The sequence below is a fragment of the Patiria miniata genome, unplaced genomic scaffold (genome assembly GCF_015706575.1).
Source record: "Patiria miniata isolate m_02_andy unplaced genomic scaffold, ASM1570657v1 HiC_scaffold_2, whole genome shotgun sequence".
Lineage (NCBI taxonomy): Eukaryota > Metazoa > Echinodermata > Asteroidea > Valvatida > Asterinidae > Patiria > Patiria miniata.
In genome coordinates, this window is record NW_024037058.1 from 8590306 (window position 1) to 8699268 (window position 108963).

General features: G+C 40.4%; 3 protein-coding genes and 3 pseudogenes across 3 annotated transcripts; 1 reads left to right on the top strand and 5 right to left on the bottom strand.

The window, feature by feature from the left end:
* Positions 1-921: 921 nt before the first annotated feature.
* On the bottom strand, positions 922-18421 carry LOC119726919 (annotated as a pseudogene).
* Positions 18422-26462: 8041 nt separating this feature from the next.
* On the bottom strand, positions 26463-45772 carry LOC119726298 (annotated as a pseudogene).
* Positions 45773-45916: 144 nt separating this feature from the next.
* LOC119726297 (actin-related protein 8-like) lies at positions 45917-60328 on the top strand. The gene is made up of 12 exons (XM_038197939.1): positions 45917-46060; positions 49370-49546; positions 49728-49838; positions 50217-50321; positions 51579-51752; positions 53081-53191; positions 55112-55227; positions 55943-56096; positions 56549-56785; positions 57748-57988; positions 58885-59051; positions 60049-60328. The coding sequence occupies exons 1-12, from the start codon at positions 46052-46054 to the stop codon at positions 60190-60192; spliced, it is 1746 nt and encodes a 581-aa protein (XP_038053867.1). The 5' UTR covers positions 45917-46051; the 3' UTR covers positions 60193-60328.
* A 1376-nt stretch (positions 60329-61704) lies between these two features.
* Positions 61705-70412, bottom strand: LOC119726299 (selenoprotein K-like). Its single transcript, XM_038197940.1, has 6 exons — positions 70300-70412; positions 67801-67885; positions 67428-67446; positions 67036-67097; positions 64533-64637; positions 61705-63905 (listed from the first exon to the last, which is right to left on the bottom strand). Exons 1-6 carry the CDS (start codon positions 70316-70318, stop codon positions 63902-63904), a joined length of 294 nt encoding a protein of 97 aa, XP_038053868.1. The 5' UTR covers positions 70319-70412; the 3' UTR covers positions 61705-63901.
* Positions 70413-77937: 7525 nt separating this feature from the next.
* LOC119726300 (structural maintenance of chromosomes protein 2-like) lies at positions 77938-88068 on the bottom strand. Its single transcript, XM_038197942.1, has 10 exons — positions 87861-88068; positions 86387-86545; positions 84865-84962; positions 83036-83262; positions 82133-82256; positions 80969-81119; positions 80609-80722; positions 80176-80244; positions 79903-80001; positions 77938-78895 (listed from the first exon to the last, which is right to left on the bottom strand). Exons 1-10 carry the CDS (start codon positions 87900-87902, stop codon positions 78794-78796), a joined length of 1185 nt encoding a protein of 394 aa, XP_038053870.1. The 5' UTR covers positions 87903-88068; the 3' UTR covers positions 77938-78793.
* A 3665-nt stretch (positions 88069-91733) lies between these two features.
* On the bottom strand, positions 91734-106103 carry LOC119726301 (annotated as a pseudogene).
* Between the last annotated feature and the right edge of the window lie 2860 nt (positions 106104-108963).

Consider the following 108963-nt stretch of genomic DNA (forward strand, 5'->3'; position numbering starts at 1 on the left):
AACTACTAATTTAAGGTGCGTCTTAAGACGCACCTTTGGAAGGGCCTTCTTTCGTTGATTACTTCAAAATGACAGCTTCCCAGAAAGAATAATTTCACAGGGAGTTTAGTTCCCTTACTATCTTTCAACCAAGTTTGTTTTTCGACAATAATTACGCCAGTTACTTTTCGGATGGCTGCCAATGATGGACTATAGCTTTAAAGATATAGTCCATCATTTGTAATTTGTGCATTTTGTTCGTTTGAAGTAACAAAGTGATCAAAATCTAATGAAGGATACTGAACAACTAACCTGATGAAGTTTCGGCTCAGCTTCAGCTGTATATTCCGAGAAAAACAGCATTCTAGGATCTCAATTTTAAATCAAAAGTTGCTGAATCATATTTTGAATTGTTTTGAATTGCAGCTATACGCGATGTCGCGCACTGATCCGACGAATTATAGCAACCGCGCGCGCCTGCGCGTCGTGCCAATGATTGCGCGCGCTGCGCCGAATAACAAAACGAACTACTAGTTTAAATTTTCCTACGGTGCGTCTTAAGACGCACTTGGAAAGGCCTTCTTTCGTTGATTACTTCAAAATGATAGCTTGCCAGAAAGATTAATTTCACAGGGAGTTTAGTCCCCTTACTATCTTTCAACCAAGTATGTTTTTCAACAATAATACGCCAGTTACTTTTTCGGATGGCTGCAAATGATGGAATATAGCTTTAATAGGGATTCCGATATTGCAGCGGTTTTCATAGAAAATATGAAAATGTATATAACTGTGTTCCATCTGAAGAATATGTCAGTCTCATATACTTACTTTGTTTGCTTTAGGATACCTTTAACGGTATATTGTTTTATTAACCTGTTTAATTGCTTAGTTATTCAATAACACCCAAAAACACTTGAATAACTTGAATATTTAGTATGATTTTCAACAAATACTTTATCGTATTTTTTTGGACAAATGTGGCAATAAACAGTTTGAGATCGGAAATTTGGCCTAAAAATCCAGGTATAGGTCGGTTACCGTAAACACACAATTTTGTTTTAGTCCTCAATTTACTCCCACTCTTCGTCATCATCATCAAAGTCGTCATCATCAGAATCGTCATCACTGTCTTCTGCATGGGAGATGGGAGGTGAAGAAAAGAAGAAGAAAATGCATTAGTTTCAGGAGAGGCACAATAAGTGAACCCCTACAAGCAGAGAAACAGACAGATCCGTTAAGGCCCCCCCCCCCCAAAGTCTCCGGTTTCTGGTATGCGCGCGCGTCGCCGTATAGCCATGGGCGTCGGCACAATTAAAACGTTTTTTTCCCAATGTATATAAGATGATGTCTCAAAAGCGCCAAACTCACTGGTTGACTGGAATCCTGCTGCTGCACAATTTTAACGTGTTTTTTTGATGGGGTTACGATCGAGAATAAGCTTTATGTAGCCACTCTGGGCTCCCATACATTTTGCACTAAATTTAGTCGGCCTTCATTTGCAGTCATCAGCCGACATTTGATGAGGAAAAAAAGTCAAAAAAAAAAAAAAGCCGCGTCGCCGCACCACTTTGGGGGCAAGCTCCATACCAGAAACCGGAGACTTTTTTTTTTGGGGGGGGGGGGTTAAGCGCCAGTGTTTTGACCAATCACAGCCATGATTAATGTCGGAACATGTGTGCAGAAAGGTACGACGACATGTCTGTTGTACAGCACAAACCTCCAAGTAGCTTTGACCCCGATGCCAAATTAGTTGCGGTGCACAATATTTTGAGAAATGAAAATATTAAGTATATAAAAAGATTCTATTGAAAACGTTAACAAAGAAATTCAAAGTTTTTATTGAAGTTATTGCAGTTTTGCAAAGTGTTTGTGTTTTTTTATACAAAGAAAGACAAAATATCCAAAGATGTTGATTTCCATTGTGAGAGAAACAGACTACCTCACAGGAGTGTGAGGCTAATATATGACTTGTATATAGGTTTGTATATTGGACGTGAGGTGTAGTAAACCTCACACAGTTAAGTGCCTTTTAAGTAAGCCTTCACACTCGTTACAAGTGTTATAATTGTATAAACGAAGTGGACCTCACAGGTGTGAGAGCGATCAGATCCTGTACATAATTTTATAAACGTTGCTTCTAGGTAATACGTGTGGTTTGGTGAGCCTCACACGTGTAGGTAAACAGGTTTAGAGTCAGACGCGGAGGGGGGGGGGGTAAAAAAAAACCTCAGATCTGTCAAATTGTTTCATTTTTTAATAGAAATTCATTTAAATAATGCGAACCCCCCCCCCCCCCTCCCGCTCTGACACCCAAACAAATATACTGGTAATAATGTCTGCCTGTGCACAAAATACGGACAGAGCCAGCAGCTTGTAAGTGGGTATTTGTACAGTATTCTGTAATGTAGTGTTAATAATCGTCGGACTTGAATAGCGACCCAATTGAAAGTATGGTACGAGCCCCCCCCCCCCCCACCCCACCTATTGATTTTCGGAGGCCAAGTGTCCAGAGAAAAACCCTGTCTACATTTTAAAAAATTTTGCTGATGAAACCCCCCTCCCCTGCAAAAATATCCTGGATCCGTCCCTAAGAGTAACCTACGTAATGACATGCCATGACGCACAAGGCATTAGGGAGGGAACAGTGACATGGTTATCACATTTTCCAGAACTCCGACGGTAAATTTGCGACAGTACTTTTTCCTTCTGTCATTTAGTGAATCAACATTACAGATGTCATGTGCATTGTTGTAAGACGTGTACTTATTTCCCAATATTACTATAGACACGCCTTTTTGTTTTTGTAAAGCTATAAACTTATACAGTCCACAGCATTCCATAAACGTACCTTGCGATACGTCAGACAATCAGACGATTTCCGTGGACAACGGGAGTTGCGGTTTGAACCGTCCGGAAAATTGCCTGTGATGATGAACTGACGACGAGTTTAAGATCCAATCATTGCCAAGCTCGGCACGAGGGAGGGGGGGGGGGATACAATAATTAATGTCGTTTCACATTTGATGTATATAAAAAGGTCGCTTCATGTTTAAAGTATACCAAAAAATGACAAGTATAATATCCTCCTGGCCTTGATGTGTATCCTTAGTCTTCTCCATATCCCTTCTAAAAAATATCCTCCCTATAGCCATGGTATTTTTTCCTCCTCAATTACCGTATTCCCTCTAAAAGAGTATCCTCTCAACGATGATGGTTAGTCTTCCCCGCATTAAATTGATTGCGGAAACATGAAAGCTTTGTATTCCTATTATATCGACTTGACACCATCCCAAAATCGCGACAGCCATCGCGACAGCCTCAAGCTCATCTTTACCTTAACTTAACTAAAGATCCTTAATTCTCCTTTTCGTTTAATTCGATATAAGGCTGTTTGATAATTCAAGTATCCATGAGTTCGATGATTAAGCGATAAATAGTAAAAAATTATACAAATACCAAATCGGTGCGAAGAAAAACATTCTCATTCATTGTTGTTGATTCTTTTGTTGTTACCTCCGTGTCTTTAAACTTTTGTATCCCCCTTGTGCTGAGCTTCGCAATGGTTGGTCGTCAACTCATCAACGGGCACTAATTTCCGAACGGCTTAAATTAAACCCCCTTTAATTGTCCACGGAAATCGTCTGATCGTCTGACGTATCGCAATGTACGTTTAGGGAATGCTGTAGACTCTAGGATTAGAGCTTTAAGAACATTACCCATATAAACATATTTTTCAAGGTTTTTAACATGGAACAATTTCTCAATGATTGCAGGATTGAGGATTCTGAAACAAAGTCCCCGTAATTTTTCGCAATGGGACAAAAAGTAGAGCTGCTTCCATGTAGACAAAGTAGAGAGGTTCAAAAGTATACCCTCTCTAAAAGCAGAAAAAAAAAAAATTGACCTGTACGACAGTTCAGTCAGTCGGCTTTTCTGGTAGCAGAAAAAGCAGAAAGAAGGTAGAAAAATCCATTTAGCAAAACGTTCAATCTGTATTTCTGGTTGCAGAAAAGCAGTTGTCCATTTTTGAACCTCTGTAGGCTAGACAAAGATAATGATTCTGCACCAAATTTGTCCCTGATATGAACCGAGAAGGGCCCACCGTGAAAACATGCATTACCAGAGTGGATGACACAGTTTCTGATCCGTAGAGAGAGCATTGAGCAGTGAAGCCCCTAGGTCATCCTGAGAAACGCTGGGGGCCACTTCTGCCTCCCGGTCGGACATATCCACCTACAACAAGCACAAGCATGTCGATGATTGATATGTTACCATCACGAGAGTGCTAATATCGGCCTACCACTTTAATATATACTACATGACATAGCATTGTATATAAAAGCTGCTTATTGTGCCAACTGCCGATTAAAGCATATTGTACAGTCCTAAATATGCAGCTAATAAACACTGGAGAACCAAATGTACTACTAATATTGAAAGACAGCTTAACAAACGAGCGTTATAGAAGCTCTTTCAGCAACAGTGAGTATAAGCCTTATGATTGACGATGTATGTGAGCAATATAATTGTTTAGTCATTTAACCAACCATGATAACACAGATTCTGAATTTCATGTTACACCTGAAGGCATGTTATTGTTATTGTTCCTCTGTGATGGACATAATATTATACACTTTTGTTATTGTTTTTTGTCATTGTCTTGGAACAACAACCGACTTTAGGCCAAAAGAAAAAGTCTCCAGTTTCTGGTATGCGCGCGTCGCGTCGCCGTAGCCATGCACGTCGTCAATTTTTTTTTTTTTTCAATGTAAGGTGATGTCTCAAACCACCAAACTCACTGGTTTGACTGGAATCCTGCTGCTGCACAATCGTGTTTTAGATGGAGTTTCGATCGAGTATAAGCTTTATGTGGCCTCTCTGGACTCCCATGCATTTTGCACTAAATTTAGTCTGGCACCATTAATTGCAGTCATCGGCCGACATTTGAATAAAAAAAGTAAAGAAAAAAAAAAGCCGCGTCTCCGCACCACTTTTGGGGCAACATCCATACCAGAAACCAGAGACTTTTTGGGCCTTATTGATATCTACTGAAAAAAACTGGAATTTTCTTACCTTTTTGAGGACTTTTCCTCCCCTTATCTGATCCAGAAGCGCTCCACGTCCACTGCTGGCTGGGGCTGGTCGTCATCTGGATCCACACGCTTAAAGGCAACACCCTTGTGGATGTCATCTATGAGTCCCATACGGCCTCTTCCCCCTTCCACTCTGATGGGGGGAGGGGGCGGAGCGGCTCCAACAGCTGGCAGTGGCGGTGGTGGAGAGGTTAGAGAGTCCACCCCCTTGAGATGGGGTCGGGAGTGGAGGAGCCGGGGCTGCCATTGGCCGGTAGTGCATGCTGGGTGGGGCCATGGAAGGGGCGTCGGGGGCAGAGCGCGCGAGGGTGGGGTCGGTGCCCCACGGCGGGATGAGGGTGGGAGTTTGGGTGCTGGACCATGGCTTGGGGAGGTGGTAGGAGAGCAACACGGTTGCCTGGTGGGGGAGGCGGAGCAGCAGTGCCAGGAGACGGGGGCGGGGGTGGAGGGGCAGGCATTCTTGACCTCTCTTGAGGAATAGGAAAAACAAAAGAAAGCATTTACCACAGATTTGAGGTCTACAAGAAAAGTTTCACATGTAAGGTTCCTATTTGTTATAAGCAACTTAAAGCAAGCCTGAAAACACGTTACTTTACAGGAGCACAGGTCTGCATTTATAAAAAGGGGCAGCACCATTCCAAACCTTTGAATCATCTCACAGAATTAGCAAACATTTTCAGAGCATCCAGTGCAGTACACACTGATTTGAGAAAACCAAACCTGCCTCACACTCCATCACTGCATTTAATAGTGAAGTGGGGTTAACTGCCATCTTAGCTAAATATAATAATTGTTTAGATTATTTTCAAGGGAAAGTAGTTTCCCTTGGTTCAGCCTTAAAGTCAATTTTGTGCTACACCATAAGCTGTCTGAAGTTGTTTGAAAACTCATACTTTATGCATTTACTTACGAGACATTCTATCTTTAATGCATTTATTCCTCCATGTTCATCTACAAACTTATTGATGAATTCCACGTTTTTCTCGTCCAGGATTTGGCTTTCATCTAGACCGAGGTTTTCCAACCAGTTCTGGAGGTCTGGGTCTATCACTTTATACTGGGGGTCAAAAATTCAAAGCAACATTCACTAACGTTTGTTCTAGACCCATTAACCTTTTTGAAGTATGGCAGGTGTCACCCCTTCTAAATATCTTTTTCGGAGCTAGGCCTATATGAATCTTTCTGCCAAGTTCGGTGCTTTGGACCAGTCGTTCACGATCTTGTCAAAAATGTGATCTAGCCACTTGACTGACGCACTTATCCAATTTTGTTGTTCCTTTTGTTATATTTTCAATGTAATTGGGTTGAAATTGGGTATTCATATGGCTATATGGCGAAACACTGTGGACACATCACTATTTGAAGCGACCCTGTGTGATGTCACACTTCTTTGCATAAAAACAAAGCCAAGCCGAGTACGGTGCACTCTCTAGACTGGGTGAGCCAACGGCCTGTGCAGCTCATTTTAAGGTTCACAATGAAGTGACGTACACAAGGTGACATTCAAAATGAAATTGGGCAGAAACTGTTCGATTTTACCTTTTCAGGAATGCATCAGTGTGTCAGTGTGTTGGTTTCTTTGTCTGTTTGTCTGTTGCATCGGCTCAGTGACGGGAAAGACAGTGACAGGAATGCCAAAAACAAACGTGACCTTTTTTTGTTTTGGCGGCAAAATAAAAGATCAAAAAGTCAATTAATGGTGAAAAAAAATCACAAATATAAAAAAAAAAACTCAAGTTCTACTTACATCCAAACCCGTTTCTGGGGCCCATCCACAATGGGCGACATGACTAAAGAGAAAAAGAAGTAATATATACATCTACATTATTTTGTCGGATTTGTGATTTACATTTGAAATAATCTTACAATTTTATGGAAAATGTTATCAAACACTTATCTTGAAATTGCATGTTTATGTCACAGATTTGGGCATTTGTGCACTGGTTTGAGCATGTGACTGCACATACATGAAGTGTCTTTGCATGAGCACCAGGCACACACTGGCAGTGTGTTAGAGGGTCCAACTTAAAGCCCGGTGTCCATATCGAAATTAAGCTTACGCAGACTGCGCAGACAATACGCAGGAACCGTCAGCACCGATCGTCTATCTGCCACGTAGTTTGCGTCTGTCTGAGTTGTCGGCGACTCTTTCGGATAAATGTTTCCATATGTCTGCGTTGCAGTTTGGGTCCTGTTTGCCTTTCCCAGTGAGTTTCTTAGGCCAATGATGGAAACTAGGCTTAATTAATTACTCGCCCTTTCTAACCGTTCATTGGGCACTAATTGTGCACATAATCGATAAATTCCATCAGTTAGCAGAGCCACTTACGTAAAATTAATGGGCGTAGAAATGTCAGCCTTGTTGAGCCTTGCTTTCTTCCCTTTTTCTTTCTTATTTTCCTTCTTACTTGTGATGGTGGTGGTGTTAATTGTCGGAGATGGCTGGATGTTAACTGCACAAAGGATTGAATCAAATTGCGAGGAAGTGTTTTCAACAATCGCGACATGGTTTCTGGCTGTGGGGTGGCGTTTCAAACCAGCCCACGCAATGAAATCACATTACGTTATCAGAACTCCAGACAATGCAGTTATTAAGGAATAATTCTTGTAGTACAACTTATTGTAATTGTACCGATGGAACTGTGAACGAGGATCCATCAGTGATGAACCCCACTGATAATACGATAGCAACTTTGAGCCCTCAATCCTGATTGGTCGATCCATGGCAACAACAGTGTACTATTATCCAATATAGCATACGGTCCATATTGCACTCAGCCTATGGTGCTTTTTTGTTCATTTTAACCAACGATGGTTAAATTTACCGAAGTCTAATCAGCGTTGGGTAAAATGACTAATTTTAACCAACTGTTGTTTACCAGGTCAACAGCCCAACAGTTGGTTAAAATAATACCCAACGATGAACCACGACGTTTGAGAAGTTTACCCACGACGTTTGAAAACTTTAACCGCACTCTCAAAACGCTGGTTTAAATTTGGTTGGTTAAAAAAGTTGGCTAAAATTGTAACCAACATTTTCCAATTTTGCCCAACGTTTACGCTACATAACATTGCAACTATCGCTCTTGATCACTGACGTCTTGGTCCAAGACCAACTCACTCCCTCGCCCCGAGTTGGGAGTTCGTTGGTGCGGTTTTGGACCTACATGCAGTTGTATATTGTTAGGACGATGTAAGTATATAACCAGTTACCACACAAAATTCGTCATTTCCTTAAACAGTGATAAAAAAAATACAAATAATCGTACCATAGACAAAGGACACATGATCAAACAAAATTATACCAGCATCACGCAGACACTTAAATAAAAGGTTTCTCGTATAAACCAAATTCATGGAGAACAATTTTTTTTCATCCTGTCACACAAAGGGACGAATTGACCTAACACCGTATTGCTTGGAAAGTGCGATGTTAATTAACATCGCTGTATGGGGTCGGGTTGACGAGGCCAAACCGACCCGAGACATTTATTTTATAAACGGAATCCGAACCGAAACCGAACAGGACTACCTAAAACCGACCCGACCCGACCCGACAACAATTCAAAGAAAACCGACCAAAACCGACCCGAAACCGAACCGACCCGAAAAAAACCCGAATATCTGGCTTCGGCAAATATGTCTGCTTTTTGCGCTTGAACTGACCCGCTTCGCGTATCGAGACAGACCGCAAACCATTTTTAGTCGCACCGGACGCAGTGACTCTGCACTAAATAGTGCACCATGTAAATTTCAATTCTGTTTCGGTTCATTTCGGTTTATTTCGTGTTTTTCCAAAATGGCTTAGCCGACCCGACCCGACCCGACCCGAAAATCGCAAACGCAAAACCGAAACCGACCCCATCCGACTAAAAAGATGGACAAACCGACCGGTTGGTTTGGGGCCGGGTCGGTTTCGGTTTCGGGTCGGGAGTTTGCACATTAGCCATTAGCCAAGCGATCGCATAAGCGCGATCTTGGCATTCTTTTAGTTGCATCTTGCTAAAAAGAGCTTGGAATAAGAAACTCACTTTGGGTTGGCACTGGAGGGGCATGTTTGGGTCGATTCCGGACTGCTGCTTCTGGAGCGCGGCGTTTTTTTGTGCCTGAAATTGACAAGATAACTTGCATTTTACTCAATAACATAATTAAATGTATTCATTATTGTACAAATACTTACTGCTTCGAAGGGTATAGTAAAACTAGCCTCCGGAGGTGATCCACTTTAGTGGTGAATTCTATTTTTCCCTTGCAAAAGCATCGGGAAAATCGAATGCTCCATGGATCACTGAGCTGAGGCTGGTTTAACTGTACCACGAGTTAATGTTTGTTTTATAACACCTCACCCACAGATTCTACTTGATTTAATGAGATTAATTTAATTAAATGTAATTATTTCTATTTCAATACGAAATTATTCGAAAATAAATTTGATTTTTTCCAAACCACCCCTTCTGAAATGTTTGAACCAGGCTCTGCATTTCACACATTGATTCACACCCGTATGCATTTTATACATTGATCTGTTCTAGTGGTTACGGTTCATGACTCATGATTAAAGGGCAGGAGCTCAAATCAAGCTATTGGCGTGTCCTTGGGCAAGCCACTTTACTCCAACTTGCCTCTCCCCACCAAGGAGTGGGTGCCGGTCAGCATAAAATGGGAGGCAACTAAGATGGACTGCCATCCCACCCATGGGAATATAAGTATTTCAATCTTTTCGAGCTATAAAGAAAACCGGAGATAAACGCAACCTTGATGGGTCACTTGACTCGTGACAGACTTTACCTTTTGACCCAGCCGGCCTTCCAAGGGCAACATATGGAGAGTTGGAGGAGACCACTTGAACAGTCATGTGGTTGCTAAGGCAAAGCGTCTGCCGTTATTAAGGAAAGCTAAATCCGATTCAAACTTAGTATAGCAGAGCAGTGAAATTCATACACCACAAAAATGGCATTTTGAACGTTGTGTTTTTCAGAAAATATGCTCAGTATGATTGAAATGTTAAATTATAACGGAAGAAGAAATTCTAAACTTCATGTAATTGAAAAAAAATCGCCGTCATCAATGCCGAAATGTCAATACTGTTTACTGGTATAGCTGACCTTCAAGTCTGGAAGAAATCGTTCGAAAACTTTGCCAAATCTATGTATTTAATATTTATATCAATTTCTAAGAATTTCTCCAAATTGTTATTTCACGAGTAGTTGAACCCTTCCGAATTTCAGCTTAATCTGTTGTTGCAAAAGCTAGTGTTACAACTACACTCTAAAAACTGAAGTGTTAAATCCAACTTTATAAATGATAAGCTCAACACTTGCATGGTGTTCAGTCAGTGACCACACTTTAAAAGTTGATTCAACACTTTCCAAAGTGTTACGAATTCCAACACTTTTAGAAAGTTACAAAAGTGTCAGTCTCTTTTGCAACACTTTTCCAAGTGTTAAAAAAAGTGTTGGGATCTAGCACTTTAAAAATGTTAGAAAAGTATACGAAAGTGTTGTATCTGACCCTTTTAAAATGTTAAAACAACTATTCAGTTACCCCTTTACCCATTGCCAGGTGTTTATATCCAAACCTTTGAAACTGTTGAAACAACTTTTTGTTACCCTTTAAATGTGTTACTTTAAGCTATTGTAATGTCAAAAAACTCATCCTTCAAATGCACGCAAAAAGACCAATAAAAACAGAGAATGTCATTGATAGTAAGGGCTCCAATATGGCGTTGCGTTCTTCATAACTTTTTGTCCTACATCGACCAACATCGCCGTCCATCCCGATATAACCAGTTGAGTGATTTTTTTTTATACTGAGATATTATCGTAGGAACGCTGCATATTTTTATGTTAATACTGCTTTTACATCGTACGAAATTGACGGATAATTTAAGACCCTACACCTAACAGAGAAGTGTTGCTATACATGTACGTACGTTCTACGTGCATTTGATTTGCGTGATGTATCGATACATAGCCCTTATATGGAAATTCATGTACACATTACTGAGATTGTAAAGATTAAAGAGTGGTCATGCTTCTGTCGATTGTAAAATACGTACTTAAACATGTATCGATACATCACGCAAATCAAATGCACGTATGTACATGTACGTATACGTACAATGTATAGTGATACCCATCTGTTAGGACTAAGGTCTAAAATTCTCCGTCAATTTCGTACGATATAAAAGTAGTATTAACATCAAAATGTGCAGTGTTCCTATGATAACATCTCAGTATAAAAAATCTCACATGTACTCAACTGGTTAAATCATGATGGTCGGCGATGTTGGTCGATAGAGCTTGGACGGAAAATGATCTAGTGCTGAACTCAGTGTCCAATCAAATTGCCCAGTCGCCTAATACATTATTGCGAGAATAAGAGCTGGAATAACCTTTTGCAACATTTGAAATGTTGTTTTGGTAGTAATAACACTTCGAAAATGTTAAACTTCAACACTTCAGTTTTTACAGTGTACAACTATCTCCATGGAAAATTTCGACGAGGATTTTCTGCCGACCCAACCCACGTGCATTGTTCAGCAAAGCGCCTTAGGCGCTACGGTTGACCGATTTCGGCCAAGCAACACACTAACGTATGGAAGATTAGCATATTTGGCGCGGGTCTCGGTATCGACCAATGGAAGCCGGCAAAAAGGGCGATATTTATCAATTAATAACTCGTGAAGGAGGCTTTTCTCCAAATGGATAGGAACCTAATTAATATTCGTGAGGCTTGAAAAGATTGAAAGATATTGCAAACGCCAGTGTTACAACTTTCAAAAATGTACGTAGCCAGGCCTATTTTTCCTATTTCAACGAAAAGTAATAAACATATCACAATTTTTAGCACATACTTGGATCATTATAAGGGGAAATAAATCCTGCAAGTTGCATGAAGATACGGTCTTCCAAACTGGAGAAATTAATTTTCAAAGATTGCACTTGCCAACGAGAACATGTCTGTGTTCATGAAGTTTCATTCAAAATAAAGTGTTACGTAACCTTTATAGAAATCGCCCTTCGCAACCACATGACTGTGAAGAGTCTCATGAATGCATTGCCAAAGGTACATGGGACTCACTTTAAGACGCTATTTACCACTTTGTTGAAAATAGAATCAGTCATACACACGCGAGCCAGTATGTGCATACGGTTTACCCTCCCACTTCATTGAGCTCTCGCAAATCAGACATCGTCTTCATCTAGAGATGGTTCACTCACCTCCTTCACGCTTACGCTTGGCCCTTAGCTTAACTTCGATGGCACTGCAAAAATCACCGGCTTCAGCATCACCAGCAAAGTTGAGGGCGGCCCAACATGTCTGTATACACAGGGTGCACATAATTATGGGTACGCGAAGAAATAAAACCAACAGTAAAAAACAAACAAACTAACTAGAGCTTTGTGCCTGTCACACATGAAAACAAAGATATATTCTGCATCCATTTTCCCCCTCCCTAAAAACCGGACTATGAATTCTAAATTTTCTTTTCAAAAAGAATTTGAATGTAGCATGTTGTCTTCGTGAGATATGGCGATATTTAAATCTTCAAACATCCATATAAAGTCACAGAATGATGTCATTATAACCAAGAATGATTATGAATAGCAAAGTAAATAAATTTCAGAGGTTAAGGGGTAGCAAAATACCTCAATCTGGACCCTTCATTTACAAAAAGACCCACATGAGGGAAACATGCTGTTTTCACCAAAGTAGTCTCGAAAAATTTATCATTAAAAGATGGAATTACTACAGATGTCATTGCCCCCATAACATGCATCTTGAACACCCTGACGTTCTCATAAGTAATTCTTCAACTGAAAATGAAATATAAACCCGACAACCAAGCAACCGTATTGACTTAAAAAACAATATCTATTTATTTATATATTCTTTTTGCTTGTCCTTAAATGTATGAAAAAGTCTTTGTTTTTGATCTGATTTTTCTTTCTTTCTTTTTCTTCGTTTTCTTCTATCCCAAATCCCGTAGACTTTGCACAGAATTTTTTTACAAGCCACTTTTGACATTTTAAATTCTCAAATCTTGATCAAACTAAACGTAAACAAAGGCCGTCATCATAAATGAGTGACGTCATCATACAGGTGCATTTGCAATGGCCTTGGAGAACTACAAGGCCAATTAGGTTTAAACATTGCATGTATATAGAAGGGATGTGTTATACAAAAATGACGCCATAACTCACGAACGTAACATGATTATTTTAAAAAGAATTTGCATATGCAAAAGCAATGTGATTAATGTGTGTGTCATGACGTCATCAAACTCGATCGACTCCAAACTTGGAAGTTAGATAATGTTATTAATATGCAAAATCGTATTTAACGTCATGATGACGTCATCGGTAGATTTTTTTAATGATTTCTTTTGTATTTTAAGAATATGTACGTGCATTGTAAGTATGTGCATTGAAAAGTGCCGTCAAAATGACGTCATCATGGGTCATGCACGCCAGCACAGAAGTGCATTTTCAAAGTTCTAGAATGAGTTAAAATTCAACCAGATATGGTTGAAGTTTTGCATATACATAAACAGGGATGGGTTATGCATGAAAAAGAAATAACGTAGTCTTGGAGGATAAAACAACCAAAATTATAAAATCATAGATGGCAGATGTAACAGGGACAGAAAAAACGTACACCCAAGTTTTATAGAATGACCATCACCTTATAGCCACAAGCACTGCCAATGTTAAAATATTCCAAGTGTTTTTAATGTAACCGGGGAGAGCGATATGAATTAGTTTAAATGTGGCACTCTCCTCACAACCGAGTGGTTCCACTATATAATTTGGGTGGAGCGAAGTCTTTTGGATGTCTCATTTTGGATAACAACACAATTAAATTGATTTCGAATATATGAGACAATGTATTTACAAATTTATATCTGGTGTTAACAAAGGAATTAGTGTATAAAGAACTTTGGTATAAAGAGAACTTGGGTATATAAAAGAACGACAGTCAATAGGAAATGGAAGCTGTCTAGATCTATCCAATGATCTGAAATCACAAACAATCAATCACTAATGATTTATGGGAAAACTTTCAGATCAAAGTACATTATTAAAGACATCATTAAATTCAAAGTAATTTGGGGAAACACTGTTTTCCTTATTTTTAAATCAAAGAATACTTTTATAAATACATTAGTAAGTGAACAGATGTTGCATAAAAAGATTATGGCATAAAAAGACTCAGGCATAAAAAGTTAAATAACACACAAGGGATTTACTCACCACTTGGGATGACCTACGTTCATGCCTTCCTCTCCGTGCTCGATGTTAAAATCGAAAAATCAGCAGCAAAATTGAAGGAAATAATGCAGAAAACTGCAGTGCCGGCAACGCCAGATATAAAATTATATTGCTGCTACAACAGGGAGTCGCACCCAAAATGTGCAGTAATAAAAGTGGAGTGTGCAATGCTCGCTATAAAATGCTGGTCGCAAAGCAGGAGCAGGAGCTGGAAGATGTCAACTCAAAGTAGAGTTGGAACGGAATCAACGATATTTAGGACCTAGCCCTACAGGAAAACTATACCGAAACGCCAGGAATGCCAGGAATCTAACTTAAACAAAGCGCGTTGGAATGTAAACCTCGCCTGCTCGCTACGCCCTTTGCACAGTTTAAAAAGTAGCAGGCTGGGTGGCGCGCGCTGTGCTAAAAAAGTTTAGTTGGCCGCAAGAGGGCGCTAGGCAAAAAGATGATCGATCGTAACGCAACGCTCATGGCTGGCAAAGTGACATGCAAGTAATTTACTAAAGTTATGACATGTGATGCACAATGGAGTAGGGAACCTGTCGGGTAAAAGTGTGTACGAAATCCCGACCTGGTTACATTAAGTTAAGAGATTATTTGTTACTTAGTAGAGCATTAATACACTCACGTCTGTTTCAAAAGTGTGGAAGAAAGGCTGGCCATCTGCGACAATGTACTTGAACTGCTTGTACAATTCCTGTTCCCAAAGCTTCATTCCGTTCTAAAACAGAAATTAGAGCTAAACTAGAAGTCAGTTAAATGTTAAGCCAAACAAAGAACAAATCAGAGACATTTTGAAAGACCTGCAGGTCATATGTGCATATTTCAAAGGGCAGAGGGCGTGTCCCGCTACTCCCGCATCCCCTTCCTCGAAGAAAACGCTAGAAGAAAAAATCAACTTGGTAAAAAATGAGTAAAGTAACTGATTCATTTTCTGGAGTCCAACTCAGGTCGAGTCCTCATTTCTTCGATTAGTCCAGCTCAGCTAAGAAAACTTGCTTGGTATTATCGGACCTAAAGCTTTCTCCCGTGCGAACCCGAGTTTTTAGGATCAAGGCTTACACATTATAGGAAGACAATTTTCCCAAACTAAGGCTCTTCCCTAGACGATAGACCACAGCGACCTTAAGTTAAGGGCGCGGATCCGTTTTGGAGGAAATATTCCACCGATTGTGACTGATAGTTAACTCTCTGCTGATTGCACATTAAACATGTAACAAAGCTTGACACCTCAAAACAGAATTGCCGGTACAAGCAAATACATTTTATTCAACAATAAATCAATAAATGCACGGTAATTGGCATGTACAACTAAGCAAGCTAAGCAATGTACAGCAGTACAGCTGATATTCGCAACGCATCAACCATGCAAGCTAGCATCAGCTACGTACAGCTAATTAAAGCCTTACATATGCAACCAGCTATGCCAGAGTACAGATCACACAACTTAATTGTACAAACCGCGCATAAGCATTGCACAAACGAAGAGCAAACTAATTAACCTACTTCCTGTCTACGTCTGCTCACATTCTGCAGTTCAACTCACGCATACAGCGCTCAACGCATCAGGTGACGTCTGCCTGCCATGCATACTTGTCTACGCGCCTAGGCCAACCAATGCCAAGCACGTGCAGCTCCAATGAAGCTAAGCTCCGCTCAGTCACAATTAATGCATGCAATGAAAATACGTTCAGAATAAGCTGGCCCTAAGTCTTTCCGCCACGGTGCAAGCACTTTTCTTCATAATACCAGTTATGCGTCTTCTCTAACAAAAGAGAAGATATAACCGACTAGACTAGCATAAACTTACCACAATATCGTAGACTCTGATGAAGTATGAGCGTAGGTTGTTGTCCTTGACAAAGCATGCCACTCCACAGCATTTCTTGCTCCAGCTGTTGGGAGGCTGGGCCAAAAATACCTGCACCACAGCTGTTGCCAAAGTCTATGTTTCAAGTAAAAAAATGAAAGGGACAAAATACTTTTTAAATTAGGTTAACTCAAACAATAACCGTTAGTGGCATCAACTATATGCTTTTATCTGTGCACATTGCGTCGCATAATAAACCCCATGTTGGTGAACAAAAGCTCTGATTTCCCAAACGATTGTCGGTATAGGGAAGAAAACTTTAACTTTTAGGAAAAACTGTGAAAAAATAAAAAGTCACGCACAGATCTTGAAAAGACGAATACAAAAACCCAGTTGTTTACTTCTGACGCGGCGGACATTTTGTGGCATACGCATACGTATTTCCAGCCGTAGGCCTATTTTCTCCTTCTTGCAGGTACATACCACCGTCCTTCGTGTGAACACAGCACGTCCGCAGCATACGATACACTGGCGGAACATGTGCGACTGGAATCACGATTTTTGAGAGTCAATATTTGGATCCACAAAATTTGTTTTCGTCAGAATAAAATACGATGGTTGTGTGGACGTTTATACTCTACTTTTAAATGATAATTGCAAGTAATAGTTTTGTAGCCCAATTGGGCCCTATCCAGGGCGTATATAGTGTCACAGGGGTTCCCCAGTATAAAAATTGTGGGTTGACCGATGACTTTTCGAGAAATTCTCACCCAAAGAAGACGACCCCTAAAACGAGTGATGTTTCCCAAAGTGGAAAAGTAGCCATCTTGAAAAAGGACCCCTCCACATCGTGGCTAAATATCGCCACTTTAATTTCGGACCCAATTCCATGCAAAATGCTTGGAATTGGAAGCCTCAAGTCCAGACGAGAGGAGCCTTGCCATATCTTTTTAGTTTTCCAATTCCATGGCTCTCAGAACTCTCTAATAATATAGAATAATGTTTATTAAACTTGTATTCATGAGCTCGGTGGACGGATTTTGGGCCTGCATGTTTACTGGGGTGTAACAACAGCTGGTAATTCTCACACGATTTCAACATCGTTTGCAATAAATTCATAACTCGCGTCTTGTACACCAAATCTGAAATATTTAACCCTCCTATTTCATATTCGTTCTCATCCATACAATAGATCAAACTGTGCTGACATTTTTTAATCCCCAGCCTATCCATATCCATATCATAATTTCTATCAATGTGACCTTTTCATAATTCTTAAAGAAAAGTGTGCGGTAAGTGTATCAGCGAAAAGGAATGGGAGGGGGTTATGGCCACGCCCCCTCCTATACAGGTTTTTCCTGTCTGGCGGGCACCTTCCACCACTGAAAATGTCTGGCAGTGGCCATTCATGATACCTGAGACTAGGCCCAACATTTTCCATTAGGTTTCATGGGGTTAACTCACCAGCTGATCTAGCTCAATTTTGGGGCCCCTTTCTCATGGCCCTTCTGACCACACCCACCACAGTGTGCCCGGCAGACGTCCATTTCTGTACATTGGTATGCATGTGGATCATCGCTATATGCATGAAAATTGGTTAACTTTCCAGCTAGGCTGACCCCCCACCACTGGCTTCCGGTCTATAAAGACTACCATTACACTACAAAAATGGACTTTTCAAATACGTTCAATCTGTTTTTCTGCTATTCTAATTGTAGTAGAAAAGCAGACCGTTTTCCGACTCTTTTCTCCCTCTGTGTGGAGATTGCTAAGAATTGATGTGACTCGCGCACGGAACCGCAAAACAGGATGTCGTATTTTCTTCCAAAGTGGGCCCATACTGCTCACATTATGAAACAAAATCTTAAATAAACCAAAAAGACTTGAAAGTGACTGCAAAAATCATTTCAGAATTGACAGTCATTTGCAAAACGGTCATTTCTAAATAGCAAAAATGCTGTCCTAAACCGCACTTCTACCACAGAAAGGCATTTTTGAACAGTTAAAATGTGGCGAATCGACCGGCAGCCGCTCGTTACTGTTGAGTTGACAGATCATTTTCTCCACCCCCCCCCCCCCATTTACCTCCTGAAAATATCGGTCACTTTACCCTTTAAATTCCCATAACCGACTAAAACAGAACTCACCAAACACCTGCTTCCAAGAAGGTTAACTACTTGGTCATTTTCAGATTTGCTGAGTAGTTTCGAAGGGACATTTACGTCCGCTGGCTTACTTCGTTGCCCAGGAGGATTCGCCATTTTTGAGGAACACTACCGCGAATTTTCAGAATTTACTAAGTAGTAGGTGGAGTCATTAACCGAGTTCAAAGTGCCAGACCTGTGAAAATGGAACCAGCCAATGTGGAAACACTAAGAAATCAGTACGGAGACAGGGAATTGGACTCATGTACTTGTACAATGTGCACCATATTATGCGCGCGCATTAATTATATCTTGCCGCGATTATTTTTAGCTTTGTAAAAATTCCAGTACTCAAAAGTTGAACTTTGATAATTTGACAAGTACTTGTAAACAAAAACAAATGTGAGATTGCTCGATATGAATCATGACAAAATACCAAATAATTGCCTGGAGTTTTACTCAAGCTGGAGAAATTCAAATTATTTCACGTCTGAAAATAGTCCGAGTCTGATGGTTACTCGGAGTCATTACTCTGCAAATCGCCTTTTTCATGGTCATGATCTGGCGATATTAATCGTGAGATCCAACCTCTTCCCGGGTACAATCTATGCGCCATGTTGGTTCCCACCATATGCCTTGAGCAATCTTAGCCCCTGGTGTTTTCATTTAATTTCAATATCTCACGATTTGGTAGGTTTAGGCCTAAATAAGGACTGCATCACAGTCATGTGGTTAACGCGCGACGCGTTGTTTTCAATTGTGAAGAATCAAATTTTCAGAATAACTCCTTTCAAAGATATGAGATTTCGACGTCGCGTTAACTAGAATCTGTAATGTTCGCTCGTACCACCCCCCCCCCCCCTGCAAACAGGAGGCTGGGATACTCTGATGAATTCACGCTCTGATTGGTTGTATTTTGCGTGACTTTTGACCTGCGCGTCATCATGGTCATGACTCTGCAAGGTTTGAAACGGTCGTTAAGACTGATTCATTACTCTTTTTATTCCAGTTTAGAGATTTTTTTTTTCGTTGAAAAGCGTAATAACGGTAGGAAATTCTGTAAAACTTATCTGTGTTGTAAATTTACAATTCCCGTCACTTGCTCAGGGCACCGTTTCGAATCACGAACGGTCGGATTGTTTTATGCGATGCTCAAAATTTTGTCCACAATGGTCCGCAATGAAACAGAAATCACATCCAGTATGGAATGTGCGCATTTCTATGGGAAGTTTTCGGATAGCATTTTCGCACACTGTCTAACTGCGGTCTTGAAACAGCTGCAGCCAGATGCTTTATACATAGGTCATAGGCCACTTCTTTCACAAGATTATGTGAAGCCCATCAGAGTATCCCAGCGCCCTGTTTGCAGGGCGGGGGGTACGAGCGAATCTGTAATGTACGTACCTCTGTCGTCTCTTTTAAACAAGGATACAAGTATTTGTGGCGAATAACGATCCTCTAGACTTTCCATAATATTGTACAGGCATCGCGCGTTCTTAAACAAAAACCACACACGTTAACTTTGTAGCCTACGTGACGTAACAGATAACGCGAGCGCTTTAAAGGTGTTGCAGCCCAGTATGGTACGTGCAGCCTTCAAAACACGCGCGCAGTATACTCTGAATTGGCCCAGGTTGGACGACGTCTTCATTGCATGTGCATGTACACACAACGGAGTCCAACCTGGGCTAACTCTGAATAGTCAATCAGCGTCATTTTCGTATTCACAAAGGGGTAGCGAAATTAGATGAGATGCGACTTTAACCTGCCGGAGATCAAGACACACCAGTCAAAACCCTCTGGCATCCACTGCCGTTCCGATGAGGGGGGGGGGGGGGGGAGAGGGGTGTCTATATGCGAGGACGCAGCGAGGAGGATCAGGGAATTAGTCAGTCCAAGACTTCTCAGATCACTATACATGTATCTAATTAAGCTCTTGAGATAAGTGCCTTTGTTTCCCTCGCCGACAACTTGAAAGACAAGAACGCTGTCCTGTAGAAGTTTACAGAGCTAGAGTTATCCAATGAGTTATACTTGGAGCTCCCTAGCAAAGTGATTTCATGGGGTAGCCCGTCCACAACAGTGTGCAAGGGCAGCCAAGGCCTCAGAGAATGCCAAACAGAGCCAACTCGACGGCAAATAGGGGTCAGATTCTCGTCACCCAAGAGGCCATGAACATCCTGTGTGTATAGGTGTCGACGCGTCTGTCGCAAAAGGGTGCTGCACGTCTGGGGACGTCTAAGCCAAGCCGATGCCCCTTGAGCTGCTACAATTTGTGCGGAACGGGCCACTTTGCACGTGAATGTCCCAGCCTTAGGAGAGACCATGCAGCAGACCCCGTGACCACCCGTCAAACAGTGGGCCAATGCACCTGGCGCCGATCGACCCGAGCACAAAAGGACACAACGACTGCCCCCGCCAGCCCTCCATTGTAAGGAGCCAAGCGGTGGAGGGGAGGAAATATGGCTCTGCTACATAATAATGCATAAACCAAAGCTCTTCAGGACGGTAGAAGAGCCTCATGTGATATGTCCATAATGGGCCATGAAGTTCACTTCACTCGCGACACTGATAGTGAAGTGAGCATTATTCTGCCGGAAACAGTCTTTCAAGACAACCCCTACAAGTGAATGCATGCCAACGGAGTGGTGCTCCCATACGTCAGGTATAGTTAGGACATTAGTTGACGTCCTGGCGATGAAGCTTGGCTCCTCGGAGGTAGCTGTTTGTGGTAGTGCCAAACTGTGAACCCACCAGATTTTTTGGGTTGCAACGTCATACATGTATATATACGTGAGGTGTAAACAGCCTTGTTGGAGCATAATGGCCACAACAACCTGCAATCACTCCAAGAAGATCCAGATCTAGAGGGGGCAAGTATACCACGGTCGGTCAAAGTAGCGGGAAAGTCGCCAGTCCTGATTACTGCTCGAATTAGCCAAGCGGTGCTTATTGTACAACGGGAGAAGCACCTAGGACTTCCATTGTTAACATAATTCAGGCTGTTCATGTGAAAACTGGAAACCTCCCTGAAATGTTGCAATGGTGGACACTTGTTTTAACCTCCGAAGTGCATGGCTTTGTGTCTGCCAGGGTCATCGATCAGTGCATGTGTCGAAGACGTCTGGCTACACTCCACGGACACGAATCGGAATTGCGTCCAGCGCACAAGTCCTTCACAATTCTTTCACAATCACTGTTGACGTCGAGTGCGATGCTATTCAGAAGCAGTGGGAACGGTATCCATCATTATGATAATCGTGAGCCTCAATTATGCATGGCTTAACATAAACAAACCTAGAGTTCATGCAGCCTATACATTGAATACAACGCATCTTCTAAAATCAACTGACAATTTTGGACGTTTCGCCTCAATTCTCCAAAACCGCCTTATTGATAAAGGAGGATTGAGGAGGGTTAGGGTTAAAGCCTTTAAAGTCGTGTTGTGCTGAATCAATAAGATCCGAGGCTTTTGTATTATGGTGGTTCAGTACAACTAACTAGAGAGAAGCTTTACAGTCTGAAGTGAGGGAGAGAACTGGCAAAATTGGGAATATTTTCTGCTAAAAAGATATATGAAAAGAACAAACTACCTTCACTTGAATTTAACAAGAATAATCATTAAAAACTTTGTACAATTGTTTTTTGGCCAGTTTTTTTGTCACCTTGGGCTTGGACTATTTTTAACGGTTTCATATAAATGTTCTATTCCAAAAAAAAAATGATATAGCGATGTTGCTTTCAGAAGTTGAATACTTTAAGGAATAAATTTCACAAGAATACGAAGGTAAACCTCCCTTGGATAAAAAAAATATAGTTTAATTCTTTCCAAATATTTAATACCACCAAAAAGGTAAACATAGACGAAAATATAAACAATCTTAATTCATTTCAATATAAATAAACAACAAGTTTGAAAAATATCAAAATGCATGAGAATGTGCTATCCAAAAAAAGGCATGTTGCTTTCTTAAGTAGAATATTTACATGAGTTTACATTAACACGAGTACGAATTTGAACCCTTGGATAAAAATATATGTACATATATACATGTAGTGGATTTCTTGGAAAAGAAAAAATAGTTTATTTCTTTACAAATATCTAACACCACCAAAAAAAAACCAGAAGAAAAAATCAAAAAAACTACTAATATTAACTTTTCAACAAAAAAAAAATCAAAAAAATATTTTAAAATATATATAAAAATATTATTAATTCATTTCAGTATAAACGAACAATGAGTTTGAAAAATGCCCTCTCCAGACATTAGCTCATAAGCTACATAATGTTCAACATTACTACAAACAGCATATTACTTGTTTTTGCACCACTTTGGGTGTTCAATGTCACCAATGTCAATTACTTCAAAGTATCAAAAGAATAGAAAATCTGCGTATTAAAGTATATAACTTCATATTGAAGAAAATACCATAAATTGTTTAAAGGAATCAAGGGACTGATTTCTACCAAACAAGGAAGGCTCACCAATTGCTTTTAAAATTACTGAGTAATAAGCCCAAAAAAATATATTTCATATTTAAAAAATATGTGTAGCACCAAAAATAATGATGACTGGCAAGCCAATTTCACAAGCTACTTTTTGATGAACAAATTACTGAAATTGCTCAATCCGTTCAAAGAATATCACCATCTAAACGCAATGACCCTAAAACCTGTCTCGTAAAAAAAAAGCAATTTATTGTGTGTTTTGACTGTTTGGAACAACAAAGAAACTGACACAGAATACTTGCGTCAACAAATGTCAAAAAATGAAGTACACAGTATCTTTATAAACAAACAAGTTTAGGCAAACAATATGATTTATAAAATCCACTTTTATTTTAAAAAGACGGGCCTTCAAAAGGATTTTGTTGAATATATTTAACTTAAAACTGTGGTTTTATCGCTGGTGATGTTTGAAGACAATTGTAACGACGATTCTTGAAATCGCATTTTTGGACGAGACAGGTTTTAGGGTCATTGTGTATACATTTGTGTAAATGGCGATATTCTTTGAACGGATTGAGCAATTTCATTAATTTGTTTTTCTAAAAGTAGCTTATGAATCTGGCTTTCCAGTCATTATTAATTTTGGTGCTACATGTTTTTTTTTGAATATGGAAAATAATTTTTGGGCTTTGGGTTCTGCTTTTTTTTTGGAGTCACCCTGTATGTTATTTTCACCGTAACGAAACAAAATCACGAAGATGGAAGTAAAAGAATAGTTTCAATATTAGTGTATTATCTTTTTGAAATACATTAAAAATGTCATGTTCAAATAATTGTGAATTTATGTACATGTATGCCTTACGAGCTGAACAAACAAATCATATCAAAGTCCAGAGACGAAAATAATATCACATGTTGTTTACAGGCATGATAACATTAAAAAAAAAGCATTTCATAGCTTTCAGAAATTAAACATTTACAGAGTTTACATTTCACACGAATACAAAGGTTAACTCCCTTTGATTAAACATAGATAGGATAGTTTACAAATATCTACCATCACCAACATGGAAAACACTAGACGAAAATATAAATAAATTAATATAAAAAGAAACATTTCATAGAGATGTTGCTTTCAGAAGTTAAACGTTTACATGAGTTTACATTTCACACGAAAACAAAGGTTTACTTCCTTCGATAAAAAAAATTGATAGATTTGTTTACAAATATCTACCACCAACAACATGCATGGAAAACAAGAGACGAAAATATAAACAAATAAATATTGGAGTAAAAAAAAAAATTCATACAGATGTTGCTTTCAGAAATTAAAAGTTAACAATTTATTTTGTTACAAATATCTTCTACCACCACCAAAATGATAGACAACAGACAAAAATATAAACAAATTAATATACAAATATATTTGAAAAAATATAGAAAAATATATATACAAATACAAATAGTATTTCATTTCTGTATTGAAAAATTTCCACTACAGACATTAGTACATTATGGGAAAGAAAACACTTAGGATAATTAATAACTCCAGATATACAGAACATTCAGCATCACTGTCTAGTAAATACAAAACCTTATCTGTGTTTGACTTGTATAAATACCATCCTGGGGGTATTAATGTATACATTTGAAACAAACAATCTACCCAAACTATACATTCGCTATTTAAAAAAACTCAGAAGCCTCAAACTTTCATCTCCATAAAGCCAGAACATCTCTTTACTTATCGACTGTCATCAGAGACCAAGGACCTCTATTGTGGAAATACCTACCTGAAAACGTTGCTGTTAAGGGAATATACAACATTTGCAACATCGAAAAATAAAACTACCAAGTTTTTGCGAAATACTTTAATAGGATGTTGGTAAATGACAGTCTAAAGCATCCTGTAAAATTATGGCACCTGGTATACTGTCATTTTCAAGAAAAGTGGTATTTTTGTATCAATTTCCAACGCTGATCGGCCGATCAGCGTTGGAAACAACTGGCTTTTTTTTTCAAATACTGGCCCCAATTGACATTGCACTTGTTTGCAATCGATTACAAACCTATGAACGGGTACGAGCCAGCTAGACTGGTTCCCTGACCTTACAATTCCCAATGTATGTAAACTGCTCTGTTTCTTCTTATATGGAGTCAGGGGACCAGACTACAGGAAAATGATCGTTTTTCTTGATTTTTATAGCATTTTCGAACCCAAAACCTCCAAAAAGTCAGTGTAACTATATTTGCTTTATATTTCCAACCCCCCAATTCCATCCATTTCTGAAAATTACAGCAAAAGCAAATGATGTATATTCCTTTAACAAACTGTACTGATAATTAAGTATCCCAATAAATACTCAATTTTATGTCATTTCACGGATTGTTGAAAAAGTATCATTGTTTTATAATTCCTTGGCCACTTTTTGCTCTTTTGCCTCTTCCCTTCTTTCCTGTATTATTGTAATTAATTGATTGCCTTGCTTGTAATGTATGGATATATAAAGTATATATGTATATTCATACGAATGTGAATATTTGCTGTTAATCTAATTTCCTTTCAATTTAATTACTATACATGTATTCACCTGATTTAATTGAGCCTTGTGTATGTACATATAAATTTATCAGCCTAATTTGTAATTATGGCTGCCAATGGAGTACCGAAGTGTGACGTCATTTAGAACCAGAAAGTGCAGTGCAAACGAATGGAGTACGTGCGCGTGTTGGTTCACGGGCTGAATCACGCGCTAATGTCTTTCACACACATTTTCGGTACTCCATTGTACAAGCATATGCTTTTTACCTGGATCCTTGTATCTTTCTGTCATTCTTGATATAGATTCTTGTTAATTATGTTCTTGTGGTATATGAAAAATTAAACCATCAGCCATCGATCATCAGCCTCACCTTCTTGATAATATTCATGTTTACACAGTGCCCTGCCTTGGCACCCCGGTCGCATCCTCACAAGTCAATCACAAGTCCTCCAGTCTCAATGCATCATCATCATCATCATTGAGCGGGCGCAGCCGAGATGGTTGCAACCAAACTCTTCCAGACTCCCTTGTCTGCCATGGCCGTGGTGATGTCCAGTGTTGTAGTCGAGTACTTTTTCCGAGTACCGAGTACTGCCGAGTACTTCAAGGTTGCCGAGTACGAGTACGAGTACGAGAACTTGTACCTCCAAGTACAAGAACAGGTCTCCGAGTACGAGTACTTACGAGTACGAGTACTGTACTTCCGAGTACGAGTACGAATACAAGTACTTGTATTTCCGAATACGGCAACACAGCAAATAGTTCATTGTGCATAATTGGCCCAGGTCCAGTCAAACCGATATACAGACCCACTCATGGCTGGCTGTTAAATGTGTTTGTCCAGATAGACGTGCACAGAAGAAAATCAGGAAACTTTGATTTCTCCACAAGCCAATCAACCATTTCAAACTGAAAGTATCGATAAAATATTAAAGCCTGTGGTATATACTCAAGCTACACCATTTTCCCCCGAGTACTGCTATTAACGAGTACGAGTACTTTAATGATCGAGTACAATTTCGACATGTATTTTGCTGCCCGAGTGCGAGTACCGTCATTTCGAGTACGAGTACTTTGACATTTGAGTAAGAGTACGAGTACGAGTACTCCAAAAAAAGTACTCAAGTACGAGTACCGAGTACGAGTACTACAACACTGGTGATGTCATCAACATGCTGGCTCAAAAAATTCATTGCATACAGTGTCAACGTAGTTGAGGGGTCTCCTCCCTCTGTTGGGGCAAGGCAATCTCCAGCAGATGAGGTCAGAGACAACTTGCTCTTTGGCTCTCTAGCAGTGGCCGGCAAGGCGGGCTCTGCGTTGTGCTACTTTGTAGTTGAGATAGGTGCGATGCTGCGGTATATTTCCGTCTCAATTCAAGTCATTGTCTATTAAATTGTTACAATGGCATTCCTTTGTTATCTATTGTTCAACCCCCCCCCCCCTTACTTTACCCGATTCCTGGAAGGACTTACAAATGGAAAGACTTGTTATGGACGTGTGGTGGACTCGACAAATTAGATACCACATGATTGGACGGCTATTATATAACAAATGCAAGGAAAACTATTGAAACTGGACTGCAATTGAGTGATTAATTGTTCTCGATTGCATGCTCTCTCCTGGCTTATGTGGACAAGAAAAAATGGTTATTTACAGTAATGCCCTACATATTATCTACGTAGGTACGAAGGATATTAATTTTTATGTACTTGCATCAATTGGATTTCGTTAACGGTATAGATAACACCACAAAAGAACCTCACATAACTTAACAATTTTTGTATTTTCCACAAAGTTATTTTAATTTTTTGACAAATGTGGTAATAAAAAGTTTGCGATCAGCAATTTGGCCTAAAAAAGCCAGGTGGATTGGTTACCAGGTGGATTGGTTACCGCAAACACGCAATTCTGTTTTTAGTCCTCAGTTTAATCCCACTCTTCATCATCATCATCAAAGTCGTCATCCTCAGAATCGTCATCACTGTTTTCTGCAGGGGAGATGGGAGGTGAAGGAGAAGAAGAAAAAAAGAGAGACAAATGCATTAATAAATCCCTAACTGCCCTGAATCCTTCAAAATCCTCTTTGCCAAAGTGGAGGAATTTGGAGGATTGAGGTTACATGGCAAAAGTGCGATACTGATTTCGTAGGCTGCATTTTGTCAAGGTCTTGGGCTGGGCCTTGTGCTGTTTATGCTAAGCCACGCATAAATATAGTACTGCTCAAGGACGTTACTGGCCAAGCCTCAACATATTGACAGTCACTGCCGCAGAATTTTGCAGGATTCAGGCAGTGGTCACCCCTCCATGGACCATATTCATGAAAAATGGAGGAATTTGCAGGATTGAGGCTATAGGCTATTTTTCCATGAGGCCAATTGAAGGATTTTGCAGGATTAAGGCTACATCCTAGCAAAAAGGCCTAGGGAGTTGGGTACATAAAAAACTCCAATGATTGTTTTCTTCTGAATGAATCCATCTCACGACATTTGATACCATCTCTATATTTACTTTATAAAGCAAGCTTTTTCTCTGTAGGTCCGTTGTAAAGGTAATTATAATGTTCCCAGGTGCCTTAGAGGGCTTATCTCAATTCATATCCTGGACGAGTTCCGGACAAGTTGCAGACTTAGTTCGCAAGTTGTAGGATTCTCAACATTTTCCCTGCAATCTTCTCGCAATTTAGTTATCGATTTGGTGAGTCAAGCAGTTGCGAATGAAAATTTCCCCGGAACATGTCCGGGACAAATGCAGAGCTTTTTCTGGACAAAGTGAATGATTCTACCTGCAACTTGTCTGGAACTTGTTCCTGATATGAATCAAGACGGGCCCTAAGTTTCTGCTCACCAGGGTTGATGGCATTGCTTCTCATCTGCAGAGCGTTGAGCAGTGCAGCGCCTAGGCCATCCTGAGGTACGCTGGGGGCCACTTCTGCCTCACGATCGATATCCACCTGTTGATGATTGATGGAGATGATTTACCATCACAAGAGTCCTAAATATATCACTTCAACCCATTAGCACCTAGGCTATACTACATATTACATTGTGTATATTCAAAGCTGCACGTTGTGCTAAATGCATATTACAGCATGCTGTTAAATACAGTCCTAAATATGCAGCTGAAATAAACATTGGAGAACCAGATGCATTTGAAAGACGGCTTAATAAACAAGCGTTATAGAGGTTCTTTCAGCACTGAACAGTGAGTAAGCCTTGTGATTGATACATTTATGTATTAGCAATCTAATTTGGTAATTATTCAATCAACAATTGAATGACACACACGATAACACTGGTTCTGCATTTTTTTTTCACGTTTCACCTGAAGGCATGTCCTTGTTCCGCTGGGATAGACATACAAGTAATTAGGCACTTTGTTCTGCCCTTGTCTTGGATTAAAGTAACAAAAGCTGACTTTAGGGAAGGCAAGGGGTGTATTGATATCTACTATTAAACAAACTGCCTTTTGGTACCTTTTTGAGGGCTTTTCCTCCCCTTATTTGATCCAGTAGCATGCCATGTCCACTGTTAGCTGGGGCTGGTCGGTCATTTGGATCCACATGGTTCAAGGCATTACCCCTGTGGATATCATCTAAGAGTCCCGTACGTCCTCCCCCACCAATAGGGGGAGGGGGAGGGGGCGGCGCGGCTCCAACAGCTGGGGGTGGAGGGGGTGGAGGGGGTGGGGGTCCACCTCCACCAGATCGCTGTGGGGGTGGAGGGGCTGCCGAAGGCCAGGACTGCATGCTGGGTGGACGCATAGGAGGGGCCAGGGAGGGGGGTGTCGGGGGCAGAGCGCGCGAGGGTGGGGGTGGGGGTGGTGCCCCACGAGATGAGGGTGGGAGAGGGGTGCATAACCACGGCTTGGGGGAGGTGGTGGGAGAGCACCACGGTTGCCTGGTGGGGGAGGCGGAGGAGCAGAGCCACGAGATGGGGGCGGGGGTGGAGGGGCAGACATGCCTCGGGTTCGTTGCTCTTGAGGAATAAGAAAATACAAATAAAAAAACATTCACAGGGACGCTCAAGTGAGTTGGGCTTTGACATTTTAGCAGAATCTCTGGGACCTACAAGAAAAGTTTACACGCATGCAAGGTGCTGATTGTTATCTGCAACTTGAAGGCCAGAAAATACGCTACTGCAGGATGACATACATGCATCTATAAGAGAGGGGCACCACTATTTCAAACCCTTTCAATCGTCCATTGCAATGTGATTACAGAAAACAAAAACTGCAGAAAACAAAAACAAAAACAAAAACAAACATGATCGCCTGTACTTGTGAAGAGTGCGTTCGCTAAAAAAAAAAGACCATGATCTGACCTAATAAAAAAACTGTTCATATTATTTTTAAGGTTTTAAATAGTTCCCCTTGGTATGAGGCTTAATGTCAATTTTGTGCTACACCTTACTTCACAAGCTGTCTGAAGTAGTTTAAAGACCCTGACTTTCGGCTTTTACTTACGAGCCACTTCATCTTTTATAGCATTGATTCCTCCATTTTGCTTTATAAAATTATTGATGATTTCCATGGTTTCCTTGTCCTGGAATTTGCTTCCGTCCACACCAAGGCTTTCAAACCAGCCCTGGACATCTTGGTCCATCTCTTCCAGCTGGGGGTTCAAGAATTCAAAGGAAGTTTCACTAGTTTTTGTTCTACACTCATTAGCCTTTTTGAAGTATGGCGGACAGTAGGAGGATGCTATTTAGAGCAGTAAACTCTTCTAAATTTTCTCAATTTAAACCGCTTTTAAATAGCCCCATCCTATTGTGTCCGCCAGAAAAGGCTCATGTTGAACCCAATACACTGAATAGAAAAGGTAACGTCATACCCAGAACTGGTCACACGCTGCCAAGGGCTATGTGTCCAAACAATCTAAACTTTTTTTTTTTGGGGTGTCAAAACAAAAGATCAAAAAGTCCAATTAACAGTAAAAAAAAAAAAAATCACAAATATAATAAAAAGAGACTCAAGTATAACTTACGTCTAAACCTTTTTCTGGGTCCCATCCACAGTGGGCGACATGACTGAAAAGAAAAAGATACATATTCGTTGTATTTGTGATTTACATTATCTTGAAATAATCTTGTTAAATTGCATTGAAAACCTTCATCAAACAAATCTGGAAACTGCATGTTTCAGGGGTGAAATTTGAAAAATCCACGAAACATTCGGATGGAAATTTGGGGGCCGTGGCGGCCAATGCGTGTAGGCTATTTTTTGCTTAAATTAAAGGCACAGCTAACAGGAGCATAGGGAACAAAGCCACAGATAGGCTTGGTTTCATTTTTCTGGGGGCAAAATTTTTACTTGCAAAAGAACCTTTTTTATACAGCTTGGAGTCAGGGGCCTATGTGGGCCTCAGATTTTTTGTTTTCAATTTCTGCAATTTGTTGCTCATATTAAAAAAATAGGGGGGGGGGTAGGGGATTGGAAAATGAGGAAAAACATGTCAGGTCATGCAATAATATAACACATGTACATACTTGCTTCAATCCTGTCTTTTTGTGTGTGTTTTATTGCTGTCGCATGTTTGCAGAGAGAAACGAATCACAAAAAATATTTAAAAACAGGCTTACTTGGTAAACTCCCTGGCTCTTTTTTGTGGTGGCTATTTTTTTCAAAGCACTAATGCAGCTCATACTGATGTCCATCCACAGTGACACTTTATTCCAACCAATCCTTCCAAACATTACTATTTATTCCTTGATCAAATATTGCGCTGGTGGGTTTTCCCGCGGCAAAATTGACACCGATATGTTGGCTCACGGATTGTCACTTTGCACGATACGCGTTTATGTATACGCAATATACACACCAAGCGAGGTGCACACACCATTTAAAATTAATTTTAGTCTGGTCCTCAAGTATTCCACTGCACACACCGCATCGATTTCTAGCAGGTACTGGACTGCATTGCATATTAGACTTGTCACATCTATCCGTTATCATAAATAGGGCCTTCCTTTTGCCAGAAGCATCACCGACTGCTGAATTCATTGCGCTATAACGGAAACAGAAAAAGCTTGTACTCCGGAGTATGGAAGACGTCTCACCAAAAATCCGGAAACCTAGAGGAATCTCACCCCTGATGTTCATCAATGAATAGGCATTTGTGCACTGGTTTGAGCACGTGCACAAACCTGTAGCATCTTTGATTGAGCACCAGGTTTAAAGTGGCAATGTGGTAGAGGATCCAATATTACTATTCCCTTTCTTACCAGTAATATTGAGGTCAATCAATTTCATCAGTTGGCAGAGCCACTTACGTAAAGTCACTGGGTGTAGAAATGTCAGCCTTGGTGAGCTTTCCTTTCTTCCCTTTCTTATCTTTCTTCTTACTGATGGTGGTGTTGGTGTTAACAGGCGGAGATGGAGGCTGGATGTTAGCTACACAAAAGATTGAATCAAAATGCAAGAGAGTAATTTTTAACGAATGCGACAGGGTTTCTGACTGGGGAGGGGTGGTGTGTCCAACCGGAATATGAAACTACAAGGCTTTGCCTCACTCGCTACGCGGTGGGAAGCCGGCTTCGCCTCCTGTCGACCCTTTCGCGGTCACGAGGCAGCTTTGTCGCCTTCGCAGTCGAACAACTCGTGAACAAACACAGCCTTGTTTATGGTGTAAATCAAGGATTTTCTATTGTTCCTCATCATCGATCTCCCAGTCCCATGCATAGTTTTTCTTATCAACCTTGAGTAATTTTGCGACACAGGAGACAAACATGAAATAGCTTGAAAGGATAGCTAAACTTTTTTTTCAAATGAAACGTTCACCAATTTTGAACGTTCACCAATTTTGAACCCTGCCAAAAGGCAGGGTTCAAAATTAGCGGTAGCCCGCTAGCCAAATGCTAGTCAAAACAGCGGTGGGCTAGTCAAACTATTCCTTAACTAGCCCAGCTGGCAAGTCAAAAACATTATTGGGATATGGCAAAGATGAAAGTAAAAGTAAAAGTAAAGTAAAATTATTACATCTGTTTATTAAAAACAATGACAAAAATACCTTAGAGAAGATGAGAAATCAGTTGGAAATGGGTATAAACAACCTATTTTTGTTCCAAGGTCGCCTTGTTGGATCATGGTTGGATCACGTCTATTGTCACATCGCGTACTTACGTGAGAACGAAAACAATAACGACGCGAAGATCTACCTACCTACATCGATGGATTCTAGATTCATTCAGGCTCGTTTGGATCACGTTTTAATACAGTTTTTATCAACGGTCATTTAAATTTGTTTGTGAATTAAAATAACTTCTTCAAGTTTATTCCAAAAAAATTGTCCGTCCCAAAAGACATTTGAGTCTCCTGCTTAAGTTTAAGTTTTTACCCAATGACTGCCACAAAATTATTTCATAAAGGTTCAGTGATCAAGTTCCACGAGTCCACATGAAAGTTTTTGGAAGTTAGCAGTCGATTTTTGGCACGATATTTCTCTTTCTCGTCATGCGCTTTTTCAGTTTCCATAAAATTCTGAGGGTGATTTTCTTAAGAAATCAATGTACCAAAACTAATTTCAAAAACTCTGACTTTTACACGTTAATTTTGCTTGTCGAGGGGCTAAGCACATCACCAGGTGTCATCTTTCAGGCTCTATACACGTTTTTACATGTATGCACAGAGTCTGTTTCAGTAGCCCGGCTGTCTACATGTAGTGAAAAAAAAAAAAGGTCGAACACTGCCGAAAGGTAAGCATTTTTTCAGAGGCAGTTGAACGCTTTAGTCACTGACGAAAAACGTTTTAAATCATGTTGCAAAGTGGGAAAAAGGTAAAATTAAAACAAGGTAACTACCGGTAAAGACAAAAAAAGCAAAACACAAAAAAGAGAGACCAAAACAGTGTTACGTGTACATCATTACAAACAAAAGTACAAAACAACGTTTAAGAAATCGTTCTTGTGTAGAACATTGAAAAGCAATAAGAAAGCTGGCAGAAGTTTACAAGTTGGCAGGATCATTTGCAAGAAACTCTTTTTTTTGGGGGGGGGGCGAAGCTGGCACAGTCAAACAAGGCTTATTATGCCTCAAAAGACATCTCTTTAAAATCAAATACATTTACCAAAAATGGTGTTTAAGGAAAATTTTGGCAAGTACACTTGAAGGTCATCTCCAAGTTGTGTTTAGATGAAAACGTTTAAATCTATCTCAACACACTTTTTTGTTGGTATTGAAACACACTTTCACCTAAATATCTCCTTACATCTAAAAAGCAGACCTTGCACAGATAGACAGGGGCCAATCATTTAGACCATTCATGGCAGATGACAATTGCTCGACAAGGGTTGCTATTAAAATTCCTCAAAACTTACTACCAACAAAGAACGTCTTTAGGTTTGAACATGAAGGATAGTTAAGCATTCCAGACCACCATGATCAACACACACACAGGAAGGCCTGCGTGCTGTCGGGAGAGAAATTGAAAGCTCTTTCTCAAGACAAGAAACATTATTAGTATTATTAAAATGAAACCAAGGATTCCTCAAAAGCAACGTATTGCACTGCAGCTCACAAGCCTGAAGAAACCCACAGAGAGAAGACAATGATAAGAAATACAGTTTTAGAGGTTGGAGGAAAGGCCCAGAAGAATATTCTGGTGAAAACCCAAGGAATCAGGCAGGGACTGACGACCTAATTCACACGTTGGCCCAGGCGGGATTCAAACCCGGGTCACAGCGGTGGAAGGCAAGAAAAGTACCGCTACGCCAACCTGGCTCCCTATTAAACATGCAGTGCATCACAGGGGCATGACTAAATGCAAACAGAGTGTCGGCAGATAGTTGAGACAGGTAGAGTGAAAGGGGAGGGAACGGGGGAGGGGTGGAGTTAAGAAAGAGACCTATTACCATGACGCAGGGATTGGGTGTCACTGGATGAGAAACTCCGACGACGCTTGTTATTGGCCGGTGAAACGACCTGGTTTTGTGACCTGGTGTCGGAATGGAATGGCGGAAGAGCTGATGACCTTCTTTGTTCTAATGCCAACAGTTTGTGGTAAAAAAAACAAAGAGTGTGAGTTGGTGCTATTAAAAAGAGGGGAAAAAATGAATGAACTAATAAATGAACGAATGAATGAAAATTACATAATTTGGAAACAAGTCAAGTGTGAATGCAGGCTTAGGAAAAAAAGTTTCCAAAACAGTCTCATTAATGTTCAGCTCATCATCTTGGGTTCAAATTCTTCACTTCAACAATTTGAAAATGACAGACAAATTTGTAATTAGGTATTTGGCATATTTTTTTCTTCACGATTCATTTGAAAGCAAAGAAAGATATATCCATGTGAGATTATGGTTACACTGATATAAATGTACTGAAAACGCAAACAAGCTGATATTTGGGTAATTACCTTCCTGAATTCTGATTAAATCCAGCAATTTTAAAGAAGCAAGATAATCAAGTCACTTGCCACTTTTACATAATTCAACTAGTGTGCAGTTGGTACCAATTCCATCTAAAAAAATCAGGTGTATGGGATATTTTTATAAGTACGCCTTGCTCTGGAAGTTACAAAACACTGACACTGTGTGGCAAGGCTGGCATGCAGCGACTGCTGAATCCTTCTTGAGTGGAAACAGCCTCCGTTGCCTGGGTTTCTACACGTAGCATTCCTAATGTGGCTAATATTGTAAGTTTTGGCGCATGACACAAACTGGTTAATGGTCTCAGGATAGCCCCTTGCACAAAGACACTGACAATTTTGTCAGTGAGTTGATCTGTTCAAGGTACATGTGTACAGTCGAGTCTCGTTATAACAAACTCGTTCGGACCTAGCCAAATTGCTTGTTATATCAGAATTTTGTATTAAGAGGAACATCAGTCCCATTCATTGTGCATATAAATGCACAGTCGGGACCAAGGCTTTATGTTTGTTATAACCAGAATTTTGTATTAACAGAGTTTGTACTAGCGAGAGTCGACTGTACATGCATTACTAAAAAGTGAGCACCGTTGCATATGCAACAGAAAGAAAAAGTGTCAAAAATTTGGTGCACACTGTTGAATTTAACAGTCAACTAAAGTACCATGTTTGGTTGGATACAACATAACCCACTCATGCAAATTAGCAGGGCAACTGCTTAGTGCCAATGAGCCATTTGCGAGTAACTAATAACCTTTGCGATTTACATTTGAAAAACATCTGGTACACTGACTTGCTCAGAATGCTTGGCACATTTTAACTTTGAATTCTCCAGACGAAAGACACTGTTGCCAATCACATGATTCGGGGCAAGCTCTTGCACAGTTAGGTAAGAGACACTCGGCACCAATACATTGTTCACAATGGGTGAGAATGGCACAAAGACACCAGACCATGCTGGAGCTGGGGCTTGCTTGCATAAGGCTTGCCCCGAATCACGTGAAATAGTAACAGTCTTCCTTGGTCGGAAGAATGCAAAGTTAAAAAGGGGCAAAGCATTGGATTAAATCAGTGTTCCAGATTTTATTCGAATCTAACTCGCGAATGGCTTATTAAGGTTAGTACTGAATCCACTGCACATTGCAACAAAATCCATTGTTGCATTTTGTTTCATTTACACTACCACCCCCCTTGAATGATTTACTAGGAACCTTCAAACACCATGGTAAACTGCACACAAAAACTGTTGGACTCTGATTATTGGTGGAATGCTTATAACCCCATGTAAAACACAATCAGTTTACTAACTACAGTACTCACTCTAACAGATTCCAACAAACTCTGGTGTTGGAGTTCGACTGGATGGGGATTTTTAGGGTTAAGCAGGGCACTCACTTCAACTTTGTTGGATTGTGTTGCATTTAGCAGGGTACGTGGGATTAGGGTAAGTGTCATGCTAATAAAGAAGGTGACTTAAAAATAGAGACTTCTAAAATGGTGGCAGAAAAAGCTACGTTGTTAACAAGCAAATACTGGTACCTGCTGACAGAAATACTGTAGATGTACTTACAGTGTATGCATGTCCCGCTATTTCAGCTAGTCATTGCATTTTCTGAAAGCAAATTTCATGTGAACGTGGTTCAGAACCTCAGGTAAGATCAGGATGGATTAACTCCGAATCAGATAAACCTAATCCTCAAGCCCGCACCACACCAAGCCTCACCTCCATTCCTAAGAATCTTTCACTCGGCACACCGTAGTCAACATTAGTCACCGACCACAATCCCCTGAAGAAACGAACATTCTTCCCTTAGGCATGAACTTTGCACTTGTCCCTCAATCAGCCCCAGCAGAAGAGAAATGCACCGAGCCATCCTCCCATCTTGACAAGTCCACTGCCGATGAGATCTGCCTGCATATCAATCAAGTGCTCCATAAACACAAAGCAGCCAAGCCTACCAGACTTAACGAACACAAAGCCCACGACAGCTGCGGAGATTTTGACAAGTCCTCCATACCCAAGCACTCCCAAACTCAATATCATCAGATCAACTGGTACCTGGCTAAACTCATCATCAGCATCGAGCACTGGTTCCCCCACCGCATCAGAGAGGCCACCGCAATCTTCAAGCATGACGCGGTACCACAAGACATCGGTTTCTCCATCAATGACATCTGGTGCCCAATCCTCACACCACAGTCCAATGGGTCTCCTACAGTGGAATCCGGCGACCAGAATTTGAAGTGGTGGTGTCACGCTCATGCACATGCTGCACACGTTCTTTAAAGACGAGGTGCACAGACATGTTGGTATTCCTATTGGTCGAAGGAGCCCGGAGTACGTGTGTATTACCAGAGCGCCACTTGTGCGAGCCTGGTGCCTGGTACCGCAGAAAATGGCTGCCTCCTGGTTTGTCTATACCTAAGGCCAACCTAGGCCAAGTTCACGCAAGGATTATAGTTGACCAATGGTAAACCAGAGTTCGACTAACGTTTGCCCAAACTCTGTCTAGTCGATGGTGGTTGACTACGCTAGTCGACTATTTGGAACCAGCCTACTGGGGTTGGTTGCTTCACTGGTTACCAATAGCCGCGCGCATTCATAACGCTAGCAGAGAGCCAGGATCCAGAAGTTTTGCGATGACATTTTGACCAGCGTTTGACTAGAGACGTTCGCACGTTGCTATCAGTGCGTAGGCCTGAGGTACGTCACAAATCAACCACTAGTCGACTAATGGTCCTTGCCCGAACTTGGGCCCTAGTTCCCCACCCTAGTCAGCCTATGGGTCTCCTATACCTTTGACAACCTTCTCCTTTGTTCCCATTCTCCACACTGACATGCCACAGCCAGCAAAAGCCGCCTCCCCCAACAAGACGACAAGAGAATTAAGTCATGTTATATGGTATGATACATTACATTTCATAATTGAGAATAACAAAACTATGCAACACTTACGTGTATGGTGAACCCCAAGGTAAATGCTATTATGGCAACTATTTGACACACATGCCTTAGTATATTCACTTATACAGGTACTGAAGTTTTAAACACACTGTGCATTTGCGTTGGGTTTTAGCTTCCTATATCTCCAATTCTGTAAAACTTCAACAGGTGAGTTCTCAATTCTTTGTTCACAATTCACGAAAAAATCTCTGATGTTTTTAAAGTCCAGTGCCCGAAGTAGTCTGTCTTTTTTTACAGTATTATTCATAGCTCAGTACGCAATCTTGGCATTCTTGTGTCGCATATTAAAATCAGTACATCTTATAGACCAGTATCACGTTGCGGCCGTCTTGATTTGGTCCCATTCAAATCAACGCAACCAAAGCGAGGCTGGAAGGAAAAGAAGTCTGGTTCCTTTCTGCTCAAAAAACATTACCATTCAGTACTGTTATTGGATACAGGGAACATGACTGAAATGGTGGCAGCATGATAAAGATCTATGCGTAGCCGCCATCATGGCCATCTTAATTAGAGGACATCTTTTCCGATTTTAATTCTGTCACAATGAATGCAAAAAAGGTAAATTTGTGCATTTCCAAGCAAAACAAAAGCATTGCCCTCTAAAATGGCTGCTACGCATAAGGTCTATATAGTAACACCCTTGGAGCTTGAAAGAGTGTAAGGATACTCACTTTGTGGAGGGGCAGCATTGGGGCGATTCCTGGCTGGCGTTCCTGGAGGATGACGTTTTTTATCTGAAATTGACAAAATATTTGTTCATTATTCAAAAAGATGTTATTATTTTTGATTAAATGGGATAAAACGATGATATCATCAATTTATAATTTAAATAGCACTGACAACGAATGAAAAGACGATTATGCGACAGTTCATAATATCCAACTTCATAGTGTACATAGAGATTAATATTTGAAAAAAAAACAAGAACCAGAACGGAAAAAAAGGGAATTAAAGGAATACTCATTTTCATGACTTAACCGCATGGATGATGGATAGATGCGCATACTTAACAAATATTGAACCTTGCAAAAATAAAAACAACGAATGTGCTATTTGTGTTATACGCAAGTGCAATGATCTTATTTCACAGAGCTTGCAATTAATGGTAATAATAATGTGGCACTTATATAGCGCTTTATATCGAAGGTTTCAAAGTGCTTTACAATTATTATCCCTGTTCATCAGGAATGAGACCAAGTTTCTGCAGCAGCTCGAGATCAGCTCAATTTGGTCCCTACTTTCCAAGGTACCCATTTATACTCCTGGGTGAAGAGAGGCAATCGTAGCAAAGAGCCTTGCCCAAGAACACAAGCATCCTGTTCCCAGTCAGGGTTCGAACCCACGTACCACGGCACGCGAGTCGAACACCATAGCCATTGGACCACAGTGCCCCCCATAAATCATAAAAACATAAAAACACTACTCATCAAATTCATGTTCTCAGTAAAATCACCCGCAAACCAGTCACAAAGATTTATAAATCCCGTGTAACTTTGGCGAGCATGCTGCTTCTGCTTAACATGTTTTCTTGGACTTTTAGCAAATTTTTGCGATGGGCAGTTGTATGAAATTGGGGACCTCCCATCTAGAGTGTGTGGGGAGGCTGGCCTGGTGGTTAGGAGTCATGATTCATGATCAGAGGGTCAGGGGTTCAAATCCAGCTGCTGACCATGTTATATAATGTCCTTGGGCAATCCACTTCACCCACATTTGCCTCCCCTCCACCCAGGAGGAGTAACCTGCAATGGTCTGGTATCCATCCCACCAATGGGCAATACAAATATTTTTCATTCCAAGGAAACCAGAGATAAACGCTGCCTTGATGTGCCACATGACTTGTGACGGACTTTAATTTTTTTTGTTTACTTATAGACCCAATAATTGACAGGGTGCACAATCACCCTCCCAAGGTTTACATACAGGTATGGAGAGTTTGAGGAGACCACCTGGAGAGTCTCTTGAATGTACTGCCGAAGGCACTTGGAACTCACTTGAAGACATTAATTACCTGTTAGTGCAGATCATAGATATAGAATAAAAGACTAGATTGGCAGCGCGTCCACATGCGCCCATTCACAGTCCGATAAATCTCCGCCATTTTTGTTGTCTCTTGTGGATGCGCAACAAATGAACGTAAAGTAATGGAGCTAAATGTATCTTTCCTCCAGCACGTGACCTAGCTCAACGCGCGCGAAGCTAGAAATGCGCACCGAGTATTTACGCGCTGCGCTGACGCACGCTAACACGTTGGCGTGCCGCTTTTCATTTCGGCTACGGGATAATCACTTTAGTTTCTGCAAAGTAAACCTGTTTTAAGACAACCAAATTTGCCAAGTAGGCCCTAATCATAAGCATCCATGTTCAAAAGATACTGATTGAAATAAACAAGAGTAGACTGGAGTTTCAACATTATGGGAACGATGTTATCTTATTTATTCTCTTGTGTATGATTATTAGCATTGAAGGTCTCAAGTAGCAGAAAATAAACTCGCAATGTGCGCGTAAACGGCATTGCGTTCGTCACGTCTAGCACGCAATTTGAATCTTTCCTCCAGCACGTGACCCTCCAGGCAGGGCCGTGCGTATGCACGCGCTGCCGATCTAGTCTTTTTTATTCTATATCTATGGTGCAGATTCAGAATAGAAATAGTCACACATACACGATTCCGTGCATACATGTCCCTCCCAAAAATCCGACAGCATCTTCATCTAGAGATGCTTCACTCACCTTCTTTACTTTCTTTACGCAGCCTTTTGGCCCTGATCTTAGCTTTGATGACACTGCTGAATTCACCAGCTTCGGCATCATTGGCGAAGTTGAGGGCGGCCCAACATGTCTGTATACCCAAGGCGCACATGGGAACACACAAATACACAAAATTCAAGATTAAAAACAAACCCAGTTCTTTAAGTCAAAATGGGTGCTTGGTTTTCAGGATTTTGTTTCCAAACTGTGTACTGTCTTGTTCAATTGCAGCATTCCTTATGAGAAAGTATGTTCAAGATGGAGATGTTCAGGGGGACAATAACATTTATAGTAATTTTTACTTTAAATATTTAATGTTTTAAGACTACTTTGGTGAAAACAGCATGTTTTCCTCGTGTGGGTCATTTTGTTAGTTTAGGGTCCAAATTGTGGCACTTTCTTGTAGTATTGCTTGGTTCCGGCGGTTCCCCAGTTTTACCAGGTTCCAATATGAGAACCGGAATCACAAGTCCAATCTATGTAGAAATAGAAGGGTCAAAAAGTTGGATTTGTACCAGTCTAGTCTTAGGCTTCAAATTGAAATCATCTTAGGCTTCAAATTGAAATCACTTGGCTTCACTGTCAGGTGCAAAATGTTGATGGTTGATGGTTGTCTTAATTTGCCTCATGAAAATTTTGGAGAATTTTGTCAGCTACAGAGTGTATGTTTTTCTGCACCCAAGGTCCCAGTCTGAAAAATGAACCATCACCGCAGCCGCCTGCATGTATTGTGTCATGCACACAAATGTTGGTGTTGGTGACTGCTCAGTATGGAGGTATCCTGAATCCATCAAAATCCTGCAGTACCCCTAGGCTTACTGTCCTGAATCCATCAAAATCCACCTGTTTTCAATATGGAGGTATCCTGAATCCGCCGAAATACTCCAAAACAGGCGTGTGGATTTAGATGGTTTCAGGGTGGTTAGGGTTAATATACTCACATCAATTGGGAAAGTGTGGAAGAAAGGTTTGCCTTTGGTGACAAAGTAAATGAACTGGCTGTACAGTTCTTGTTCCCAAAGCTGCATTCCGTTCTATATAAAAGAAATTATGAATGGGATCAACAATTAAATTCTTAGTAAGTGAAAGAACATGTCAAAGACATTCGGAAAGATTTGCAGCTCATGTGCATGTTCAATTGTGTCTTTTACCCCCCCCCCTTCCCAAGAGGAAACAGTTGGAAGAAAAAACATCAACTTGTTGGTACAAAATGATGTGTATGGGGACGTAGAGTAACTAATTCATTTCCTGGAGTCTAACTCAGGTCAAGTCCTTATTTCTTCGATCAGTCCAGCTAGTTTTAAGTAAATTTGCTTTGCACATGTTTACACTAAGTAATAGTTACTTTTCATGACCCCCAAAGACCAGTTATCTTTTGCTGCTTCTTCTTTAACAAACAAAAAGAAAGAAATAACCAAGTGGACTACATGTAGGGTATAGGCCTGAGACCTAATGATGTCACGCTTTGTTTACATGTGCGCTTTCCTATGTGGTAGACGGTCCCTACTTCGTCCGGCGTCCCGACTTTGCTCCCATAGGAAAGCGCATAATGTTAACAAAGCTATTATGTAATTAGGTCTTAGGTCTACTCCTTACCATAATATCGTAGACTCTGATGAAGTATGAGCGTAGGTCGTTGTCCTTGACAAAGCATGCCACACCACAGCATCTTTTGGTCCAGGAGTTGGGAGGTTGGGCCAAAAACACCTGCACCACAGCTGTAGCCAAAGTCTACGTTTCATGCAAAATGAAAGGGAAGATACTTTTTAAATTATCAAGGTTACCTTAAATCGTAAGCGTTACTGACATCAACTATACGCTTTTATCTGTGCACATTGCGTCTCATTGGAAAGCCAATGCTCTGATTTCTCAAGCAATTTCTGGTATGAGGAAGAAACCTTGAACGTTTTGGAATACTTCATTTTTAAAAAAAATGTCAGGCACAGGTCTCGAACTCGCATAGGAGGATAAGGCCATGTAAAAAAATAAACGGGACTGGTTTGAGGCAATTTAAACAAGCTTTTAGCATAGAGCCCTTGTTCTATGCTTGAGTAACTCCAACTGACATGCTCATCAGGAATTCACATGTAACCTGATGAGCATGTCACTCAGCTGGAGTTCTCTAGCCCAGGTTGATGTTTATATCCTACTTTTAAAAGTTATTTCCGATTATCATCATCTCGTTCAAAGCGCGTTTTGTAGCCCAATTGGGCTGTTCCAGGACCTAGTGTCCCTTTAATGCCTTTTTTGAAACATTTTATTTACAGTATTATGCTAATGAGGTTGACTGTGTGGGTTCAGAGATAAGGGGTGGTAATGCGAACAATTTATGCACTTTTAATGTGTATTATTGTTTATGGCTCATTAGGATTTTTGATAAATAAACAACATATTTATTCATTAATTCGAATTAATTAATTAAATTAATAAATTAAATTAATAAATTAAATCATTAATAAATTTATTTACTTTTTAAAATAATTACCATTTTATATGCATAGCATTTTTAAGTTAAAGCACGTAAACATTAATATGAATTATTGAGCCTGCAAGTCGAATTTATAATTGTTTAAAGTAATAAATTGAATTAATTAATTAAATTAGTAATGAGTTCATTAATTTTTTTTTCAAATTATGCATTTTTGAAGTGTATACAGCGCTCGAAATGTTATGCAAAGTATTTTTAAAAACAAAATGTATTGTACCGTCAAAAATCTTGAACAATTGAAGGGATGATAATCAATCTTTTACGTTAACAACGGGTTACCCCTAGGAAATTATGATTTATTTACATTTAAGAATATAAATAAAACACTAATTAGTTTTACATTTGCAAGGCAAAAAACCTTGAAGCTTGTCTCCATTTTCGAACCATTTTCAGTACTCTCCAAGCAATCACTGTGCTTATTGATTGCTTGCCTGGTCCCCTTCCCGCCCCCGCCCCCTAAAAAACGTCTCTGATAAGCACTGCTAAATCTCGGTGTTTCTTTTCATTGACGCTAATTGAATTCCACTTTTTATTTATTTCTTTGTTCATTAATTTATTCCATTATTTTTTAATCTATTTCTCCATGTACTTGTGTTTCGAACATTTGTTTTTCTTCATCAATGAAAATCCCGCCCGCAAGGTTCTCAAATTGCGATCGCCTTTGCGCAAGTTGTAACGTGCGCACGCAAATTAAAATGGCGCGGTGTAATTTGCGTGCTTCGGGAGTCCCTCGCCCAAGTTTAAATTTGGGCAGTGTATATTTTGCCGGAGACGGCAAACCTTTAGTAAACGTTAGTTTGCCGGATATGCACTGAACATGCGCAGTTACTGTTTTTTTGTACTTCAACATTTTCCGGTGACAAGTTTTAGTTTGGCTCCATGCCAAAATTATCGTTGTTACCTCGTATTCACAAGATGGGATTCAGACCATTTTATAATTTCGGACTTTATTTCCCTTTAAAAAAAATCCTCCAGAGCCACAAATCTGAAAAAGAAAATGTAATACTCTGCAAAAAATGTTTGAGACATGTTAAAATAATAAAAGAAGAATATTCTTATTTATTTGGGGATGAGAAAAAAAAACTTAAAAATGTGGTGCGGTCGGAATCGAACGCGAGTCATCCCGCTAACTAGAGCTTTTGCTTAACCATTACACCAAACGTGCTACACAACTTTTGGTGGGAATTTAATACATTTTATAATTCAGCCCTATTTTAAAGAGTACAGCGCCCTCTGTTGATATGGATTGCCGCCGGCAAACCTTTAGTAATCGTTAGTTTGCCGTCATTACCTCCGGCAAAATATCCACTATCTTAAATTTGCGTGCGCAAGTTTAAACTTGCGCGAGGGACTGAAATTGCGCTCGACAATAGTATTTACCAGAGGGAGGCACGTGGCATTGTATTTAATGCCACGGGTCTAGAGTAACTCCAGCTCATGAGCTCCGGCCATTCCGGCCTCCAATGCTCATCATCAGCATGATCAGGAAAAGCTGGACTGCTTAGCCCAGGTTGGACGACGTCTTCATTGCATAATACGACTAGTGATATGTCTCTTCATACATGCGTGTATAGTCGTGTTCCCTAACGTGGCGCACTTCGAAGCTTACCCAACTTTCCTCGTGTATTGTTGCCAAACCTCTTTGTTGACAAACCTCAAATTCATGCAGTGAAATACTGGTACTTTACCTTATTAATACTTGCTATTTAAGCTCTGTGAACAATTTTGGTTTCATAAAATTTAAGCCGAAATTAAAAAACGGTGGCGTCCGGAAATTGGGCACAAATTGGCGGAGTGTTCCCTAACGTGGCGCACTTGAATAAATCTCGGAAAATTCCAAATTAACATTTAAGAATTTCTGTAAACTTGATAAATTCTGATAAAACATTATTATCTCTACTTACATACCCAGCCAGATGTTTATCAGAAAATTATTTCCTTATTTTACGAGGCATTTTCAAAGGGTTCACTTTGCACTTGAAAATAAAATCGGAAAATCACGCCAAAATAATTTTTTCTTTTAACTTTGTAGCGGGTAAATAAACTCGCGATTTATGAACGGGAGTGTTTAGAACTTGATGAAATTTCACTTTCTGTAAAATTTCAGTTAAAACTTTTGCTCTAGCTAGGCGCTACAGCCGAAAAATCAAAGTGCGCCACGTTAGGGGCCGCGCCGCGTTAGGGTACATCAACAATACACAACGGAGTCCAACCTGGGGTAATCCTTACCTTTAGGACACCTCTATTTTTTACGAGTTTTGTTCAAAACTTCTTTAGCAGATGACTGTCCAGTACCAAAGTGACTTTTGCAGGCTAAAGCAGTCTTTTTTCTTCAGATAAATTCATGTTAGTTGTAATTTTGAAAGCACTTCCAAAGAAAATGTGACTTTCCTATCCTTTTTTGCAGTTTGCCATATTAGTTTTTGAGTCAGTTTTCTGTTCGTCATCGTCATGTTTTCCCCTAATAATTTCCCTCTAAAATCAAAGCCCCTGCCAGCCTCTTTCCACAAAATTAAACCTGCCGATATTCAAGAAGGTGTCATACTGTTTAGATATACGACAAGAAATTCCAGAATGTCACTTTTGAGTGTCATTTAGTCAGTTGTTTTGGTGAGTCTTTTAACCTTATATAGGAACGGGGTCCTAAAAGTAAGGATTACCCAACCTGGGCTACCCTGAACACAAAAACTTTGCAAGGGTCAGTTTATTTACCCACTAAATTTACCCTTTACCAACCAAACCGAACTCACCCAACACCTACTTCCAAGAAGGTTAACTACTTGGTCATTTTCAGATTTGCTGAGTAGTTTCGAAGGGGCATTTACGATTGCTGGATTACGACGTTGCCCCGTAGGATTCGCCATCATTTTTGAGAAATATACTTCCGCGAAATGTCCGAAGTGGGTGGAGTTATTCCACAGAGGTCAAAGTGCGACATAAAGTTCTCGCGTTTTCATTGGCTGAAAATAAGGAAAACTATGAATAATGCACCACTCGGTAAACATTATCATAATAGAACCAGACTAGTGAAAATACTTCAATTCTAACGCTTGAATTCATTGCGGAGACAGGGAATCGGACTCTGTGTACATGTGCACAATACCTTTCAACTATCGTATTGTTTTCGTGTGCGGGATTTTTGTCGGTTTCTTCTAAAGTCTTCCGTTTTGTGCAGGCATTACTGAATTTAAAGCATGGTTGAGGTAAAAACATAAATATCTTTAAATTGAAGTTAGTTTTTTTTTTTTAATTTTCCAATGTCACCACTGTTATTTATTAAACTAACTAAGTGAGTAGGCCTAAGTCTGAGTGAGAGAGAATGAGAGAGACTGGGACTGGAGTGGGACTGTTGTGCGCTTTCTTGAAAATCACGCATTCTTAAGAATGCGCATGCACATTCTTATGATTGTGCAACTGGATCCTTGCGCAATCTTCGCAAAAAATAACTCTTCCAGATTGAGCGCACATTCTTAAGAATGCGCGACAAGATAACGGTCTTGTCGATACCGAGCACCTGCTGCGCTTGGCCAGTCTAGCTGCATCCTCGTTCACTGATTCTCAATAATTATACTGTTGCAACGCAAGGCGCTGAAAAGTAGTGGATATGAAAAGTATACGCGTATGGGGGGGGGGGGGGGGGGGGGGACCAGGAAAAAATAAGAGACATAATAATAGTGTATTGGAAAGAATTCTGATTTTTGGGATAATAAAAGCGAGGGGGGGGGGGACGTAAGAATGAAGAATGTGAAGAATGAGAATGAATACTGCGACATCCCATAGTGCTAATGCTATTTCCCATTTAAATTGCCACCAATTTATTGTTCACACCCCCACCATTACGCCGCAGAGCTGGATTCTATCTAGTCAAAAGAACAATTTTGGCAGCTTCTGGACATCGGTGTGTTTTTTCGTGGCATGCATATGATACATACAGGGACTTGTAACTTGTCTATGCCTAAACAAAGCACTTCCCAGACTAGTTCCCAGTCCTCCGTTATTACAAAACTTCCCATAGTGGGCAGGAAAAAGCAATAATAACAGGTTTAATTTGATTCAAATTATTGTAGTTATACGAGTACAGAAGCATAGAACATTTTCTTTCCTCTTTATATGAATTGTTTCCCTTTTAACCGCTATACATTTCATTTAACATAATTCATGTAATTATGTCGTGCAATGTTTGTTAAGATTGCGCAAAATGCATAAATTGTGCCTGTGATATTCCCACGCAATCTTAAGAATGAGCGCTCATTCTTAAGAACGCGCGCTCATTCTTAAGAATGCGCGCTCATTCTTAAGAATGCGCGCGCATTCTTAAGATTGCGTGATTTTCAAGAATGGGCACAACAGGACCATCATCATGTACACAACAGAGTCCAACCTTAGTCTATGTAATAGACCACGGCGAATGCCGTAGTCTATTATGCGCGAACAGCTTTGCTGATTAAAAAGGCAAGACCCCGCGTCTTGACTTCCTAGATTTTGACCAATCAGCAGGCGCTTTCTATAGGTCTATCGGGTCTTCGGTCACCCGTTGCGCGTCATAGACATGGATTAAAAAAAAAATGTCACGGCGCGCGGCGCTCGGTATCATGTTACGCGAATGCGCTCCTGGCTGTTGTTGTATTACAAAATGCTGCATTGGAATTGACCAATCATGGCGCGCGGTGTTCGGTATCATGTTACGCGAATGCGCTCCCGGCTGTTGTTGTATTACAAAACGCTGCATACGAATTGACCAATCACAGCGTTAGTCCTGATTTTGGGATGAAATGACGTCACGATTTATTAAAGTCGTCTCCGATTGGCTGGCGCGCGGCTTGCATAAATCTGCATGCTTTGACATATCAGACGTTAGACAGGAGATGGCCCCGTGGATAACGGGTGATACTCAGACTAGTCCAACCTGGGCTAGACCATCATCATGTTTTTCACAAGTTGAGTGCAGAAAAACATATAGGCCTACATCATAGTACATGCAAAACACATTCATGCCAACTTTGCTAACTCTTTATTACAATAGTTGACAAAATTCTCCGAAATGTTCATGAAGTAAAGACAAGGTCCTCAGAGTCAGTAGACACTATTTTACCAGCCAAGTTTGAGGTCTCAAATTGACTCAATTCAATTTTTAAACATGTTAAAGGAGACTTTTCTTCAATTCTTTGCACCTGAAAATTTATTAACAGTCAAATTTGGGGTTTTTTTTCTTATTAAAAATACTATCAATAGCACTTTATTTTTCACACAACTTGGAAACATAGTTAAAAGACACAGGCCTATATTTATTGGTAAGTTGTATTTCATTTTCAGTTTTCACCTAATGACCACTTCAAATGTTAAAAATTGTCATCCACATATATTATAGGGCATATATAGCCCCATAAATGTGGCCAATTTTACTGGACTACCTCCGTAAATAAAGGCCACACTTCCACCAAGTACAAAAACATGTCGAACTTTGTCAAATTTTGATTTTCACATTTAGGCTTAGTTTGTAGTTTACTTTTGCTTTAGAAGTATACTCACCCTTATCAGAAAGTGCTGCCTTTTTCAGATGTCTATTTTTCATGAAATTTCCAGATTCGTTTGCACACGTTTGCGTATCAAAATTTCAACATAAAATTTCACGAAAATTAGACATCTGAAAAAGGCAGCACTTTCTATTTAGCCTATAAAGAGGGTGAGTCTGCTTCTAAAGCAAAAACAAACTACAAACGAAGCCTAAATGTGAAAATCAAAATTTGACAAAGTTCGACATGTTTTTGTACATGGTGGAAGTGTGGCCTTTATTTACGGAGGAAGTCCAGTAAGTTGGCCACATTTATGGGGCTAGGGCATCTAAGGCACTGATTTAGGGGTATGCATCTGCAAGTCTTGCTCTAGTCCTCATGTTTTAGTTTTTTTGATTTTCAGAAGTGACTGAGAGTGAGAGGTCATTTTTGGTCACAATATTTCCCTTTCAAGTCAGGCGATTTATTAGTTTCTGTAAATTGATATAGTAACAATTACCAAGGCCCTTTTTTTGGGGGGGGGGGATATAAAGTCAATAAATCAGAAACAATTGCAAATTCTAGAACTTTTACATGTGAACTTTCCTATTCAAGGGCCCTTGAAGCCACCACCAGGGGTGAACTTTCACGCTCTATTGAGGAACACATTTTGTGACATTTGAAAGTACATAGTCCATTAGCAACACGTGTGCCCTTCGCCTTTTAAAACATTTGGCACATATTGTGCCTGATCTGGTGACTATAACATACTAGATCATGCTTACGAACCTGTTTACCAACTACAAAAGCTATAAGGGGTAATATAATTTTTCATCGGGAGTTGTAAATAATAACATCATTGGGGTTAGCCCTTCATCAACAAGAGTACCACTGATGAGTAGACCCCATTGTTTCCTTTATAAATAGCAGTTTCAAATTTACTCAAATCAAAATTACCAGTACATGTAAGTACTCTGTATTCAAAAATGTGTTAACCTATTTTATTCATTGGCTTTTCAGCCGATACAGTGGACAACAGTGGTTGTGATCCACCCCGGTTCATACTGGCTACGGATTGGCCGGGCTACAGACGCTCAGCCAGTCACTATCCCACAAGTCATTGCGAGACGACAGAAGGATCAGTCCCACAACCAGCCGAAATACGAAGACTCGGTCCTCATCAGAGATGGCATATTTGTGAGTTCAGATGCTTCTTAATTATTCATTGATGGAATTTGACTAGCAAAATGAAGAGCCTTTTTTCGGAAATATGATCTGATTTTTGGTGACTAGCATGTGTGCATGTTATCGGAGAGGAAGTGGATTGAATGTCTTACTTTCGATGAATTTCTTACTGTGGATTTGTGGATCCTTGCAGCATCCTAACAGTGACACCCAGCAGGAGCACACACTCAAGATGGTGGAGCAAGCCATTTGGTCTCGCAAGACGTCTCTGGGCCAGCGAAGACAAGGCGTCCCAGCCGTGGAGGTACATGTAATGGCAATGAGGTCATTCTAAAAATTTGGGGTCCACCTTTTTTTTGGCCGCCCCCCTGTTACATCTGACATCTATGTTTTTATTGTGTTGCAATCCTTATACTGCAGTCACCCTCCAAAGAGTGATCATGAAAAGCTACCTACCCAACAAGTACAAAAAAAATTGTTTTATCTTTGAAGTCATCGTCAATGATAATTGAATGGTAACTTATAAAGTACCAAGGTAACAGGGACAGGGAAAAAGGATCTAGATATATCAGACTATGGATACGGAGAGGGCTCTTTTGGACAAGGGGTGATACTCAGACAGAAACTTTTGCAATTTTGTAATTTGAAATCATTTTACGGGATTTTTTTTCCTCTTTGCCAGGTGCTTTCTTTCAACCGTGCTGTCAAATCACAGCCGCTGGATGATAATTCTGGTATGCAGTGGACTAACACCTCTAGCAAACCTGAGTTCATTGTCGGTGAAGAGGTACGTACATGTGCGGAAGACAATGAGGGAACAGTTGGCTGTCAAAATGTACAAATTCTTGCAAGCAGACGTTGAAAACTTCAGAGGATACCAGATTAGATAAAGGAATACCTTGATAAACTACATTATAAAGTACACAGCATTACGGACAGTGAACTTTATTGTGTGTAATTCTGAACAAATCCGGCAGCAGCCTTTTTCTGCGGTGGCACCAGGCTCGCGCGAGTTAGGCTCAGGTAGTACACACGCACTTTGGGTTCCTTCGAACAATAGGAATACCATAATGCGCGCACGCCTCGTCTATAAGAATGCAGGCAGCATTCGCGTGAGTAAAAGCTTCTAATTCTGGTCGCCGGATTCCACTTTAAAGGTATCCTCTTGCACTCAATTGATACCTCAATTTCGTTCTTAAATGGGGTGATGTTCTTTGAATAAAAGTAATTTAATCATATCGTCGGTCGCACCACGAACCGGCGTATCTCGATTTTTTGCCAAATTGAGTTTTTGTCATTAACGTTAGTATTTCATCACAGTGCTCATTCTCAAAAAGTTTTATTCCAATCGGAGTTCTAATGAACTAAGAACGCTAATTAGATTCATAAAAAAATGAAAAATGCTGCACCCGTATCCCGATACGCCGCTTTACACGCTAATTCCCATAGTGCTATGACGTCACCAAGCAGCGTCGACATGAAAAATTGGAATTTAGCGTTTCACGAACCGACGTATCTCCGTATTTGGCACATGGCCACTATTACGCGCGTTGTATGACATACGATAAACATGATAAAAATCTGTTTCAGGAAGTGACGAGTAACTTTGGAGCTGAATTTCTCAAAAACTTAGCAACTCAGATGCACACGGATTGCATACAATTAAGTTCAATCTTTAATTTACTAGCCAAAACGAAACAGCTTGAGTTCTTACACAGGGAGTATATGGATTGAGCCTACAAAATAATGACCAACCTTAAATCGGTTTTTCTCGAAACACAAAAAAATGCGATATGTCGGTTCGTGGTGCAACCGACGATATGTACCTTCAATACTTTTCAGGGCACTTGCTGAAAATTACTAACATCACAGTATATTTCTTTGCATGAAATCATGTTTTTCTTATCTTTGCTGTACATTTTTTCCTGTATCATTTTTCCGCTTAACATGTTTGGTGGTTGATGCTTTTGAGAATAATCAAACACAGGTCTCAAGCATTGAAAATTGTATAATGTTCAATCGATATTTTGTGTTGTCATTTTAGGTTTTGTATCTGCAACCCACCGATGGCTACAGCATCCACTGGCCAATCAGACGAGGTCTGTTCAACCTTCACAGAGGAATTGGCGGCTCGCTGACGAGCGTGCTGCAAGACTTGGAGACCATTTGGGGCGCGACCCTGGAGCAGAAACTGAACATTCCCCTCAAAGACCTGAAAGTAAATGAGTACTCCTTTAATTAACCCTAACCCTCCAGGGTATTTTGGCTAGAAACCCTGCCAAACGCAGCAACATGCAACACTTGTCTAAGTGACAAGCCTGCCCAGTGAAGCAAGATCCATCACGTCAAAAGTCTCGAGGCCAAACTGCCTCAGAGTCTGTGGTCACCCACTGCAGCAGGATACAACTCGGGCATTGTTCCATGGGACTAGCTAGCTCTCAGTGTCTCAGAAGTGGCCGGTTTATGCACTGGTGTTGGTAGCATTTTCCATCAAAGTGCGCCAGACTTTTCCACCTGATGCACTGTGCTGCGTCTGGCAGGGTTAGGGTTACCCTTAATTAATGTACTTGTATTGATGGCAGTTGTGTGGTCTCAGTTTCAAAGCATTTCTTCCAGTACATTGTATGGGCTGCACAGGATGAGAGCAACAGTACTCATGCCAGTGCACGCTCATGCTTGGGCGCGCTCTTTTCATGCCAATTGCTTGTGAGTAGAAACAATTGACAATATGGTTTTTCCGTGCTATCATGTACCGGTTTCCATAACATTAATTGTTGTGCTGATGAGGTTCCCTTAATCAACAATTAGGGCTCTCCATTTTCGAATAATTCAGTATTTGATTGTTCGAAACTGGGTTTCATCGAATATTCCAATATTTGAAACTCTCCGATCGAGTTTTTCACATGCCAGCTGCCACTGCGTGCCACGCTGGTTAGAAGTTGCACGCAAAGGGTGCCGATTAAAATTTGCGAGCGGCAAATGATTTTATTGATCGCTGGAGTGTTTTACCTTCAGTATTGTATAATTAGGCCTACCTGCAAAAAGGATGGGAGCAATGAACCACTGTCGACAAAAAGTTACCGTTAAAAAAAGTGGCACTTTACGATTAAACTAACATCATATGCATGTGTGCATGTGCGTAATTTTATTTTCTTCTCAAATATTCAAATGGCCAAAAAGCTATTTGAATATTATTTCGGTTGATGAACGAATCTTCAAATATGTGGTATATTCGGGACAGCCGTATCATTAATTCAAAGAAAAACTGTCAACTTGAATGCAATGAATCAAGTCTACTTTGCAAAGAATGGAGGAAAAAACCCACAAATTCTAGTGCAAGATGTTATCATTTGTGACTTGTAAGGTTATTCTTTTTACGTGCTATATTTTTTAAATCATCTTACAATTTGTCAGATTTTGTTCAAAGTATTCAAGCCCAAGTACATGTAAGTTAAATCAGTTTGGCGTGGGTAGAATTATCGTTAAGTGTTTTTAGGAATTTAGTCTTATTTCTTTTCTTGTAACTTGTTCCTATTTTGTACACAGCATTACCGTGCCGTTCTAGTGATACCTGATATCTATCATCGGCCTCACGTCAAGGAACTCATGAACCTCCTGCTGCTGAGGATGGGGTTTGGGGCTGCCATCGTCCACCAGGTAAGCTGCAAAAATAAACTGCATCAACCGGGAACAAACAAATTCAAAACTTTATCTCTGAGAAGCTCCCATTTGGAAATGGAACAAGTGAAGAGTGTGACCAGTAAGTGACTGAAGTAAAAGAGATGTGTGGTTCTTATTGTGTTCAGTAATGTTACAGTCTGTGTGCTCTGAACAATGTGAAGCATCTTGAACCACTAGCACTTCACTACATTGTATTACATTGTATTACATTGTGTTACATTGTGTTACTTCACTGCAGAATCAATAAAACCACAGAGTGTAATCATGCATTTTGGCATTACAGTGGAACGCCGCTAAAACAAACATCGCGGGATCCACAGAAAATGTTTGTAATAGTGATCGTTCGGTATAGCGATTTTAAGCTGCTGGTGCTCCAGTATTCACTTTTCAATAAATAGCACCCTTCAGAACTTCACCGTGCATGCCCTGGTAGTTACTGAAAGACGACTTCGAACATGTGCCGACTATTGAATAATGTAATTACACAGTTTTGAGCTTACTACCTACATCGATGGGTGGCTTTCCCCTTCTATGCCTTGGGGAAATAATAGCCACTTGTCGCTCTTCTGTTGATGGTTTTCAACAACAATGTTCGGTTGGTTTTGTACACAAAAATCGGGAGCCAAGGACGATGTTCGGTATAGCCGAATGTTCGGTATAGCGGTGTTCAGTATAGCGACGTTCCACTGTACTGGGAGTAATAGGCAGGTTGCTTTGGGAGAACTGGGACCAATGGGTTGATTTCTCAAAGAAACCTCAGTTCCCTTTTATATAGCAATCAAGCTCCTGTAAATGAAATAGGGACTGGGCTCCACTTTCCTAATTTTGCAAAATCTTCTAAATCTAGTGGTGTGCATTTACGGGTACCCGTTAAAGAAGCCAAACCCTAAAATTCAAGTCCGGAAAATTGTTCGTAGGGACTTTATAGCTTTGCGGTTTAAACTGCAACATTTGCAAGCGTCATCTGTCGTGTAGTTAAAGAGAATATACAACAGTTGCAAACATCAAAAAACAAAACTACCAAATTATCACGAAATACCTATCTGGACTGTTAGTGAATGACACTCTAAAGCATCCTGTGTAATCATGGCACCTGGTGTGCTGTTATTTTCAATAAAGGTGGTATATTTGTATCAATTCCCAACGCTGGTCAGGTGACCAGCTTTGGAAAAATCTGACTGGTTTTTTTTTCAACTACTGCCCCCAAATTAGGTTTTGCCCTTCACCGACGTTTTTTAAACACTGTATACTCAGTGTGTTACCTCCCGAGTGAAAGTTGGAAAAAATCACTCGGGTGGGACTCGAACCCACGACCTCCTGCTTTCTAGTGCAGATGTCTTACCACTCGACCACCGAGCTAACGGGATCGGTTGGCCGGTTCGAATCTGATGTACATAGCAGTGGGTATCGCATAAACTATTATAAGATGTAGTGGCAAAACCTAATTTGATTTATATCACCCCGACGCAAAACTCCATCTTATAATACTGCCCCCAATTTATCAAATTTATTCAGTCCACACTTTGTTTGCAATTGGTTACACGTCCGTGAAGGGTGCGAGCCAGCTAGACTGGTTCCCTAACCTTAAAATTCCCCGACATCTATAAATTGCTCTGTTTCATCTTAAGTGGGGTCAGGAATCCAGACTCCAGGAAAAGATTGTTTTTCTTGGTTTTTCCAGCATCTACGAATGGAAAACTTCAAAAAAGTGAAACAATATTTGCCAAGTAATTTGTAAAGTTGGATACGGTTACCCGAACCCATAATCTGGAACCGGTTCCTGTCATCAGCAGTCAGGAACTCGGTTACCTGGTTCCAAGGCACACCTCTATCTAAATCTTCCTGGTGCATTCTTTTTTTTTATGGCCCGTAACATTGACTCTTTTTATACTTCAGGAGTCTGTTTTAGCCACCTATGGCAGTGGACTCAGCAGCGCGTGTGTTGTAGATGTAGGTGACCAGAAGACCAGTGTCTGCTGCGTTGAAGACGGCTTGTCCCACAGAAATACAAGGTACCTCGTGGCTTTCTCTCACTTTTCATGTCGTAGGAGCGCCAGACGTTACGATCTGAACAGAATCTTTTACAAAAAGGCAATATTTACCACGGTCAGAGTCTAGTTTTTAGTCTGGGAATTACACTGGCTGATGTTGAATACGACAAAGAAGTGTGACCTAGCCAGGCGTTAACCCTAACTCCCTAGGCCTTTTTGCTAGGATGTTGCCTCAATCCTGCAAAATCCTCCAATTGGCCTCATGGAAATATAGCATATAGCCTCAATCCTGCAAATTCCTCTGTTATTTCTTGAATATGGTCCATGGAGGGATGACCACTGCCTGAATCCTGCAAAATCCTCCAGTTATGTCTGTCAATAGGCTGAGGCAGAGGCAGTGACATCCTGGAGCAGTGCGGAGGATGTCAAGTATAATCAAGGACTAAATTTATGCACGGCTGAGCATAAACAACACAAGGTCCGGACCAAGACCTTGACACAGTGCGTACTCCGAAATCAGGATTTTGGAGGAAATCAGCAACGCACTTTTGCTATGTAACCTCAATCCTGCAAATTCCTCCAATTTGCAAAAAGGATTTTGGAGGATTCAGGGCGGTTAGGGTTAATACTTTAGATTGAATGAGGAGGAATATTGACCAATGAAAAAATTGCACTTGCTCATAAATATTTACGAAGTGTAATAATGGTTAATAGTTGTGAGCTGCCTTTCATTCAGGTTGTGCATGACCTATGGGGGTAGTGACGTCACCCGTTGCTTCACTTGGCTGTTGGAGAGGGCCTTCTTCCCTTACCAGGAGTGCCAGCCTGCCAAGACAATGGATGCTCTGCTACTTCTTGAACTCAAGGAAACATTCTGCCATCTTGACCAGGTCAACTTTATCATCTTTATTTGCTTTTAAAGGGGGAAGGGTTGAGGATATTGATTAAAAGATAGAAGGCCTAACGTTTTGGTCAAAGCAAATCTTTCTCAAACGCTTATATCTGGCGATAATTGAAAGGTTTTGACAAAGTCATTCAGCTCTATTTTGAAAAAAAACCAACTTTTTTTTCAGCGCAGCATTTCTGAATTTTTATATAATCGTAGAATGAGGATAAATGTGTCTGTCATTGAAATGATCACAACTGTTGAGTTTGAAATTGTTAATTTTTCATCAGAAAGTAAAGACAGAATGTTGTAGAGGTTGTTTTTTATGGCTGTGGCTATTGACTACTATACCAATGGCAACAAACAAAGCCGTAGCCTTTAAATACCAGATTTGGACAGTCTCGCACTGAACTTCCCTCCTGACTTTTTTTTTTACATTGCAAACTTCCCATCCAGGACCTGGACGGAGTCCAGTTACTAGACTTCCACGTCCGGTACCCAGACCACCCCACCCTGATGTACCAGCTCAAGCTGGGCGATGAGACCCTGCAGGCTCCCATGGGGCTCTTCTACCCGCTCATCTTTGGCGTCATCGGAGAGAAGATGACGTACACGCAGCAGCGGAACCAGGGAGACTCGGAGGACGTGCACGATGAGCTGTACCTGCTGCAGACGCAGAAAGAGCAACAACAGGTGAGGATATGTGGGCATTGGAGAAATAGGCTCCTTGCGCAAACAAGAGAGGGCGCTTTCTTACCACTTTCGAGAGCCAGTGGACGGGACACACCATATGCGCGCACTGGTTTGCACGCGTATAGCGTGAAGTATACACAACTAATTTTATTCTGTATGCAAAACTGTAGCATTTTTGTAGGAGCATCAGGTCACTGGTGGCAGTGCGTACAAATGTCTGTCCAAGTGTTCTCCCCCAACTCTCCCTTTCTTACCGTTGAGGGGGTAATTGCGCACAGAGCCCACAATATATTAACTACACATGTATGGACTAATCTGCTGACCTCAACGTGAAGCCATAACTGACGTGGAACCATGCTCTTATGACAATTGTACACGCTCAATCCATGCTGTTTCGACTGACGTAAGTAAAGTCTGTCATGAGCCAATATGGCCCATTAGACCAGCATTTATCTCCAGTTTCCTTGTCATGAAACGACTGAGAATATTTCTATTCCCACTGGATGGGTGCCAGTCCAACGCAGGTCTCCAGCTAACGCCAGTACCCATTTATACTCCTGGGTGGAGAGAGGCAAGTGGTGTAGAAATGGCTTGCCCAAGGACCCCACATAAAGCCAGCAGCTGGATTCGAACCTCTGACCCCCTGATTATGAGTCACGAACCTCGGTAATAGCTTTGAATTGAGTTTGACAAATTAGTCAATTCACCACTTAACTGCCATAACTAAAATAGCTGAGATGTTAAACGTTGTTCACTTGCATCAGAGTTGAACAAGGCAGGCAAATGGCACACAATTTGTCATGGAATGTTCACAAAATTGTGGCTTACAGCATGCACATGGCCTACAGTTTCTCTGTATAAGGAACATGGACAAATCTGAAGTAAAACAGTGTGTGCAATACAGAGTTTTCATGAGATTTGCACAAAATCATAGCTTTATCAAAACTTTACACCCTTTACAGTCAACCAAGAAATCTGGCACAGCCCCCAACTCGGATTCCACCAATCAGAACGCAGATGGTATCATGATAACGTCGTCAGGGAGCCAGTTGTCCAATTCCCCAACCAGCCAATCACAGAGTGACCTGATTCAGGCAGAGGAAGCCCCGCCTCCGACCATCTCCCGACGAATCTCCACCTCCCAGTCGCTGGACAAGCCGTTAGGGGTAGACCAGGCCATACTGCACAGTATTGACTGCTGCTGTAAGTCCAAGCATCTAGAGCCCAAGTTTATAGAACTGCAGAGCAGAAAATATTGCTTAGCAATTTTATGTTCTTAGCGAAACATCGCTGGGCCCCAGTCACAAGCAGTATACATCACTTGATATTTAGCTGGTAACCTTTTTCTGCTCAGCTCTGTGCTCGGCAAATTTGTGTACTTAAAGGCAATATACAACATTTGCAAACATTAAAAAACAAAACTACCAAACTATTATGAATCACTGGACTGTCAGTGAATGACAGTCTAAAGAATCCTGTAAAATCATGGCACCCGGTGTGCTGACATTTTCAAGAAAAGTGGTATTTTTGTATCAATTTCCAATGATGGTCGGCAGACCATCGTTGCAATTCAGCTTGATGTATTCAAATATGCAAGGGCTTCAATCGCTTTTCAAAAGTGGGGGGAACATTCGTTGACTGGAACTATTGCAAGCGTGAAGCCCTAACGGCATGGGGTTCGAGGGTCCGCTTAAAGGGCCCCGAAAAATTTTGGATTCTAGACGCTCTGTGGTGCAATCTGAGACAATTTGTGACCACTTTAACCAATTTTTTTGAGCAAAAGATCATAATTTAAACATCATTTTTAAGTTTGGAGTAATTGAATCATGTATTCTGAGCTATAGAATTATATGTAGGCAACTTTTTTTTGGTGGGGGACGAAAAAGTGGGGGGGGGGGGGGGACAAACGATATGATACGTCCCCCACCGTTTGACGCCCATGCACATATGTAATGCTACCCAACAGTAAACTTAGTATGCTTTAATTCATTGATAAAGAATATAAAAAACAGGAACAGCAAACCCCCCCCCCCAAAAAAAAGTATGCATTGAAACAAATGTCTGAAAATGCCAATATCTGGCCTAATTTTGTTGTACAGCATCGGACGAAACCAAAAAGAAGATGTACAGCTGTATATTGGTGGTCGGGGGTGGGCTCAGTCATTTCCAGGGGGCGGCAGACATGCTTCAACATCGTGTACAGACCAAGATGCCACCCTCCTTCCGTAGAGTGGTGGACAAAGTGGAAGTCATATGCAAATCAAAGGTATGTACACCAGTAACCCCCCCCCCCTAACCAAGAGATAGAAACAGAGAGAGATAAAGGACACTTGGAGCAGTATAGATCTCTCTCAAATGACGTCACTGCCTAAAGATTTGTGCATGCATCGGAACTTTCATGACTTTGGTGACGCCCATAGGCTGTGCTGCGCCAGCGAAGAGGTTTGTTTTATGCACACTGCGGGCACACGTACCTGATGGTGGTGAATATGCAGTTGTAATTTTCCTACGAAGATGGCGTTGTTTGAGAGGGGTCTATTGTAGTCGAGGTACAAGTATATCACAAGTTTAAAGGTATTATCATAAGGCAATTCACAAGTCCAGCGCTCTTGATATCACTTGGGACTGGATACTCGTAATCCTTGACACGTACCTCGACTTCAACTCTGACAGGGCCCTTGCCACTATATGCTTATGCTAAGGTGCATTCCTCTGCCAAAAATGCTACAAGAATATGTACATTCCGATGAAAAATGTCTGTGCATAATCTGCACTATATACATTATATCTGGATCTGGATCATTACACTCCGACCAAACGGCTACCCGCATCACTAATAGAGTTATGACTGTACTTGTGACTGTACTTGTGATTGGATCAAAAACAACAGCAGATGGACCAAATTTGTGCAATTCTGCATTTTTATTGCAGTTACCTTAGACCTGATTACAATTGTAAATAAAGTTAAAGTATCCCTTTTAATGCATCGGACACAGGCATCAGACTCCAAATCACATGTTTTCTCACAATTTCATGGAATTAGAAAATACATGCATTGCCTATTGAAAGCACTCCCAGATTCGACACACAGCTTACCCTCTATGTGAAATATTGTTCATCTTAAATTTTTCATTGCATTTGGCGGACAAGTTTTCTCCCTCTCAGTCCCCCACCCCACAGTGAGTTTCTAGATCCTCAATTCTCCGAGAAACAACGTTGCAAGGGTTACATTTTCATCAGCTCTGCATCTTTTCTTTTTTTAGGATCTTGACCCACGGATGACATGTTGGAAGGGAGGCACGGTCCTAGCGTGCCTGGACACAGCGCAAGAGTTATGGATAAGGCAATGGGAGTGGAGGAAACATGGACTCAAAGTACTGAGGGAACGTTCACCTTTTGTGTGGTAGCATCATTGCTATATTTATGTTTTATATGTTTCCCTCCAGCACGAAGCAAGTAGCATGGTCCTATTTTGAGATACAGCCTATATACAGGGTGGGAAAAAAAAAAAACGAAACCGAGATATTATTGCTTATTGGAACAGAAGTAGGGCACATGTGAATCAAAGGGAGATATCCTCTGTTAGGGTTGAATCTCCTCTTTAAAATGACACCCTGATCATGTCCTTACATTCACAGTTGACTGAGCAGTGACCAATTTTATGAAAGGGTCTTTTTAGAGAAATGCGCCACTTTTCATGGTGAAATCTCTTTTTTTCCCCCACCTTTCTTGATTGGCAACCATAGCCTTTCACTCTGTGACAAATGACACCACAAAAACCACAATTGAAAAGTGGCGCCATTCTCTAAAGAGACCCTTTCATAAAACTGGTCGCTGCTCAGTCAACCGTGAATCTGGGGACATGATCAGGGTGTCGTTGTAAAGAGAAGATTCAACCCTATATCTCTCTTTCATTCACATGTGGACTACTTCTATTCCAAATAGCAATAATATTTCGTTTTCGTTTTTTTTTTAATCCACCGTGTATAATACATTACACAATTAAAAACAGAAACAAACAATATAAATTTAGAGGCTAGAATAATAAATATCTTTGATTTTCAATGATGTTAATGTGTAAATTTCCTAAGGAGTTCATTTGGGAAAATTTAGCAACAAATTTCTGAATTTTTAAAAGTTTCTCAGGCCTGAAAATGAGGAACTGCAAATAACTAAACCTGTCAGATTCCCATATTCAGGCATGTAGCTGAGAATTTAGAAGAAAAAAAACCGAGGAAACTCCAAACCACACAAGACTTACAGTATTTTTCAATTTGTAATGGCATTCATGAGGAGTTTAAAAAATGATGAAAATCAGCAGATGCGAGGAAACGTTGCATGTCTGTTTATTGTATACATCTTTGGAAAGCTTATTCAGTGTCCTTTCCAATAAGCCCAAAATCTCAATTTTGAAAAATTGGTCCAAATGACTTGTTTTTTGTGCTGGAGTGTCGCATATTGGTTGATAATGCACTGCCAGTTATCCAACATCAAACAGTTCTGCGAGTTTGCCCTTCAAAGAATACCTGTACTGTTGATGGACAACAATGCACTCTTGTTCTGCAGTTTTACGACAGGTTTTGTGGGAACCAAAGAAGTTGTGGGGATGCTCAAAATCCCACCAATTCAGTTCATCTTTTTTCCAAACAATATGTGCCCCAAGTAAAGTTGGGAATATTACAAGTTGAAAAGGCGTAAAAAAGGAACAAATCATCTAAGTTGGAGGATAATGTCTTTTAAACTTTGGACATTTGTTTTTGTTCTGGCCAAATTTTGTAACGTAATGCAAGGAACGTTTTTTAATAAAATGTTTGAAAAATTGCAATCCAAAAAAAAAAGGCAGTTTGTAGAGATGTTGTTTTCTGATGTTGCATATTTACACGAGTCTATATTTCACAAGAACACGAATGAAAACTCCCTTGGATAGATAAAAAAATGTACTTTATTTCATTACAAGTATCTTACACGTCCAACGATGACCCCAAAAAACAACAAAAAAAAACTGAACAATAATGATTTAAAAATATTTCCTCTCAAGACATTATCTCAGCTACAAATAGTCTACAACAAAATACATAAATGTAAATAGTACACCGATTGCTGTTGGATCGCTTTGGGAATTCAATGTCACCAACATCAATAACTTCAAAATATTAACACCCCCCCCCAAAAAAAAGAGCGTGTAAGGCAAATGACTTCACATTGAAAATACCACAAATACAATTTAAAGGAATTGAGGAAGGTTCACCAATTGCTTGCCATTAAAAATTACTGAGTAATAAAAGCCATGTAAATCGTTTTACGATATAATGAAAGTAATCATGAAGATAGATGAAACATAATCATGAAGATGAAAAGAAAATAAATTCAATATATACATATTATATAACGCCTAAATGAATCCCCATCATCTGATAGGTGGGTCGTTCATCACGTCATTGAATTTCGTCCCAACACACGGCCCGATCGCACCGCACAAATAGAAGTTCTATATCACAGTAAATAGAAGTTCCATTGCACGGTCATGGGATTGGTGGCTCTGACCAATCAGATGACCAGGATTTATTCAGGTGTTGTATAAAACAAGTAATGCATGTTTCACATTCGTGTAATAGAAATATTTTCATGAGGTGACATGAAATGAGGTGACGGTGGAATGGAACATTCCATCTGTCACCTCATGAAATTATTCTCACCATTGCATTCATAAACATCTTATTAACAGACATGTACAAATATTAGAAATGATGTGTTGAAATATTTGTGCATGTATGTATGCAGTCCTTACTTACATCTTATGACCTTGGCAATCAACTCATAATATAACCCCAAGATGTATCTGCAACAAGCATTTTGCCTACGGCTAGAACTATTCACTGTGGCATGTCAGTGTCAAAAGCTGTAGCCAATGTGGACACTGCAAGCTTGACTTTTCATCAGGAAACAGTTTTCCCCTTTCATATCCGGGACGAGTTCCGGACAAGTTACAGGTAGAATCGTTCACTTTGTCCAGAAGCAACTCATTTGTCCTAGACATGTTTCTGGGAAATTTTCATGAGCAACTGCTTGATTCTTCACTGCTGATCACTTTATTGTGAGAAGATTGTGGGGAAGTAGTCAGAATCCAGCAACTTATACCCGAAACTGTGTCTTGAACTTGTGCGGAACTCGTCTTGGATATGAAATGAGATGGACCCTAATGAAACAGAACTGGTATCAAAACAGTTGACACACTCTGGAGGTTTACTTTAGCAGTTTTTCCCCAAGGTCAAGAGATGTAATTTTGGGAGAATTTGTTTGTTTTCTGCTGTCGTTCCGTCGGCCTGTTTGGGTCCACATGTGAGTGGCTTGTCCATACAGGCGTCATCATTGAGTGTGGAGTACGGCACACACTCTGGCAGCAGTAGATTTGTGAGCAACAAATCGTCAAATTGAGAGCTCAGAACAGGATATGTTCCCAGAATACGGTCAACGGTTTTTGCAACGTTCTCCGATAGCAACTTTATGAAATTAGCTCCTCATGTTACGCAAAAAAGGTGTTTCTTGTGAAAAGCAAGAGAAACGACAATTTTTTTAAAAATGATGCACCTTTTGGTAAGATGAATAAAAGGTTTAAATGCGGATCCTCCTCTACACAAGGATAAAGGACTCATATGAGCTTGTGTACAAAATGTACAGAACGGATTGTCAACATGCGTGGTATGCCGCGTCCGCGCATAGAACAATGCATAGAACATGTAGACCAATGCGTGCGTGCCATGATCGCTGACAGCTGGCGTCCTGACAGAAATTTAACCACTGAAAGACTGCAGTCGAGCGCCAAGTCTCACGCACGTACAACTGCCGTACCACAACTCTAACCAGAAATTTGGGGAAGTGGTTTATCCTTGTGTAGAGGATCGGTGGTTTAAATAAGGGAAAATTATTAATTTTTTATTTGATTTTCCTGCTTTAAGTTTGGCAGATGATTAACGAGATACAAATCCACAGTTGGGATCGGCTCCATGAGACATCAGACCGAAGTTGGTGAGGCTAAATTGACAATGTAGGACTTTTCTAGTAGCTCTCCTGTTGACGATGTTGCTCATGCCCACTGTAGGGGATTACAGTGGGCATTTACCTACAAGTCAATCAACACATGAATAATAATTAACATTTTTACGCACACATCCACCTACAGATAGGGTATCATAGGGCTTCAATCAAAGAGTAAAATGAGCAAGAACGTCTAGAAATGGTCAAGGAGATCACAGACTAGGAGTTTCGGATCATTTCTCTGAATCATTAAATGGCCCCGTTGCAGAACGCTTCCTTTATCAGGCCTGGTTCATACTTCAGCGAAGCGAATTTGACGTCATGAAACATTCGCTGCGAAATTTGGCTGAATTGAAATTTGTTCAACTTTTATGTATTCGTATCGCAAATACTTGCCCTGACTTCACAAATTTGCATTCGGGTTTGCGAACAGTGAAATAACCCCCATGTTATTTTGGTTTTTGCTTTAACCCTCACCCTGCTAAATGCAACAGAATGCACCAGTGTTAAAAAGTTGTTGCAAGTTGTTGCATTTAGCAGAGTCCTGATTTCATGCATTCCACCCCTGCGTTCCGTTGCATTTTTCAGGGTAGGTACTTGGTACCAAGGCTGGCATGTATTAGTTCACTGCATTCTGTTGCATTTGGCAAGGTGCCTAGAGAATACGCCATGGGGGTTAGGGTTTATTGACACAAATGGTTATGATTCTCACCTTCCTCATCCACCTCCGGCTGGGGGTGGGGCGCTGGGTGCTCCACCCCTACCCCCATAGCCTCCCATTCTCCTCCTTGGGCCTGGCGGTGGGCCTAGCCCTCTCCTGTTGTGGAAGAAGGGCAAAAAAAGGCATTTTGTTAACCCAAACTCTAAGGCATTTTTGCTAAGGACCTTCTTGAAACCTTATAACTTGCCAGCCTGTAGGAAACCAATAGCACGTACTTTGTATCTGAACTATTGAACAGCATCAAGTAATCTGGGCGATTCCCAGTGCCACCAAGAGGTTGCCACTGAGAGTCCATTTTTAGCAGCGCATTGTAGGAGACGGTCGACAAATTTGATGGCGCGGGATGTCCAGTCAGTAGTTTCTTAAGCATATTACACGTATGTCAGTAGTTTCTTAAGCATATATATATACGTATCTTGTTTGTTTTCTTCTTTTCATTTTATCAAGGTAGTGTTTTTTGTGAGGCATCAGATCTTTCAAAATTTTTCGGTCATGTTTTTGTCAACCGTAAACTTGAAAAATTGACTTTCCGTGGCAACCTCTTAGTGCCGCGCTGTATTGGGATCGCCCATATTAAAAGTGGGGTCTACTTCCTCAATCCAAATCCTGCAAAATTAAGGAAGGTTAAATTAACAGTAAATTATTGCAGTTTAAAGAATCTAAAAGATAATTACAATTCGATTACTCCAGAGATGAAACTTTTTCCGATTTTAATCGGAAAACTGACTTTTTGACTTTTCCAACAAAATTTCCGATTTTTGCACGATTTAACCCACAAAATTTGATTTGTTAACGATTGAAGAAAAGTCGATGAAATAGTCGATAAAAACAGCACGTGTAAATCATCGCGTGCCTAGTTTTAATCTCTTTCACCAGTCGTAAATGGAGTGTTTCTGCCATAGAAACACGTAGGCCAACACTGATCGGAGCCATTTCCGGCTGGATAGAAGGTTAAACATTGACCTGTGACATGGAAAAATCACTGCGTCACACGGACAGTGTGTGGTGTGTGCGTGCACAGCTAGCAAATGCAACGGGTCGTCCAACCTGGGCTAGGGTAGCCACAATGGATAAAATCCAACATGTTGTGCGATTTTCGGAGGTTTTAGATTTAGTTGTACAAAATGCAGTGTTTTAAAAATCACGATGGTCATCTTGAGGATGGTGAAGAGAGCATAAGTGATACATTTCACTGGCAGTTGTTGGAAGAAAAAGACGATAATGCCCGATTTTTCCCACGTACGTTAGTGGAGTTTGGTTGAATAGCTCCATTGTTGAATCATGGAGGAATACAAATCATGGACATGATTCAATGGTGTCGTCAATGGTGCTCTTGTCTTTCGGCCTTTTCCCTTAACTTTCTCAAGTAAGAAGTGAACTTCTTTGTAGATGACTTCGTTGCTCTAACCGTAATGTAAGCTTTTTAATTTTATGAAAACACAGAAGATTTTTCTCATTGTAAAATGTACAGGAGGTGGTGTCTGGAAATTGGGTATGAAGTGCATTGTACATATTATGTGTGTACATGTACAACATGTACATGTGTATACTGCAGAGCGGCCCAGATTTCGTACACGTATTTTTGTTCGGCCTATTTTCCGATTTTTTTCCCGTATGCCAGTTTCATCTCCGTTACTCACTTGCAACAGGACTCAGGTTATTGCACAAGACAGAGTGAAGATGATTATGAGACACCGACCCTAAACAAATGAAGTGTGGAAATTCAGTTTATTCACGGCCCATTGGAAATTTTAAAACAGACCGACACTTGATTACATACATGTATCAACATTTAATGTTGACATTTAATGTGTGGTCACTGCAGTGATCATGAATAAATTGTTGATATTAATGTCAAGAAGTGTCTGAATCATGTATTCTGCATCTACAGGTTTTTTTGCCATTGGCCTGACACAGTGAACAGCCACAGCCCGAGACAACAATGCTGTTTTGGACCAAGTCTTCATACACATTGATAATTTTGCACAGTTCCAGGACTTATACGTCTTGTTAATTAACCCTGCTATGCCCAGTACAGTTGGCAGAGAATTATCAGACCTTTCAAAACATTTTAAATTTGCCTGACTAAAAGGGTTTTGAAAGGTGAAAAAGTGCTGGAACTTTGAAACTTTTCGAAAGGTTTCGGTGAAGCAACTCTGTGGGCAAATTCAGTAAGTTGCCTTTCAATACCTTTCGAAAGGAATTGAAAGGTGTGGTAGTGCAGTAACAATAAATTCTGGAGGATTTTAAAAGGTCCTGCATTTTTTGTCCTCCAATTTGCCAGAACCCAGATTTTGAGGTGTTTGAATGGTCTAACTACAGGAGAGTTAATAAAAGGTTTCAAAATCCCATACTGGGGTTTGGGAGGGAAGCTGCAGTGAACAGTAGCTGGACATTGGAACACTGTGTCCCCCCCCCCTAAAAAAGTTGTCCTGTGAGAAGCAGTAAGCAGCGTCTTAGGTCAGGCTGTGCATGTCAACATTTGGGTACCTACCCGCCTCCACCTCCAGCTTGGTAGCTTGATGTGCAGCCACGCCCCTTGCTGGTAAGATCCGGCTAAAGAAAGAATAATCATGGCACATGGTTAACAAAAAAATATATGAACAACACACGACAAGGAGCAAATTACTAACTGGTTCACTACCAATAAGCCTTGAGATACGAGCACGTGAACCAGACTACTTTTGGGTGTACAAGCCACAAAAAAAAGGTACATTTATACTAGTAATAGGTCAGAAAAAAACCTCAAACTCCAAGCTTAATATATGTTTGACGCTAAAGGCAATTGTAAATCCCTGTTGCTTTTATTTTCTGTTTTATTTTCTGTACCAATGTCACTAAAGAGCTATTTGGAATTACATACATGTACAAGAAAAGTGAACTTACCGTAACCATTGTGCGGAAGCTGTCACAGAAAGAGAATGAAAAAGAAATTTTAAAAACTTGTTTTTACCTTCATTCAATATTCAATCTTGACAATGGCTGAAAAATCTTATCAAATAGTTAGGCCCCCTGTTTAATATATGGATGAGACTTTGAATCAAAATTCCTATTTAGGGGACGGAAAAATACTGAACGTCTTGAAGTTTATTCTCTTCCATGGATCGTGAAGCTTGATATCTACAACATGCCCGATGAAAGCAAAGGTACTTGATATTGAAGCCACATTCAAGATGCATTGCTTATACTTTTAAAGGTGTAATGATTACACCTTGAATGACTTTTTCTGAGACTGATGGTAAATACATGTAATACTTACAAGAGGATGACAAAGTTAATGATGCCCCAAAACATTTCCCCGATGAACGCCAACCTCCATGGCGATCTAGACTCCAGCATCTGGCCTGTTGGAGGAAAACGACGACAGTTATTCAGCATAAACTGAATGAACCCATTAGCACCTGGAATTCATTGTATCACAATGTAAATATTCACTGAAGAATCAATAAAACCATAGAGTGCTCGGCGGAACTGAAAAAAAAAAACCTCCACTTTTTTTCTTAACAAAAAAAATTATACATTTTCAACAGTGACATCATTTTGGCCTCTTTGTCTTTTGCATCTAGCCCATATAAAGCTGGTATGTCATTTCCTGAGTCCAATGGCGGCCATTTAAAAAACAAATGGCGGACATCTTGAAAAAAAACCGGTCATTTTGGGCGGCCATTTTGGGGGAAACCAAAAAAAAGGACCTCCTGCTGCCTCCTTTTTTTCCAAGAAGGCAGGACGCTTAACATTTATTTTTTTTATTTGGCCTTATCACATAATCATGACAATGGGATTGCAAAATAAACTGAATGGTTTCAGCATGTTCACATAGTTCAGTCAATGTCCAGGCTGACTGCAGTGCACCATGACTTCGTTGGACTGCGATGATAGTACCCATGGTTTGGACAAGCATTCATGACAAGAAAATCAGGTTAAAAAGTCACATCTGTAACCAAACCACTGTTGAAAATTATGAAAACTAGGCTTAATATTAGAGCCAAAGAAGATTGCTTGAGCTTCAAGCAATCTTCTAGAAACATTAAGCCTAGTTTGAGGTTGCGATAAAAACACTTTTGTTCAAGAACTTAAAAAGATAATTGTTTCCTAGGCTAAACTAACTGTTGCACAATTCCCGTGATCTTCGAGTGGCGGCGTATTCTGCAATAACAACATGAACAATGTGGAGGTAACACACTGAGAATACAGTGTTTAAACGTCGGTGAAGGGCAAAACCTAATTTGATGAACAATGTACTTCACATTGTTGTCCTTCATGAAAGATTCCAATATCTGGCCATCAATTTGACTTTTTAGAGCATATTATCACTTTCTGATGGCTGAAAAGTCAATAAAGGGAACAATGAGGGCGATCGTGTATCTACGGGCCCAGTTTCTAAAATTGTATATGGGATTGGGAACAAATCAGGCATGCATGGCATGATGATTGACAATGTCATTTTTTACTTTTTGTCTTGATTCTAATTTGATCTAAACAAAGCAGGGGCCCTACACTACACGATCGCCAAAATTAATGATGGCCAGATATACGGGAATCTTTCCGTTCTGAAAAACGAGAAAATGACATCATCATCTCAACTTCCCTGATCAAATATGTATACATATGTAACTACAGTCGTTTTCCTAGTTTCGGATTTTTCCTAGTTCCGGATCGCTTCAAATAAAAACCTACCTCTTTTTGATTAGTCTCCAATAAAAAAAATCTGACGGAGTGCATATTGAAAAGGAAAATGTAAGCTTCTTGATACCCAAAGATCTTTTCGATAAAATCTTTAGAAGAGGAATTTTGGCCAGATTTCCGACTCGCACTCCCACATGCTTGGACGGTTTAAAGAAAATCACGGGAGCTGCGTATCGACGATAAATTTTCTCCTCGGTATATCTCTCGTACAGTGTGGTTTCGAATATTTTTTTCATTCACTACAATCGTATAAACTCTTCCATCGAATGTCTGTTCAATCAAAATAAGTTGTAGCGTCTCTAATATTTGAAAATTCGCCAACGAATGACCGTATGCTTTTGCCTAGTTCCGGATCGCGCGTGCACTTACAACCCAACTACACGCGCGTTAATCGATTTTGTGTGACGTATTCTGTGCTGGGTCAAAGATTTTCGGTCCGTGCGTGAGTTCGAGCCGTGGCGCTGCAGACAAAAGTTTCAAAATCATTTACGTTTTTTCTCTTTTTAAAATTTGCTGGAATTCTCTTGCATGAACTATTTTTGGATAACGAAATAATACTTTATCAGAAAATATGTTTGATTCGGTTGGTTCTGGCTGAAAAAAAGGATTTTCTCGCGTGATTTTTTTTTTCGCATGAAGCAGTTTTGATCGATTCGGAACTGATTGAACCGATCCGGAACTAGGAAAAGTGACATCGACACTTTTGACGGCGTAAAATCAAAATGAAAAGAGCGTAAATTTTGAAAATTACTTCGTGGTCTCTCCATCACTCAAGGTAAACTTTTTAATCAATGTCACTTGAATTCGTGGAGTAGTTGAGCCGAAATCAGCCTGAATGATGTTTGCTATCCGGAACTAGGAAAACGACTGTACAATGCAGTGAATGCGAAAATCTGCTGTTTTTTACCCCTTCTTTTCTTGCAGTTTGCGGAAAAACAAGTGATCGTCTAATTCTAATTCCAATATCAAATTGCGCGCTGAAACGAAAACATAGTTACACCATAATTTGACTAACATGGAAATGAACCAAGTACTGAAAACAGATATTTTCCTTCACAACTACATTACTCACCTTCCGAAATGTATGCCATGTTTACGACGTATGTTGTTGGTTCAATTCATGCCACATCATGTAAACAGCGCCCTCTGTAGACATAATCTACAGTACTGATTTCAGTCCTTTTGCATGCCAACAATGATCATCACAGCCTGGAGTTTACTCAATCGGCTTCAACTTTTGCAGAAGAAAAAGCTTTACTATAATAAATTTCACAAGTTACCTAGCTCACACGGATTCGCTTTTTCTCAAACATAAACACTTCAAGTTAGCGACATGTGTTACTCCCAGCATGGAGCTAGGAAGCAAGTTGGGCTTGCATGCATGCCGCGCCAGCTAACAAATTTGCCAATCTGCCTTTGCCAAAATTAATGTTTTCCCAGAAATAATGATGTTCATGCACATTCATCCCGTCAATTCATCTCAGTTCAACTAACCAATAGTTCAAACTTCACTTGCCAAAAAATTATTTAATTTAGACCCAGATTTTGGAATTTGTTAGATAAATCCTAACAAGGTTATAATTAGCATCTGTTTCAAACTTTAACCTAAATTCAAACATGAAAAAAAGTAAAACTGCTGCAAACTGCTTACTGACTGGATGGACCTGAAATATATAAATCTTAAAATTAATGTGGCCTGACGTTGCGAACTTAGCAAGTTCTTCTTCAGAGGCTAAAACAGAAATGACAGAGGTACACACATTAACATGGGGGTGCACACAAACATGCAGGGCTGAAAGAAGAAACACAAAAGGAGGATTAGGTGTGAAAGGTGTGGAAAGATGCAGGGGAGGGTGGATGAGAGAACAAAGAAACAAAGGGAGATGGCAAACCACAAGGGGTCTTGTGTAAACAGGGGAGGGACCAGAAAGGGGAAGGATCAAAGGTCACAGGGAGTGGGAACGGACAAAAGAGTGTGAGAGTGAAGGGATGATGTGGGGGGGGGGGGGGACACAGTATTGAGGTGGATGATAGATGGGGGAAGATGGGTAAACACAAACAAGGAAGACCAGATGGATTATCTGTAACAGAAGACAATGGAGGAAGAAAAGGATTAATCATTTCCAAGTTGGATGTTGAGACCATGTGGTTGAATAGTTCGGAGACGATTCATCCACACTTTCTCTCTGCTGAGGCGAACTGAGTCCTTGCGATGGCCAAGAGATTCAATGCCCTGCAAAATCATATCAGAAATGGAGTGGTTAGGCAGGTTGAAGTGATGACCAACAGGGGTGTCTAGTTTCTTGGTGTTGACCGTTGACCGGTGGGCATAGAAACGCTTCTTGAGCGTATTCTTAGTCTCACCTACATACTGCACTCCACAGACCCTGCAAGAAATGAGATATATGACATTAGAGGTGTTACAAGTGATGTTACCAATGGTTCTATGGGTAGTGACAGAAGAGTGGCCAGAAAAGGAGTCTGACTCCTGGATATGAATCTGGCAGACAACACATCTGGAACTGCACTTGAAAGTACCATGCTGGGTGGGAGGGGATGCATCTAAGGAAGGGACTTCAGCTCGAACAATCAAGTCCCGTAGATTTCGAGGACGCCTGTAAGCCAATGTGGGGCCGTTGGGGATGGCGCGGGCAAGGCGATCTGAAGTATGGAGGATATGGTGATTGTCATTAGTGATTTTGCGAAGGGGAGGGAGATTGGGGTGAAACGTGGTAACCAAGGGAATCATGGGTTTGGCCATGGCATCAGGGGCCTTTCCCGTGAGAGCTAGATTTCTGGGGATAGCTTTAGCTCTGGCAATGGCACGATGAACTTGGCGAGAGCTGTGACCCCTGGCCACCAAGTTGTTCCTCAGTATCTGTGTATAGCGGGAGAAATCGGAATCATTAGAACAAATTCTTCTGAGTCTGAGTGCCTGGCTAAACGCTATGCCAGTTTTGCAGTGCCTGGGGTGACAGCTGGAGGAGTGGAGGTACTGGTGGGTGTCTGTGGGTTTGGAATACAGGTCAGTGGTTAGTGAGTTGCCTTGCTTGCGGACGGTGACATCCAGAAAGTGGGTTTGGTGAGCCGAGAACTCCGATGTGAATTTGATGGTTCTGTGGAAGGAATTGATGTGGTTAGTGAAGGTCAAGAGACTGTCCTCATCACTGGTCCAGATGAAAAAAACATCATCAATATATCTCCACCAGATCCAAGGGCGACATGGGGCCGAGGCAAGAATGCGTTCTTCGAGGTCGCCCATGAAGAGGCAAGCCATCGACGGGGCCATGCGGGTGCCCATTGCAGTGCCGTGTACCTGTAGATAGTGTTCACCAAGGAAGGAAAAATTGTTCTTCGTTAGTATAAGTCTCATGAGGGTGCCAACATCACTGATGGGAGGAGTCGTGTGTCCTGCCTTGGCCAGAGCCAAGGAGCAAGCACGAACACCCTCCTCATGTGGGATGTTGGTGTACAGAGATGAGACGTCGAAAGTCCCAATGATGGCTGTGCTGGGAATCTGGTCCTTGATTCCTTCAAGCTTGCGTAGGAAGTCTGGCGTGTCGTGAATGTATGACGAAATCTGTGGGACAAGGGGTTTGAGAAAACTGTCAATGAACAGGGAGATGCGTTCCGTGGGTGAGCCATTACCGGAGATGATGGGTCTACCGGGGTTGCCAGCCTTGTGAATCTTGGGTAGAAGGTAAAATCTGGCAGTCCTACAATCACAGGGAGAAAGAAATTTGTGAGCTTTCTTGGACAACTGGTCACGTGATCGCATATCGTCAAGTACCTGTTGTATATCTCGACAGAAAGTGCCTGTGGGGTCAGAGTCAAGGCGGGTATAGTTAGTGCGATTCTCCAGCTGGCGGTGGGCCTCATCAATGTACTGCTGACGATCCATGATGACCACAGCTGAACCTTTATCTGCTGGCTTGATGATGATGTCGGTGCGAGAGCGCAAGGAGTTGAGAGCCAGGCGCTCCTCTCTGGGGAGATTATCATGAGTCCTGTGGGGGAAGTTGTCCGGGTTAGTGACTTGGGAATTGATAACTTGAACGTATGTCTCTATGGCTGGCACACGATTCTTGGGGGGTACCCATGAACTCTTGACTCGAAAAGGCTCTGGCTCACACGGTTCACTGTCCAGAAAAAACTCACGCAGACGGATTCTACGGTAGTATTCCGTGAGATCTTGGCTGAGCTGAACCTGGTTCACAGAACGGGGAGCGGGACAAAAATTGAGACCCTTGGAGAGAAGTTTGTGCTCTGCGTCAGATATAGATGAGGAAGAAAGATTAACTACAGTGTTGACAGGGGGTTCTGGCGGTGGCGTGGTAGATGGGGACCTAGGACGTCTGAAACGTCTGTAAACAGTTAATTCTCAACGAGTACTCTTGCTCATAAAAAAAGAATATCTTTTTCATTCTCTTCAAATATGTATTATTGATAATCAATTCATTGTTGTAGATCTTGTGCTTATCAATCATTTTAAAGAATTGTTGTGGTTGGTTGTTCATATAGTTTTATCAACATAGCATTTGCGTAGTTCACCCATTTATCGGCGTTTTATGTTTGTCTTAACTTGTCTTTATTTGTTTATCATTTCGTTCTTTGTAAATGTTTTACAGGCGCACTCGCACTCGACAAGAATTGCCTCTTGCAGGTCCCCTCCACGCCTGCTTTATAATTATATTTCTTAGTAACACCACGATAATGTGTTTACTTTGTCATAGTTTTGTACCTATCTTGGATGGAAATAAAGTCAAGTAAGTAAGTACCACTACTTTTCCCTTGAACCCCCGATTAAAAAAACACCAATATTAATCTGTGTACATTTTACTCAATACCTCGGAAATATTTCAAAATCATATAATTCTGAAAAATTTATTTTACATTGAATCACTTGCATGGGCGTCGCGAGGGGGGGGGGGGGGCAAGGTGGGGCAGAGAAAGAGGCGCGAAATCATATTGTTGTTAATTTAATGGGTTGGGTGGGGAATGGGGGGCAAATGTCCCTGCCCTTCTCGAAAAAAATGACCAATCGGTAAAATGCTGGGAAAAAAAAGGGATTTTAGGGGGAAATGTGTTTTGCCCCCATCTAGAAAAAAATCCTGGAAAAATAACAATTAAATAACATCTAATTGTCGAGGAAATATTCGGACAATAGCACGGGGAACACGGCTTTTAATTTTCTAGAGGGTGGAATTGGGAAGGGTGCTGGCGAGTTTATGGAAATCCTTGCAAAGAATGACGTCAGGAAACTAATTCAGACACACACGTGGCGGGGGGGGGGGGGGGGGGGGTGTCTCCATACTGTTTGAAACGTCGAGGCCTTATTCTCACCACCGGCCAAACACCACAATAATGTGTCACAATTAAAAAACCACACCACGGTTTTTTGCTCAGAATGAAACCAGTATCAACTGGAGATGTTACCAAGAAAACTGGACATCCTTTATCAATTTTCAAGTAGAATCCTGTAATTTAATGTACACATGAAACAAATCCACCTAAATCGTACCTTTACTTTGTTTCTGTGTAGTTCATGACAATTTTTAACTACTGAAAAAGAAAATATTATCTTTTGTGACTCTTTTGACTTGCAAATCAGATCAGGCTCAAAACACACAAAAACACTTTGCCTTCAAACACTGAATTTAGCACACATTGAAATATCTTTTTAATACAAAATCATTAAGGTACTACACAATAAAAAAAATCGCATAAGAAAATACCCTGTTGTTATATAGCACTCAAGATAATGCAAACAATTCTTTATATAAAAATAATGCTGAATAGATGAAGTCTCAATGCACGTTCTCTAAGGTACAAATGGTATGTTTTGTCATAATAACTACAGAACAAGTATCGCTACTGTTTTTTTTAAATACACAAAATATACTGTTCAGTGTCCATTTGGGCTTTAATGTACAAAAATGATACTGGAACTGCTAATTACCATATTATAAAATGGTTCTATGGAAGTCAGTCATTTTGTTTAAAGGGACAAAATGAAGACACATCAAATTCAAGAATACTTTCCAAAATGCAATACAAATGCTTGTAATACGCACTTCAGTCAATACTTAGACAATATCCGCCATCTATTATGACAAGCTATCTATTCATGATTAATTGTTTAGCATCAATGACGTCTTAATGTTGCTGAAAAACTAATTTGTAATGTAAAAAATCCAGATGGCAGCATCTGATCGTGAATTCCTTTCTGGGCTCTTGAAGCACGAATGCCAATTTGTGACGGACACTCCCTGGTATATATACTACATTATAATATAATTATACCATTTTAAGCATAATGTGCAAAGATAATACATAGGTATAACATGGTCTAAATATTAAAGTACATATATTTCAGAGGAACTCCAGTAGAATTGTGGAAGGTTATTCTGTAAAAAATTATTTTTTCAGAATATTTTTTCGTAAGAGTATGTTTTCCCAATATCTTGTGGTCATGCTTCTACATACTTCCATTTCAAATACACGTGTCCAAATCATTATTGTCTTTTAGAACTGGCTCTATTGTTTTCTTTTTCCAGTTTCAAGAATTTCAAGAATTTTTTTTTCCAATTTTGAAGAATAAATATACATACAATATATATATATATATATATATATATATTTTTAAATAAGACATGTTAAACAGAATACTATCATGATATGCAATATTGTATTTAATATTCATATTGTTGATTCAGTGCTCAAAATTTGTCAAGGATTAAAAAAAAACTAGTTTCTCAATATAAAACATAATTCACAGAGCATGTTATTTTAAAGAATTTGCAATAACAATACTTTCATTTTATAGTTTTGAAATTAGCTCAGTACTTCAAAACATTAATTTATGGTAAAGTACTACCTTGATGATTATTTTTGTTTTTCAATTCCGGAATCGAGCAAATTACAAAACAAGAGAATACTTGATAATGACCAGCAAGGACTTAATGATTTGATGCTCACCAGAACTTTGGTACAAAACAATATAATACAGTGGGTAAGCCCCATACCAGTAAACACTTTTTCATGCTTTTGAACTGCGACATGAAACAAGTATATAATTACAAAAGTATAAACTATGAAAAAAAAAAAATAGAAGTATGCTTTGAGAATATTCAACTTATTAGTAATGACTGCATAAGCCAATAATACTCGAAACTAGCAAACTGAATAATACAATCAAATTGATCATTCCTTGAATTCCACTATTCGATTTGGAAAAAAAATAAAGCCTTCCATTTTTGTGTGACTCAAGCTCAACAAAATAACTGGAACATCCCGCAAATTGCTCCATGGTCTCTGAATGTGACCACATTCAATCGCTAGCAATCTTGTTGGTTCATGAATAGGCTACTCATTTGACTGAGAGAGTTCTCATCCATTTTTTTTTACCATCTCATTTCTTGAGTGTTTTTGTAAAGGCCCTAGTGGTCAATGCATCTTGCAAACCTTACCCAATTATCGTACCGGGCATTGCACACGGCACCGCACTCATCACTGTGAACTGAAAGGAAAGTTCCAGTGAAATCAGATAACCGTTATTCGTTTGAAATTTTTTTTTAAGGATAACTGGAATTTGAAATCTCTGATTTCTCCAGCAATTAGATCATAGCGGACATGAAAGGAATGAAAGACTCATGGATTGATTAATTGATATAATGGAGTGTGATGTCACAATTTCTGTTATTTAGGAAATTGCAGCATAACCAAAAAATATATTAAAATGTTGGCGTAATTTACAAGGAGAGTCAATTTAAATAATGCCACATGCTATCAAGCACACTATATTAAAAAATTTACATCTTGTCCAAAAATTCAGGCTTGGCGACTGATCACTACGACACCAGGGCTCCTTATACTGCTGGATTTGTTCCAGAGATATCTGCAGTCTTCTACGGACTAGTGGCTTTCACACTACTAGTCATAATTAACAAGTTCAACTGTCCCCTTCAAAGTCCCATTTGACACAGCCAGTGTTTCTCAATATGATTTAATTAACTTCAGTGATTGCAATTTTCATAAGATGGGATTTTTTTTTTGGCGTCGGGCTGATGTAAATCAAATCATTTGATTGCAATTTTGTTATCAAATGATTATTCACAGCAATGAATAATCATATCCTTGACTGTGCATCTTCAAATTATTTTTGTCTTTCCAATTTATTTAACAGATTTTTTTTCTTATTTTGGCACTGATCTTGTAAAATACTTCTTTTCAAACAAAAAACTTAAAGGGAATATACAACATTTGCAAACATCGAAAAACAAAACTACCAAGTTTTTACGAAATACCTTACTAGGATGTTGGTAAATGACAGTCTCAAGCATCTTGTAACATTATGGCACCTGGTGTGAAGTCATTTTCAAGAAAATGGTATTTTTGTAAACATTTCCAACGGTGGTCGGCCGACCAGCGTTGGAAAAACCTAACTATTTACCATATCTTTCAGTCCAAATTTTGTTTGCTATTGGTTACATGTTCATGAACGGGTGCAGGCCACCTAGACTGGTTCCCTTGCCTTACAATTTTCCATCATCTATAAATTGATTCATTTTATCTTTTGTGGAGTCAGGGAGCCAGACTACTTGAACATTTTTGTTTTTCTTGGTTTTTCCAACCTTTTCGAACACCAAACTTCAAAAATGTCAGTGTAACAATATTTGATCTATTATACTAACCCCTCAAATAGTTCATTTCTGAAAATTACAGCAAAAGCCAAAGATGTACATTCCCTTTAAAACTCTAGCTCTGTAGTCTGGTCTAGTAGATTTACACCTGATATTCTAGTCCTATGCATAGTTAAATACAACCATGCAGGTCATGAGGTGGATTGAATACTGTTCGATGGGTTCAATACAATGCTGGTGAATGAGTTATTGATTTCTGTACAATCCAACTCAAGGTTGGTTATGAAAAGTTGCTATGCAAATAATGCTGTGGCCTATTTAAGAGTGGACAATAACCACTGGTTGAAAGGCTGCGTTTAAGCATTGTAGCATAGGGAAGGCGTCTCAAAAATTAAGAACCTTTAATATATGCCACCGGATATGTGTGATGTACAAAAAGAATAGATACTGGCACTGATGAAGAAATATGTCTGTCCATTTGCTAATTAATAAACTAAAGCCGAGAAAACAAATTGTGTGTTAACGGAAACGTCCCAAATATTATCCAACTAGGTGGGTAGGAAAATAGCTGTATTTTTGTCATTTTGGTTAATGCTTATCTGTTCGTCTTTTATACCTACTTGATTACTTTTAACAGAACCTTTATTTAACAGTATTCTGTTTAATTAACCTGTTTAATTGATAAATTGACCAATAACACACAATATCTTGCATAGATAAGAATTTTTTATTTCCAAAATAAACATCATTATTAATTTTGGACTGATTGTGACGGTAAAAGTTTGAGGCCTAAAAAATGTTGGCATAAAAAATCTCAAGTAGGTGGGGTCAACGTAAATGCCAAATTTTCTTTTAAAGACTTACCCTGCCTCAAATTAGACACCATATAAGATGAGTGACTGAAGAGACCCTGTAAGTTTCTGGTCACCATGACTGGACTGGTATGTCTCGCGGCCTGTCCTCATTCAGCTTGACTGAGTGGCGCTTCAGCCTCCTTGGCGCTCCGAAGACCGACTCGGACTGTATCTGCAAAGAAAAGGGGAGTGGTTTTGAGTATGCAAATGAGCCAGAATACTATACTAATATTCATTGATCGAGTGATCTGTGAATATTCAGGTTACTCGCAAGAAAATGTTTGACATGATGATACATGCTTTATGCATGAGTGGTTACAATTTTCAAACACATGGAGTGGGAAAGTCTCCTGGGTGTGGGTTCAAACCCAGCCAGAGAATGTTGTTAGTAATTACATGTATGTCCCTAAGCCAGACATTTACTACAATTTAAATGTACTGTTATTGCTAAATGATTATTTTTTGAGGTTTTAAAGTGATCTTTTTATGATTTTTTTCTTCATTTGTTCAAGAAACAGAGAAAGATTCTCTTGAGATAGAAAATTATGCAACACAGCTTCTTTGATCTCATTTTCTATTTGTTAAGGTCTTTAATTCTCCCATTTTCTCACCATGTTTATAGTTTTCAACAATTTGTATAGTTGTGTGTTTTTGTTTTGTTTTGTTCGCTGCAGTCTCGTTATCTTCTTAGTCCGTGTTTTGTCTTGGTGTGCATTTTTCGTGAACCTCTATGGGTTTATTTGGGGGGGTGTTATAAATTGTTTGCAAAAGGCATTTCTATACAAGCTTTTGCTTCAAGAAAATGCCTCCCTGTTTTCTTCTTTATTTTTCAGATTTTAAGTTGATTTATTTGAATTTTCCTTCAATTATTTTAGTTCATATTTCTTTTGAACTGTCTACTTCATTTAAATTTAGTTTTTTTGCTTTACTACTGTGTATCAGGAGGCACAGAAATCAAATCAAATCAAATCAAATCAAAAATCAAAAATGATAGGCAATTTTACAATTTATTTACTTCATCAGTTCACTCCAGTGGGCAATCAATATCCAGCAGTTTGGAATTTCTTATGAAACCGAAACTTTTTGTTCTACAGTGAGACAATTTTTAAGACCCTTCTTTTTTTCCATAAAAAAACAACTAGCTGGCATAACTGACTGCATCATCTCGTCTTTCCATACCTTTGCTGCCTTGCTTGATGTCTCTGTTCCTCGTACCATCTTCTTCTCTGCGATCCAGTTGGAGGCCTGCTTATTCATAGACACTTCCAGCCGACGGTGCTACAAATAAACAATCACATATTTCAATACTATTTGAATATCCAAGTATTAGTGGCATCTTATAAGTAATCACTCCACTATTGTCATCGTGGTGACAATGATATTATTCATAATACAATACCTAATTTAATATTAAAAAAGGTGGTTTTTTTTGGGGGGGGGGGGCCAATTTACCTCTTCTTGTTCTCGTCGCAATCGGATTTGTAGCTCACTCCTCTGCGATTGGCACGTTGCAATATATCGCTGTGATAGATGATAAAATTTAAAACAATTTTTGACGAATGTCTTGAAGACATGTGGGACTGTAAAGTACGTATCGTAAACTTAAAGATTGGAGAAAAATAGAAAAACTCAAGTTGAACACTGAAAACTGTGACAGAATTTGAAAGCTTTTACGACACTGGTATTAAATGCTGTACTTTTGATGTAACTTTCACGTAAATTCCTTTTGTTCAATTAACCTAACTCTCTAGTGTCCTTTACTGAGTACCGGACCAAGTCCACCAAAATCCATCACTGATCCTGCTTCACATAATGCTTTAGGACCAAATCCGCTGAAATCCACCACAAGGCCACCACTCCTTTAGGTGGATTTTTGATGGCTTACCTGGATGATGCCCACGTCTCTCTTGGAGTCTTTACTGCTCCTCATCAGGTAAGTGTTCTCATCTCGAAGCCGCCGCACCTCGGTGTGAAGATTCTTGTTCTCATCCACCAGGCACTGAATTCAACAAGACAAGAGAAAGAATCACATATCAGCTTTAACCCCAACTCCGTAGCATGATTTAATAGGAACCATACCCATCCTGGCAAATTCCAACACCATATGGTAAACTGCACGCACTTATTTTTTGACTTTGATTCTGGAGGTGTGCCAACCCAATGTAAAAGACTGTCAGTTTAGGAGTTCTGTACCCATCCTCATTGTTGACTCACCAGTTGACTACTTATTGCAACATCGACTCACCAAGTACTTGGTGTCCATGTCCTTGGGTTTGACTCGGTCTGGTGACTTGACTCTGGTCATGGGTGCTTGGAAGAGATACGGTGTGGTGGATGACGTGCGCGTTTGTCTTGCCATAGGGGTCAGGTCTCGGTGGGTTGGACTGCCTGCTTGCCTACAACAGATACAATGTTAAGTTGATAATATGACATTAAGATTCTAGGCTGCGTACAACACAATGTGCTTGACCATAATTATCAGGTACACCAGTGGGTTTTTTGCTCCAGGGCCTGAAAATCTGACACAATCACAATACACCTTACATACCCACTTCGCAATACCACACACGTTTCAGGTACAATGTATGTCCACTATGAGCACACACTGGCAAATCAGCGACTTGAACATCAGTACACATCGCTTGTAAACTATCATCTCTTTGCCATACAATGTGAATGCAATGAGTCTACGCAGAAAACTTACGTTTGATCGAGTGCACTCGGCACCAGTTTAGCAAGCTGACAACACCTAACATGTAACCAATTCTCCTGTATGTGTTAGCTCATGAGCGACTGTCAAACAACACATAACAAACTTTTCCATTGGCTGAATGACAGCATGTCCTTGGTTTTTATGTTGTTTATTAAAAAAAATTTCCTTGATTGCAGTATGATGATTTATTTTGTGAAGGGATCAAATGAGAAGGGACCCTGTGGAGGGATTAAATGCCTGATTCAGTTTCTTTCAAAACATGAAAAAGCCAGAACTACAGCTATAGCTGAAAAACTATAAAAATGAAACAAAAGCAATTCGGGCGATTCACAATGCAGTGCGCCACCAAGAGTTTGCCATGGAGAGTTAATTTTTCCCAGTGCATTGTGGGAGATGGTCGACAAATTTGCAGCGCGGGACATTTGAAATTGTTTTTTTTTTTTTCCAGTCAGTAGTTTCATAAGCGTATGATTCGAGGATCTGTTTGCCCTTTTCTTTTCTTCTTATCAATATGGTGTTTTCTGTAAGGCGGCAGAACGCTATACTTCAATCTATAACATATTAGCTCAAGTTGTCTACTGACACTCATTCAAATGGACCATGTTTTGTCGACCGTAAACTTAAAAAATGGACTCTCCATGGCAAGCTCTTGGTGGCGCACTGAATTGTGAATCGCCCGAATTAGAATCAAGTTACCTCCTCTGGGATGGGTTTGTGTTCTCTCTTCTCTGCTTCTCCGCCTCGTACAATCTCTGGTACTCCTCAGATGTCTTCTGGGCTTTCTTGGTTTCTTTCTCCAGACAATCCAATCTGTCTTCAGCTGAGAGCCAAGTTAAAGATAATGGATAAAATGTGTATTTACAATTGCTATAATTTCATGAAATGAACTGATTTAAGGCTATTAGTTTACAGCACACATCATTCCACTGAGCTTGTTCAATGTTTCGTGTCCATTGGTGGTGCAAAAAAATGGGGAAAAGCTGGAAGGTAGCCAGGATTTTTCCAGGCAGCTGCATGGCCGTCTCAATATCAAAAGGAGGGGGGGGGGGGGGGGGCTGGACAGAATCTGAGTAATGGAGGTCTGAGTAATTAGAGTCTATGATCTTAGACACTATTACCCTATCACAGTAGAATTGCGTCAACACGAAACTATTGTCCAATTACATGATGTACAAATGAACTCTGAATGTGCAGAATTTGAGACAAAGAAAACCTAACGTACTAAATTCCTTAGGGTTGTCTAAGGGGCGTGGCACAGAAGAGCACAGTGAACATGAGATTGTAGGTTTGAGCCCCGCCGTGGCCATGCGCGTTGTGCCCTTGAGCAAGGCGCTTTACCTCAATTACTCCTCTCAACCTAGGTGTTAAATGGGTGCTGGCATTATTCAATGCTGGGAAGGTAACAGACTCACTGTGGAGGAGGTGTGGCGATCCCCCCACAGCAGCATTTCATGGACTCGAGTCTGGCCCAATCGCTTCGAAAGAGAGAAGGGCACTCCTTTCCTGTGAACACAGGTTTGTCCCCTAACCCTAAAAGGTGCTCTAAACAAAAACAGCAAAAAGTGTTCTCAACTCCATCAAGTGTTTCAAGCTACCTACCATCTTGTGCTGTCCTATCAAGCCTGTTGAGGACGTTCCTCATCTTCTCCTGTGACTCTTCCACGTCCCCCTGCAGTGTCTCATTCATCTTGCTGGTCTGGGCGACCTGCTCCATCTTCTCTGCCAGTAGGGCCTCCAGCGCCACCTTGTCCTTCTGCAAGGCTACGTTGTAGTCCAGCTGGGACATCAGCTGCTGCTTCACTGAAGATAACGTGGCATCTGGGACCCTATGCAGATATTTATATTTTTTTTGGGGGGGGGGAGGTGAGAAATGAAGAAATCGGTCATTGGCTCCAATGATCTTTTATCTGAAATGTTGTTGCTCCTTGTGCTAAATGTTCTGAACACGTATGTGCGCATGTGGCACAAACTTTCTTCGAAATACAGTGCACATCATTAATTTTACTCCAAAATACTGAATGCACGTGACAATCAGTAGGCAGTGTTGTCATTTGAGGGTGATCTATATCCTCTATAGGTAATGGACACTATTTCCAAAAAAAACCCCACCAATGTTTTTGACGATTCAAGGAATGGCAATACACCTGAAGCAGATTATTTAAAAAATAACCTAGCGAAATTTCACCTTAGTATATATATATACTTTCTGAGCAAATTGTTAAAATTGATGTTCATTTGTCTTGATGCAAAGCATAGGTTTCCAGTGAAGGTGTGATGGTTTGGTCTTAGCCGTCGCAAAGAAATGATGGTCATTCCTCTTTCCTCATATAATGACAGCATACTAGGTGCAACGATTGCACAGGATGCATGATCCTATTAATTACTTACAATCAATTCGGATAGTTTATGATATTTTGACAGTTTCATTTGGAATGTTTGCAAATGGTGTTCATTACTTTTAACCCTCAGTCTAGATCCTCCTTGTATTCAACAGAAAGGCTAAGGAGGATATTCAGGCAGGCAGAGCCAGCCATTATGGAGGAACATGGGGCTTGAAGCCTCATAAAAATTAACCTTTATCCCTGGCCCCAAGGGAGAACAGTTCATTGACAACTGATGATATGAGGCTACCCTGGTTAAATAACACGTAATAAATAAATAATAAACTAGAGTGCGCTCCAACTCTTCATGGCGTCACCAATTATTTTGTTGAAAGGTTAATCCAAGCAGACACCAACATCGTTGAAAGCAAGTTCATATCTTTTTCCACTTTCAAATTATTAGGCACTTCTGGTTTCGACCGGAAGGAAGGGTCACGTGATTCGACGCGCACAGGATAAAAGGAAGAGCATGTATTATCATGTCGATTCCCCCAAAATTCAAGTTCCGGTCTCTCACGGTTGATTTTATATGGAATTTCAAAGATTAAATTTATTAAACTTTCAAGTGACGTCACGTGACCCACGATGACGTCATGATGACGTTATTACACAAAAATACATCTGCAGTGGATTGTGCATTCATGTATTGAAAAATGAAGTTCATATATGTTTCCATTTTGACAAACAGTTCCGGAGAAGAATTGTGTCTTGGAGAAAAAAAACAAGAATATTGAATTCATAGAAAAACAATAGGTTTGGGCTAAAGCCCAACACTTAACATAAACAACCTTTACATACCCTCCAAAATCAATCAAAATCTTCAGGGAGGTACCGGTATTTGGAAGATTTTGCAGGATTGAAAAAGGTGGGGCCCTGCCACTATATTACTTTACATGTGGCTTGGTGCTCCTTTCTAGTTTAAGTAAGAAAACCAGGCTATTGGTTTTTGCACTTTAGTAGGGATTTTGGAGGATTCACAAAAGTTCCTAGCCCCAACATGCCTACTTGACCCAGAAGGGAACCTCTAGGACCACGCCTCTTCCTTACCTGTTAATATCACCGTGTTTATCATCATCTGAGTACCTGGCTAGTTCTTTAAGTTGCTCCTCCAGACTTCCGCATTGACCCTCAGCGATCTCCTGGACCTGCCATGTACAATGTGCAAATTGAGGAGCAAGTTATTTGCTACAGTTCCCCTGCCTATAATATTTTAAGTCTACAGGGGTAGCACAACAACAACAATGTGGTGCTTATATGGCGCCGTTTATACCACAGGCCTCAAAGCGCTTTACATTTATTACCATTTTTTCTGCAACAGATTAGGATCAGCACAATAGACCTTTATCATGCAGCCACCATTTCAGGCATGTTCCCTGTATCCAATAAACTACTGAATGATAATTGTTGGTGTGCAAAAAGGAACCAGCCTATTTTTCCTTCCAGCCTCGCTTTGGTTACGTTGATTTGAATGGGAAAAAAGAAAGATGGCTACAACATGATAATGGTCTATCTGGTCTCTACTTTCACAACCACAGGTACCCATTTACACTCCTGGGTGGAGAGAGGTAAATGTAGTAAAGTGTCTTGCCCAAGAACACAAGCACCATATTACCCGTCAGGTTCCGAACCCATGTACCACGGCACACAAGTCCAACATCGTAACCACTGGCCCAGAGCACTCCACATGATATGCAAACATAATGGACTACGCAAACATTATGGACTATGCAAACATTATGGACACGTTGGCTAAATAAAGCCACAAACGAAAGATTCCAGCTTAGAAGTTGGAGAAATGCCTTCAGGTAGTAAGTTGCAAGCTTACTCAAACCAGAAGTTGGCAAAATGGCATCCTCAAGAGATCCCACTTAGAGAAAATACAGGATGATTAACCCTAATCTGTACAGATTGTTCATATATGGAGTCCATGGCAAGGCTTTGAATAATGGGGTTGGGTTTCTTTAACAGGTACCCGGGGAACCCGTGTTTTTTTTAAATCGGGTACCTAGATCCCGCACTACCCGTAAATGCACACCCCTAGTCTCAAGTCAAGAGTCAAGCTAATCAGTGACAAATGAAGTCCTTTTTTTGGTTAACTCCTGCTACTTATGACATGATTCATGATTTGACTTGTGATTGACTTGTGACTGACTAAATAGCAACTTAAGTCTTACCACAATTTGCTCTGGTAAAGATGTCAAAATTTGCCCGACTTGAATAAAAGATAAATTTGATGGCAACAATTGACACTTAATTTGCTTGCCTTTGGAAAGATTTCCATACACGAAGTTCACTCAACACCCTGTGTACAAACCCTATGAGATTGGACTGAACAATTCTAAGTGTTTTCTAAGAAAATGCTTGTATTTTCTCACTGCTCAAATTGACTTTGATGACATGAAATTGCTATCTGGGGGCTTGTTAGTCAATACAGAGGAAAATTAGTGAACTTCGTATATGGAAATCTTTCCCTTGCCTTTCAAATAGAGATCAGCTTCAGTTAATAAGCAATGATTTGTGCTGGTGATTTGTCCATGGTAAACCAAGATGCTGAAGTAAAACCACTGACCTGTTTGCTGGAGGTTCTACAAATCTGCAGGCTATCTCTGATCACACCTCTATTGACCATGGTATCATCCATACCGGCAACTGAGGCTTCCACCTGCTCCAAGTGGCCCAGGACTTCATTGTTTCTCTCCAGTATTACTTTAAGCTGCAGTTGGAATGTCTGAGAAACAAATATTAAGCTTAGAATTTTACACCCTATTCTGTTGAAACATTGCCAGTGATTGTTTTGTGGTAAAGAGGGGCATGATCATGATGGACATCTACACCAGTGTTGCAGGTCTCGAGAGTTTTGCGGTCTGTCTCAGTCTCGGTCTCGTCCTGTCAATAGTGAGTTCAGCGTAAAATGTAAACACAATGAATGTATCTGAAAGTGCATGAAAAAGGGCTGAATATTTCGCGTTATTCAAAATAGTGTCGTTGCTCAAATTCGACTTTAAAATGCTTTCTGAAGATATGGAGGATGTTTTTTTCAAATGATGGTTAATATGGTACCAGATGCTTAGTTGAACATTGTGAATTTTTTTTTTCCGTTCGACATACTTCGCCGAAGTCTTCGGACGTTGTTTTTGTGGGCTGCCACAGGGAGCTTTATGACGTACTGCTAGGACATCATAAAAGTGACTTATATGGCCTTGCTCCTTTATGACCTTTAAAAGACCCTATTGTGCAGATTATGAAACCCACTATCCATTGATACCTTATTTGGTGCATATGGGTGGAGCTACACCGTTGATAGATTCCGTTGAACTTGCACCATAAAACAGGTAAATTTTCTTTTTAAGTTGTCAGGAAAATGATGGATTTTAGCAAGAAAGGAGTTTTATTCACCACCTCAAACCATTATAAATGCAAAATATGGATTGTTTAGTTAAGAATGACATATAAAATGGCAGTTTAACGCTGCCGAGAAAAGCTGACACGGGAGTTTGTATTGGCATGCCTATTTTTAGTCTGGCACACGGCAACGGCGATAATGCGTACGCGTGCATGTTCCGTGTTGCCACATTGTGTGTAGCGTGAATGGAAAGTTGTTACATGTATTAACCCGTGTGTTACGGCGGGCTGTGTGGTCGCATAGCGGTGTAGGCCCAGACATGGCTCGGACATTTAGGACAATCGTGCGGTGTTAAGCATGTTAAGGGAAAACAAATCATAACTTTTTGTAATGAGAGATAAAAAGCTGATTCAAAAATCAAACTATTGTTTATTTTATAAGGATTCCTGTGATATTAAAAAGTTTGATAAGTTTGGAATTTTGTCGGAAAATTTAGAGGTGTTAAAATAATATTATATTAATATTAATAAATATTTTGACACTAAAAATTACAGAATATTTTCATTGAATTTTGCCATTTAAATTGTTATATCTCCAATTGCAAGCTCATTTGAAAACATCCTCCTTTCATTCTTAATTCTTCTTTCAAACACCAGCTCAATTAATTTTATGACAATTACTACAAACGCATTGAAGTTACCTGGAGTCGTCTGCACAGATCTTCCACTCCGCTCACCGCCATGATTGTTATGTTATGTGAGTGATTGGTGTCCCATGTGTTTTTTGTTGTTAGGTCTCAAAAGTTCATCGCGGTCAATCCACAGGTGTCCGTTGAAAAGGACAAGTGTAAAAGAACGCATTCGATCAAAAGACGAGTACCAGTTTCAGACACCCTGTTATGTTTGGCGGAATTATAAGGTATTTAGTGGCTGCGGCTTTATCTAACCCATTTTGCGTTACAGTGAATAGCCTTAGCCGTAGACAAGTACAGTGTCTTGTTAGAGGGCGCTATTTCATTTTTAAGGTGGATATTTTGTTCAGCTAGAGGGCGCTATTAATTTTCACCGGTCAGTACCATTGATCTCCATCAGTAAGCCTTGACCGACCACAGACATATATCTAAACACACCGACCAAAAGCCAGTATAGTCGTGTTCCCTAACGTAGCGCACTTCGAAGCTTACCCGACTTTCCTCGTGTAGTGTTGCCAAACCTCTTTGTTGACAAACCTCAAATTCATGCAGTAAAATACTAGTACTTTTACCTTAATGCTTGCTATTTAACTCTGTGAGCAATTTCGGTTACATGAAATTTAATCCGAAATTAAAAAACGGTGGCGTCCGGAAATTGGGCACAAATTGACGGGGTGTTCCCTAACGTAACGCACTTTAATAAATCTCGGAAAATTCCAAATTAACATTTAAGAATTTCTGTAAACTTGATATATTCTGATAAATAATTAATATCTCTACTTACATACCAAGCCAGATGTTTGTCAGAAAATTATGTTCTTGTTTTTCGGGGCATTTTCAAAGGGTTCACTTTGCACTTTGTTACGGGTAAATAAACTCGCGATTTATGGACAGGAGTGTTTAGAACTTGATGAAATTTCACTTTCTGTGAAATTTCAGTTAAAACTTTTGCTCTAGGTAGGCGCTACAGGCGAAAAATCAAAGTGTGCCACGTTGGGGCCCGCGCCACGTTAGGGTACATCAACAATACACCAACTACAACATACAAATGTACATGCGTCTCATGGCTCATTTTGCGGGACCTTTTGTTGAACTTTGACATTCAGTTTGAGTTCCATAAAAATTCTGACGAACTGCACTACGGTGGATACTGGTCCGTGCGTTTCGACAATTAAGATGTTTTTCTCATAACGAGTTCTCAAAAAATGACGTGCATACGAAAAAAACCCCTACTTTTTTCTTTCTTTATATTGGTGACTATATACCTCAGGAAATATGCTCACTGGGGGTGACCTGGGTGATGATGTCGAAGATATTTTTGGGTGATGATCTTCAGCGAACATTAGAATAGGCCTAGATTTTAACAAATTATTTAAAACAAAAACACCGGGGGACCACTCTTAAAGAGGTACTCTTTGTTCAAGAAAAGGAGTATTTTTGAAAAGGCGTGGCGGACGTTAAAATTACAATGATCGTGAAAACACGTAAATGCACGTTGGAAATAACGGGCCAAGTACACGATACAAATCCATTACTAGCCAATAAGCCTCTGTACTGATGACGTCACACTTTGTTTACATGCTCTTTCCTACGAAGCCAGTTGGGGTCCACGGTCCACTGAGCACCCTAGGAAAGCACACACGTAAACAAATTGTGGCGTCATCAGTACAGAGGTTTATTGCAGTATCGAATCATGCAGGATACAGGAAAAACGTTTCTTATCCAGGGCTTACTATTGGAAACGGAATTGGAAATAAAGTAAACACTGGGGACGAGGTTGCGTGTTCCAGCAATTAGAACTATGGTCATCAGGTGGTTTCCACTTTCGTTTGTGCCAACAAGAAAATGACAGGTGCTAAAGATCTTGGTCCTTTTAGAAAACAAATCACCAGCCGGAATAGCTCAGTTGGGAGAGCGTCGGATCAGACTGAACTTTCTGAAGGTTTCCGGTTCAATCCCGGGTTCCAGCAATTACAGCTATATTCCTTGACTCGTTTTCACATTTTCCCCCGACAAGACACTGACAAAATCTCAACATCTTGGTATCGACCTGTTCTTTGGCATGTTTGAAACCTTTTGATATAACTTTATTTTATTTTTTTTTTTGGGGGGGGGTTAGTAGTTGGAGTTGTTCTTTTCAAGTTCAATCAAATAGCTAAAGAAACTCCATCCATTACGCTCCTTGAAAATTCGGAAATTGTCGAAATTCAATTGAGCATTGGGGCTGCATGGTGCCTGGCTGTGTTGTATGTAGGACCCCCTCTGGAAGCTACAATGTGACGCAGGGGGACATCCTTCTTGTGGATCTTGGGCTGTCCAAAGAACCCACCCACACGTACAGATACCTGCACACACCACCCAAGAATCAAGTCCTCCCACCTCCAGCACCTACCTCAAGAACTGCATCACATCACCACAGCACTGCAGAGCAACGGATACCAGCCCAGCCAGGCAGCCAAGTCAAGACACAAGACCCAAGAACCATTCCCGGCCGTAGGGTCTTCTGTACCCAAAGCCAACTAGTTAGGGCCCCCAGTTCCATCACCCTCCCCTACTTAGGCACCACTTCTCATCACATCCAACGCATCCTCCAAAAGCATGGAATTCGAGTCTTCCACACAGCCCCTCTGAAGATGCAGAACCTGCTGACTTCTCACAAGAATCGGTGTGACCCAGAATGCAGACCAGGGGTGTACAATATTCCATGTCAATGTGGCAAAGTGTATATCGGCGAGACTGGCAGGGACCTCCCCACCAGACTCAATGAACACAAAGCCCATATGGCAGGAAGGGAGACTTCGAGAAATCTTCCATCGTCAAACACTCCCACACCGAGGACCACCAGATCAACTGGAGCCAAGCAGAACTACTCACTAGCATCGACCGCTGGTACCCCGACGCATCAGAGAAGCCATCGAGATCATCAAGCATAACACTGTTCCCCAAGACATCGTTTCTACATCAGCGACATCTGGCGCCCCATCCTCAAGTCCAAGTCCGATGGGTCTCCTATACCCTAGGACAACTTAGGTTCAGTTCTCGCCTATGGGTCACCCACACCTTGAGCTCCTTCTCCTTTATCCCCTCACTGTGTACTGACACGCTCCAGTGATCATCCAGCATCCCTTGGTCAACTTGCATCCTTCTCAGCTTCACCGGTTTCGAGCTTCACCAGTTTGCATCCTTCTCACGCCTCACCGCACCCATCCTTATAACATCGCATCATCGTTGGAATCCATCATTCTCCTGACGACGGGCAGAGCATACTGTTCGAAACGTTGAGTCCCTCCGGTTCTTTTCAGAACCACACATACTCACAAAAGAGATTTTTTCACATGGTGCTACCGCAAACTTATCTTGTCTAAGTATCTTTCCACTATGCAAACCTTCGAATCTCATCTTACTTCGCTCTACGGGAGCTTACTCCTGCAAAGGTCAAGTTGCACGAGCGCCATTCCATCAAGCGTTCGAAGTACATCATCAACCTGGCCTGTCTGAAAAGATGTGGAGATTCAAACGTCATCCCTCCCGTCCTCCGACTCCATGACCCTACTACAGGATTCTAATTGTGCAGACGGAAAATAATATAGCCTTACAAAATCAACGATATCTGTGGTTTGCATTGATGGATTTTCATTATATTTTCACCAATTGTAAACAAAAGCATAGGCTTTGAAATAACATACAATTTATACCAAGTTTGTCCACCTTTTGAGCAAATCAGTGACTTCTTCATGCACAATGTTTATTGGGACACGCGCTGTATACAAGCAAATATTGAGTGTGGAAATTACATTGTGCAGGTCTAAAAATACATAGCCTTACCAAATCAAAGATAATAACGTAAAGCAAAGTACAATTAACAAGGAAAAGGTGAATTTGTAAAACAGACTACAAACATTATATTAATATTTACAACTACAAGTACTATAATTGAAATCTTGATACATATAAACCTAAGTACCCACAGTTCATTTCTAAACATTCCAGTATAAGATACTAAATAACTGATTACAGGATGGGCGAAATTTACCCTGCGAAAACCCTATTGGGGGAAAAACACGGTGAAATTCCGTGAGAATATATGATTTCAGTTATTCCATAAACTCACAGCGAAACTCATGGCATAGCATTCCTTTTTAGCGAAATGGACTTTCAATGCCATGTAAGTTGATTGTTTTGGTTTGTGGTATTGTGAAAAGATTCGTCATGTGCAAAAGAGACATGTTGTTCAGACTTAATTTTTGAAGAAATAGAACTTGCCTTTGCCAAATTACGACGATTTGAAGTACCGGTATGCGATGAAAGGTGATGAAAAGAGAAACTGCCTTTTAACAGTTTTGGATTGTGTATTTTTTGACCTGATACACAAACTACAAAACGTCCAAAAATCATCTTAAGAATAAAAACTAAGGCTTGAATCTTCCTACAGTAAATTTTTGAAACATATTTTGGATCTCAAATTTTCTAACATCTAAAAATCTGAAAACAAAAAATGACCACATCGATTTAAAGTCACATCTCCATTTGCCTAGAGGTATCTGATTTTTGTCAGAACATGCCACAAAATGTTCTTTCTTCCCCATGTCAATTATGTCAGATATACTGCAAAAGAGTATAATTTTCTACTAATTGTACCTTTAGAAAGACACGTTATCCCCATTAGTTATACCTCAGGGAGACATTTGACATTGTGGAGACATTTTGAATGTTTCTCTAAGGCTCCAAGTCCTATTTAGAGGCAAATATGCTGGATTGATTGCTCGTGGTCAAACACATAAATCTATCAAATTTCGTGGGGATAGGACAAAGTAAAAATTGGGGTGAGGGCTCATGAAAGTTTGAATACTTTTGTGCACAACCCTATGGGAATGTCTCCATATGGTACAATACGGCAATTATTATGCAAGTAAATATAGGATTGGGATTGAATGATATCACCGATGGTGATACTCATGGTTTTACAATTCTTTAAAAACATTCATGATGTTGGGAATGAGCTTTGTCATTTTCACTATCAGTTTCATCAGTTTCAAAGGAACCTACATGTAGCAAGTTTGTAGATTCAGATTCGCCTTATTTTCGAAGCACATTGGACCATTTTCAGCAAATGGAAATTCATACCCGGAGTCTTATGTATTAAACCAACTACATGTACTTTGTCTTGTTTAGATTTCTGCATGAACTGATCCGTGGTAATGAGATTGTATAGTCACGCAGGTTATGTCGCAATATATATAATACTTGGTCAATGATGAAAAATATCTTACTCTCTAGAAAATTTCACTGATATTAACATAACAATTTTTTTTCTAGAAGTTGTTAACACACGTAGTTTCATGTTTATTCTTGAGCTGGGTATGAGCGCAAACACTCTAAAAAAACAAATCCATGTTAGAATTGACCCAGAATCCGGGTTGTATATTTTGGCCTGACACTTTTCCGGATCAAATTGACACTTTTCACGGTCAAAATAACCAGGTAAATGAGTCAGAGTAGTGCCATTTTGACCCGGAAAAGTGTAAGGCCAAATAGAAGCCTGATTCTGGGTCAAATCTGACCCGTGAGTTTGAAGAGTTCAGGAAGGAACCAGACTCTTGGAGGATCAGGAGTCAAACTGAAATGATTCACGTGGTCTCCAAACGGCAGTAATTTGTGCGCACCTGCGCACCTCAGTCACGTGGTCCACAGAAATGCATGAGGCATCGATTCAAAACCAACATGGCGACCACGACGACAGCAAGAGCTCCCATGCCCAAGAAGGCGAACTCGTACGCTCCCATGACATCGTGGATCCAACCTGTAAACAAAATTGTTCAACCGTCAACAATGTTCAACAAAATTGTTCAACGATCAAATGAATTCACAATCATTCATCAAATTTGATATGCTTGTTACTATAATAATGTCGTGCATAATAATAGCGCCTTATACCAAATTATTCACAATTATTTAGCGTGTTTAACAGGCCATGGGAACAGTTTTGGCAGCAACTCGAGACCAGCGCATTCTTGTCTCTACCTTCACAGGTACCCATTTACACTTCTGGATGGAGACAGGCAATTGTAGTAAAGTGTCTTGCCCAAGAACACAAGTGCCATGTTCCCCGTCAGGGTTCGAACCCACGCACCGCGGCACATGAGTCGAACACCGTAACTATTGAAACACAGCGCTCCACAACAAGATCGTTTCGATTTCTTCCATTAAATTAATTCAACAGAAAAAAGCTTGACCCATTCGATTCGATTTATTCAGAATGACTATTTACTAAAAGTCTATCATGCATCTTGTCTAACGATGGTTTAGCCGATTTATTGTCGTCACGGGGTACTCCTATATGACATAACTGCCCGGATCCCAAGTGACAGTCAGTCAGTTAGTCAGTTAGTGAGTCTGTCCGTCAGTGAGATAGTTTACAAAGATGACGTCGGGCTGCTCCTTTTGGATCAGCAAAACACGCCTGTTCACAACACCTCTTTCATGACTATGCACTCACCGCCGAAGAAACCACCTAGTATCTGCCCTCCACCATGGGACAAGAACAGCCAGCTGTAGGCCGAGGTTTGCTGGTCTCCAGTGATTTCCCGCATCACGACAAAACACAGCGGGTAGATGACCCCGATAGCGATCCCTGAAGCAGTGGCAAGTACCGCTATGGCCACGTATGATGATGTAGCCAGAGGATTGAGGCCGCAGCACACCGCAAAGACCAAAGACGACAAGGCGAGGAGAGAAGAAGCTTTGATGAGGCCACAGTCTACCAAAAACCCGTGTCCGAGTCGTCCGATAAGAGCACCCAGGCCGCCGTAAGTGGCCAAGAACGCCGATGGCTCGTCGCCGAAGCCTAGCTCCAGGCCTTGGGGAATGAGGAACAGATGCCACATGCTGTAAAGCATGCCATTCAATACACAGGCTACTTGGTAAATGATGAATATAGGGTCAGCTAGGGCCAGCTAGGGCCCGAGTGTCGAACCGCTCGCGGATAACTTCCAGAATAATTGAGAACACTTTTTTGAAATTCACGCGACTCTTCTTCCTATCTGGCAGCAGGCGGTCGTCAGATTGGTTTCTGAACTTTGTGGTGTCAGCGTCAGCATCATACGTCTGGCCCGGCAACCGACTGTAGTTTGTTCGCATAGGATGTAGAGGTCTGAGTAAAGCCCCACACACCACGTAGTTGAATGAAAATGCACCCAAAAGTGCAAAGGCGGTTCTCCATCCATACTCTTCAACCAGGTATTCCACCAACGGGGGGATCACCATCATGCCTATCGTCCCTCCGCACAGAGATACGCCATTGGCGGTGGCGAAGCTCTCTGGAAAATAGTCCATCAGAGGTTTAACAGATGATACTTCTAAGAAAGCCAAGCCGATACCTGAAAACAGGGCAAACAAGAAGATCCGTCCATTAAGCCTATTATGGATAAAATCGGTATTACATTCACTGAATGCATTTTCAAAGTACACTTACGCTTGGAGGTCCTAATGAGCATTACTTTCTGCTCTATCAAAATTAATGCCTCGTCAGATTTCATGAAATAACGGGAAGCCTTTTGGCAAACTTGTATGACTCATGACTCGGACTATTCTGCTCGTCCACGTACAAACACAATCTTCTGGTTGTCGCGTACGTTGGTCGGGTCAAAAGTCTCAAAATAGATTATGGGATGAGCTTTAGCGATGAGATTTTTTATGTTGATGGCATCTATCCTATTTTTGAATGTATTGACGTCCGGTGCACTTCTTGGAATTGTGTCAAGATGAAGGAGGTTTCATTCTGGGATTGTCTTTGGGTAAAGAGAGTGACGGTAGCAGTCTTTTTTTGAAGTGATGACATTATATTTGAAATCCCCTGTTTGTCTGGTTTGACTCGAGTCCGAATCGAGTCCCAGTTTCCGTGACCCCGACTTGGACTCGAGTCACGATGACATACGAATCGGACTCGGACTCGGACTCGGACTCGAACCTGCGGACCCAGACTTGGACTTAACCTGCGCGACTCGGGACTGAACTAAAATTATCATGAATCACTTATTTTTCAAATAATATGATCACAAATTATTTTGAAGACGATCCTCTCCTGAGCAAGTAATACAGTCTGTTCGACGCAGACGAAACGCAACTAAGTACTGTACATATATAATTAGTGTATCGGAAACAATTAGCCAGCTGCACGTACTGTGTATGCCTATAGGTCTACACAGCGCGTGCAGCTGGCTAATTAATTGTTTCCGATATTTTAATTTGGGAAATCAATGTATCGAAACATGTATCCCAGCGTCCAGGCTTAATATGCAAATGCGTAATGTGTATTGCGAGCTTGATAGCGTTTGATACCACATTATGCTTTCAAGACGCTGGTGGCTTGGCTTAATTGACATGGCAAACATGTGTTTCCAGTTCATCAGAGAAAAGCTGTTAAAAAATGGAAACTTTTGCGCAGTGAGGTTTTAGCAGTACTTCAAAATGTATTTTTAACATTATAAGATGGAATTTTGCGTCGGGGTGATATAAATCAAATTAGGTTTTGCCCTTCGCCGACGTTTAAACACTGTATACTCAGTGTGTTACATCCCGAGTGAAAGTTGGGAAAAAAATCACTCAGGTGGGACTCGAACCCACGACCTCCTGCTTTCTAGTGCAGATGTCGTAAACACACTGAGTATACAGTGTTTAAACGTCGGCGAAGGGCATGGGTTCGAATCCTGACCGTGGGAACATGGTGCTTGTGCTCTTGAGCAAGGCACTTTACCATTATTGCTTCGTCCTTCGGATGGGACGTAAAGCCGTTGGTCCCGTGTGTTGTGTAATGCACGTTAAAGAACCCAGTAACACTTATCGCTAAGAGAAGGGGTATGCACCGGTGTTTCCGGCATTGGCTGCAATATGCGCCGCAGCATCTTGTAAACCATTATAAGGTGCTACATAATGGGTCTCATATTTCTCATAATCTGTATGTACTTTTCTTAAATGTACATATCTCCAGCGCCTTGAGTACCTAATAGCTGGTACGTGCGCTATATAAGACTCCGATATTATATTATTATTATTATTAAAACCCAATTTGATTTATTTTAACATGTAAAAGGTGACTCGTGACTCAGACTTAGACTCGAGCTTTGTGGCTCGTGACTCGGACTCGGACTCGACCTGCATGACTCGGGGCTCGGACTCGGTAAAGCTGACTCGGACTCGGACTTGATGTTTGGCGACTCGAATACAAGTCTCTCTTTTAGTTATTTCCTTGGTATACATTATCGTCATGCAATATTTACAAACATGAACTTCTTTGCATGCAGTGAGCAGATATCATGTTAGCACTCAACTATTAATTTTCGATAAAACTTATGAACCTTAAATGCCCCATATAACAGTTTGGCCACAAACCGGATGTCATGTTTAGCATCAAGAAACACCATCAAAGAACAGGGGCTGATTTAAATTAAGGGCGGTGGTTGTCGTGGTTGTTACTTCCGTCTGCAGATGTTGATAATGTACGTGTTATTGAAAAATGCCAAATTTCCTTAAGCTCCGTATAATGACGGCATCTATAGCAAAACGCGATTCATTATTTCAGGCCTATTTGGTCCCAGTATATCCCGAATCCAACAACTTCAGCCACCCTCTTCGGCCCTACACCCTGAAAAAAAATTTGGGACTTTTATACTTAAAGAACTCCCTTTAATATTGAATTCGCCATTCAAGATGTTTACAGTCCCATGCACCCGTAAATCACCCTCGAAAAGGTTTGACAAAATTCGACAAGCTTATTGTAAGAACTGATTGTGGCTGATTAGTAGGACAACTGCAACAGTTAACAGGGCATATCAAATTAAGTTTCATCAGCACTGCGGGTTGCATAATGTTTACAGATTGACAAAAATAGCACAACAAATCGGTAAATTAAAATCAGACCTTTTACTAAAGTATCAAAAGATTACCGCTAGCGGAAAGTCAAGCAAACCACCTGTTGAATGTGCAACGTTATGTCGCATTAATTAACGAACGATTATACTGATAGCAGACAACAAGACGTCTGGTATAGCGTCACCATTTGCAGAAAAATATACCTTACCCCGAAGTACGGAATCAAATGTTTTAAAGCTATAGTCCATCATTTGCAGCTATCCGAAAAGTGGCTGGCGTAATTATTGTTGAAAACATACTTGGTTGAAAGATAGTAAGGGGACTAAACTCCCTGTGAAATTACTCTATCTGGCAAGCTGTCATTTAGAAGTAATCAACGAAAGAAGGCCTTTCCAACGGTGCTTCTTAAGACGCACCGTAGGAAAATTTAAATTAGTAGTTCGTTTTGTTATTCGGCGAAGCGCGCGCAATCATTGGCACGACGCACACGCGCGCGCGGCTGCCATAATTCGTCGGATCGCTGCGCAACATCGCGTAGCTGCAATCAGCTCAGCGAGAACGTGTCTCGGATTTTGAATTCAGGCGCAATTCAAAACATGATTCAGCAAATTTTGATTTGAAATTGAGATCCTAGAATGTTGTTTTTCTCGGAATATACAGCTGAAGCTGAGCTGAAACTTCCTTAGGTTAGTTGTTCAGTGGGCCTACCCTTCTTTAGATTTTGAGCCTTTTGTTGCTTCAAACGAACAAATTGCACAAATTACAAATGATGGACTATAGCTTTAAAGGAAGGTTATTTTTAACTTAAAGGTAGAGTACATGTATATTATTTGTCATTTGTGCATTTTGTTCGTTTGAAGCAACAAAAGTGCTCAGAATCTAAAGAAGGGTGCTTAACAACTAACCTGATAAATCTTAGCGCAGTGTTTGCTGTATATTCCGAGAAAACAATATTCTAGGATCTTGATTTCAATTCAAAACTTGCCGAGTCATGTTTTAAATTGCGACCGAGATCAGCGTCCGAGACACGTTCTCATTCAGACATTGCACCTTCGCAATGTCACGCACTGAACCGATGAATCTTGCAACTGCGCGCGTGTGCGTCATGTCAACGCTTGCGCCCTCCCATTCACGGTTTTGTTGAATTAAAAACGAACTACTGACAGAAATTTCAAAAAAATGACGCATCATTGGAAATGACCTTCCTTTCTTGTTTTCTTCAAAATGACAGCATGCCAGAAAGAATAATTTCACGGGGAGTTTTAATAGTGACATTACTATTTCCAAACCAAGTACGCTTTTCAACAATAATTTCGTCAGTAACTTTTTGGGTAGCTGCAAATGATATACTCCACCTTTCAATATACAAATTTTAGTCAGTGGGCTTACGGTCGAAAATGACCCCCCATATGCAATTTTGGGTACATTCTTTGAAACTCTCAGGATCACTAGAGGATACCTCAAGAAGTTCCAAACCACTTGATGCCATTTTTTTCTGACCCTTTTGTGGGCGTGGCCATGATTTTAAAAAGTGGGGGGCTTCGCGCGTAAAAAAATATTTAAAAAGAAATATTTTTCTTTTTCACATTTGAACAGTTAAATCAAGTGCTACATCACAAGAAAAAAAAATTCCACAATTGTGCCTCTTTTGGGGGTGGGGCAACCTTTTAAATAAGTGGGGGCACACGTTGCTAACAGAAAATCGACCTGTAACAGGCAATCTTGAGCTTTTTTGTTTTGTTTTTGTATTTGTTACAATCCCTTATAATTTGGTGTGGAAAACACGCCTTGAGTTAAGGCCAAAAAAAAAAGTCTCCGGTTTCTGGTATGCGCGCGCGTCGCCGTAGCCATGCGCGTCGGCAAATTGAAAAAGTTTTTTTTTTCAATGAAAGATGATGTCTCAAAACCGCCAAACTCACTGGTTTGACTGGAATCCTGCTGCTGCACAATTTTAACATGTTTTTAGATTGGGTTATGGTCGAGAATAAGCTTTATGTGGCCTCTCTGGACTCCCATATATTTGCACTAAGTTTAGTCGGGCTCCATTTGCAGTCATCAGCCGACATTTGAAGCAAAAAAATTAGGTAAAAAAAAAAAAAAAAAGCCGCGTCGCCACACCACTTTTTGGGCAAGCTCCATACCAGAAACCGGAGACTTTTTTTTGGCCTTAGAAAACAAACGAAGGACGCTCACAGGGGGAACGGAATGATAGAAACGCGTTAAAGGGAATAAAACGAACTCCAGTGATGTGCACTGAATGAGACACAATAGCATGAATCTGGCAAAGGGACAGAGACAATGAGCATACAGGATGGAATAATTTATTCAGATTAATTGGTAAAAACACCTGTCTCCCAAAAATACAACTATCCAATTAAAAGTAGTATACCAAATTTGATTAAAAACCGTCCAACAGAGTAAAAATACATTAACAACAATAATTCCCTCAATTACAATAATTCCCTGAATAATATGAAAAATCTGTGCGACAATTACATGTAGTCGTGTATATTATAATTATTTTGAGTTGCATTATAACAGTGTGTTAATTATCTCAAATTTCTGAAAGATTAACGAAATACAAAGTCAATTGCAAGACTGAGCAGGAAAATATATACTAGAAAAACTGCATAGTTATATTTCTACAGAAATTCTATTGATAGAGGATAGTCGTTGTGTTTTCCAAGCTTTTGATAGCATTTTTGAATACAACCGTTGAATGTCAATGAATCAAAAAATAAAAGTTTTGAATTTATGCCAGATTGACTTATTCCTTAAACTTGAGCACCCTTCGTATTTCTTAGACCTCATGGGTAGATTTTATGAGTATAGCGGCCGTCTTATAGGGCATCATTTGTTATTTTAATTCAGTAACAATGAGTGCTTAAAAGGTTTATTTCTGGTATGTCACAGCAAGACAAATGTATTGCCTTGATGACTGCTACCTATAAGGTCCATATACGCCTTTTTTGACATATTGTGGGCAAGAGAGAGCGCCTTTTTTTCAGTGGGTGACCTCTCTTGTATATTCACCCTGCAAATGTATTATATTATGTTATTCGTTTTTCAAAAACTATTTCATTGAAAATAAAACATGACAGACAATAATTCTGGTATGCGCGCGCGTCGCCGTAGCCATGCGCGTCGGCAAAATGAAAAAGTTTTTTTTTTCAATGAAAGATGATGTCTCAAAACCGCCAAACTCACTGGTTTGACTGGAATCATGCTGCTGCACAATTTTAACGTGTTTTTAGATTGGGTTATGGTCGAGAATGAGCTTTATGTGGCCTCTCTGGACTCCCATATATTTGCACTAAGTTTAGTCGGGCACCATTTGCAGTCATCAGCCGACATTTGAAGCAAAAAAATCAGGTAAAAAAACAAAAAAAAGCCGCGTCGCCGCACCACTTTTTGGGCAAGCTCCATACCAGAAACCAGAGACTTTTTTTTTGGCCTAAGCAGGGTTGTAAATCACTGTTATAGAAGGGAATAAAGTCCTTGTTTGACTTAACAGGAGGTTTGAGTTATCAACAGTTTGACATTTTGAGATTTCACTGTAGTTTATTTTGTCCTGACAACAATGTTGACCTTGTTTTATTACACACAAACTGCAATAGCCTTTTTAACTTCAAATTTATTTATCTTCACTTCATTTATAAAAATGATATTATTAAATGTGGTACTCGGTCATTGGAAATATTGTTTGAAAATGACAAAGTTCAATATTAACATTAAAATGTTGCCTCACCCCCAAAAGAGGCAAAATTGTGGATTTTTTTTCTTGTGATGTAGCACTTGGGTGAACTGTCCAAATGCGAAAAAGAAAAGTAACATTTTTTTAAATATTTTTTTGCGCGCAATGCCCCCACTTTTTAAAATCATGGCCACGCCCACAAAAGGGTCAGAAAAAATGGCATCAAGTGGTTTGGAACTTCTTGAGGTATCCTCTAGTGATCCTGAGAGTTTCAAAGAATGTACCCGAAATTGCATATGGGCCACCACAAGCCCACTGACTATTTACTTATTGCGTCAAAAGTGTTGGAACTTGTCAAATTCCAAACCATTCAATAATGTTTCCGCACACCACCTCAGGCCTCGCGCGCTCTCCCCAGTGGCGTAAATCTGTGTGGGCGAGTGGGGACATCAGATCCGATGTCCCCATTCGCCCACACGGAGCAGAGCATCCAGCTTTTTATTCCCTGTGGAGGGGGCGGGGGAGCAAAATAAAGACTTTACCGTATCGACATCTGAACCGTCTTAAAACCGCATTCAAAAAAGACGCGGGACCGGGGAGGGAAGTTGCCAAACAATCCTCACATCGCCCGGCCGTCGAAATTCGAAGGGGGGAGGGGGGGGGGGGGGGCTGGACGGCTGGACACTACACGACACGACACAAGGGGCGCTGTTCATAATACACTGTTGTGGATTTTAAGCAAACTTGAGAGCTTACGCCTATCCTTCCATCAAAGCGATGCATCTAAAGCATTTCTACTGTTTTCCACTTTTCAGTGCTATTTAATACATTTGGGCTGTTGGAAAGTTAGAAAATAGTCTTAAAACTGGCATTATTTTATTTCTCACTTCTCCAATAATGAGGTGGGGGTGATCCAATGGCTCATCCCCCAGTCAGAAAGTGGGGGATTTATCTCCCCCCACCCCCACCCCACCCCGGGATATACGGCCTTGGCTTGAATCTTATAATGACATTGATTCTTTTATGACATATCAACACAAATACAACATAATAACTTGGCTCGGGAAAGATATATTTTTATGCTGCATCGGTGTTGGCAGATTGTAATATGCTTCGCCCTGCTTCACGGAACATAATCAGCATATAAAAATACGGACGCTTCTCATCATACCATGTTATTATGCCAAAATGATGTATTACTGTTTTCGTTAAGATAAACTTTTTCATGAAGAAAATTATACATACTAATCAAAGCAAACAACACCCCCATTTGGGTGATGGACGAAGAAAAGGACGCAGCCACGGTAGTTGTACCAGCTAGTAGTCCTCCTGCGATAGTAAGCTTGCGGGAATCCCATACCTTCACCAGGGCACCAACGAAGGGACCTTAAGATCGAGACAAAAAGAAAATGGGGAATAGTTGAATCATGTTAAGAACAAACAGAAGAGTTACCTAAAAAACCCAATTCACACACTTACAATGTGGCACTTTCAGCAGCGTAGCCGGGGGGGGGGGGGGGGGGGGGGGCACGCCAACATAAAAAAAACCCGCAATCATCGGCCCCAGTCTCCCTCAACTGGAAAATCGACCCTTCGACGCACGAACCCACCCACGTCAACCACGACCGTTTTTTTATGTGCTGTAATGCCTCGCCGTTTACAAGGTGTAAAATATATATATTTTTTCAAGGCTTCATGTCATTCACAAAAAATATGATTGCCAAAAAAAGGGGGTCTTTTTTACTTTAAAATATCATTGGGTTATATTGATCAAAGTGGGCACTAAATTTGCTAAAGAAACCTGTATTTGTAAAGGTACAAATGGACAATATTTGCAAAATTTGTTAACAAAATTGCCGATTCGAGGAAACTACAATAAATCCGGCGAAAGATTTTTGAAAGGAATTCTTTTGCGCCGGATCCGATTTTGCAGGACGCAATATGCTAACCAATCAGATTAACGAAGGAAGTCGCACGGATGTCATCATGTGACTGGTCATCACATGACCAATCATCACTTGACCGATTATAGGATGGAATCGGGCATGTGTTCGAGAAACGCTACTGCCGGTCACCGCAAAGGTGAAAAAAAAACACCGTACGGGCGGGAATACGGTAAAATTGAACGCAGCAGGCTTCCGGTCAAACCAGTGAGTTTGTAGTCTGAGTATCACCCGTTATCAACGGAGCTAAATCTCCTGCATAACGTCTGATATGTCAAATCTGTATTTGTAAAGGTACAAATGGACAATATTTGCAAAATTTGTTAACAAAATTGCCGATTCGAGGAAACTACAATAAATCTGAAGTAGGTTAATCAACAACTAAGATGAAAGTTTTGAGAACACTTTGTGCAAGACTTTGTGCGTCTTCGTTTTCTCGACTCAAAGCAAAGGTTTCTGTACGGCGCGATGGTTTGGTCCTCACCTTTGCAAGGCAATGCTGGTTACTCCTCTTTCCTCGATAAAATGACATTAATACATGCGTACTGATTTCACAGGATGCTTGATCGCTAAATAATTCTCTTGAACTATTGAGCCGTTGGCGAGCAAGGAATTCTTATGTTGGGGTGAATTTGTTTTGGTGTTATATAACTTGCTCTCATGACTGTTAGAGAACACAACAAATATTTTCACTTCGAGATTGACGACTTGAAATCTTTCGTAAAACATACAAGAGAGGCCAAACATTGAAAACATTTTCTAAAATTTGCATTTCTTTGTGGGACAAAATTAAAAATTTTATTTGACAGTTTGATTTTTCTAGGTAAAAATGAAGTGTCACGGTTTTCTTTATTTATGTAGAAGAAATATACTTTCTGTAAGGGAAAAAAATACGTGTACACTTTAAATCCCTTTATCTAAATCTCCAAAAGCAAATGTGACTTACTTCAACCAACACAGACTTATTGTATGACGAGAAGAAAAACATATATTCCCTTGCATATTACTTGGCTTGGTTTTCACCGAACTTACACAACTTCAAAGTTCATTGTCGTTAAAATAATTGATATTCGTATCTTTTTTATTGAAAAATGGGAAACACCTTTGTAGTGGTAAACCTAACAAAGCAGCAATGTGTAAATAGAAACGATACCAATTGCGCTTGTTTGTCACACTGATCTTACTGTGAACTCAAATGCAGTGCCAGCAATTGTATGTCTGGGCCATATTCATGAAACCTTACTAAATTAGCAGCCAACTAGGCCTTAGCAGGATACTAAAATGCCTAGTAGTCTACTATGGAGTTGACAACTAAATTGTTATGCATGAAACCTTATTAAGAACCTTGCTACTAGTTTTATACTAGGAGAATTTAGTTGCATACCCGAGTAACTGGAATTGGGTGCTTGTGGGTGGAGTGGGCATGTATGGAATGTGATGACAACAGATACAATAGTGTGACAGGCATATTAGGCTATATTATAATCCACGTCCGGCACTTACGTGGATTAGCAAAAAACATCATTTTCAGATGTCTATTTTTTGTGTGAAATTTTCAGATTCGTTTGCACACGTTTGCGTATCAAAATTTCAACATGAAATTTCACAAAAATTAGACATCTGAAAAAGGCAGCACTTTCTGATTAACCTATAAAGAGGGTGAGTAAGCTTCTAAAGCAAAGTAAACTACAAACTAAGCCTAACTGAACTTAGCAAAAAAAAAAATCTTTTTCAGATGTCTATTTTGTGTGTGAAATTTTCAGATTCGTTTGCACACGTTTGCGTATCAAAATTTCAACATGAAATTTCACAAAAATTAGACATCTGAAAAAGGCAGCGCTTTCTGATTAGCCTATAAAGAGGGTGAGTATGCTTCTAAAGCAAAAATAAACTACAAACTAAGCCTAAATGTGAAAATCTAAATTTGACAAAGTTCGGCACGTTTTTGTACACGGTGGAAGCATGGGCGTCGCGAGGGGGGGGGCAAGGGGGGCACTTGCCCCCCCCCCCCCGAAAAGCAAAAAAAAAAAAAAAAAAAAAAAAAGGAAGGAAAAGAAAAGAAAAAAAAGAAAAGAAAAAGAGGCGAGAAGACAAAGTGGTGTAAATTTAACGAGTTGGGGGGGGGGGGGGGAAATGTCCCTGCCCCCCTCTAAAACTGATAAATCGAGAATGTGTTGAGAAATACAAGCATTTTTTGGCAAAAAAATTTTTTGCCCCCCTCTAGAAAAAATCCTGGCGACGCCCATGGGTGGAAGTGTGGCCTTTATTTACGGAGGTAGTCCAGTAAATTGGCCAGATGTTTCTTCACAGTTCATTGATGTAGTATTTTTGTTGGACTGGTTGTTTTACGTGTCAGTCTATTTTCTTGTGCTGCATGTTTTCAATACCTTAAGGTTTGGGAATCTCATACACAGTATTGAGATTCCTAAATTTTCGGACAATCGCTGATTATAAAGCACTTAAAACTTATGGCCTCGACCGATAGACTTACCGAAACTCAGCAGGCCAAAGCCTAGTAGGAAACTGCTGACCAAACCAGCCACTGCCGTACTGGTGGAGAAACTGTCCACAAAATGGGGTAGGAGCACGCCCAGCGACTTGAAACTACCCAGGCAAATGAAGGTCCAAAAGAAGCGAGAAACTATGATCATCCATCGCCAAGGGTGAGGAGGTGACGGTGGTACGGCCTGGCTGTCCATTTTTACCCGATGGGGGACACAGAGTGGACTATACCGCAAACTGACCGTGAATATAGTATCTATATATATAGTATTTATATAGTATAATATTCTATTCTTCTGCACAAGCTTCCCCCGGCCTGCTTCACATGCACCTTAAGCTTGCACCTCAGCGTTAACATCCAGAAGTGGACTTTGCTGAGTACCTGCGTAGATGTAGCTGTAGATGTAAGGGATAATGCCACTGCAATAGCTAAGTTATATAGATCCGTTCTTCTAAACCTTCAGTCACATAAGTAAATGTCATACTTCAGTGCAGTTAACGTGTGTGCCCGCTTGAGCAGCAAGCCATGTGAAGGCCATTCATTTCGCCGCGTTTAATTAGCATATTTAAAAGCTAAAAAATGTAAACGTTGGGAGGCCAATTACAAGCAAATTTTATGCACCCCGTGACATTTTGGCTGGTGTACCCTATGTTACAAAACTCTCCTGGTGCGCTTGGTGAAGTCTAATTTGTGTGTATATAGTGAACACATCGAAGTTTAAGCCCGGCCCGGCGCACGCCTTCCTGATTTTGCCGGTTCACCACTTTCAGTTAAGGAGAATACACGAGAAAGTGTGGATTCGTAATTTAAAATTCACGAGGCGCGAAGCGCCGAGTGCATTCGTAAATTAAGAATCCACACTTGCGAGTGTATTCTTCGACTTAAACCAATTCGTCAACAGAAGTATTGGAAAGAATGCTGCAACCTGACGCCACTTTTTTTCTTCATTTATCATCTCAATGAAGGCCATTTGTTGCAAAAATGATGATAAGAAAGACATGAATCTGGGACTGATAAATGTTTCCAAAATTATTAGGAAATACTTGAAATGACTCTCCATAGACGTTGTACACAAGCGCGGAAGTGGCGTCAGGTTGCAACATTGTTTCCTGACGTGTTTAGCATGTGTATCGACACACAGGCTCCTTACTGCGGAAAATTTGACAGTGAAGATGCATTGGTAATTTTCGGAGAACAATTGTTCGACATGTTCAAAGTGTGGATTCGTAATTCCGAATCCACACTTTACTAGAGATTCGTCGTTCCGAATCCACACTTTGTGACCAGTGTAAGAGATTCGTAGATCCGAATTACGAATTACGAATCCACACTTTCTCGTGTATTCTCCTTAACTGATACACCTGCCCTCTGGAAACATGCACACAATAGGGAACAAAAGATTGTATACGTCTCCACAAGGTTTCACGAAATAGATATATGGATTTTGCTCAAGAACTAGGAATTTCCAAGGTATGTTGATCCTTCGCAAATGGAAGAGTTTTAGAAAAGGGATTTAAGTCCGAATTTCAGTTAAGGAAATTAATTCTGGTTAAAATAAGAGCATTTTGAAACTATACTTTCAAACTCGAAAACTTTACTACACGACACCAAAGAAATGTCTCCACAAGGATACAAATTGCAGTATGGGTGCACACACGCGGTGTCCCGTCCAAGGGGCACTCAGAAGTGGTAAAAGCGCGCCCTCCTTTGGTTGGCGCACGGAGTCGTCCATACCGGCCGGCCGACTAGTCTGAGTATCACCCGTTCGGGAGCCCTATCTATCCACGGCATTCGCCGCGGTCTGTTACATAGACTACCGGCAGACCGACCGGCCTACCGGATGAAATCAAACATGTCACTTTTTTTCGCATCCTATTTCGCCTCGTCCCCAGTGCTTACTTTATTTCCAACCTCGTTTCCAATAGTAAGCCCTGAATAGGAAACTTTCTTCCTGTATCCTGATTCGATACCGCAATTTGCTAATAATGGATTTATATTGTGTAGTTGGTGTTGTTATTTCCAACGTGCATAACGTGTTTTCACGATCATTGTAAAAACGTCCACGCCTTCTCAATAATACTCCTTTTCTTTCCAGTTTGCTCTTATAAATATGAAATGTGGTACTGCATATTGGCGGGCAGATTGTAACATTTCAACTTTAAAAAAAATCGTGAATTGATGACTTTTTACCGGTATCCAGACACCGCATACAAAAACAAACGCTAATGTAACGCATATGCAGTCACCAGACTTTTCCTCATTTGCATACGTGTTCAAAAATCTTGCACGTGCAAATGATCCAATACCAGGTTGAGAGCAGGTACTGAGCGCGTACTGCTCGACACCCTGCTGGAAACGAGGCTGCGCCGGGTCCGATTTTGCCGGACGCAATATGCTAACCAATCAGATTAAACGAAGGAAGTCACACGGATGTCATCATGTGACTGGTCATCACATGACCAATCATCAGTTGACTAGTCTGGTTCCCTAGACCTGACAATTATTCCCGACGCTCACGTCTAAAGTGTAGATCAGGCAGCCTCCGTGGCTAAAAATAAACATGACGACATTGACGGCCCTTTTTCATAGCTAGGCTTCGTTTTCGATTTCGCTTTTATCACTTATAGCTTTTAATGTTCTGATCAAATTTGTAAAGAAATCACTTGCTTTGTAATATCATACAATTATGATAATACAGTTTGATATTTCTGTAAGATAACATTGACTAATGTTGATATGGAATCTTAAAAATTAGGCACCCAAATAGTACTGTTAGCAGGCGGAGCCGAATGAAGACCGAGTTTTGGAAAATCTCGGTAACGGTCGGCAAATTCAAACTAGTACATGGCGCAGCAAAAAGTTCGCCCATACGATCCGAGTATACTTGATGCAAAAAAAAATCGTCGTTGAATTTCAAGTTTTCTTAAAGAAAGCAATGAATATTAATTATCAACTCATTTTAAAAAGTTTTTAATAAGCAATTAGCAGTTAATCAAACCTTTATTATACTCGGAAATACTCGGGCCCTATCCGATTGTCGACGAAATGAACTCGGCAAGAATCGGAAATTTTCGGAAAAAGATTGAATTCCTCCCGTTTTAGTCA

Coding starts and splice junctions, on each gene's coding strand:
- LOC119726297 (XM_038197939.1), top strand. Junction 50,322..51,578: donor AGTTCATTGTCGGTGAAGAG/GTACGTACATGT, acceptor TTGTCATTTTAG/GTTTTGTATCTGCAACCCAC. Junction 56,097..56,548: donor CATTCTGCCATCTTGACCAG/GTCAACTTTATC, acceptor CTTCCCATCCAG/GACCTGGACGGAGTCCAGTT.
- LOC119726300 (XM_038197942.1), bottom strand. CDS start 87,902: ATGGCGGTGAGCGGAGTGGAAGATCTGTGCAGACGACTCCAG. Junction 83,263..84,864: donor AAACACGGTGATATTAACAG/GTAAGGAAGAGG, acceptor ATATCTGCATAG/GGTCCCAGATGCCACGTTAT. Junction 82,257..83,035: donor TGATAGGACAGCACAAGATG/GTAGGTAGCTTG, acceptor CTTGGCTCTCAG/CTGAAGACAGATTGGATTGT.